At 45.1% G+C, this 144,179-nt stretch overlaps 1 protein-coding gene across 1 annotated transcript; it reads left to right on the top strand.

Annotated features, from left to right (window-relative positions):
* Positions 1–37,481: 37,481 nt before the first annotated feature.
* Tnfrsf21 (TNF receptor superfamily member 21) lies at positions 37,482–112,085 on the top strand. Its single transcript, NM_001108207.1, is given in 6 exon segments — positions 37,482–38,024; positions 59,146–59,797; positions 61,198–61,692; positions 89,649–89,914; positions 107,454–107,682; positions 109,936–112,085. Coding segments are annotated over 6 exon segments (1,968 nt in total). The 5' UTR covers positions 37,482–37,928; the 3' UTR covers positions 110,166–112,085.
* The last annotated feature ends 32,094 nt before the right edge of the window (positions 112,086–144,179 follow it).

The raw sequence follows: 144,179 nt of genomic DNA, 5'->3' as shown, positions 1-144,179 counted from the left end.
GCCCAGCCCAGCCTCAGCCCTGCCCCAGCCCAGCCCAGCCCAGCCCCAGCCCAGCTCCAGCCCAGCCCCAACCCAGCCCATCCCATTCCATCCCAGCCCTAGACTCACCCCAGGCCAACCCAGCCCATCCCATCCCAGCCCCAGCCCAGTCAAGCCAAGCCCAGGCCTATCCCAGGCCAGTCCTAGCCCAGCCCAGCCCAGCCCTAGCCCACCCCAGCCCAGTCCTATCCCAGGCCTATCCCAGGCCTATCCCAGCCCAGTCCTAGCACAGCACAGCACAGCACAGCACAGCACAGCCCTATCCCAGCCCAGCCCAGCCCAGCCCAGCCCAGCCCTATCCCAGCCCCATCTCCAGCCCAGCCCAGCCCAGCCCAGCCCAGCCCAGCCCAGTCCAGCCCAGCCCTACACCAGCCCAGCCCAGCCCAGCCCTAGCCCAGCCCAGCCCAGTCCAGCCCAGCCCTACACCAACCCAGCCCAGCCCAGCCCAGCCCTAGCCCAGCCATATCTCACCTCAGCCCAGACCCAGGCCAGTCTAGCCCTGCCCAGCCCTAGCCCATCCCAGCCCTGTCCCAGCCCTATCCTAACCCTATCCCAGCCCCAGCCCCAGCCCAGCCCATTTCCCCTCAGTGAGAAGTTCCCCATTTTAAATGAATACTTTTTCCCCCCTGGTCAATCTGTGTCAGTGTATTGGTCCGAGTGCTTGTCATACATAACAAAAAGTTAGCAGAATCCTGCCAGTATTGTCAAACATTTCCCCACCACTACCTATAGAGCAACTCTTCCTCAAGTTTAATGATTTACTTCAGTGTTTTTTCAAGTAAATACTAAGTTCCATTCCTTGACGTCCTGTACTCTTTGTTTATCTGTAAATACTTACTCACCTGTTCTAACAACGACTGCCCTTTCTTCCTCCCACCCTTCCTTCCCTCCCTCATTTCTTTAATTCAACAAATGTTTATTTTTCTCGTCTCCTTTCCAAGGTCAGTTCTGAGAGCTGGACAACATCGGTGAACTCAACGGCTCCCTACATCCTGCCTTCTCGGAGCCCATGTTAAAGAGAGGTTGGTGGAGACTCTGGAGACAATGACTGACTAAATTAGTCCATTACAAGTGAATGGAGGATGCAAAAATAAGTGATAGGGGAGAGCAAAGGAGCACGGTGTCTGGTGTTAGTGTGTGTGCAGGAGTGCGTAGTAAAAAGCGGAAGTTGGTTATGAGTGTGTGCAGCGGATGTGAGACTTTTACCGGAGGGGACCCCCAGGGTGAAGTTCCTGAGGCTTGATGGGTCAAAGAACAAATTAACCTCAGCATAGCTGCCCTTTCCTGACCAACACATTCTCCAGTTCCACTAAGGCTTGTGGGCTTCCAGCAGCCCGTGCAGTCAGTCACTTATAAGGAACTTTTGTGGGGACATGTGGGGCATACACCTCTGGGTCAGAAGGATGGCTCTGTTCACAGGGGTGCTTGCTGCCCAGCCTAGTGACCTGAGTTCAACCCTTGGGATCCACATGGGGGAGGAGAGAACCAACTCCTGAACATTGCCCCCTGACTTCCACGTAAGCGCTGTCACGAACATACACAGACAGTAAAGGAATGTAATTTTTAGAAAAGGAAAAATACCTCTGTTATCATATAATAAATTGCGATATTTTAGGTGGTGGCTTTCCTAACACACACCAGGACAGACGAGTGATGCACTGGGTAAGGTACAATAGCAAGGTGACTTATATCAAAACACATTAAATGTTTAAGATAGGAAAAACCTGAAAAGCCAACACCTTATCCAATATGAAAAAAGAGTCTTATTTAACAGCATGGTATACACAGAGGTAAAGATAGGTATCTCAAAGTCCCCGCACATCTGCTGACTTACGTTGTTTTTAATCTTTATAGACCCACTTATTTTTGAGATCTCTTTATTTTATGCATAAGAGTATTTTGCTGTTTCAAATTCTTGCATGCAGTGCACACAGAGGCCAGAAGAGGGCATCAGGTCCCCCTGGGATTGAAACTAAAGATGGTTGTGAGCCACCGTGTGGGTGCTGGAAATCTGACCCAAATCCTCTGGAAGAGCAGCCAGTGCTTTGAACCATTTGAAGTCATCTCTCCAGTGTTATATATCCATTTTTGAAATAGAGGGTCATTGGGCTTCTCATTTTCAAAGAGGTGACTTAAAACATAGTCTGCGCTGTTTTTAAATGAATGTCGTTCACTGTATTTTTAGAAATATAGACAAAAATTTAAACACTTTTAAACATTATTTTCTCTTTGTGGAGATACATGCTTTGAAGAGGTTCTGCTGGAGAGATTCTATAGTGCTAACTTAAAATGAATGTTTTCTTAGGGCTATAGAAGCGGTTTAGAGGTTAATGGTGTGTACTGTTTGCAGAGGATCTGAGTTTGGGCCCTAGCACCCACATCAGGGGCCTCACAATACGACTTCCTGTAACTGATGCTCAAGGGGACCCAGCACCCTCTTCTGGCCTTTTCATGCACAACACACACGAGGCAGGCACACACGAGACTGATGCATATATATGTGAATAAAACCCCAAATAACATCTTTTTCAAAAATCCAATGAATGCCCTGGAAATGCTTCTATAATTGACTCATGCATGACAGGTGGTTCCCTGTGTTTGTGATTTCTCTTCAAGCTGAACATCAAAGCAAACCTGTCCCCTGTCTCTGTCTCTGTCTCTCTCTGTCTCTCTCTCTGTCTCTCTCTCTGTCTCTGTCTCTTTCCATGTGGTGTGTGTGTGTGTGTGTGTGTGTGTGTGTGTGTGTGTGTTTGCACAAAGTGATGCCATCTGACAGACCTTGGAGGGAATGGAAACTGTAGCTATGAAGATTTTGGTTTATAAGGGACATTAGATGAATTTCTCTTATCACCTAATGCTCACCACAGGGCCAGCAAGTTGGCTCAGTCAGCAAAAGCATTTGCTGCCAAGCCTGATGACCTGAGTTCAATCCCCAGAACCTACCCAGCAGAAGGAGAAAACTGACTTCTGAAAATTGCCCTCTGATCTACACATGTACGTGTATACACCCCTGTCCTCAACACACGTACATAATAGATATAGTATTAATAATTTAAAAGAATCCCTCCTGACAGAATCTGATCTGTCACATAGATAGATATCTGCACATAACCCTTCTCTGTCCACGTGTTTTCTTTCTGGTCCTTGAGATGCCAGGCATACTATATGGCCTTTATCCATTAGACATTGTTGACCTGGGTACCACACTGAGCTGCTGAGCCCAGCATCCTTTATCTTTGTCTTGCCATCTCATAATTTATTGTTCTTCTGCTAGGTAAGCCCATCAAGTCACCCCTTGGGTTTCTCATGGATGTGATTCCCTGTGTAAGCACAATGTACCAGCTCAGAAACTCCTGTTGTCTTTTCTCTTGCTAATCTGCAATTTGCCAGCCCAGTTTGTAAGCCTCAACTGGAGATCCTGGAGGACAGTAGCAAAACAAGCAAGCAAGCAAACCCCTCTTTCTCCCTTGTATCATAAATATCATAAATGCCAATACTGGTTATTATTGTATAGATTATCAGTTGGAGCTGATCTTCTTTGTCTCTTAAATTTATTTGTTTCTTGTCCGAGTGTGTGTGTGTGTGTGTGTGTGTGTGTGTGTGTGTGTGTGAATGCTTACTTGTTGTATGTGCACTGCATGCATGCAGGTGCCCATGGAGGCCAGGAGAGGTTACTGAATCCTTTGGAACTGAAGTTATGCACAGTTGTGGACTGTGGAATGCTGGGAACCAAACTTGGGTCCCCTGGAAGAGCAGCGATGCTCTTAACAGATGAGCCATCCCTGCAGTCCCCAAGAGCTTCTTTCTCTTGCTCTGCTCCCTGTCCAAGAAAAGTGCTTAGTGAGTAAGCTGGGGCACACAGGATGCTGTAAAAGAAGGCGCGAGAGGGGCCTCTGGGAATTGATGCAGATGCCAATCCTCACTTCTTTTTTTTTTTTTTCTTTTTTCTTTTTTTCGGAGCTGGGGACCGAACCCAGGGCCTTGCGCTTGCTAGGCAAGCGCTCTACCACTGAGCTAAATCCCCAACCCTCCAATCCTCACTTCTGTTCTGGTCCTTCTTGCTTATGTCAGGTCTAGAACGTTCGAGACTGGGTTTGGTCCTGTGTCGTAGCTCAGGGAGGAAAGAGCATGAAGGGCAGACATCCAGGCCAGATGGTCTGAGCCTTTCTTTGCTGACTTCGCTCGATCTGTTGCTCTAAAGCTTCAGTCAACCGGACTATGTTGAGCCAGCCTCCGCCATTCACTAGAAAGATGGAATTGAAAACTGAGGAAGCGGATCCAGGCGGAGTTGCGGTCCCCTATTCTCGCTGTGTTTACTTGTCTCATTCAGGGCGCCGGGAGGAGGACCGATAGGCTCCACTGTACTTACCTCACCAGATAGGAAGTGAGAGGGAGACAACCATGGTTTTGATTTGCAGCAGATACGCGGCGAGCACCACACCTCCACCTACTCGTCTGCTGTGGTCTGCTGCTATGAACAAGCCCTGCAGTCATCTGACTGTTCATCTCCTTGGTCCTGTTTACCTCTAGCCTATCGATTAAGGGGATGCAAGCTGAATTGGATGTCCCTACGTTTGGGCACAGCACGACATGCAGGTATCTGAAATCCCAGTCTTGTCTAGGTCAGTCACATTTTCTAGATTTATGAGTCTAGATTTTTTTCTAGGTGTCTCGTTTTTCTCTAAAATGATATTCACCCCACCCCCCAAAACACACACCAGATACCTTGGGCATGGTTATTTGCGGCAAAATCAATACTCTTGTACTCGAATAATCTATTTCTTTGTATTTTGGACCAAAGTGTTCATTCACAAAAGGACGAGTTGTCCATTTGTCTGTCTGCTGAGTCCTTGGCTTAGCATAGGGCATGTGCAAAGGCTCAGTAAAATTCTCTCGGATCAGTCAATACATGGCACATGTATTACCGCAGGGTATATATTTGTAAATGTGTGGGGGAGTTTGCCTACATGTGTCTGTGCACCACTTGTATGCAGGTGCCTGAGGGGACCAGTAGAGGGCATCAGATCTCCAGGAACTGCAGTTACAGATGGCTGTGGGTGGGTCACCATTGGGTGTTGGGAACAGAACAGAGATTCGCTGGAAGAGCAGACAGTGCTCTTAACCACTGAGTCATCGCTCTAGCCCCTACGCCATATTATTAAGGAGGCTGAACTCCAATGATTCAGCCTCACTACAGACAGGTCCTTGACCTCCTTAATCAATAAGTTAGGGGGCTTCTCTTGAAACAGAAGCCAGAGCCCATGCTGACTTGACACCATTCCTATGTCGCAGGCTGTATCATTGGTCCATTTTCCACATGACATTGCATTCAAACATTCATCTCTGCAGATCTCCGGTGTGTGTGTGTGTGTGTGTGTGTGTGTGTGTGTGTGTGTGTGTGCGCGCGCGCGCGCGCGTGTGTGCACACACACGTGCCTGCACGTGTTCTAATTGGAAGGTAATCTTCACTTGCCTTTAAAGTGCAGTGTTACTATATTTCTTTGCAAAAAATATATAGATCAAAATTCCCTTCAGGGTAAAGAACTCATGGTTGAGCCGGAGAGATAACACACCAGTGTAAGATATTCATTGCCTAGTCTGACTACCTGAGTTCAATTCCTGGAGTCCACAGAGTAGAAGGGGTAAACTCTCTCCCACAACTTGTCTTCTTGACCTCCACACATGTATGCAGATATGCATGTGCTTGTGCACACACACACACACACTAAATAAACATAAAGTAAAAAAAATTTTAAACTATATATTATAGTAAGATATAAGATGTAAGATATAAGAGAACACTAAAAAGGTCCTGAGAAGTGCAGCATGAGAGAAAACACAGCCAGCCCTTTAGATAATTTATCCTTCTAGAAAAATTCTGAAATAGCCCTTTTCCCCATAAAGTAGTAGAATGCTAATGTTATCTCAGAGGTGAGCAGGCGTTTAAGACTCAGTGGAACAGGTGGAGTGCTGGGTTTTTCTTCCTATTTGTTTTGAATAGTTCTGCTGGGTCCTCTGTTTGCCCAGATGATCTGTGAAATGGGTGAGTGAGCGGCACACCTTCCCAGAGGACTGTAACTGACGTCAGCAAGCCTCATTAGCTGCTGTTTGTCTACCCAAAGGGAACAGCAGGTGGAGAGTATCTTAATGACCTGTCTTCCCACGCGCCAAGTGCCACTTGTCCCATGTGCAGGCTGAAGATTGCATCAGCTGACCAGGCAAACAAGGCACAGTGGAAATGGGAGGAGGACAAAGCCCAGGAGAGACTGTAGAGTGAGTGGAACTGGCTGCTCATCCTGGGAGAGTGTAGCAGAGCCCCTTGTGCATAGTGTGGAGGCAGACTGAACCTGTTCAGTTCTGGGCTCTGCTCTATACTAGCTGAGTGTCGAATTACTTAACCGCTTTAGTCCCGCTTTCAAGATTAAAATAGGGATAATGAGAGAACCTTAGGGAGAAGGAGGGATCCGTCTGTAAATTCCGTTCCTCATTGTGAAGCTGGATCATTGGCAGGAGCCACTGTTTCTGACTCTACAGAGGAGAGATGGGAAGAACTATGAGTGGTACTGTGCATGCAGGCGGCAGAGAACAGCTAAAGACGACTTTCCATCCTGAAGGAAAGCCGGGTAGCTGTGAGTTTTAAAGACTGAACTCTGCTTCAAAAGAATTGCCCTTTGCTCCCCTACCCACTGATTCTGTGTTACTTCTTTTTCCTTGGAAGCATCTCCTCAGCAGACTCACCCTTGGCTACAGCCGAGATGCCCGGGAAGGAAGTCCTTTCCCAGCCTCAGGCACACTGGTTATTGTCTGTTCTCGAATCCTGTGCACCATGAGCCCCCGAGGCAGAGCAATGCCCCAGAACCACAGCAACTGTGCAAACATTTGAATTCCCATGGGTGGTTTCCCATTCTTGAGCCCAAGAGGCTTCTGGTCTCTGTAGTCAGAAGAATGTTAAGTTCCCAGAAGCAGAAGTAAAGAGCTAGGAGTCTGGGGTGAGGAGCCAGGCATGTCTGTGAATACATCTCTGGGGCAGCTTGTTGAGGGAGACAGCACTAGCCCAGTACACAAGGAGAGAGTTGAAATGGAGAAAAAGGGAGGGTTGGCCATTAACTTAGCTAAGGTATAATTCCACCTATTAGCAAGGAACTTTAGCTCTCCTATTCTCCACAGCTGTAAATGATAACATTTCATTAACTCCTTTGACCCTTTATCGTGATTAATTAAGATAGTGTTGTTGAGCACCTAGGCTACCTGTCCAAAGCCAGCTGCTTCGGCAAATCCTCTGTGCTGGTGCTGGCTCAGGCTAGAACTACCTTCGGCTGGGCAAATCTGGTCTCCCTTTCAGAGCAGATAGCATTTGGGCAGCTTGACCTCCACAGTAACGGGAAAATTCAAACCATGGGAACTGGCAAATGAATCGAGTGAGTCAGGGCCTCCTCTTTATTGAACCCTCCGCTCGGAAAAATAAAAACGTATTTTTAAACATTTACCTTTACAGTATGGACTCTTAACTGATAAGCCATCTCTCTGGCCCCTCAAAGGCTGGCCAAGAATAGCAATCATTAATACTACAGAGGATTCCAGTGATACTCTCTTCTGGGAAAGACACTCGGGGTTTTCCGAGCACTCTGGGAAGACGGGAGTCACAAGGCAAACACCTCAAAGTAAAAATGAAGATCAACATACCCAAAATGATAGGCTGACAGTCTGACAGCCTGTGCTCGATGTGTGGAACAAATGAGTGACGAAGTTTCTACCCGGTCTCTGCCTTTAGGGACCTTACTTCTAAAGGGGGATCAAGTTATCAAATCCAAATAACATCCTTGAGGAGAATGCTGTGGGTATCGGTGTTTTTAACCAATATGGATATTGACTGTGTGTGTGTGTGTGTGTGTGTGTGTGTGTGTGTGTGCACACGCGCATGTGGAAGTCAGAAGACAACATTTGGAAGTCAGTTCTGTCCTTCCACCGTGTGGGTCCTGGGGATCAAACTCAGGCTCTCAGACTTACGGAAAGGCGGCTTTGCCCCTGGAGTCATCTTGACAGCACACGTGGGTATCGAGAACTTGACATTTTGCTATGTGCAGAATAAGTAAAACATGCTAAAAAATAAAGTCGATGGACTGGAGAGATGGCCCAGCAGTTAAGAGCACTGGCTGCTCTTCCAGGGGACCCAGGTTCAATTCCCAGCAACCACACGGCAGCTCACAACCGTCTGTAACTCCTGTTCCAGGGGATTCAACTCCCTCACACAGGAAGGCAAAACACCAATGTACATAGGAGAAAAATAAATAAATTATATAAAAAGTAGACAATCTGACCAACAGTTTTACCATGTTAATTATATGTTGCACTAGTAATGTTGTGGGTATATTTCATTAAATAAAATGTTTCCTTAAGGAAACTAATTTCCTTAAGGAAATAAAATGCAAAAAGTTACACTAAATAAAATCACTTTCAAAGGGTGGAGAAACAATTTGGGAAGTTCAGATGTGAACCTCTGGCCTCCACATACACAAAAATTAATAAATATGCTAGTTAAAATGAATTTCAGTTTATTTTTAAAAATGGAACTCCTAGATAATTTAGGATGGAATATATAACTTCTGCCCAATATTTGCTAATCTTCTTTTGGAAAACGTGTATTCAAATCCTTTGCTTATTCTTAAATTAGATTGCTTGTTTTTATTATTGTATTTTTTCTCTATCCCAAATAGCCAAATAGTATATTTGTTTGGGGCGGGCAGGGGGTGGGGAGGGTGTTGTTTGAAGACAGGGTATCTTTGTGTAGCCCTGGTTATCCTGGAACTCACTCTATAGAGCAGACTGGCCTCAAACTCACAAAAATGCTGGGGTTAAGGAACTGCACCGCTGCAGGGTTTGACGCCCTCCCTTTACCACTATTGGTATTGTACATTCACCCATACACATAAAATAAGGACTAAACACATATTTTTTAAAATTAAAAGAAAAAAAACCCTATTTTAAACGGAATTGTCAAACTGGAATGGTGGAGATTTTATCGGAACCGGCTTTGTTCATTTTCCGGTCTCCGTCAAGCGTCCGTTCTCTCTCCACCGTGTGGCTGCTGCTTAGGGCGGTTCAGATCCCTGCTCTACAGTCTGAGCCAATCAAATCCAGGTTCTTCACAGAGGTAGTTTTATTGGCAAGTCTTTGGGGCTTCTTCTGTTCTCTGGAAGGATCGCCTCGGCTACCTCTTTCCTTAGCGCTTTCGGTGAACCAGATGGCATCTGGTTCAGCCTCTTACTGCGCTGAGCATGCAGCCTCCTCCTCCTCACTTCACACCAGTGTCTTATGGGTTTCCAAAGTGAGCTTAGGCTTGAACTTTCCCTGACTCTCAAATAAAACCAGTTCCTTTGGGAAGTGTGCCGTGGCCTCCAGTCTTTAGAGGCTGCCTGTCCGTCTGTACAGCATATCTGAGCTTTAGGGGACCGAGTGGGACAACACTAACAAGCTGTACGATAGGTGTGATAACCTCTAACCTCAGCTGGCCTCACCTGGCATGGAATCTCAGTTTCAGGAGTAATCTGGACTAACAATAGTAAGGGAGTCGTTATTTGATGCTTGCCACATCTGGGGTCAAGTCTTGGCCCCTTGAAATGGGCGACGGCTAGATGAAGACGTCCTGTATCTTTTGCTATACCTGCTAGGAATTCAGCCTCAACAGCTTGGAGACAGTGGGGAAGATTAACAGGGTGGGCTTCGCTGGTTGCTGGGCCAGCCTAGGGCTTGGCTGTAGGCTGAGAGGAAGGCGGAGCTTGCTCTCTCAGCCACACACAGCACTTGCATCTCCATCGCTGAGATGCAGACAGGGAAGGGAACAGACAGTAGCTCTGCTTGATCTGAGACTTAGGAGGGTTCTCAATTGTTTCCTCACCCATTGTATGCTCTGAGGACAATTTCCACAGACTCTAAATGATTATCATTGCACAATTTTTAGGAATCTCCAGTTTCCTTGGAGTGAGTTCACAAGAGTTCCTGATGCTGCCATTACGGAAGTGGGAGCAGTTGAGTGTTTTATAGACAAACTCTAAAACCATAAAGAAGGAGATACACAAAGTTCCAGAGGAATGTTTGGTCAGCAAGGAGACAAAAAATAGCCAATGCACACTAGGCAGCATTACTTTATATTATAAAGTAATATAATATATATTAAAATTAATGTATAAGCAATAATACTATACATATAATATATAATAAATACAACATATAACACATCATATTATATGTAATATAATTTATATGTTATATGATAATTAATGTATATTAATGCAATACATATGATATATAACAAATATAACAGCAGCTCTCTGCTCCCAAACCCCGTGGGAGAGAGACCTCACCACCTGGTCAGGTGGGCACTCCTGAGGCTGCAGAGTGGAAGAGACCACCAACACTGCCCACCCCTGCCCACATCCCTGGCCCAAGAGGAAACTGTATACGGACTCTGGGTTCCCGTGGGGGAGGGCCCAGGAGCGGCAGGACCCCTGCGCCTGAGACACCGCCGGAACCTGAAGGAACAGACCGGATAAATAGTTCTCTGCACCCAAATCCCGTGGGAGGGAGAGCTAGACCTACAGAGAGGCAGACACGCCTGGGAACCAGAAGAGACTGCACTCTGCACACATTTCTGACGCCAGAGGAAAACACTAAATGCCATCTGGAAACCTGGTGCACGGATGCTCCCAGAAAGAGCGGTGCAGATCTTCCTGGTTGCTGCCGCCGCGGACAGCTCGTAGGCAGCACCCCACGAGCAAACTTGAGCCTCGGGACCACAGGTAAGACCAACTTTTCTCCTGCAAGAGACCTGCCTGGTGAACACCAGACACAGGCCCACAGGAACAGCTGAAGACCTGTAGATGGGAAAAACTACACGCCCAAAGGCAGAACACTCTGTCCCCATAACTGGCTGAAAGAATACAGGAAAACAGGTCTACAGCACTCCTGACACACAGGCTTATAGGACAGTCTAGCCACTGTCAGAAATAGCAGAACAAAGTAACACTAGAGATAATCTGATGGCGAGAGGCAAGCGCAGGAACCCAAGCAACAGAAACCAAGACTACATGGCATCATCGGAGCCCAATTCTCCCACCAAAGCAAACACGGAATATCCAAACACACCAGAAAAGCAAGATCTAGTTTCAAAATCATATTTGATCATGATGCTGGAGGACTTCAAGAAAGACGTGAAGAACTCCCTTAGAGAACAAGTAGAAGCCTACAGAGAGGAATCGCAAAAATGCCTGAAAGAATTCCAGGAAATCATAATTAAACAAGTAGAAGCCCATAGAGAGGAGTCACAAAAATGCCTGAAAGAATTCCAGGAAATCATAAATAAAAAAGTAGAAGCCCATGGAGAGGAGTCACAAAAATCCCTGAAAGAATTCCAGGAAAACACTATCAAACAGTTGAAGGAATTAAAAATGGAAATAGAAACAATCAAGAAAGAACACATGGAAACAATCCTGGATATAGAAAACCAAAAGAAGAGATAAGGAGCTGTAGATACGAGCTTCACCAACAGAATACAAGAGATGGAAGAGAGAATCTCAGGAGCAGAAGATTCCATAGAAATCATTGACTCAACTGTCAAAGATAATGTAAAGTGGAAAAAACTACTGGTCCAAAACATACAGGAAATCCAGGACTCAATGAGAAGATCAAACCTAAGGATAGTAGGTATAGAAGAGAGTGAAGACTCCCAGCTCAAAGGACCAGTAAATATCTTCAACAAAATTATAGAAGAAAACTTCCCTAACCTAAAAAAAGAGATACCCATAGGCATACAAGAAGCCTACAGAACTCCAAATAGATTGGACCAGAAAAGAAACACCTCCCGTCACAGAATAGTCAAAACACCAAACGCACAAAATAAAGAAAGAATATTAAAAGCAGTAAGGGAAAAAGGTCAAGTAACATATAAAGGTAGACCTATCAGAATTACACCAGACTTTTCGCCAGAAACTATGAAAGCCAGAAGATCCTGGACAGATGTCATACAGACCCTAAGAGAACACAAATGCCAGCCCAGGTTACTGTATCCTGCAAAACTCTCAATTAACATAGATGGAGAAACCAAGATATTCCATGACAAAACCAAATTTACACAATATCTTTCTACAAATCCAGCACTACAAAGGATAATAAAGGGTAAAGCCCAACATAAGGAGGCATGCTATACCCTAGAAGAAGCAAGAAACTAATCGTCTTGGCAACAAAACAAAGAGAATGAAAGCACACAAACATAACCTCACATCCAAATATGAATATAACAGGAAGCAATAATCACTATTCCTTAATATCTCTCAACATCAATGGCCTCAACTCCCCAATAAAAAGACATAGATTAACAAACTGGATACGCAACGAGGACCCTGCATTCTTCTGCCTACAGGAAACACACCTCAGAGACAAAGACAGGCACTAACTACCTCAGAGTGAAAGGCTGGAAAACAACTTTCCAAGCAAATGGTCAGAAGAAGCAAGCTGGAGTAGCCATTCTAATATCAAATAAAATCAATTTTCAACTAAAATTCATCAAAAAAGATAAGGAAGGACACTTCATATTCATCAAAGGAAAAATCCACCAAGACGAACTCTCAATCCTAAATATCTATGCCCCAAATACAAGGGCACCTACATAAATAAAAGAAACCTTACTAAAGCTCAAAACACACATTGCACCTCACACAATAATAGTAGGAGACTTCAACACCCCACTCTCATCAATGGACAGATCATGGAAACAGAAATTAAACAGAGACTTAGACAGACTAAGAGAAGTCATGAGCCAAATGGACTTAACAGATATTTACAGAACATTCTATCCTAAAGCAAAAGGATATAACTTCTTCTCAGCTCCACATGGTACTTTCTCCAAAATTGACCATATAATTGGTCAAAAAACGGGCCTCGACAGGTTCAGAATGATAGAAATAATCCCATGCGTGCTATCGGACCACCGTGGCCTAAAACTGGTCTTCAATATCAATAAGGGAAGAATGCCCACATATACGTGGAAATTGAACAGTGCTCTACTCAATGATAACCTGGTCAAGGAAGAAATAAAGAAAGAAATTAAAGACTTCTTAGAATTTAATGAAAATGAAGGTACAACATACCCAAACTTATGGGACACAATGAAAGCTGTGTTAAGAGGAAAACTCATAGCGCTGAGTGCCTGCAGAAAGAAACAGGAAAGAGCATATGTCAGCAGCTTGACAGCACACCTAAAAGCTCTAGAACAAAAAGAAGCAAATACACCCAGGAGGAGTAGAAGGCAGGAAATAATCAAACTCAGAGCTGAAATCAACCAAGTAGAAACAAAAAGGACCATAGAAAGAATCAACAGAACCAAAAGTTGGTTCTTTGAGAAAATCAACAAGATAGATAAACCCTTAGCCAGACTAATGAGAGGACACAGAGAGTGTATCCAAATTAACAAAATCAGAAATGAAAAGGGAGACATAACTACAGATTCAGAGGAAATTCAAAAAATCATCAGATCTTACTATAAAAGCCTATATTCAACAAAACTTGAAAATCTGCAGGAAATGGACAATTTCCTAGACAGATACCAGGTACCGAAGTTAAATCAGGAACAGATAAACCAGTTAAACAACCCCATAACTCCTAAGGAAATAGAAGCAGTCATTAAAGGTCTCCCAACCAAAAAGAGCCCAGGTCCAGACGGGTTTAGTGCAGAATTCTATCAGACCTTCATAGAAGACCTCATACCAATATTATCCAAACTATTCCACAAAATTGAAACAGATGGAGCACTACTGAATTCCTTCTATGAAGCCATAATTACTCTTATACCTAAACCACACAAAGACCCAACAAAGAAAGAGAACTTCAGACCAATTTCCCTTATGAATATCGACGCAAAAATACTCAATAAAATTCTGGCAAACCGAATCCAAGAGCACATCAAAACAATCATCCACCATGATCAAGTAGGCTTCATCCCAGGCATGCAGGGATGGTTTAATATACGGAAAACCATCAACGTGATCCATTATATAAACAAACTGAAAGAACAAAACCACATGATCATTTCATTAGATGCTGAGAAAGCATTTGACAAAATTCAACACCCCTTCATGATAAAAGTCCTGGAAAGAATAGGAATTCAAGGCCCATACCTGAACATAGTAAAAGCCATATACAGCAAACCAGTTGCTAACATTAAACTAAATGGAGAGAAACTTGAAGCAATCCCACTAAAATCAGGGACTAGACAAGGCTGCCCACTCTCTCCCTACTTATTCAATATAGTTCTTGAAGTTCTAGCCAGAGCAATCAGACAACAAAAGGAGGTCAAGGGGATACAGATCGGAAAAGAAGAAGTCAAAATATCACTATTTGCAGATGATATGATAGTATATTTAAGTGATCCCAAAAGTTCCACCAGAGAACTACTAAAGCTGATAAACAACTTCAGCAAAGTGGCTGGGTATAAAATTAACTCAAATAAATCAGTAGCCTTCCTCTACACAAAAGAGAAACAAGCCGAGAAAGAAATTAGGGAAACGACACCCTTCATAATAGACCCAAATAATATAAAGTACCTCGGTGTGACTTTAACCAAGCAAGTAAAAGATTTGTACAATAAGAACTTCAAGACTCTGAAGAAAGAAATTGAAGAAGACCTCAGAAGATGGAAAGATCTCCCATGCTCATGGATTGGCAGGATTAATATAGTAAAAATGGCCATTTTACCAAAAGCGATCTACAGATTCAATGCAATCTCCATCAAAATACCAATCCAATTCTTCAAAGAGTTAGACAGAACAATTTGCAAATTCATCTGGAATAACAAAAAACCCAGGATAGCTAAAACTATCCTCAACAATAAAAGGACATCAGGGGGACTCACTATCCCTGAACTCAAGCAGTATTACAGAGCAATAGTGATAAAAACTGCATGGTATTTGTACAGAGACAGACAGATAGACCAATGGAACAGAATTGAAGACCCAGAAATGAACCCACACACCTATGGGCACTTGATATTTGACAAAGGAGCCAAAACCATCAAATGGAAAAAAGATAGCATTTTCAGCAAATGGTGCTGGTTCAATTGGAGGTCAACATGTAGAAGAATGCAGATCGATCCATGCTTATCACCCTGTACAAAGCTTAAGTCCAAGTGGATCAAGGACCTCCACATCAAACCAGATACACTCAAACTAATAGAAGAAAAACTAGGGAAGCATCTGGAACACATGGGCACTGGAAAAACCTTCCTGAAGAAAACACTAATGGCTTATGCTCTAAGATCAAGAATCAACAAATGGGATTTCATAAAACTGCAAAGCTTCTGTAAGGCAAAGGACACTGTGGTTAGGACAAAACGGCAACCAACAGATTGGGAAAAGATCTTTACCAATCCTACAACAGATAGAGGCCTTATATCCAAAATATACAAAGAACTCAAGAAGTTAGACCGCAGGGAGACAAATAACCCTATTAAAAAATGGGGTTCAGAGCTAAACAAAGAATTCACAGCTGAGGAATGCCGAATGGCTGAGAAACACCTAAAGAAATGTTCAACATCTTTAGTCATAAGGGAAATGCAAATCAAAACAACCCTGAGATTTCACCTCACACCAGTGAGAATGGCTAAGATCAAAAACTCAGGTGACAGCAGATGCTGGCGAGGATGTGGAGAAAGAGGAACACTCCTCCATTGTTGGTGGGATTGCAGACTGGTACAACCATTCTGGAAATCAGTCTGGAGGTTCCTCAGAAAATTGGACATTGAACTGCCTGATGATCCAGCTATACCTCTCTTGGGCATATACCCAAAAGATGCCCCAACATATAAAAAAGACACGTGCTCCACTATGTTCATCGCAGCCTCATTTATAATAGCCAGAAGCTGGAAAGAACCCAGATGCCCTTCAACAGAGGAATGGATACAGAAAATGTGGTACATCTACACAATGGAATATTACTCAGCTATCAAAAACAATGACTTTGTGAAATTCGTAGGCAAATGGTCGGAAGTGGAAAATATCATCCTGAGTGAGGTAACCCAATCACAGAAAAACACACATGGTATGCACTCATTGATAAGTAGCTATTAGCCCAAATGCTTGAATTACTCTAGATGCCTAGAACAAATGAAACTCAAGAAGGATGATCAAAATGTGAATGCTTCACTCCTTCTTTAAAAGGGGAACAAGAATACCCTTGGCAGGGAATAGAGAGGCAAAGATTAAAACAGACACAGAAGGAACACCCATTCAGAGTCTGCCCCACATGTGGCCCATGCATATACAGCCATCCAATTAGACAAGATGGATGAAGCAAAGAAGTGCAGGCCGATAGGAGCCGGATGTAGATCTCTCCCGAGAGACACAGCCAGAATACAGCAAATACAGGGGCGAATGCCAGCAGCAAACCACTGATTTGAGAATAGGACCCCCGTTGAAGGAATCAGAGAAAGAACTGGAAGAGCTTGAAGGGGCTTGAGACCCCATATGTACAACAATGCCAAGCCACCAGAGCTTCCAGGGACTAAGCCACTACCTAAAGACTATACATGGACTGACCCTGGACTCTGACCTCATAGGTAGCAATGAATATCGTAGTAAGAGCACCAGTGGAAGGGGAAGCCCTGGGTCCTGCTAAGACTGAACCCCCAGTGAACTAGATTGTTGGGGGGAGGGCGGCAAGGGGGAGAGGATGGGGAGGGGAATACCCACAAAGAAGAGGAGGGGGAAGGGGGATGTTTGCCTGGAAACCGGGAAAGGGAATAACACTCGAAATGTATATAAGAAATACTCAAGTTAATAAAAAAAAACAAAACAAATATAACATATGATATACATGATATAGGATATATGATAGATATATAATAATATATAATATAATAAAATACCACTGGTTGTTAATGCATCCAAATCTAGAATGCACCCCAGTTCCTGAAAACACACAGGAAAACATTGGGAAATCTAATAGAAAAATGGACAATAGGTATAAAAAGAAAATCACAGGAGGCAAAACTTTTCAAAGTAACAAGTTCATGAATATCGTTTCAACACTATTAAATCCTTTAAAACACACTTAAATGTCGAGGAGATGGCTCAGCAGTTAAAGAGCTGTGGAGAAATCAGGAGGACTGAAATTTGGATCCTAGTGTCTGGGCCAATGTCAGAAGGATGTGGCAGCCAGCCTATAATGCTAGCTTTGAAAGGTGGAATCCGGGCATTTCCAGAATAAGCTGGCTTGTGACGTTAGCTATATTGGTAAGCTCTGGGGTCAATTGTTAGAGTCTGAATCAATGAATGGGCTAGAGAGTGACAGAAAGAGACTCCTGATGCCAACCTCAGGACTTTCTACATGACTCACACATGTGCACATGCATGCAGCCGAACGTGTTTGCCCACACATATGAAAAGAGGTATTCACACACAATAACACACACACACACACACACACACACACACACACACACAGAGAGACACACATTAAAAGTAAGTAAGTGCATAAAAAGAGGTTACATTGTGGTGGTTTGTACATGCTTGGCCCATGGGAAGTGGCACTATTAGGGGTGTTGGAGGAAGTGTGTCACTGGGGACTTGGGCTTTGAGGTTCCTTCCATGTTTAAGCTCTGCTCAGTGCAGAAGAGAACGTCCCTGGTTACGTTCAGATACAGATGTAGAGCTCTCCGCTCCTCTAGCACTATGTCTGCCTGCATGCTGCCATGCTTCCTCCCATGGACTGAACCTCTAAAACTGTAAGCCAGCCTTTTTTTTTTTTTTTAAAGATTTATTTATTTATATGTAAGTACACTGTAGCTGTCTTCATGCACACCAGAAGAGGGTGTCAGGTCCCATTACAGATGGGTGTGAGCCACCATGTGGAATTGAACTCAGGACCTCTGGAAGAGCAGTCAGTGCTCTTAACCGCTGAGCCATCGCTCCAGCCCAGTAAGCCAGCCTTAATTAAATGCTGTCCTTTATAAGAGTTGCCTTGGTCGTGGAGTCTCTTCACAGCAATAAAACCCAAACTAAGAAAAACATCATGAAGCAATCTTTTAAAATAAAGCTGAGGACCGGTGAGATGGAGATGGCTCAGTGGTTAGGAATGTCCACTGCCAAGCCTGAAGACATGAGCTCAGCCTCCAGAATTTATATGATGGAAGAAGAGAACAGATTCTTTTTATTCCTTTTTTAAAAATTTAATCTTTTTTTTTTCTTTTTACGATCCAGCCTTTATCCCCGCCTCCTGGTCCACCCTCTGACTGTTCCATATCCCATACCTCCAACATCCCCATCCTTGTCTTCACGAGGATATGTCCACCCTCCACTTCCGACCTGGCCTCTACACTCTCTGGGGCCTCCAGTCTCTTGAGGGTGACGCACGTCTTCTTTGAGTCCAGACCTGGCAATCCTCTGCTGTATGTGTGGTGTGGGCCTCATATCAGCTGGTGTATGCTGCCTGGTTGGTGGCTCAGTGTCTGAGCGATCTTGGGGTTAGTTGAGACTGCTGGTCCTCCTACAGGTTCACCCTCCTCCTCAGCTTATTCCAGCTTTTCCCTAATTCAACCACATGGGTCAGCAGCTTCTGTCCATTGGCTGGGTGTAAATATCTGCATCTGATTCTTTCAGCTGCTTGTTGGGTCTTTCGGAGGGCAGTCATGCTAGGCCCTTTTTCTGAGCACACAATAGCATCAGTAACAGTGTCAGGCCTTGGGGTCTTCCATTGAGCTGGATCCCAACGTGGTCCTGTCACTGGACCTCCTTTTCCTCAGGTTCTTCTCCATTTTTGTCCCTGCAGTTCTTTCAGACAGAAACAATTCTGGGTTAGAGTTTTTTGCCATCCCTCTTCTTGATGTCCTGTCTTTCTACTAGAGGTGAGCTCTACGAGATAAAGAGGAACACTCTTCCTTTGTTGGTGGGATTTAAAACTGGTACACCCACTCTGGAAATCAATCTGGAGGTTCCTCAGAAAACTAGAAATAGATCTACCTGGAGACCCAGCTATACCACTCTTTGACATATACCCGAAAGATGACCCACCATGCCACAGTGCTCATAGCGACCTTATTTGTGATAGCCAGAAGCTGGAAACAACCCAGATGTCCCACAACAAAACAATGTGGTTCATTTACGCAATGGAATACTACTCAGCTATCAAGAACAAGGACATCTTGAGTTTTGCGGGCAAATGGACGGAAATAGAAAATACCATTCTGAGTGAGGTAACTCAGACCCAAAAGGACATACATGGTATATACTCACTAATAAGTGGGTATTAGCCAAAAAGTACAGAAAGCCCAGGATACAGTCCACAGAACTCAAGAAGGTTAACAAACCAAAGGACCCAATTGAGGATGCCCCAATCCCACTTGGGAGGGAGAAGAAAGCAGTCACAGGAGGGGGGAGGGAGGAACTTAGGTGGGGAAGGGGACAGGGAGGGGAAGAGGGAACATAATCAGGTATTGGGTGGGGGAAACAGGACTGAAGCCCCAAGGGCCAGCAGAAAGAATGGAAACAGGTAACGTCAGGAGGTAGGAGGTGGGGAGACCCTCTAGAATGTACCAGAGAACAAAGGTACATTCTCAAGGTTGTCTTCTGACCTCAATACACGCTCTGTGCTACACGGGTGCCTACACAAATACACCCCCACATAAACAAATAAATGCAAAATATAAATTCAATTTTTTAAAAAAAATGAATTACATACAGTTAAAATGAGATCGCACTGTACTCTCTCCACTGGCCAAACCCAACCCATATGTTATTTCCCTCATTTGGACCTGTTGCTGGGATAAAATGCAGACCACAACCAACTTGGGGATGAAAGGGTTCATTCTGTTTATAAGTTGCACTCTGTCACCGAAGGAAGGCAGGGCAGGCACCTGGAGTCAAGAACTGAACGAGGCAGGGTTGGGGATTTAGCTCAGTGGTAGCCCTGGGTTCGGTCCCCAGCTCTGAAAAAAAAAGAAAAGAAAAAAAAAAAGACCTGAACGAGGCAAAGACATGGAGGAATGTTGCTCCTGGCCTTGCTCCCTGGCTCATGGCCAGCCTCCTTTCTTATGTCTCCCAGGACCACCTGCCCAGGGGTAGCCCAGCCCACAATGGCCTGGGACCTATCATATCAATTGACAATCAAGAAAGTGCCCCACAGATATGGCCACAGACCAATCCGATGAAGACATTTTCTCAACCAAGATCTCTCCATCCCATATGACTACAGTTTGTGTGAAGTTAGAGAAAACTAGCCAGTAGTTTATCAGACCCTGGTCAGGAAAAAAAAACCAGGACTTTTGGTAAGAATATAAGCTTTGAGGAGCAACTTGGTGGCATTAAGTAAAATTAAGTATATTTAATGTGTGGCTAAGGAAATAACGTTCTTGGGTCAATATCTAAGGATATCTTTCATAAACAAACTAGAGGAAGGTAATTTAAAGCACAAATAGGCTACTAATACGATCTCAAACTAACCTACACACCCAGAGGGAGCGAATGGTGACCATGGATGCTATATGTCTATGATAAAATATGTATGTGAGTTGAAAAGAGAGACCCAATCGATCTACATGGGCCAGCAAGGACAGTTCCTAAATGTGCTGTGGATCGTAAAAAGTAACAAAGCAAAATTAGATAGTAGCCTATGAAAAGCCACATAACACATGAAATAATGTTTTCTGTGTTTCATTGTTACGTAAATTTATGAATGAAGTCGTGGTTGGTGAATGGTACACACTAGGCTAATAAGCACGGGTAAGAGAAGCAAACGGCCAGAGGAGGCAGTAATTGCAGTTACATTCAGAAGGGATCTAGAGCCTGGGGAGGTGACTTGGTAAAGGGCTTGCTGTGCAACCCTGAGGATCTAAGTTCAAATCCCCAGCACCCGTGTAAAAAAACTACGCAGAGCAACTCGTTAGCGACCTCAGAACTGAGGAGGCAGAGACAGGCAGATCTCTGGAGCTCACTGGCCAGCTAACTTAGCTGAGTCCCGTGGGTCCCGGGTTCAGTGAGACACTCTTGTCTCAAACAAACAAACAAACAAACAAGAAGCAGAAACTGGAGAGTGTGCTGGCTTAGTTTTACTTGACACAAGCTAGAGTCACGCGAGAAGAGGAAACCCCAATTGTGAAAGTGCCCCCGCCAGACTGACCCACGGGAAAGCCTGTAAGGCATTTTCTTAGGGAGAAGACCCAGCACGCCGTAGCTGGCTCCGCCTTTGAGCGGGTTGTCCTGGGTGCTATAAGAAAGCATGCTGAGCAAGCAGGGGGAGGCAAGCCGATAAATAGCCTCTGCAGTGGCCTCCGCTTCCATTCCTGTCCCCGGGTTCCTGCCCTGACGTCCCTCACTGATGGAGTGTATCTGAGAGTTGTAGGCTGAAGGAAACCCTTTCCTCCCCAAGGAGACAGGGGCTTAGAGAGATAGCCCTGTGGGTGAGAGCTGGTGGTGTTCAAGCACATTCACACCCCAACGTCTGCATGAAAGTCTGGGTGCAGGCGCACTTACGCCTGTGACCCCACTTTGGGGATGGCGATCGTGCGGCATGCTGACTGGCCACCTGTCTAGTATCAGGTTCACTGTGGTACCCTGTCTCAGGGAAGTAAGACAGAGAGTGACAGAGTAGGGAGGTCCTTCTCTGCACACAGAAATGGACACCTCTCCACATGCTCGCTCATACGGTACACACACACGCTCTGCTTGCTCGCATCCATACGCACGCACACCAGCAATAAATAAGTTGGGGAAAAACTAAAGAAAACACTCCATGTTGACTTCTGGTCTTTTCACGCATACCTGTATATGTGCACATACATGCACCCACATACATTTGCACAGAGGCAGAAGTTATATAGGTGGCATTATCGGTAATGTGCCACGGACAAGAAGCATGATTAGTCTTTCCAGTCTGAATCTTAGTGATGAGGACACCATGAAATATGAACAGCAGTGCCGAGCTGTGAGGCCAGCTGGTGCTGCATCTCCTTCCGTTTTGGATTATCTTATTGGCTAACACCAGAACCAGGGAGACAAATACTCAAGACAGACTTTGAAAATTCATACATGCACACACCAGCAAGACTAGGCTTGAATAACTTTTGTAAAATCCAGGTCCGAGTTGCTATTCTGAAAGGTGTTATTTACTTGTTTGGATGGGCCAGTAGCTCCGTCACGTGAAATGACACCAAACGGGAGGGCGGACTTTAAAAAGAGAAATGCTTCAACGAGGCCAGCTGTCACAGCTTGTGTGAATTACACATCGAAAGGGAAAATAGAATAAAAATAATGCCGGGCTAAAAATCTGGAAGTTCTGACACGTGGTTCACGTGGTACCATCTGCTCATGAAAGCATGAAAAGACTTCTGGAACTTTCTAGGACTGGGTTGGATTGCCTCTGCAAAGCTGCCTGGACGAGACCCTGTGGCACTGGGTCGTCAGTAGAAACAATAAGGGAAGAAGGCACTAGCAGACTTCCTCTTTAAAGGACTTTTTTTTAAAAAAAAATTATTTTATGTATGTGAGTACACATGTGTCTGTCTTCAGACACACCAGAAGAGGGCATCAGATCTCATTATAAATGGTTGTGAGCCACCATGTGGTTGCTGGGATTTGAACTCAGAACCTCTGGAAGAGCAGTCGATGCTCTTAACTGCTGAGCCATGTCTCCAGCCCTACAGATTTCCTTTTTACCTCACCGTTTTTCTACAGCAGTCCCCAAAACATGGGGCAAGAGGGCTTACCCTGTCAAGCCAACAGGTCAAACTATATTTTCTCTTAACCAACTGAACCTGGGATGCCTCCAACTTTATTACTACCACGCACCCAACTCGTAACAATTCTCCAGCTCTCACTTCAAATCCAAGATAGGATGGGCTGAGCGAGGGTACCAGAGACAGGCGCATCTGGTAGAAAGTTATACTCAGTTAACTAACTGAATGAGTTTGCATGTGGTTTTAATTCCACGGTGCAGCAATTTCCCAAGTAAAATGGAGAGATTATATCTAGTTCTTGAGTCACTGTAGGGATTAAGAAAAATAAGCTCTCAATCAATATTTGCACATTGTTATTCCTCGTGTCCTTGATTTCTCTTGTCCCTGACGGTCTGTCCTGTCTTGGAACTTCCCCATCCTTCAGAGGCGCAGCCCCATAATTTACCGCCCGGATTGCAATCTCTCTTCACAGTGTGAATCAAGTCTTATCTTACCAGGAAGTGCTCTTTTCTTTCTTCTGACCTCACTCTCTCTGGCTTTCCTCTCCATTTCTCCTCTACACTGTTCAGGGAACAAGGTTGTTAGCAAATCTTCAGATACCCTGATTAGTGGGTCTTAATCGTGTGTGGGAGGTCTGCACTGAAGAAGTTTGTGATGGTTTGCACATGCTCGTCCCAGGGAGTGGCACTACTGAGAAGGTGTGGCCTCCTTGAAGGAAGTGTGTCGTGATGGGGTGGTGGGCTTGGAGATCTTTCTCCTAACTGCCTGAGGATGCCCAGTCTAGTCTGTTCCCGGCTTCCTTCAGAGGAAGGTGTAGAACTCTCAGTTCCTCTGCCCCATGCCTGCCTGGATGCTGCCATGCTCCCTCCTTGATGACAGTGGACTGAACCGCTGAACCCGTAAGCCAGCCCCAATTAAATGGTGTCATTTATAAGACTTGCTTTGGTCACGGTGTGTCTTCTTAGCAGTAAAACCCTAAGACAAAGTTCATTGCCAGAAAATGAAGCAAGTTGTTCTGGCCAGACTGTGAGTGCCATAGACTGTAACAAGTTATGTCTGTGTTTCCAGAGTTACTCCTGTGTCCTGACAGAGCCTACTGTACACAGGCAAGGAGAAGCCGTTCATATGGTCTTTCCTTTCTCCTCCCCTCATGACTGTTTCTTCCTAGGACACCTGGAAAGAACTTTCTGGCACTCATGGTGGTCCCAGAGCTTCACGGTGCACAACTGAAAATGGCTTTAACTTTTCCAGGTTTGTCTGAGGGGAGCATCTCATCTGAACACAACATCTCCTTTGTCAATAGAGGATCCTGCTCCGGTGACAAGGCCCTTGCTTCTGTGTTGAAAGAAAACAACAATGGCCTCCTGTTCATTGACCTCATACCTAGACCTGCGGGACATGCATAGCACAGTTTACGTCTCCTATTTGACAACTGAAAACGCAAAAGCGAGCCACAGAGAGTCTCATTGCTTTCACGATCTGTATCTATCGCTTAATCAAAACTGCCCTGCTTCCAAACCCATAGCTAAATAAGGAGGGAGGAAAGGAATATCATCCTCCATCCCACAAGACATGATGTGGAAATTCCTCCACTCAAGGTCCCCCAGACTTCTCAGTGAGTCAGTAGAGCGCATAGAGCTTTTACTTTTCTGGTGCCTAAAGAGCATGGGATGGGGCTCAGTAAGAACATCTCCTCTTATGTGGTCTGGGGAGAGCCCAGAAATCGTAGGCTTCTCCATAAGGATGTCTTCAGGAAGTGATCTGGTTATTACCAAGCTAAGAGAAAAAGATCGGATGACTCGAAATGAGAAGAAAAGCCTTCTGCATCTGGGAGGCTGTTCAGTGGAAAACTGAGGCTCTGAGCTCAGATTTCCAGAAGCTGGGCTCGTTGGTGTTTGCATCTGTGATTCTGGTACGCCCATGGGAACAGAGGAAGTTGAGAGAGAAGAGTCTCTGAAAACTGCCCAGTAAGCTGATCAGCATGTGAACTGAAGGGACGAGCAAACAAAGGGGACATCTAAAGTTGACCTCTGACCTTTGTTCATGTGTTCTGACATGAACATCCAAGTGAGAAGTGTGTGTACATACACACCACACACACACACACACACACACACACACACACACACACACACACACACAGACCGAGACAGAGAGACACAGAGGCACAGAGAGAGGCTGGAGGGAGAGAGGAGGGGGAGAGGAGGAGGAGAGGAGGGAAAGATAGAGACAGAGACAGATAATTAAAATAGGAAACCATTTAAAACATTTCAGGACTACGGAGGTGACCCAGTTGCAAGCAGGAAACCCTGAGTTTGGAGCCTTAGAACCGTCTAAAAGCCAGGTGCGGAGCCTGCGCTAAACCTTGGCACTGGAAAACAACAGCCGGCCTCGCCGTCTATTGCCAATGGGCTGTCAAACCAATAAGGACCGAGGAAGCCCCGCTTTTCACATAAAATACCTCACAGAGAAAAACAACAAGTGGAAAGGGGGAGAGAATCTTGCTTTTGTCCAAATCATACAGCAGCCCTGCTCTTAGAGGACATATACCTTGCCTATGTGTTTTCCACTTTTAATTCTACAAAAATTGCTGGTTTGGTCCCACTGTTCTCAATCTGGAAGGAGTTTGCTTTAATGACGGATGGGTAGTATCACACTGAGAATCAAACTGTTAAGCCGTGTGGATGAATTTATGGTCCCATCATCTGGAAGCGGCCCCTCTTCCCCCAGTGCACAAGAAAAAGAGGGACTTCCTACTTTCCCAGGAAAAGGAACTGTGGGCTCTGCTTGGGGAGCGCACACAGAGGGTCTTCCAGTTTTAGCATCTCTCCCAAGAGCATCACTGAGCAGTTCTAGGACGGGCCTTATGGTCTTCAAAGGGATGTAAAGCCGTTGTACTCTGGTTATCATGTGGAGGTTATTGGCTTCAGCTACAGTTTGATTCGTGCAGCCAGTATCTATAGAGGAGCTGTGGGGAACTGTGTACTCTCTAAATCTCTGAGGCCAACCTTATTTTCTTTCTGAGAGGCAGAGGGTCGGATAACGTAGGAGACTTTTCTTTCCCTTTCGAGCAGCCATACTGAAAGATTTCGTACACACCCTCTTAACGTATCCATGCAAAGCACGTTTCTGCTCACGTTCCCTGACAGTTTGCCCCAAAATGCACCAGGAAAATTTCGGTCAATAATTCAATTAGTCTCAGGAAATTTACAAACTGTGCAAAAACATTTTGTGTCCACTTTTAGAACTCGTTCATTACCACAAAAGCTGAAGAAAGGGAAGGAAGAGGGAAGGGAAAGGAAAGGACGAAAAGAAACAAACAAACAAATCCAGTTTCACCTCAGACGGATTATGCTAGAGGCTTGTTTTATTTTGTTTTTAGAGAGTGGTTCATCTATTCAAAGCTTGCCACAAATTCCCTATGTAATGGAGGCTGGCCTTTAATTTCTGGTCCTTCTGCTTCTACATGGGACTACAGTTGAATGTCATCACATTTGATTATGCCAGAGGGGTGTGTGTGTGTGTGTGTGTGTGTGTGTGTGTGTGTGTGTGTGTGTGTTTTAATTTGGCCATGGGAGGAGTGGGGGTGGGGGTGGATGACCCAAGCAGCTTCCCAAGAGGATCAGTCTTGCAGGCTGTCACTGGACGGGCAGCTACAGAGGATGATGTACAAAATGCCACTCCTGCTCTTAGGAAACCTGTTATCTATACGGACGTTTTCTCAGCTTTGGCGACATTAGCTGATTCGTTGTTGTGGGGAGCTTCTACGTGCATTGTGGGATGTTTATGGCATCCCCTTGACCTCTCCCGGTAGTTGCCAGAAACACCTGTAGGTATGGATACACATCTTCTGGGGTGAGGAGATATTCCCAGATTGAGAACCATTAGTCAGCACTCTATCATGACTGCAAACAAGTTGAAAACTTGACAAATGTTAATACTACAAGAAACTCCGAAAACACCTTGATAGTATTTCTTTGAGACAGGGTCTCATGAAACCCAGACTGGCCTTGAACTCACTGCATAGCCAACGAGGATGTTGAGCATCTGAGTCTCCTGCCTCCACCTTCCAGGAACTGGAATTACATAGATGAGCTGCCACACTCAGTTTATATGGTTCTGGGATTAAACCACAAAGGCTTCCTGTGTGCAAGGCAAGCATTCTCTCAACTGAGCAAAGCCTCGATCTCAGCAATGTAAAGTGGAGGAAAAGGAGGGGGGAAGATATCACACATGTTTTAAATCGCTGTGGTGAGACATTGGGCTTTGTAGTAACCAGGCACACTGCTGTCCTGGTTCCTCAGGCTTTATGATCCTGAACACCATGGCTGGATTTGGCGAGTCTGTTTTCTCATTAATTGTTCTCTATGCCTTAGTCCAGTGCTATCTGCAGAATGAAGATCTCTTTTTCCGTGCACTTTTGGCAAGGGAAGATACTGTCTGCCCAGTATCATCACTTGCATTGATTGGACATTTAGCCTATGCCAAGTATTATGGTAAATGCATTATTTCTTATTCCACCCGCAAGGCAATCCCACCAAATGATAAAATTATTACCCCCTATTTCTAGAGAAGGAAACCAAGACTTTGATACATTAAGTGACAGCCTTAGTTAGGCTTTTGTTGTTGGGAAGAGACCAAGGCAACGCTGTCTGAGCACTACTGTCTGCCAGGGTTCTACTAGAACGGTCCTCTCTGTTCTGCTTACAGCATTCAACTGCTTTTTTAGTACAAAGTTCCAAGGTCTTTCATCTCCTTTCAAAAAGCAGCACACGGAAGGAAGACTTTATTTGGGCTTATGGTTACAGAGGGATAGGGGTAGATATGGTAGGAAGGCACGAAGACAGTGGGGAACGATGGCTAGAGCAGGAAGCAGAAGGGTCACATCCTTTACTCCGAAGAGGAAACAGGGACAGCAAACGGAAAGTGGGCTCATGCTAAGAGCTCTCCAGTCCAGCCACCAGTGAGGTACTTGCTTCAGCAAAGACCCTAGCTCTCCAACAGCACCACTATCTGGGGCTCAAACCCAAGAGCCTGTGAGGAATACCTCGTTTGAGCCACAATAATGAAGCTAGGGAAATGTGCAAAATCTTACACACAGCCAGGAGTGGGCAAGGCTCGACAGGCTGTTCAGTGTCTCCTCTTTCCTTCAAAAAGTTTCTTAAGAATTATATAACACAGTCCTACTTTCCCAGGTGTTACAATCATATCCTTTTCTTCAGCCACACTGTTTCAGTTTGTTTGAGATCTTATTTTTAATGATGTGTGTCTCTGTGTGGCTTTGTGTGCATGAGTGTAGCCCTCATGGGGGCCACAAGAGGGCATCAGATTGTCTGGAGCTGGAGTTTAAAGGTCTTTCTCAGCCTGCTGAGTTCTGGGAACCAGACTCCATTCCGCTGTAAGAGCGACAAGCACTCCTAAAGCCTGAGCCATTGCTACAGCACAGTGGTTTTGTTTGCTTGTTTTGTTTTTCTTGTTTTGCTTTGAGACAGCCCACGAGGACCTCAACCTTGCCATGTAGCTGAAGATGGTCTCGAATATCCGATCCTGCTCCTTCTCTCCCCTTGCTGGCCTTGTTATATACATTCTAGGCAAGCACTCAACTCACTGATCTAGTCTTTTAGCTGCATGCTGCTGTTAAAGCTAAAAAAAAAAAAGCTAAAAAGGATATGTGGGGGAATAGAGCCAGAGGCAGGGACATCTGGTAGAGGTCAGACTGAGGTGGGCAATGTGAGGAGCTGGGGAGAGGAAGGGAGAAGGAAGAAAGGGGAAGCAGGTGTGGCAACCAAGAGAGCAAAGATAACACACACACACACACACACACACACACACACATACACATTTATGCACACACACATACATATACACACATATACATATGCACATTTATACACACACATACATATATATTCAGATGCATTGAAATCATTTGACATACAAATAGACTGTACAAAGATCAAGTCAGGGTGATTGGCATTTCCAGCTGTTTAAACTTTTTAACACTGTCAGTATTGAGACACCATGCCCTCCCCCATTGGACTGCTTTACAAAAGTGCAATAAGTTTTTCTGGGCATGTTGATGCATTGTTTAATCCCAATACTTGTGATTCAGAGGCAGGCAGATCTCTGAGTTGCAGGCCATCCTTGCACGTGTGTGCGTATGGTGTGCGCATGTGTGTATATGTGCATATGAATGCATGTGATGTGTGCACGCCTGTGTATGTATTCAGAGACAGAGTGTGCTGGGATGCAGACATCAACTAGCAGTAGAGCCTCAGCTAGGGGACAGTATCTTGTGAGCCTCTTCCCTCTGCACGCTGAATGTTGACCGGCTTGATCTTGTGAAGGTCTTGTGCAGGCAACCACAGCCGCTGAGAGTTCATACAAGCAACAGTACTCAGTTTTAATGTCGTTCTTCTCAACTCTGGTTCTTATTATCTTTCATCCCAGTCTTTGATGTTCTCTGGGCCTTTCAGGACAGACCATAATGCAGATATCGAGTTTTATTGATGCCGATGGTCACTGTGGTAGCGGCATTTCTGACTGTGGGATAGATGCTGTTAAATCAATGACAGTGGCTTTTTAAGTTACATCCAGAGGTCAGGTAGGAACAGGTAACCCAGATACAGCACCAAGGCTTACCTCTGTGTTTTCTATTTTAAAAAATTGTGTGTGTGTGTGTGTGTGTGTGTGTGTGTGTGTTGTACACATATGGATTTGTGTGGTTATGTGATAGTGTATCAGAGGGACTTGGATGCCCTTTTTTATTACTACTGATGTGATTCCTTTAGGACAGGGTGTCTCCCTGAACCTGGGCTTCATTTCTTTTTTGCTAGGAAGTCAGCAAACTCCAGGGATCCTCCTGTCTTTTCCTCCTTAGTACCTGGTCTTATGTAGCTTATGTAGGCACGAGCAAAACCATGAGTGCCTTGTTAGATGGACCCTGGGATCCGAACCCTTGTTTCCATGATCACACAGCAAGTGTTCTGAACTGATAAGCTTCTGAACGTTTTGTTTCACATTATGCTATATTATATTGTATTATATGATATGGTGTGTGTGTGTGTTGTACACACACATGGAGTATGTGTCAGTCAACAGACAACTTTTGGGAGATAGTGCCTTTTACCCATTGAACCATATTGCCGACCGTAACAAATTCTTTAGATTAAAAATAATAAGAGGTTTTTTTTTTTGCTTAACAAAACAAAAACTTTATTCTCTCATATTTAAAATATAAGAGAATATTTCAAAATTTCAAAAATCAGTCCCTTGAGTTAACATCAAAGTATCTGCTTCTTCACCTCTCTGTTCTTTTCTGATGCAAGCTCTTACTGATCTAAAGTCACGTCTTGAAAACTCTGAGCGTCTCACGGGCTTCGCTATGTTGCCTCTCCACTTCCATTTGCCTCAAGATAGTTTTTTTTTTTTGTTGTTCTTTTTTTCGGAGCTGGGGACCGAACCCAGGCTCAAGATAGTTTTTAATTTCTCTTTTAACTATTTCATCAGCCTAGTAGTTATTGAGAGGCTTGTCAAATTTCCTGGGTTTTGTGGGTTTTTTCCCCTAAAGATTTTGAAAGAATGTGTATTCTGCAAATGACAACCAAGTCTCTTGAAGTATATTAAAATTTCTTTATGTGTATGTATATTTTGAATTTATTTTTATTGTTTTGCTCAATGTTTGTCATTGTTCCAGTTTCCTCTCTGTTACTGTGATGAAACACTGACCGAAAGCAACTTTGAGGAGAAAAGAACTTGTTTAATTTTCTTTTCTTGGTCACAGTCCATTACTGAAAGAAGTCAAGGTTAAGAACACCATCCATCCCAGATGCAGAAATCATGAGGAAATGTTGCACACTGGCTGACTCTCTGGCTTGATCAAACTAGTTTTGTTATATAGTTTGGGCCTACTTGCCTAGGGATGGTGGCACCCACAGTGGGCTGAGTCCTCTTACATCACTCAGTCATAACATTCTCTACAAGACCAATAGTATTGAAGGGATCTCTTGATTGAAAAATGAAACTTCCTCCTCAGGTGACCCTAGGTTGTGTCAAGTTGACAATGTGTAGAGTAGTACTAAGTAGTTTAGTCATCTTTAATCAGAGAGATGAAAAGTATAAGTGTATGGGTTTGTGCTGAGACGCCTATAATGACAGCGTAAGTCTTCCCGCATCTGCTTGGAGCCCCTGCCCAAACAGTTCTTCTTCACTCTTGCCTCTCCTCCCTCAGGCAGCCTACACAATTCATAACCAGGAGAAAACATCCGCATGATGTTTTCCAGTTAGTCTTCTAGAATTTCAGTCGTAGAAAGGATATCAAAAAATGACTTAGGAACAGGAAGTTCTCAGCAGTCAAGTGCTTGCCTGGCATGCATGAAGCCTTGGGTGGATCACCACACACACACACACACACACACACACACACACACACACACACACACACACACACCCTTAGTCCATATTTGTCATTTTGTATTTAAGGAAGCTTAAAATACCAGAGGATTGGAGAGATGGCTCAGTGGTAAAGACCCCTTGTTGCTCCTCCAGAGGACAGGTTTGGTTCCTAGCACCCCAAGGTGGCTCACAACCATCAGTAGATCTAGTTCAGGGTATGTATTTGACATCTTCTGTTCTCCACGGGTACCAGGCACACACACACACACACACACACACACACACACACACACACACACACACACACACGGCACATACATGCATGCACGCAGGCGAAACACAAAAGTAAAAATAAATAAATCGTCTAAAAGCTATTTCAAAAAGCTACAGGGAGGTGTAGTGATTTATCCTAAAGCACACTGTTGGTTAATGTGAAAGTCAAGCTAAGATAAATAAATGAATACATTCATCAATAAATAGGTAATAGAGGGTTGGCGAGATGGCTCAGCTATTTAGGGTGTCTGCAGCTAGGATGTACGTATGGTTTCCAGGGCATTAGGGGCATTACAACCTGCTACAGGGAATTGGATACTGTCTTCTGGTTTGTGAGGGCACTTATACACAGAACACACACACACACACACACACACGAATAAAAATAAATCTCGGCCTATCTGTGCATACCTTTAATTTCATCACTAGGAAGGAAGACAGATCTCTGTAAGTTTAGGGCCAGCCTGATCTACAAATCATGTTCTAGGCCAACCTAGGCTATGTTATGAAAAACAAAACAAACAACAGTAACCCCTCCCCTCCCCAATCTTAAGTCAAAAAGTTACAGGTAGGACTCCTGAGATCACGTAGTATTTCCGGGCGAGCATCCTTGTGCACAGCACTGTGACTATTATTGACCAGTGTTCTCTTTTAGGAAATAGGCAATTTAATCAGCCCACTGCTCTAGGGAGCAAACCAGAGGTGCCACACCTTCTGATGTAGACTGACCATCTCACCTTTCAAATCACCCCTTCCTTATCATCCAAGAGAGAAGGAAGCCGCTGGAACAATGCAGCCTCTGCAATCCTATCCCCACCTGATCTTATCCTGGGCTGCCGGCTTTGTGCAGTAGCCACGGAGGCCTGATCAAACTCAGGCCCGGGCACTCGATCTTGCAAGGCGACACGGAAGGGTGGATATTCCATCCGAGACCAAAGAACAGGAGGTCGTTAAGTGAGTCGTCGTGGGGAATCAGAGCCATAGAGAAGTTGTTTAATCTGAGTCCAGGACCTAGCAGGACACTGGTATACCCTAGACGAAAACTTTGCTCTGTGCTCACAGCCTGGAATGTTTACGTCTTGGAAAAGCCAGGCACATCCCATGTGTTAAGCGCTCCATTGCTGCAACCCTTTCCAAGCTGTTTCGATTAGCAAATATTTATTGAGCGAGGCCATCACCTCCGATTTTGACCGTGGAGATTCGAAAATTAAGACATGTGCTCCGCCTTTGAGGACCTCAAAGGCTAGGATAGGCACACAAATGTAAACTGGCCATAGGATAATGTCAAATACAACACTTCTGAGCGATGCAAGGGCAAACTAGAAAAGTGTCCGTCTCTTCTACAGCAAACATAGAGAAAGTTCTGTAGGGGAAGTGCCGTTTGACATGCCTCTTGAAAGCCTCCATAGATTTTTATTATTTATTTACTTATGACACATGACAAACTGATTTATTGCAGGGCCGAGAGACTACAGAAAAACTAGCAGGAGGAATAGCAGCCATCCAGGAAAGAGGCTTGACTGAGCGGAAGGGTCAAATCCCGGAGATAGAAGTCAATCTGACTTAATACGGAATTAGTCCGTCTCAGAGATACCATATGGATGGATTGATGATAATCACTCAGCCTTAGCCAGCGGGAACCTTTCTAGAAGGAATAGACATACAATTCCGATTGGACATATCTTCAGCCACATGCAGTGCTGGGCCTAGGGGATGCATCCTCTTATTCTGGGCAGCTGCACTGTCAGCTGGAAATAGGGTGAGTGTGCTATCATGGGGACAGTGTCAGTTCCCTCCTTACCTATGTCACAGCTGCACTCCTTGGCTTACACACATTCTCTCTCCCTCCCTCTCTCTCTCTTTCTCCACCCTCTCTCTTTCTCCCTCTCTCTCCTCTTGCAAAGGTAGGTATTGGACCCTAGACCTCTCACATTTTGATAGACAGACACTTAACCCCTGGTGCCATCCCGCACATTTCATGATTCTTAACCTTTTCCTCTGGAGAGGAGATGGTGAAGTTTTCAGAGAGAAAAAGATTCTCATTGGATCTATGGTGCCCAGCAGTGCCTTGTACATCCACAATGTAGATACACAGGGCATGTGGAAACAGAACCATTTCACTCCTGATTAGATGTAGACACTTGTTGGTGTTCAACCTTTGTCTTGTTGAAACCCTGCTACCCCACACTAGTTTAGCCTAGTCATAGGCATGTGAGTAGATTTACAGGACTAGACACAAGTGCCTTTATGGAGCAGACTTTACATCTCATCAGACAGCAGTCGGTTACCCCCATAGCAGTCATATGGACCTCCCTTTAAAAAAAAAAGACCTATTTGTTTTATGCACAAGCGTGTTTTGCTTATATGCATACATGTATTTCATGTGCATACCTGGCGCCCATAAAGGTCACAAGAGGGTGTTTGTTGGATCTCCTGGAACCGGAGCTATAGGTGATTGTCAGCTGCTATGTAGGCACTGGATACCATACCAAATCCAGGATTTTTGCAAGAGCAGCAGGTGCTTTTTTAAAAAAGAAAATATTTTAGAGAATTTCATACATGAATACTGTATTTATCTCAACTCCACCCCTGGCATCCTGACTCCTCCCCCAACCACTCCCCACCACAATGTATGACCTCTTCTTTTCTTTCTTGAGACTTTTCTCATTTTATACGCATAGGTGTCTTGACTGCTTCTATCCGTGCACCCATTGCATGGCTGGTGCACAAAGAGGCCAGCAGAGGGCGTCAGGTCCTCTGGAACTGGAGTTACAGATGGCCGTGGTTTATACCATGAGACCTAGTCCTCACCGAGGCTTCCAGGCCATTTTCCCTTAGATTCCTTCAGGTCCTGTGGCCAAAGTATGTGTTGTCTTTAGCCACACGGTTTGAACGTCAGTGTCTGGGAGGCAACAAGAGAAGCACAGAAGCCTCCCGGACTTCTCTGACCAACAACTTGGAGGTTTTCCACACCCAATACTAGGTTTTTTGGTAAGATAGCTTATGGCTGGCGCAGGGAGTATTTATTATAGCCCATGTCGGTGCAACACCATTTAAAGCACACACATGCAGTACATGCGTATATTTACACTTGTATATATTATATGTGTATAAATGTTTTGCCTGCATGCATGTACATGTAGGGCACGTGTGTCTGATGCCCAAGAAGAGGCCATCAGGTCCCCTGAACTGGATTTATACAGTTGTGAGCAGCCATGTGAATGAGGGAGACTGAGCCTGTGTCCTCTACAAGAGCAGTTAGTGTTTTTAACCACTCAGCGGCACTCCATTATGTGTGTGTTTTAAAGTAAACATGAACTAACATTTCCTTTGGCCTTTTCAAACACACTTAGTCTTATTCATGCCTCTTCCCTCCTCTCTCTCTATTTTATTCTTCCCCTCCCATTAAAGTCCTGCCCTTCTTTTTACCTACTCACCCCTATCTCCCCCTCCACTATAACACAGCAAGTGCTCTTAACAGTAGGGCTCCCTCTCTCCAGCACCCCCGCCCCTGCCACACACTTTTTAGAACTGGAAATTTCCTACCGCTTCTGAAGGGAGTCAGGATGGAGTTTAGAAATACGGCAAACGGAGGAGAAGATGGCAAAACTGCTGCTGCCTTTAGACCACAGGGGTTTTAACTAGAAAACGGGGGAGGCCGGAAACATTGCAGGGTGCCTTAATTGGAAATATGCCTAGGGAATGGGAAACTCTGGGGATGACGAGCTTCAGACTAGGAAACCAGATTTGTACAGCATTGGGAGAAGTGTGAAAAGTTGAAATTCGGCTGGTGGTCAGAGGCAGTTCTTTTAAGGCAAGCATAAGATTGGTCCTGTTCAACTTGGCCTCGTCTGTTCCTCTCCATGTAAGCTATAGTCCTGCTTTATTAATACTTACCTTCTCTTTTTTTGGAATTTAGGCAGAAAATCCATTTTTTTTATGGTTGACTGTTTACCATTTATGAGTAAGTAAGGACATCTACACAGCCATATTGAATGTGTCGCTGTGAACTAATTAAAGCATTTTACAGTGTATCTTAAACATGCAATAGAGAAATGGCATTTTATATTCTAACTAGATTCAATATATATATATAATATAGTTTCTTTCTTTCTCTTTCTTTCTTTCTTTTTTTTCTTAATTAGTAGTGAGCAAGAAGAACTGAATACATTGCGTGGAGAGGCATAGTGATTGCATGGCTGCAATTCAGGTGGGGGTGGGGCTGAGGGAGGATGAGTATGCCCTAGAGGCTAACATGAGCTACACAGCAAGATCTTGTTTAAAACAAAACCAAAAAGCAGCTGGCCAGCCAAACAAACTCCAACCCAAAGGCACATGAAAAATGGAATTCAGATGATTAGTGTCCCATAAGGACCTGATGGGATATGAAAGCAATACAAAGGATAAAATGAACGAACAGGTTAGAGCTGCGGTTACCCAAATTAAACTCTCGCAGCTTGGAAGAAAAAAATCATACATTGCCTCAAGTGACTCACATTTGCTTGCAAGGCGTCAGCTGGCCCCTTTTCTTTAATATCTCATTTTGTTTCCTTTTAAACAAAATCACATATGATAGTAGAGACCAATAATTTGAATTTTGGAAGAATTAATTGGCCCTATTATACATGGAAATGTAATAAACACTCCCTCAGTTTTGGCAGCCTCAGAGAGAGGGATAGGGAAATTCAAGTTGAAATATCATCCCCCTGCCCCAAATTCTGTATTTAAGGATAGCATTTTTCAGAACTTTTAAAAATTTTACTGGAGACTTAATATTACAACTTTCCCCTTCAGGGTTTATGGCCAAGAATTTTTTTTTTTTTTTTTTTACTGGCAGATGTTTGAAAGATCAGAGTATAATAAATCCTCACATTAATTTTTAAATACATTTCTTTCTTCCAAAGAATGCCGAGAAAGAGAACCAACTCTCAATGTACTAACGGGCAAGGGAGGAAATAGGTCCCCTACCACGGCAGCTTCGTCTTCTCTGTACGGGGGTTCCTCACTGCTGACATCAAAATTACCCAACGAGGGGGTTGGGGATTTAGCTCAGTAGTAGAGCGCTTGCCTAGGAAGCGCAAGGCCCTGGGTTCGGTCCCCAGCTCCGAAAAAAATAGAACCAAAAAAAAAAAATTACCCAACGAAAGCAAACTGAAAGAGGGGAGGTTTGTTCTGCACTTGACCTTAGCCAAAAGGCCGAGAAGCGATGGGAAGTTTGTTCTGGCTTACGGTTTCAGGGATACGTTTATTGCAGGAGAGGAAGGGGGCCGCTGGTCACATCGGATCTGCAGTCCGGAAGCAGGGGGAGCCACACATAAATGCCGAGAATACACCTGCTTTCTCCTCTTGATCCAGTGTGAGACCCCAGGACACCCCAAAACACAGCACAGGTTGGGAACCAACACACAGGTCTTTGTGTTTGGCAGTTGATGTGAGCTGCATGATTCTTGTTTTTTTCTTTTTTTCTAGTCTGTTTACTTAATTAATTTTTGAGACTGGATTTTGTTTTGTGAGCCAGGCTTGTGTGGAGCTCCAACGTTGGCTGGCCTGGAAGGGGAGAATTTCATATCTCAGCCGAAAGAATGCTTAATGACACCATTATGCTCAGATCGATCATTCATTCATTCATTCATTCATTCATTCATTCATTCATTCATTCACATCTTTGCATTAGATAGGAGTTATCTGTGTAACCCAGACTTTTCCTCCAACTCCAAATCCTCCTCCCTCAGCTTCCCTGGTAATGAAAATACAGGCGTGCGCCATCATGCTCAAGTTATATTGGCTGTCCTTAATACTTATGTTAGGAAAAGAAAATAGTCTCTGCTTTACATACAATCTACTTGGAATCATTTTTTAAAATATGTTGAGTCGGGATGAGGGCTGTGTGCAGGACTCGCGGTTTAACAAGCAAACGCAATTCCTCCAGCTAACGCCAAGGGGCATCCTCTCCTTCCACTCGGTTTCTGGTGCTCCTTGAGCTCTTTCCATCTGCACAAAGAGCCCGGCCTCCTCCCGGGTGACATCACAAAGGGTCGTTCTCCGCCCCTTCGGCACCACCACGTGTGTCCCCGAGCTGAGTGGCCATCCGACTCAGTCCCTCACCGGCCGGTCTGGGCAGCGGAGGAGACGAGTGGTTGGTAGTGGCTGGAAGCTTCGCTATGGGAAGTCGCTCTTTAGCACTGTCGCCGCTCGCCCTGCTCCCTGGTTCTCCGCAGCCGCTGTCGCTGGAGAGCACCGGGAGGCGCGGGTTGCAAGCGCGCCTGCTTCTCCCCGCCCGGGCGCCAGCGCCCCTGGGCAGGTGCTGAGCGCCTTCTCCGAGCCTCCCCTGCTGCCTCCCTCTTCCGCCTAGCCGCCTTGCTGCTGCAGTGCACATGGGCTGCTGGAGGTAGATGGGCTCACCGCCCGTGAGGCGGCGGTGGATGCGGCGCTGGGCAGAAACAGCCACCGATTCCAGCTGCCGTGGGGCCGAGCGCCCGGAGCGCCGCTGCGAGCCCCGGGCTCAGCCATGGGGACCTCCGCAAGCAGCATCACCGCCCTCGCCTCTTGCAGCCGCATCGCCGGCCAAGTTGGAGCCACGATGGTCGCCGGCTCCCTTCTCTTGGTGAGCGATCGGAGGGGACCCTAGGGTGGCGGCTACGTTCGAGCCTGTGTCCGGGAGCCGGGCGGGTCCTCGGGCCCGTAGTGCCGGAGGCGCGTGGTGGGACTAGCCAGGTTGGAAGGGTTGGTTACAGGGCAATAGCAAGACCGAGGAGGACTTCTACTAGATAATTTTTTTTTATTAGTGGGGTGAGTTAAGACTAGGGAGTGTTTGTTACAGAATTATTTTTCTTGCCATCTGGTTGCTTGGAGGAGGCGCGAGAGGTGGCCGCCCCGGCGTCCTGCGCATTTCAGGGCTTTTGCCCCCGACTCGGCCTATCTCGTACCCCAACACCCAGCCTCACCCCAATATCATTCGCCGCCAGACCCTCGGCGTGGTGCGAGGCCCGAGTAGTCCTGTCAGTTGCCAGCTGCCGGTTGTGGCCGCTGCTTTGTCGCTACTGCAATGTCATGTCCGGATGCTACCGCAGTGGAGACAGCGGGACCGGTGCGCTCCGGACGCGAGCAACCGCTGCATGCTTCCGCGCGCGAGGCATTCCGGAGTAGGGCGCAGGCCACCCCTTGCTTCAGCTTCCTTGCTTCTCTCCTCCCTCTTGGCTCGGATGGGTCCTGATTTCTGCACGCCAAAAGAAGAAGAAGAAGGGGTGGGGAGAGAGGAAGGACCCAGAGACCCAGGCGCCTCTAAAGCACCGGCTTGGAGCCAACCGGCGCTCTGGCTCTCAGTAGAGGGGGAGGGGAAAGAGCTACATAAAGGAGAATTAATTTTCTCCATCCTTTTCTTATTTCTCCTTTTCTGTGTTTAGACATGTCACCACGCAAGATGATGCAGGCTCTCTCAGCACCCAAATCTGGGGCGTGCCGGGATCGCGATTCTCCATCACTTTATCTGATCAAAGCCTGACATCATCCCTTACCCAAAACTTACCCCCAGCTGGCCCTTTATTTCCAATACTGGGGCCAAGTGGGGAATTAGGTGGAAGAAAATTGGAATTCAAACCCTTGAGACGCCATAAACCAGCCATGCCTTTCATCCCTGCAGGGAGGAGGAAGATTGTTAACTAAAAACTAAACAAAAACAAGAAAGAGCTTGTTTTCATGGTTGGGCTGTGTAAGGGAAGGCAGGCCTCTTGTCTCCTTCCCCTAAAGGGCTTACTGACTGGCCAGCCAAGATCTGGGGCTTCCATCATTACAGTTGCTATGGCCTGGGAATTCATGCTACAGAACACCCCCCCCACCCTCGTGTGTGTGTGTGTGTGTGTGTGTGTGTGTGTGTGTGTGTGTGTGTGTGTGTATGTGAGAGAGGGGGGGGGAAGAGAGGGGCTAAAGAAAGTTTGTTGTTCTTAGCATTTATGAGATCAATCTCAGTGTCCCTTGGGAGACTCTTTTCTGTCCTTTTATAACAATGGCAAAGTCCCAGTCCCTTAAACAAGTGTGGGTAGTAAACAATCAGAGAGTCCTTGGGACAGTGTCAGATTGAGGGAGTTCATGGGAGCGCTGATTCTAAGGTCCCTTGCTGAGTTCTCTCTAAAGGCCTTAGACCTGCTTTGCTCACTGCTGTGTGCCCCTGCCCCACACAGATATAATCCTTGTAGATTAGTCCTCACTCAGTCTGAAATTAGTTATTGCTCAATGTGTAGTAATGATCAAACAGAACTCACCCACAAATTGCACACCAGATTTGCAACTGAGGACCTGACGACCTAAGTTTGACAGTTAAATGAAGTTTATGAAGGGTTTTTAGAGGCAATCTTGAGGTGATAATACGACAGGGTCCCTTGATCTCCTCCTAACTACAGAGAAAAGGCTTTTTTAAATTAATGGAGTAGGTGGAGTATGGGGATACGCCAGGAACCATGGGGAGGTACGCAATGACCTTCTCCTCCATCCCCACTTTGGACAGTCCAGTCACCAGGATGGGCTCTGTTTCTGTGCGCCCTGTTGGTAATTTTGGCCGCATTAAGGGCAGACACCCGGTGCAACATGGTGTGAGGACACAGAGGTTAATGCTGTGCATATACAGTGTGGTTAGATGAAGAAATAGCCATGCCAGTGGATCATCTCACAATGGCTTCCAGGTACCCTTCTCTTGTTTTTCCATAGCAGTCTTTGTTATTTTTTTGTGGCATTTTTTCTTTTAAGCATGATGACCTAGCTACACAAAAGCTTACTACAGGCTCTTATACGTATGCGCATTGTATGAACTTGTTGAGAGAGCACCGTGGTGATTTATCCAGAGTATCTCCTTCATCCCCAACATCCCTGACAGACAGGCGTTGCCTCCGTTCTATAGGTGAGAAAATAGCCTCCAAGAATTTTACTGGTCCGGTGTAGTATGTGGTGACTGGGCTGGAACTCCCTGGCTCCTACTGTCTCTCACCTGGGTATCGCACTGCTCGTTTCACAACTTCGAGTTGCTTGATGGGTGTAGAGGAGGATGGCTGGCAGAAAGCTGAGATGGTGGCTTGACTAATTGGAAACTATAAGCGAGAAGTCCACAAGGACCTTTGGAACGTCTCATTCTTGTTGCTTGCATTTCTGTTGCTGATGCGTTGACGGTCAGTATCCTGTTTGGAAGTTACTCGCAAACTGAGACACAGCGTACACAGGTTCCAGGCCAAAGTTCTGTAAGTGGGACATTTAGTTTCGTGGTGGTTTAGGGATTGTCCTTGAAGGACTTGCCCACTGCAATGCTGGACGCAGGCAGATGTGCCTCCTGCCTTTAAGGAGGTTTTTTTTTTTTTTTTTTTGACTATGCAGAAAAGCCAATTGCAAGGGCCGTCAAGGGAAGAAAGCAACATCCTAGGTAATGACGTTGGGTTTGAAGCTTTGGAAACTACCATGATCCGCAGACTGAGAATTCCTGCACAGGAGGCACAGGGAACACAGCAGAAGAGGGAGTGAAAGGATTCTAAAAGCCAGAGGGACAGAAGTCTGCTGTGAGATCGTGTCTCCTGGAAATGTCAGGGAAGGTTCACACATGAAGTCTTAACAACATGGCTGCCTAAACAGGACCTGAACAGGGATAACAGGAGTAGACAGGCTAACACAGAAGGGGGCAACCTCATAGGGCCTCAGCCCTAGACAAAAAATTAGAAATGTGGGCAACTAAGGAATATATGTGTGTGTGTATAATATATACGCACTGGGGGGTTGGGGATTTAGCTCAGTGGTAGAGCGCTTGCCTAGCAAGCGCAAGGCCCTGGGTTCAGTCCCCAGCTCCGGAAAAAAAGAAAAAAAAATATATACGCACTTATACAAACATACACATACATATATGTGTGGGTGTGAATATATTACATATGCATTACACACATGTGCAAATATGTAATCTATGTAACAGCAATCGAAAATGATGCCATGAATTTGAGTAGTGCAAGGTGGAAACACTAAAGGGGTTGGAGAGAGGAAAGGGAAGAGGGAAAAGAATTCCAGACAGAGGGACCATTTACTTAGTAGGTTGTGCAGTTGTCGGGCCATCCCTTTTCCCGGCAGCTGGTATCTTACCATTTCCCTTTGTATTCATTATTATTTTTTTCTTTTGCTGGTGGGAAATGGTGGGACACCTCATCGAACTATCTGTCTGCCTAGAAAGTCCCAAGTGTTACTGCTGGCCACTGCTACTGTGTTCTACCTCTGACCTTCATCTATCACAATAAATGGCTGCCTGCCTGGACAGGAGTGAGTGTGTGTGTGTGGTGTGTGTGTGTGTGGTCATCTGGGGTGTGGTGTGTGGGGTGTGTGTCTGTGTGTGGTGTGTGTGTGTGGGGTGTGTGTGTGTGTGTATGGTGTGGGTGTGTGGGGTGTGTGTGGGGGTGTGTGTGGTGTGTGTCTGTGGTGTGTGGTGTGTGTGTGTTTTTGTGTGAGTGTGGTCATCTGGGGTGGTATTGTGGTGTGTGTGTGTGTGTGTGTGGTCATCTGGGGTGGTATTGTGGGGTGTGTGTGTGTGTGTGTATGTGTGTGTGGTCATCTGGGGTGTGGTGTGGTGCTCAAGTTCAAGGCTTGCTGACACATCCAGTTAGAATATGAAATCAGAGCTGGCGTATGTACAGAGGGCTTTCTCCCTTTTATATACTTTAATGTAGCATCTTAGACTGTGGAAGCTGTTACTGATCTAACACCCCACACAGCTTGGCTGAGGGAAAGAACAGCCTACACTGAGGAAGTGACTATTTTCCATGTTACCAGATCTACACGGTGCACCGCCTCTGAGCGAGGCGACATGCTAGGCAGTGATGAAGTTGAACTAGAACCTTGGCATGAAGCTAGTTTCTACGGCTTATAAAACATTTGGCTGGGGTCAACGGACCAATGGGTGAGCATGCTAGACCCCTCGAGAGACAGATATCTCACAATGTTCATGTCTTCAAAATGTGAAATCTGTCAGAGGAGGGAAACAGTTCTATTTTGGAAAACTTTCCAGTCTTGGAATAACGTATCTTAGTTGACTTATGGGAAATCAGTAACGAGGTAGCCCAAGCAACCCAGAACTTGTCCTGGATTGAACAATTCCTGATTTTACCTCATATGTTATTCCCACAATCAAAGTGTAGAATAGGATCAGGCTTTTTCATTTACACCAATGGAATATGTCTGACTCTCAAGTTCAGTGACAGACAGACAGCCTTCATCACAATTAAGCTGAATCTACAAGAAAAAAATTTTTTTCAAATAAGATATATACTTAGCATGGAAAAAAAAACCCTCTGTGATTACATGGGCACAGGTCCCTTACACATTTGGACAATGTCTTATCAGTTAGATAAGTGAGCATGGGGGCTAGTTTGCTGCAGCCTTCCCCAGTGGTCAGGAGTGGGTTTGACTTCTGGGCTGGGTCTTTATTAGAGGTTGGGATTTGGAGACATCACGCCTTGACTTTGTACTTGACTCCGTCCTGAGGTGAGGCAAAGCTTCTCGGGAAGCTTAGTAGAAAAGCTGCAAATGGCTTTGTGCTTACTCAGCCATCGGCAAACCGTAATTGGCTTACGTAAAGCTCACTAGTATTATTATTTTTTTCTTTTGGTGACGGGAAACGGTGAGATGCATCATCAAACTCTTCAAGGGCCAGGGTGAATGGAGTGACTTTTCCTTGAGTAAACAGTTCTGCCTATTTTCCAGAAAGCACTAATAATACTCTGTTGGCACGCTCACCCCCCCCCCTCCACCCCACCCCAGGCCTGGCAAATTGCGGTAATGCCAGGTCACCACCAGCAACTTCTTGGCAAACTCAGGTGCTTCTCTTCTGTGACCAGAAGAGCCCAGATTAGCTCAGAGCTTTGGTGGGGTGTCTGGTGTTCATTTGGAGTCGAGTCCGTTGGAGCATGAGACGCAGACGTATTGGATGGACAGAAGGACAACTGAAGCCATTAGCAGGAGCAGCTTGGTCTCAGTTTTCAATCTTCCCCGAGTGTCAGCAGGAGGCTGGACTTGCTTGCTCCTGCATGAGAGGCCACTGAGCTTGTGTTCTTTAGGACTAGGGGCAAGATCATGAATAAACACTGGCTTTCTCCAGTGTTTATATTTGTCAAATACCTAAAAATCAACAGGATCTTAAATTGGCTTGAAGGCTGCTACCTGGTTGGCCAGTGATTATTAACCCGGAGGAGGTTGGCAGATGTCCAGAAACATGGGTGGGGCCTCTGCCTATGGAGAGAGGTTTTGATGACCAGGCTGTTGGTCAAAGGCAGATGCTCAGTCGACATCCACGAGGAGTGCAGAGGTCGGGTCGAGTGTGTCCTGGTTGGAGACAGCATTGTCTGTAACGTTGGGAAAGCTGTGCACAGGGGGCTCTCGGGAAGGCGTGGGATGTAGCAGGAGCTGGGTGGGTAAGCTGGCAGGATGCTGCCCCGCGTCCTTTCATCTTCTTTTCAGAATAGTTGCCAACTATGTGTGACCCTTCCCCGGCCTGAGACAAATAAAAAAGAATGGAGAGGCCTGTGGGCTAACCAAATCAGAACAAGACTAATGTAGATATGAGATATGTCTATATAGGTTTCCATTTGTTCTTCTTCAACCAGGACCACGGTGATAGCTCTGTTGCTTGGCAACATTTGCAGTCTGTTTGAAGGGAAAAGGAACACGGGCTTGATACATTTAGGTGAGGACATGGAGGGTGTCCATGTGTCCTGGACTCGAGGGAGCAGCTGTGAAGTCAGTAGATCTTGTATGCTAGGAGTATTCAGAGGAGGGCTAAACAAATGGCTGGTAACCATTCACATTGGGATATTATTTAATTTATATATTATATAAAGTATTATGTAATATTCTCATTAATATATTATATAAACAGTCCTCATTTATTGAGTACTTATCACTGCATTGAATATCTTCTCTTAAAGCACTAACTACAGCATGCATTTTTACAAGTCCCGGAGGTCACAGTTTTAGCCCCATTTTACAGTATATTCCAGAATAAGGTTTGATAGAGTTTTTGCTCTCGGCCAAGGGCTAGGTACCGGATGGTTCACTTGGATTTCCCATACGTTTGTTTCCTCTAAAGGGAATGGCTTTACCCAAGAGTCGAGCACGGCTCGTTTTATTTTCTGACTTTCACAGTGGTGCCTGCATGGTTTGCCAAAACTCCCGGTGAGAGCATGGCCTGTGGGAGTTGGAAGGGGAGGGCGCGGAGACATGGGCGAGCATTTTCCTATGGTGTGACTCTGACGGACCATGGTGCCACGGCTGAGATGGAAAGACACTCCAGCAAGTTGAAACGTTATAAATAGGGAATGGGCGTGTTGCTCTCCTGCAGCCCTGGGTCACTTTGAAAAATATTTGCTTAATGAGTAATAGTGCGGTGTGGGCTCCACTTTGCTGGGCAGTTAGTTTCTGCTCCCCTCTTCTGAGCACCTGAGGACCTGCTAGGGTCGTCTTTGTTGCCAGTGTGACACTCTGTACGGGATAAGTTAATAGCTTGTGCCAGCCATGACTAGTATTTGTTCATTTTCCACCCCAGTTCTCTGGGAAGTGGATTTAATTCCATGGTTTGAACGATTTGTATGATGAATGGAATGGGTCGGTTGCCACAGTTACTGGAGGCACCTTCATAAGCAAGCTGTTGGAGAAAAAAATTCAGAGCCTCATACGTGTGTAGGGTATGTTTCAATCATATAGCTCTCCAACTCCCCTCCCATTCCGACTTCTCTCAACACCAACCCCCTCATCACCTTTCCCTCCCAATTTCATGGGCTCTTTTTCTAAACCTACTAAGTCCATGCACCCGTAGGTAGTTAGGTAGGTAAGACTATCTACTGGGGCGTGGACAACCTATCAGGAGCCCATCCTCGAAGAAAATGGAGTCTCCCTCTCCAAACAGCCATCAGTTCCCAACAGTTCCTCAGCTAGGGGTGAGACTTTGTGGCTCCTTCTCCTGCCCACGCAGGCTTTTGGCTGGTTTTTGGTCTTGTACAGGTCTCGTGCATGTGGTCGCAGCCACTATGAATTCATGTGTGCAGTGGTCTCGCATTTCTAGCACATACTGTTTCACTACAGTCATACGGTTCTTTTGGATCTTACACATTTTCTCCTCCCCTCTTCTGTGAGATCCCTGGGCCTGGTAGGGAGGGGCTGTGATACATGGGTCCCATTGAGCACTGAGCACTCTACAGTATTGTATTCTCTGTCCATTGACCAGGCGTAGGTCTCTTTATTGATCCTCACCCACTACACTGTTGGAAGGAGAGGGAGCTATGCTAATTAAATGAGTTTTGAAGTCTGTTGAAATATCGCCTTAGCAGACCAAAGAAAGACAAAAGGTGGAGGAAATGATTTGATTATTAGTCCCAGAAAAGAGATTGGAACTATGGTCTCCCAAGAATCATTGTGACAAGACCACTGTCTGGTTTCACTACAGACATAACTGTCTCTGCCCAGCAAGGGGTCAGAGAGGCAGGAGGGCACAAGACAAGGAAACTTAAGGCAAGGATGACAGGTTTCCAGAACAGTCCAACTAGTGTGTTTGTATTTATTTTTGTCCCACTTTTCTTTCCGTAATTATTTCCCTTTCTCTTACAGGGTTGTATTTGTGGTTTTCACCGACTTCCTAAAGACAAGGGCTATCTATTAAGTGACAGGCATGATCAGGGTGTGGGTATATAGAAGTGGAAGGTTATCTATAGCCTCCTCTTGGAGTTCATAGAAAAGGTGATGTTTCATGGTAATCAACAAAAAGCAGAAGGGAGTGGATTTCAGTGGACGGGAATGGAATGTGGAGTAGCCCCAGTGTAGGACAGGATCTGTGTCATGTGGGACCCTTGAAGGCATGAAGATGTCTTTCAGTGCAGGGGAGAAGCAGGGTAATAACATGGCTTGAAACATTTCTTTTTAAACTTACATATTTGTTTATTTGAGAGAAAGATTGTGTGTGTGTGTGTGTGTGTGTGCCTGTGCATGCATGGGGGGAGGGGGAGGGAGGGGGAGATAGAGGGGAGAAAGGGAGGGAGGAAGGGAGAGAGAGAGAGAGAGAGAGAGGAGAGAGAGAGAGAGAGAGAGAGAGAGAGAGAGAGAGAGAGAGAGAGAGAGAGAGAGATGCATGTATGTGCAGGTGGCCTCAGAGGCCAGAAAGGGTATCTCGTCTCCAAAATCTCATGTTCCTGGCAGTCTTGAGACACTAATCACTAATATAGGCCCTGGGAGCCAAATTCCAGTCCTCTGCAAGAGCAGCAAGTGCTTAACCACTGAGCATCACTCCCACCTGCAAACATTTTTTTAAAAAAGTTTTAATTACTCCGTAGAGAATTTCATTTGGTGTATTTCGATTCTATTGCCCCCACCCCCACCTCAGAAGCTCCTTCTAGATCCTCCCCACCTCGTTACTTACCCAACTTTCTCTTCCTCTCTCGCCTCCTTGCATCGAGTACAGTTTGTGTTGGCTAACTACTTTTGGGTCTCAGGCCACAGGCAGTAAGGGAAACAAACGAACCCGTGTCTCGTACTGAGGATGGATCCTAGGGCTTTTACATCCTGAGCAAGTGCTCTACCCCTGAGTTATACTCTCAGCTCTCAGATCACTCCGGAAGCCTGGTGGAGGAGGGAAGCGGGAGGCCGGCTGCTCTCACAGGGTGGAGATCAAGGTCCAGGGGTCGTGGCAGTGAAGATGAATTTTCGGGAATTTTCTGGTGGCGTTAGGCGGCGGGTGGCGTCAAAGAGGCAGCGTCCTAGGTTCTTATGTTAAAGTCTGTGATTGGAAGGATGGGGCGGGTAGAATGCGAACCCTCAGGAGGCGGTGGTGTTTAGGGAGTAAGTTTGAGGTGTCTATGACGAACTTCACTGGCTTGGGCCTTTATTTTGCTGTTTAAACATTGCTGATGCTCTGCAGGTCCGAGGCGCCTTGAGCCATGGCGACCGTCACCAGGCGCTTGGGCTGCCGTCATTCCTCCCCCGCATCCAGCTGCACAGACATCTGTATAGACTGCAATGCTCCGTTTGCATTTAGGTTGATTCCTCCGTCTGCGTTCCCCAGAGTGGCATTGCCAGGTCAGAGGAGACGAATGAGTGGTTTTTATGGCGCTCGCTGCAGATTGCCAGCTTGTTTTTCAGGAAGACAATCAATTCAGAACGCCACCCGCCACCTAGAAACGTGCTTTCTAGCCCGCGAACCTGCCAGGACGTGGCTTTCTCATTTCAAATTACTTATCCTCTTTTTTTAATTCAGATACGTAGGGACCTTTGGTGTGTCTCTGTGACCGTTTAGTCATTTCTAGGGACATAATAAACTTACTTGCCTGATGCTCGCCTTTGAGTGGCTCACGGTCTCACTATCGAGGAGAAGTTACGCTAACTTATTTTTTTATTAATTCTATTTATCTTTCCGATTATAGGCTCTTATTAGCTATATATGGCACTGATTTACCTTCTATTCGCTTTTTATGATTACGTTTATGTATTTGCATTGCATGTGTACATGCATGTGGTCATCTCCAGGTCACAGGACACGGGTGGGGGTCAGAGACAATTTGTGAAGTCTCTGGGTCCTGGGGATAGAACTCTCCACCTGTCAGGCTCACTTCACTGTTAAGCCCCGTTGTCCACTGATCCATTTCACCAGCACTATATTCTATTTTTAATATTACTAGAATAACATGAACATTAGGATTGTGCCATTAAACCTTTTCCTTTCTTGGTCTTTTCCCCACCCTATTTTTGTTAGGGCAGGTAGTTTTAAAGGATCTTGATTGCTTTGAATTTTATAATGTTATTGGTTGACTGTTGGGCTTGTTGATGTTTCTGGATATTGACGTCGTATTTGTGGTGGGAGTCCCCTCGGTGTGTTCTGAAGGGTGTCTGTGCACACGCGTGTGATGGATTTTGTGGGTAAACACACAGGGGAGCTGGGTACAGCTGATTCGCCATTTCAGGCTGTTCTTCCGTGGAGTCTCCTGGAACTTGTGATAATTGATATATTAATTGTACCCATCCAGGAGAAGAAATAAGGAGTATTTTCTGAACTCTAGACTAAGGGATCAGTAATCTTTTTCTGTAAAGTGCCGGGCAGTATGTTTATCTTTTGGTATCTGTGGTAACTACTTAATTCCACCTTTGTGCGGACATAGTATCACCTTTGTGCCAGGCAAGGGCAGACAATGTCTCAGACAATGTCTCGAAGAATGAGCCTGGCTGTGTTTCAACAAAACTTTATTTGTTGGTACTGAAATTTGAATTTCATATAGTTTCCACCGCCACTACATTATTATTCTTCTCATCCCTCCTCACCTCCCAGCTGTTCAGACTATAAAACCATTGTAGGCCTATGGGCTACACAGAAATAGACAGTGATAGGGCCCAGCCTGCTTCTAGACCAGGACACTAATATAGTGTGAGACCGAAGTGGGGAAACTCACTTTGGAAAACCCTTACTTAATTGTGCTCTGGGCAGCTAAAGTGAGATTATTAACAGTAAATCCGTTCTCCTTCATGTTTTTTTTTGTTATAAACCAAGGTTTATTTCACTTTAATTAATTAACTTAGTTTAAGATAGAGTCTCAGGTTGACTAGGTTGACCCACGGCTAGCCTTGAGCTGCCTCCATTTTAAGTGCTGGGATTACAGTGTGTGCTGGTCGCAGACCTCAGGGTTTGCACACACCAGGCAAGCGCTGTTATAGCTGAGCAAGCAAATCCCCCAGAACCTCAAGTGCTTGCTTGCTTGTTTGTTTTTAATATAGCGTGAAAGGTAGCCTTGCCTTTTCTTGTCCTTATTTTGACGTCTGCTTTAAAAACAAACCTCTACAGTTGTGTTCTGTGTTCAGAGAAGTGAGTTTCAGGATTATAATCTTTTATTAAGTTAAATAAAAGAAGTAGCCAAATTTTCGGTGTTTGAGAAAGAATCTCCCTGTGGAAATCAGCCCAAATAGGAACTCAGTGTCTAGCCCAAGCTGGCCTTGGATTTTGTGATGCTCCTCCTTTTAAATCCTAAGTTCTGGGATCATAAGCAGGTACCACCATGTACATAGGCATGTAGCACCGTGTACATAGTCATGCACCACCATGTACATAGGCATGTACCATCATGTACATAGGCATGTAGCACCGTGTACATAGTCATGCACCACCATGTGCATAGGCATGCACCACCATGTACATAGGCATGCACCACCATGTACATAGGCATGTACCACCATGTACATAGGCATGTAGCACCGTGTACATAGTCATGCACCACCATGTGCATAGGTATGTATCACCATGTACATAGGCATGCACCACCACATACATAGGCATGCGCCACCATGTACATAGGCATGTAGCACCATGTACATAGGCATGTAGCACCATGTACATAGGCATGTAGCACCATGTACATAGGCATGCACCATCATGTACATAGGTATGTAGCACCATGTACATAGATATATACCACCATGTACATAGGCATGTAGCACCGTTTACATAGGCATGCACCACCATGTACATAGTCATGTAGCATCGTGCACATAGGCATGTACCACCATGTACATAGGCATGCACCATCATGTACATAGGCATGTAGCACCATGTACATAGGCATGCACCATCATGTACATAGGCATGCAGCACCATGTACATAGGCATGTACCACCGTGTACATAGGCATGCAGCACCATGTACATAGGCATGCAGCACCATGTACATAGGCATGTACCACCGTGTACATAGGCATGTACCACCATGTACATAGGCATGCACCATCATGTACATAGGCATGTACCATCATGTACACAGGCATGCACCTAGCTGGCAGTTTTTGTTTTATTTTGTTTTGAGCCAGTTTTGCTGTGGATCCCCGCCTCACTTTGAACACACTGTGTATACCAATCTGGCCTTGAAGTACACCAAGTTGGCTTTGAACCCACTGTATACATCAAGCTGGGCCTGAACTTGGGATCTTTCCTGTGCCTTTGTCCCTGGAGTGCTGGAACTACAGTGTGTGCTGCTCTGTGGAGTTGGACTACACCTTAAAAGAAAAAAATCTAGAGTTTGGAGGCTGGAAATGTAAGCTGACTGGCACACACAGCCCTGGATTTAATTGCAGCATGACAAATAATACGCAAATAAAAAGGGAAAAAATTCTTGAATTTTTGTTATGGATCTCAGGAGTAGTGTGCTTAAGATACCATTGAGATGTTTTAAAAGATTGTCTAATCTCAAGGAAACAAACTTAAAGTCTGGTAAGACAGTAAATTGGTGGGAATGATAATTTCCCAAACTAATATTCAGCCAACAATTACCATGTCAGACATGTTCTCCATGTTTACCCACTAATTATAAAAACAACTTAGAACGGTAGTTATTATTGCTGTGCCCATTTTACAGGAGAGGAGGTAGAGGCTCTCTCTATTCCCAGGCTAGAAGAATAGAGGAAATGTAAATTTGCCTGCTCTTAGCCCAGAAGCCAGATTCACCAGCTGACACTAACTCGATTCCCTCCTGACCCCATCTGCTTTGAAGATAGCTACAGGTTGGAAGGCTGGATTCCACAGGACTGACTCTGATGCCAGGTATTAATAGCAAAATCCAGGTGGTAACCTGTGCTTTGTGTTGTCTGACTGTTAGTCAGAGTTCCCACGGCCCTCTGGGGTTCAGTCAACTTGGAAGCATGGCCTCACGTATCTCAGGGAAACACTTCTTGAATATCCCTCTCTTCTGTATGAAGGAGATCGGTGATAAAGCAGCTTGAGAAGGCATGCTTAGGGCAGCCATATAGGAAACACTGAGGAGCTGTGACGCTACTGTGTGTGCTCCGGGCACACCGCCCTCTGGGTCTTTGCCCTGTGAGCTCTCTGAACCTTGTCCTTTCAGGGTTTTATGGAGGCGCCATTTCGTAGGCATAATTGACTACGTCATCAGCCATTGGTGACTAACTTAACCTTCAACCCCTCGCCTCATCCCAGGTCGCCATCTTGGTGGCGCCATTTCAGAGCTTCCATCCCCTGTCACCTTATCACCACACCCTATTTACTTTGAGCTTTCCCACTTGGCCATGGGAACCATGGGAAGAGGCCAAATCTGTATTCCTTATTACCACAGCATCACGCCCAGCAGGTACCTGGGAGAGCAGGGCCTATGTGACACATTCTAGCCTTCAATAGGCTTCCCTTACACTTCGAAGCCTCAGTTACTGCATTGGCCTGGGTTTGTATGGTCTTCCGGACATGCCCAGTCAGCATGAAGTCGCATCTTCCCGTCTTCTACTGTTTTCTGTGTGATGCTACCTCATTTATTACTCATCGGGCATCCTATTGGCATCTCTCAGTAAGCAGAGGACAAAGAAATGGCTACTGTGGTGGAGGGAGCCGGTGCTGTGGTCCAGTGACTGATTACTGTGTGCACTTTCTCTCCTGCATTGCGGGCTCCAGAGAAAGCAGCTCCTAGGCGAAATCTTCCCAGTTTTTTTCCTCTCCAGTGGCCCCTGAGCTTGTCTCCTCCTGTTCCTGCAGTCAGCACATTCTGGCTCTGGCATTCTCTGTTGTCACCAGCTTTAAAAACAGTCCCTGCTTCTTTTGCTTTAGCAATAGGAGACTGTCCTCCCTCCTTCCCTCCCTCCCTCTCTTCCCCTTCCCATCCCTCCTTTCCTCCCTCCTTTCTTCCCTACTTCCTCCTACCCTTCCCTCCCTCTCCCTCCCTCCCACTCCCTCCCCCTCCCATCTTTCCCTCCCTCCCCTCCCTCTCTCTCTCTCCCTCTCCCTCCCTCTTTCCTCCCTCCCTCCCTCCCTTCCTTCCTTCCTTCCTTCCTTCCTTCCTTCCTTCCTTCCTTCCTTCCTTCCTCTCCTTATCAGAGAAGGCAGTAGGAAATGAGAGAGCCAGCCAAGTTTATATAACATAACTGGAAATATTCTGTCCATGGTTTGTGGAACTTTTATCCTTGAACCCTTTGTTTTTAATGCATCCCACCGGCTCCCCTACGTTGAATCTGGGGAATTCTAGCCATCCAATGTGTTTATATTACAAATTAAGAATGATGATGCCCCAGATAAAAGGGTCAGCAATTCTGAAGGCTGACCAGCTTTCCCTGTGGCTGTTAGCCTTTGTTGTGGGATAGCATATTTCATCATCATCCTCACAGGCAAACTTGATTACCTTACAATCTCTACAGTAACTAAATTTCTTATTAAACAAAATATGTATGGATATTTTTCATATATATATATATATATGAAAAAAATTCTACATCAAACTCCAGGGCAATTTTCCTGCATCTTACTAAGGAAAAGCAGGTCCACTTCTGCCTTGTGTTTGCTCATTTCTCAATGAAATGTTATTAGAACTTGATGAGAAATGAACGAGACATAAGCCTGGTGCAGGGACAATGGCTCAGGGGGTAAGGTGTGAAGTGTGAAGAGACCACAGTCTCTTATGTAAAACTGGATGTGGCCTTGTGAGCACCTGTAGTCCCAGCATTGTGGAGGTTGGAGACAAGGAGGCTTGCTGGAGCTTGCTGGTCGCCAGTTTAGTTGAATTGGCAAGCCCTGGGTTCTATGAGAGAGCCCGTCTCAAGAAAACAAAGTGGAGACCGATGGAGTAGGACACTCTACATCCTCCTCCGGCCTCCTCATGGGCATGTGCACCTGTACACACATGTGCATAGAGTACACACACATACAAACAACAGCGTCAGTGGTGCGGATCTGTTGTAACCTTTATGCTACCAAGGGATCTCTTGTTTATCTGAAGGATGAGGTCATGGAAAGGGAATTGCAGAATGACAGGTAGATGTCCACATTCTGATGTATATTCACACATCCGGGTGCTTCTTGTCTTCAGTCAGGCCCATCTGTGCAGTAAAATACAGGTGACACATCCTAGGTGTGCCGCTGGCCACCAGGACGCACGGTGAGACTCTGGAAGCCTTCATAGCAAGCCAACTGCTGCTTTCCACTTGACCTCTGTTTCTCCCGTTTAAGCTTCTAGTCATTCAATAAGCACTTGTAGTGTTTTTCATTTTTTTTAACCAAATATGCAATTTGAGACAGCATGGTGATATTTACCGCATCTATCCACTGTTGTTGGCGAAGTCTTGGATAAATGGGATTTTCATAATAACTGCAGTATAAATACAGAGAGAATCTAAGCTTCTTATATTGCCTATAATCTTAAGCACAAAGTGTAACTTTCTTTCCTTTTTCTTTATTTTAAATGAGAGGGGAATCTTTGAACCCTTTAGTTTATTACCTTTTTATTTTGAGTATCATGAAGAAACTAATTCTTAGAAGCCAATTGTAGTTCTGTAAAGAGAGAGTAATTGGGGGTTGGGGGTTGGAGAGATGGCTCAGTGGTCAAGATCACTGACTGCTCTTCCAGAGGTCCTGAGTTCAATCCCCAGCAACCACATGGTGGCTCACAACCATCTGTAATGGGATCTGATACCCTCTTCTGGTGTGTCTGAAGACAGTGACAGTTTATTCACATACATAAAATAAATAAATCTTTTGGGAAGAGAAAGTAATGTCTTTGGGGTCTTTGAAGGCGAACAAACTCTCTGATTTTATGTTGAAGGGAACCAGGGAGCCTTATTTAGATTTTCAGTTAATATTATGACACCACTGTGAAGGTTTTGGTGTCTCTCACTCCTAGCAACTTCTTCCAACACTACCATTTAACTTACTAATTCCAATTACTCGTGGTCTGCAAATTCATCCTTTTAGTCAACAAGTCCTTCTCAGGATAGTATCAGTGGGTCTCATTAACCCATCCCTTCTTTTCACAGAGGGAAAAGAGGTTGTGTGGTCCAGCAAATGGGTACTGAGCCTACATTCTGTCCTGCATTATAGATTCCAGGGAAGACACACAGGGTATAAATGTGTGAGTAGAAAGTGATGACAGCCATATAGGGTAAAGAAGAAACAGAGGAGGGCTTTTCAGTTAGGGATGGGAGGTAGGGATAACACCCAGGAGGAAGTCTTGTCTCTCTGGATGATTTTGCTTTTCATCGAATGTCAGGGGAGGAACTGAGAGTTTTAAGCTGAGTGTGAAAGGACCAGATTGAGCGTGTGAGTTAGAGTGGGTGTAGAAAGAGAGAGAGAGCACTCTGCTCATAGAGAAGCTCATGGGGGAGGCTTGGGGGTTTCTTTGAGCTGCTGGTCTCTGTATTGTTTGTGTTTCTTTAGCTGGCCATGCTGGGAGTTGCCCGACTTCATTTATCAAGGGCCGAGTGATAGCAGTAGGCTACTGAGGTTTCTGGGCAGAATGGCCTTTGTCGTAGCTTTGCAGCTTTTCCAGAGTGGCGGCGTGACCGTGAGTGCAGGCTACATCAGTGCCTGGATTCTAGGAAGCTTGTTTATAAGAACAGCTGGTATGCTGGCACTCCTTTGCCGGCCCCTGGCTTATTATTTTCCTAGTCTTCATTAAGCAGTTGAGCAAGTGAGGAAATGCAGTCTCTGTGGCAGTCCCTGGCCTTGAGCTGCTTATAAGCATTAAAGGTAGATAAGTATATACACTTATGAGTCTGCCAACCAACATTAAGAGACACTGTGTAATTAGGCGCTGATACAATGGACAGAAACAGGAAGTGTGATGGGCCACTTGCTCATCTGCTTGGCATTTGGGTGTTTGGAAAGAGGTTTCCAGGCTACATAAGGATGGTGGGACTTGGCAAAATCACAACACACAGGAGGTTAGAGTTGATTGAATATTGCTACCGAGTTCAACCAGCCCATTTCGTAAGTGAGCAAACCAAGATCCTGTTGACGTTCAGACAGGTTGGGCAAGAATTGTACTTCCTCTTTTCAGAATCTTTGTCCAATTCCTTTTCTGCTTGATTCACCCAGGGGTGCCTATATGTATACATACATGTTTGTGTATGTGTGTTTGTACTTATACTTCATATTGTTAGGGGCGAGAGAATGGAGTAGCTTCAGGTTATTGCTTGCATTTTGGATTTCAAAAGACTGGGACCGGGGGGTGGTTGTGTCTGCTATTTGGATCGAGGTGGAGAGAAGAGAAGCTAGGTGAGGGATCTGGGAGGGAAGAAGCAGTTACGCACGATAGAAAAAGTGAACACTGACCTATGCACTAGAAAACGGTCAAGGAAGCCTTGGTGGGAAGACCCTCTAAAGTAAGACATACCCGCTCGGTTGTGAGCCTAGCTTTTAACAGCTGAGCCCAGCTCTCTAGAATGTACTCATTCTGTTGAAGAATGAGACAGTTTGTATACTAAAACAGACAGATCTTGGTGACTTTGCAACAGAAGTTGGTAAAAAAAAAAAAAAGAAATCAGACCAACATGGTTGGCTTTGTCCCCCCTTTACATACATCAAACCAACTCAAACAAGAGAACGGGAAAGCTGAGAATCTGTAGTTCCAAATTAGGGTTATTACGAGAATGTTTATTTTGGGGGTAAAATGCTAATATCGAGTTAATTAAAAATGCTAGGTTAAGTAGAGATGGAGGGGTTGACTCTGATAGAGGGATTGGGCTATGTCCAAGATGTGCCTCAGGATCAAAGAATTTTGGAACCAGAGGGGTCTTGGTTTAGTGTTAGGGGATCTAAAGTTAGTTGGATGCCAGAAACACTCAGATTGCTTAAAAGGCAGGAAGAACCACAGCCAAACAAAAGAAGTTCCTCACCCTGTTGTAGACTCACAACGATCTCAGAGGTATATGAAGGTATTTTCAAAAAATCACCTCAGATAGTATTATTTTTCTTTTTCTATTTCTATGTGTGTGTGTGTGTGTGTGTGTGTGTGTGTGTGTGTTGCATGTGTCTGGGTACTCATGTGTGGGTCCATGTGCACATGGAAGCCTGAGGTTGACGTTGGGAGTCATTCTCAATTGCCCTCCTCCCCTTTTCATCGAGCCAGGCAGGTGCTTAAGCCAAACCCAGAGCTCACTGACATGGGTAGTCTCTCCAACCCGTTTCTTCTAGGGATCCCCTGACTTCAGTGCTGGAATTACAGGGAGACTGCTGTACCCACTTGCTATATACATGAGTCGTGAGAATCTGAAGTGTTTTCCGGTGGCGTGGCAAACACTTTCACTACTGAGCCTCCCCACTCTTCACAGGCAATTTTAGTAGTGTGTTCAAAGGCCTGGACCTGTGTTAGCCCTCTCTCGCCGGCCTTAGCCATGTCGATACACATGGGGAGTGGGGATCAAGGGTCTCGGAAGTACCCAGCCTCTGCTTTCTTGACTCTCACTATCTCGAACCTATCAGTGACCTTGTCTGCCCGTTCCACTGTTTTGTTTTTTCCTCTAGTCATTAGCTTTTGCTATAATCTTTTTATATTGTGCAGGGGCCGTCTTTAAATATGGCGTTTCACTCGATCCATCTCTGTCCAAAGCCACAGGGTTGAAGGGAAGAGCTAGTGCGTGGGGTGCGCACATGTGTGCAAGTCTTTACGTAGCCCAGCCTGGTCTGGATCCTGTGCTGGATCCTGTGAACCTTTCCTCTGAGTCTCTCTAGTGCTGAGATTACAGGCGAGCACTTCTACATCTGGTGGGGGAAACTCTAGGTTAGATAAAGCTTTTCCATTTTTGTTTTGTTTTTTCAAACAGCACAGTGGGATTAGCAATTGACTCTGGAATTGGGAGAGACTTGAGAGGCTTGAGTAATAAGCCTCGGCAGACCTTCCGTCTAATTAGGCTTTGCGAAGCAGAGCTGCTGTGTTTGAGTCAGAAATGAGGGGCTTGGAGCCTACCCCCCGTTGCTCCTTGGCCAAGAGGCGGTCCTGTGATCTTTGTCCAGTTCAGTGCTTGCTTCTGTCTGTCCCACTGGTTTCTCCCTCCATCTGCTTCACTAAACGTGGTCAATTCACCCTCTCCTTCATTCTGTTTGTAGGAGATAAATGGGTAATTTTACAGGTCAATATTATAGTCCCTTAAGAACTGATAAATTATTAGCCAGGCATGGTTGTGCATACCTAGAATCCTAGCCCTTGGGATTCTGAGGCAGGAGGATTGCAACTTTGACACCAACCTGGGCTGCATATTGAGACTCTATATCAACCAAATACATTGAAATTTTTTTTTTAGAAAAACAGACTAGCCCAGCTCCGTGGCTCATACCTGTAATCCCAACAACTGTTGGGAGTTTGAGTCAGGATTTCCACAACTTTGAGGCCAGCCTGGATTTTAATATAAGGCCCTATCTCAAAACAAAATGTCTTCAAAATAATCTAATAAACCTTTGCTTTTTACTCCCAAGAAATCAAGAAGTTCAAATAGAGTACGTGTGGGGTAGAACGTAGGGGATGTGGGGCTGCTGGGTAGTGTTCGTACACAGCTAGGTGATCTGTGACAAGTCAGACATCAGGGGACTGGCGAATAACCTCCCATCCTAAGTCTGAATCCTGGCTTAGGCTGGTGGGTGTGGTCAGCCACATGCACACTCAGGGGCCGTGGGTGGGGGAGGCTGGTGTCGAGGCTCCGTTTCCTAGAGCTTTGTGTATCTCCTCAGGGCACACACTTCTGAGTCCACCATGGGGGTGGGGCACCATTGGACAGATGGTTTCCTCCACCCAGGGCATCTGCTGAGCTCAGTAGAGGGTGTCTTGGCTCGTTTTGCAAGCCGAGGGAGCAGGAAAAGGAAGGGCAAAGCCAAACGCTGAGAGCGAAGACACAGAACTTATCACCGAGTAGCAGGCTCTCTTCTTTCTCAATTTCTAATGTGAAGTCAAGTTTCTCAACAAGGAAACCAACCACCATCCACCCCTGACAGCCTCCACCCCCCCACCCCCCACCCCCGCTTCAGGCTCAGACTAAAGAAAAGCCTAAAAATCTATCCTAAGCTCTAAGGAGGAAAACTCAAGAGCAGATAAGAGATGAGGAAGTACCCTGGCCTCACTTAACTGTGGGGTTGGGAAAGAATAGACTGGGTTCAAGTTTCGAGATGCTAAGAAGACAGACCCTTGATCACCTTGCAAACGGTTTTTTGCTTTGTTCTTTCAGTGACCAGGGTAGCTGTAAATCTAGAAGGGATTTGTTTTGTAGCTGGTACTTTGGGGCCTGCCACAAGTTTCATACAAACTTCTACATCTCACTGAGGATGTCAAAGACGACTGCCAAGTCCTCTCCATTTCTAAGGCCGCAGGGAAGCAGTCACTAGTCTTTGCTCCCTGCTCCTCTTCTATGTCTTTCACAGCATCTCAGTGCTTGTGATTCCCCCCACCCCAGGTTTTTTTTTTTCTTGTGGTTTACGGAGACAGGGTGTCTCCTTATGACCCTGACTCTGTGGCTCTGTAGAACTTGCTCTGTGGACCAGACTGGCTTCAAACTCAGAGATCCATGGGATTAAAAGCATGGGTCACCATGCCCAAGAGGTCCTCCAAGTTTTTATTCTGGAAGTTGGTGTGACTCTGACCTGCTGGGTGAAGTTTTTCTTTTAGAACATGGCCACCGATTTATTCTCTCAGGACCCAGCTCAATGTGTGGATTCCTCAGCAGGTGCTTGCAGGGATAGGTGTCTACTGTCTGTGGCCTTCAGAGACCGGACAGACTGGGTTTGAATCTAAGAGCGTCTGCTCCATTGTTCGATACACGTTCCAGGAATGCCAAAAGTATGCCTGTTTGTTTAAACAAAGCAAGCGTACATCATCAGGCATGCAGGTGCCATAGAGCTGATGTCACGCTGACGTTGTACCCGACGGTATGACTGTGTTGTTGTCGTTGCCGGTGTTGTTCCCCTTTGTCCCTATCTGACACCTCTCTTATTTCTTTCAGCTTGGGTTCCTCAGCACCATCACAGCCCAACCAGAACAAAAGACTCTGAGTCTCACGGGCACGTACCGCCACGTTGACCGTACCACTGGCCAGGTGCTAACCTGCGACAAGTGTCCGGCAGGAACGTATGTCTCTGAGCACTGTACCAACACGAGCCTGCGAGTCTGCAGCAGCTGCCCCTCGGGGACCTTTACCAGGCATGAGAACGGCATAGAGAGATGCCATGACTGTAGTCAGCCATGCCCACGGCCGATGATTGAGAGATTACCTTGTGCTGCCTTGACTGACCGAGAATGCATCTGCCCACCCGGAATGTATCAGTCTAATGGGACCTGCGCTCCCCACACGGTGTGCCCTGTGGGCTGGGGTGTGAGGAAGAAAGGGACAGAGAATGAAGATGTGCGGTGTAAGCAGTGTGCTCGCGGTACCTTCTCTGACGTGCCTTCCAGTGTGATGAAGTGTAGAGCCCACACGGACTGTCTGGGTCAGAACCTGATGGTGGTCAAGCAGGGGACTAAGGAGACAGACAACGTCTGTGGCGTGCACCTGTCCTCCTCCAGCACGACCCCATCTTCCCCTGGCATAGCTACCTTTTCTCATCCTGAGCACACGGAATCCCACGATGTCCCCTCCTCCACCTATGAGCCCCAAGGTAATGCAACCACACGAATTACTTACCTGAGGAAGGCTTTGAGCCCGGTAGAACAGGCTTATAAACCAAAGATGCTCTCACCACTTTGCCAAATCTAAAAATCATCCCTTGGAGGAGGGAGCCTTCGTTTTTATTTTTGTGGCTAATTAAATTTGGCTTCTTTGGGCTTAATAGAGATATTGCAACTCAGAAGGTTTCTATTAGGAGACAACAGATATCTAGAAACTAGGTTACATCAAACTGGCAAATAAGAACGGGCGAGAAATCAGGACAGTGTGTGACCTTATGTAAATCACTTAACCCATTCGGTGCTGGGCCCAAGTGAGTGAGTTGAGAGTGATTTTAGTTGCTTAAGGTTCCTTTCAGATTAAAAAAAAAAAGTTATGCAAAATCGTGGGTAGATGGAGCGAGAGGGAGAGACAGGAGGAGAGAGCTTGTCATTACATATCTGGAAGGAAGGGAGGAATGTTGCCTCCAAGGTAGGACAGAAAAGATGGACGTTTAAATCTGAGTGAAGATGACCAGCCCTCACATCAATTTTTTTTTCAGCTTGAGTTTATGGCCTACCAAATTCCAGTTAACACTCGGGCAGAAGTTCAAACTTTGCCAGATCCTCTCTCGTCTCATTTAGTTCCCATGAGATAGAGCCAACTTACATTGTGCCTACTAGCACACTGTCAAGTGTGATGATGTCTGGGGGAAACACTTCCTCATGGCCGCCATTTTGAAATGAAGAGACAGGAATGAGTAACTCCAGGGGCTGACACAAGGCAGGCTCTGTCCCCAGAGACTTTCAGGTACTATCCCTCACACTCCTTCCATGAGGACTAATTGTGGAAATGCCACAGAAGTTCTCAGAGCCAGCCCCAACCCTCTGTGATCTCAGATACAGCCTCTAGGAGAGTCCAGCCTTACTCTATTTACTGACCTGTTGCCCAGGGTTGGCTTTGAGCCTGCACTCTTCATCTTAGTCACGGACTCTGTTTCATCACTGAGTCATGAAAGGTGAGGGAGGAGGGCAGCCAGCAAAGGAATTTAGTTGAAATGCACAATCAAATCAACGACCGGCTGACCAGTGGCAGATACACTTTTATCCCTGTAGAACTTGAAATCGAGGGGGAGCTAACTAGCAGAGTCTAGGAGAGCTCAAATATTGTTTTTCCCGAAGATGCCCATATTCTGGGCACAGAAACAGAGTTTAACTATCCATATTTTTATCTTTTATATAAAGATGCTGTTCGGGACCTTTGTGGAAATGTGCAAACTAATATTTGATCTTAAGCATCAGTCATCTCTTCTTTGATTACCCGCCCTCACTTAGAGATGACAAGGGACAGGAGAGAATGTGTAGATGCCCAAATATGGAAAAGCTCTTCCCCCTCCTTACTCTTTTTTTCTAGGCATGAACTCAACAGATTCCAACTCTACTGCCTCTGTTAGAACTAAGGTACCAAGTGACATCCAGGAAGAGACAGTGCCTGACAATACAAGCTCCACGAGTGGGAAGGAGAGCACGAACAGGACCCTGCCAAACCCACCACAACTTACCCACCAGCAAGGCCCCCACCACAGACACATTCTGAAGCTGCTGCCATCATCCATGGAGGCCACTGGTGAGAAGTCCAGCACAGCCATCAAGGCCCCCAAGAGGGGCCATCCCAGACAGAACCCACACAAGCATTTCGACATCAACGAGCATTTGCCCTGGATGATTGTACTCTTCCTTCTGCTGGTCCTGGTGCTCATTGTGGTATGCAGTATCCGAAAGAGCTCTAGGACTCTCAAGAAGGGGCCCCGGCAGGATCCCAGTGCCATCATGGAAAAGGCAGGGCTGAAGAAGTCCTTGACTCCAACCCAGAACCGGGAGAAATGGATCTACTACCGCAATGGCCACGGTGAGCTTCTTCTGTTTCCTCCGTGTGTGTAGAGCGCTCGACCTCCCTCCCGCTCTCTAAAGAGGTGGGAAATCTGTAGGTTGTGGAGCCCCTTTGCTTCACCAAGGGCTTTTCTTGATCTAGCAGGTTCTAGAACATGATTCTGACCAATAACACGTTCAGAGAGAATCACCTCTTTCTATTTCCTTCCCTTGCACCATTGGAACTAGAAAATGTTGCAGAACCAGAGACCTGCAGGTCACTGTGAGGGACTTACATATTTTAACTGTGTTCTTTAGTAAGTGAAGGAATTTAATTCAGCAAGGTTTCGCTTACACAAGAGACTAATTGTTCAGGACTCATGGCACCGGACTTCACATTTCTTACTACTGCATGCAGCCCTTCCTTCTTTCTCTTTAGAAAGAAAATTCCAAATTCATACTATTTGTGTGCGGATTATGGGGTATGTGTGCGTGTGTGTATGTATGCACGCATGCTCGAACATGCTATCATGTGGCGGTGAGAGGACAAGTTTCAGGAGTCAGTTCTCTCCTTCGACTGTGGGCTTGTATAGCAAAGAGCTTTGACAACATAGAGCCATCTCACCAGCCCACACTTCCCTTTCTGTCACAGGACTGAGGAAAAAAATAAAGGGAGTTCAAAACTAAATTGCTCTAAAGTTAGCTGGGCTGAAAGGTTTAGATGTGAACCTTGCTTTTGGCTCTGTATCTTCATACATACACATTCTTTACAGAAGTGCGCGCATAGACACACACACACACACACACACACACACACACACACACACGCACGCACGCACGCACGCACGCACGCACACTTAGAATGTCACCCAATCAAGTGAGCAGAAATATCTGTTAGGAGATGGATACCCACAAGATAAGACTGTTGTCTTCGTCTAAGGCTGTGCCTCTCACTTAGTAGTCTCTGCGTGTTGAAAGAGGCTGGAATATTTTGGTCTTTTCTCTTTTAAGGGCAAAAATAGCTTACAGTACTTATTTGTCTCTGCGCTCAGCCTGACATGAAGGCAGCAATTTTGTTCCCTGCTGTGGTCGTAACTTCCTTTCCTGAGTGAAAGCAGGCTCTGGAAATCCCATTCAGATGTTTCCTTTCCCATCTACAGATAAAGGTGTGTGCTCACCTTCCGACAAACTGGCTTTGAAAGTACTCATACTCTTTGGTATAGTAATTCTATTCTGGGACTTTATCACTGAGGTATAAACAGATATTTTTTTTTAAAGTAAGCACAGTGAACATAAACGCTCTTTTGTGGGGAGAGCAGACAGGATCTTGCTCTGTAGCCAGGCAGGCCTTGAACTTGTGATTCTCCGGTGTCAGCCTCTTTAGTGTTGGGATTAGAGGATGACAAGCCTGGTTAACCTTACAACTATTTAACTTAGCCTTGTAAATCATAAACATTGTAAACAAAGTACCAGTTCCAGGGAATTAGCTGAGCTCATGCTGAACTGTGTGTGTATAGTGGAATGCTTTTACTCGGTCCAAAGAATCGTTTATATTGGGTAAAAGGAACAGACAGAACCACACAGCTTATGACAGTCCCGACTCTTTTAAACCTTCAGAGGTCGGAAGGAAAGATGCCAGTGGGAAGAATGGTTCCAGTGTGGTAGGATTTTGTCCTCTTTCCCCTCTCATTGTTAGTACCCCACAAGTGGCACATGTTTTGTATACTAAAAACGTCAATCACCGGACGTTGGAGAGGAACGTTAAACCACAACTTATTTTGCCTCCTTTACTGACTTCGGAGATTGCTCAGTGGGATGCTGGGGAAGCACTCTGCATGGTACAGACTCCCAGGGCTGTCCAACTTTCTGACATCGCAGCCTCGAGTTGTCACCTGTGCGCGTGCTGGGCTGTCTTCATAGCTCTCCCGGGATGCCTGTGGCCCTTGGGCTGCTGGTTGGATGTATCTGGCTGAGAGCCTGTGTAGACCCTGTGGAATCCTCTGGAAACCTGGTGACTGGAAATGCTTCACCATTGACTCTTTGCCTTTCTAATAAAAACTTTTAAAAAGCTCCCTATGGAGACATAATCCTAACTTAAGAGAAGTTTTGAGGAGAGGGTAAAGAATACCTATATTCCTGTGGTCGGGTTGGTCTTACTGTTGTTACTGTTATAGTTCAGAGACAGTGTCTCACATAGCCCAGGCTGCCTTCAAACTCACCATGTAGCCAAAGCCGCCCCTCAATTCCTTATCCTACTGCCTCAGACTCCCTTGTGCTGCAATTACATACATGTGCCACCACATCCTGCTTCAGATTTTACTCGATGCCATCTGTTCTTCGCTACTGAAGCAAATCTTACGCACTAGAGTATGTATTACAGAATAACGTGTTATATTTAATGACGTGTATAATACACGTCACATTTATATACACAGTCACTCAAAAGACAAACTAAATTTCCCAAATTGTTTCATGGGCCTTTACCCTTCAATAAATTAGTACATTTCCTAACAAAAAAGATATTCTCTCCGTAAAATATTTTGTAGTGTCCAACCTCAGTAAGCCGAAAGCTGAACCAATACTTTGTTATATACATTGCTGTCTTTGTTGGCCTGGTGTCCAAGTTTGCTTTCTGTCCTTATGATAAGCAAAGGAAAGCTGGAGGTGGGGCAGGGTTTATTTGGCTTACATTTCCATGTCATAGTTCATCATGGAGGGAAGTCAGGGCACGAACTCAAGTAGGAACCTGGAGGCAGGAACTGAAGCAGAGGCCATGAAGGAGCACTGCTTACTGGCTTGTTCCCCATGTCTCTCCTGCTTGATTTTTTAGACAACCTCTGCACAGATGTAACACCATCCACAAAGGGCTGGCCCCTCCCATATCAATCGATAATCAAGAAAGTGCCTCACAGGGCTGGAGAGGTGGCTCAGTGGTTAAGAGCACTGATTGTTCTTCCAGAGGTCCTGAGTTCAAATCCAACCAACCACGTGGTGACTCACAACCATCTGTAATGGGACCTCATGCCCTCTTCTGTTATGTCTGAAGACAGTGACAGTGTGCTCATATACCTAAAATAAATAAATCTTTAAAAATATTTATATAAAAAAAAGAAAGTGCCTTACAGACTTCTCTACAGGCCAATTCAGTGGAGGCATTTTTCTTAATTGAGGTTCCCTCTTGGTAAGTGACTCTAGCTTGTTTCAAGATGACAAAGGACCCCCCCCACTAAAATACCCTCAGGAAACAAACAACTAACTACCCAGTTAGGCCTTGACAGAAAGAGCATTTGGTTTCTTTATTTGGTGTGTGTGTGTGTGTGTGGGGGGGGGGTATGTGTGTGTGAAAATGGGGTGTGTGTGTATATGTGGTGTGTGTGTGTGGTTGTGTGTTTGTATGTGTGGTATGTGTGTGTGTGTGTGTGTGTGTGTGTGTGGTTGGGTGGTGTGAGTGTGGTGTGTGGTGTGTGTGTATGGTATGTGTGGTGTGAGTGGTGTATGTGTGTGTGTGGTATGTGTGTGTGAAAATGGGGTGTGTGGTATGTGTGGTATGTGTGTTTGGTTGTGTGTGTGGTGTGTGTGTGGTTGTGTGTGTATGTGTGGTGTGTGTGTGTATGTGGTGTGTGTGTATGTGTGGTGTATGTGGTGTGTGTGTATGTGTGGTGTATGTGTGGTGTGTGTGGTTGTGTGTGTGTATGTGTGGTGTGTGTGTATGTGGTGTGTGTGATTGTGTGTGTGTATGTGGTGTGTGTGTGTGTGTGTGTTTGTACTTATATATAGGCAGGTAAATGTATGGGTATGTACATGTGTGCACATGAGCGTGGATGGCAGATGTTGATATCACGTGTCTTATCTCTCCTTTCTCTCTCCTGACCAGGGTCTCTCACTGAGGCCTGAGCTTAGTGTAGCTCCCCAGTTTTACTCTGAAGTCTACCATCTCCACCACCTAAGGTTACAAGCGGACCTTGCACCGCCCTCTAGGTGCTGGGATACACTCTCCACTCCTCACCTTTGCATGGCAAGCACTTTGTCCACTGAACACTTCCTTCCCTTAGGATGTATACCTTTTCCCTCGAGTATCAGATCTAGTCTAGGATCACATTTTCAGTTCAGCTGCCCCCTGTAGTTCCCTGTGCTCCAAGTCTACCTCGTTAGAATATGTGACTATCCTTTTAAGACTATGTAGATCTAAAGTTATCCATCCGTGATGATTCTACTAGTCAATGATGGGCTGTTATAGTTTGTGATCAGATACATTTATAAACATGCTTTGGGGGCATAGTTTGAACATTCCAGAGAACACAGAAGGTTGTAATAAAGGCTGGTCCAGGAGCAGAAAGCAAAAGATCTTAAGCATTCTTTTAAAACATGTATCACATGATTATTTGATTGCTTACATAGTGTGTTGGGGTGTACATGCCACGGTGCATGTATAAAGGTTAGAAGACAATTGCAGAGGTCCGTTCTTTTCTACCACTATGTGGACCCCAGGGATAGAACCCAGGTCTTAAGGCTTAACGCCAAGGGCCTTTGCCCTCTGAGCCACCTCACCAGCCTGCCCTTCAACATCCTTACAGCTTTTTTTACCTCATGAAATGTCATGTGTCCTTACAACAACATCCTGTTTTATATAAAAGGGATGGAAGTGGGAAAATCAAACCCAACCCAGTCACACACTTCAGTCCCTTCCACGGGGCGTCTTTCAGTCGTCTCTGTCAGGTATGAGGAGCCCTTTCCGTAGTTCAGCCTTCCTCGGGTTTCTGCATTGGGATATTTCTGTGTGAGGTGTTTCTCTAAGGAAGGCCTTTTCTTACCAAATTGCTGGGTTCAAGGGTGCAAGCAGGTAAAATCCCATTACAAAGAGGGATTCTGTTCAGTGAGAGCTGCGGCAGGTGCACTGGGCTCTCTGTGAACAAAGCCTCGTTGATCTGAGTGCATTGTGCTTAGGCAGCAGATTATCCCGCCTCACGAGATAGCTTCCTGGTTCCTGCCCATTCACACTGAATGGCTTATGAGAATGAGGACTGAATACCCAGGAGTCTTCTATCAAAGGTCCTGCGAGACCGCCTTTATTTACTCCTGCCCACTGTAATAGGACATGCCGGGCTGTTCTTTACAAAATTATTATTATTGTGCGACAGCTTCATATGTACACATAGTGCACTGTGGTTATATTCCCCAACCATTGACTCTGGTGACAGTTTCCCTTTCTCTCAGAATGCTTTCTTCTGAGTAGTCTCCTCCTTGCTTTCCCATTAAAGAAAATGATACCCCACCTCACAGCTTGCAGTGGTGGTCCATGAACAGGTCTTGAGGAACGGATCTCACGTCCTATTTCTTGAAGGGCTCCATGTTGAGCAGGTACCGATCTGAATCCTGCTGTGTGCTGTGGCAATGGTTGTGCTGTGTCTCAGTGACCTGCGGGATCTTGTTTGCCTTATCAGACCTCGGCACTCTGAAGCTCCTGCCTTCTTATCATAAAGCCCTCTGGCACTTCTCTGTCTGCCATTGGTATACAGTTTCTAAAGTTCATGTTTCAAGCACTGCAGTTCTGCTCTCGAGGTGTCCTGAGGTCAGACCCAGGAGCTGCACTGTCGGACGGAGGCTACATACGCTCCCTTGTTTTCCAAAGTCAGAGGTTAAAGGTTGCGAGGGTTCGAGGAAGCTGTGGTTTCTTGTAATATACCCACTTTAGCATTGGGAATCATAAGTAAGTCCCTCTAGAATTTTTGTCTATGAACCCTATTTAAAGGTTTTGTTTTTAGGTTAAGCTGTCATGATGACATGAGCCTATTGTTTGGGCTCTAATTGCCACCCTTTGTCAGCTTTGTGGAAATAGATTTCTTTTCGTATTATAATCCCAAGGTAATGGGGTCGGTGTGGGTGGGAGCACAAAAGTTTTACTTGATTTAAAATGAAAACGAAGGGGCTGGAGGGGGTGGCTCAGTGGTTAGAAGCTCAAGCAATTCTTCCAGAGAACCCAGCCAGCTCTGAGGGATCTAACATCTCTGTGGGCACCTGGTCTCGTGTGCACATACGTATAATTTAAACAAATAAACATTTTTCTAAAGATGATTGGTGCAAAAAGCCAAGCGTAGAGGCTCATGTCTGTAATCCTAGCACTTGAGAGGGTGAGGCAGGGGCACTGCTATAAGTTCTAGGACAGCAAAGTGAGTTGTAGGTTGGCAGGGCTACATAGTGAGTCAAAAGACAAACAGATGAATAAAGTGAAATAAACGTAGGCTACACAGAAAATATTTTCTATTTGACCTGTTTTTTTCCTCATTCACAAATGCACACACACACACACAAACACACACACACACGCACACGCACACACTAAATGATAATGACAGTAAAACTTAGTCTCCCCACAAGTGCACTGAGGAAGTGTGAAAAGATCCCCCCGAAAGTCACTTTGTTCTCTTTTGTCTTCAGAAGGCACAAAGCCTTGGTCCAGCACTATTGACAGTGGGGTGGCCGAGAAGAGGAACCAACTGTGCGCTCTCACGGTTGTTTCTAGCCGGTGCCATTGCCGTTTCTTTTCCTTCAATTATTTACCGTCCGTCATGTCTTTCTTCCCCATTCCTTGCGTTTGCAAAAGTGTCTGAAGTTTGAGACCAGGCCATCCGTTTTGCTAGAAACTTTAGCAAACGGGGGTGTTTGGAAATTGGGTTAGACAATGCCAGCGTCCACTACGTACTGGTGGAGGAAGTAGGGGGAAGATTTAGAGGGAACACGACCCTGCTGTGACTGCACTGGATCGTGTTTCCTTTTGCTCTTAGGTTTTAGACTACGAGTTAAAATGAGATGTAGAAGAGGGAGTGAGAAAGGGAACTGGATTTACCTAGTTTACGGTGTGTTTAGCTTCTGGCTGGCCTAGTTGTTCAGTGGTCTGCCGTAGGCGGCTAGCGTGCCCTTGGCGGTGAAATCAGTGTAACACACATGACCTACGGAGCCAGCATTTTCCTTAAGTGGACAGCAGCAACCACTGTGAGGTTTCTGGGGCTTCCTTATGCGTGAACTGATGTGCTTCGGGGGCCAAAGGGGACAGAGGTCATTCTTCGTACTTGGCTTGTTTTATTTTTTACTTTTAAAAAAAGGGTTTAATGTGGTCTGGGCTGGCTTTAAATTTGTTGCATAGCAGAGGATGGCCTTAAGAATCTGATCACCCGTCTTCCACTTCCTGAGTCTGGGATGGCTGCAATCCTAAGCGTACATGACCTGGCTTCAGGGTTTGTGTATGCAGACAAATATTCTGTCAATTTTACATGTGTAATGTTCTATATAGCAATCCATTCTGAGACACTCGCCCGAATTTCTAGTTCTTAATCTCCTCTCATAGCCTGTAAATTCTTAGAGGAGAGACACTAGGTTTTTTGTTTGTTTGTTTTTTGTTTCCATCTTTATTAAATTGGGTATTTCTTACTTACATTTCGAGTGTTATTCCCTTTCCCAGTTTCCAGGCCAACATCCCCCTAACCCCTCCCTCTCCCCTTCTATATGGGTGTTCCCCTCCCCATCCTCTCCCCATTACCACCCTCCCCCCAACAATCATGTTCACTGGGGGTCCAGTCTTGGCAGGACCAAGGGCTTCCCCTTCCACTGGTGCTCTTACTAGGCTATTCATTGCTACCTATGAGGTCAGAGCCCAGGGTCAGTCCATATATAGTCTTTGGGTAGTGGCTTAGTCCCTGGAAGCTCTGGTTGGTTGGCATTGTTGTTCATACGGGGTCTCAAGCCCCTTCAGCTCTTTCAGTCCTTTCTCTGACTCCTTTACTGGGGGTCTCATTCTCGGTTCAGTGGTTTGCTGCTGGCATTCGCCTCTGTATTTGCCATATTCTAGCTGTGCCTCTCAGGAGAGATCTACATCCAGTTCCTGTCGGCCTGCACTTCTTTGCTTCATCCATCTTATCTAGTTTGGTGGCTGTATATGTATGGGACACATGTGGGGCAGGCTTTGAATGGGTGTTCCTTCAGCCTCTGTTCTAAACTTTGTCTCCCTATCCCCTCCTAAGGGTATTCTTGTTCCCCTTTTAAGGAAGGAGTGAAACATCCACATTTTGGCCATTTTGGGTCATTTTGAATTTCACGGCACTAGGTTTTTACCATGTGGCCCTACACTTGGCCCATGCCTTGGGGCTCAAATGGCCTGTGTCTGAGCTGTTTCCAGTGGTAGCTACAATGCCTTGAGGAATTCAAGCTAAAGTTAACGAAAAAGCAAAATTCAGCTTCTGGATGCACCAATGATAACCCAAATGCCTTATAGGCATTCATAACCAATACTTGCCTGACCACATTGAGACAGACGGAACATTTCCAGTGCCTAGAACATTCTGCAGGATGGTGGTGGTCTAGAACATCCAAAGGCTAATCTACTTATTCTTTTGAGCCGTTGAACCGTTGGGTTTGCCCCCGTTGGCTTACAGCGGTGTTCTGTTAGGAAATTAGACAAGGATTTTGTTTTCAATATTTATCTTATTTTTAAATCTTTGTTTTATTTTATTTTTAATCATGTGAATCTGTGTGGGGTATATGCACATTGAGGGTGCTGGGAGCAAACTCACGATCTCTGCAAGACCAGTCAGTGCTCTTGGTCACTGAACCATCTCTCCAGCCCTTAAGCCCAGGGCTCTTGGTGGTGTGTGTGTGTGTGTGTGTGTGAGCGGTACCGATTATTTGTTGATTCTAGCACAGATTATTTTTGAGCCCCACAGGAAGTCTCCATAATTGTACAGCTTGCGTTGGAACCATCCGGTTCTTTTTTTTGTAGTGTCAGAAGAGCCCACAGTCAGTGTGTAAATTATCAGAGGGAGTCATAGTCTAACAAAACTTGATCTGTAGGATCAGGTGACATGTGCTGGGCCAGAATGTGAAGTCTACCATAGGTTTGCCATTTCTCTCTCACCTTCTGCTAACTGGAGCAGCTTAGATAAGTATATGATCTTCTCCTCTTGGAGCCCTCCTTAAGCTTAACCGTGCTGTGTGTTACCATTAGGGGTACACATTTCTTACTCTGTCACAGGGATGCATAACAAAACTTGAGTGACTAAAATGTTTGTAATGTGTAAGCTATCCTTGTCCCTTTAAAACCCCATTCCCAAATCCCTCCGTCTCCTCCCAACATATCCTGGGATTACCCAGAGAGTGGCATCTTACGTGTGGGCCTACCTCACAAGTATACCTGCATGGACCTGTTACAGCTTGTCTCTTAGTCAAGGCAAAGCCATAAAGGAGGACACAGTGGTTTGGGTTCTCACCTTGACTTCCAATATACTTTGAAGGGGCAGTGAGTCTAAGAAAAATAGTGAACAGACATCTAGAGATTTGGAACTCCGATTTGACTCTGTGTGCCGGAAAGGGAAAATATATATAGAGAGGAGATGGCCTCAAATTAGTATTCACAGAGGTACGTGCGGGCTGGGAGGAAAGGAAAGGTACAGGATTATATGGGCAAGAGCCATCTGTATGCAAGTGCTTTACAAACAAGAGAGGGCTGAGTGGAAGCCTGCACTCATTTCCCAAAGGTTTGCTCCTTGCAGTTCTGAAGAGCGGCCACAGGTTGCAGAAATGACATGGCCAGGACAGTTGATGTCTAGATCTGCCTGCCTGCTGCTAAAAGCCTGTCATGATCCTGGGCCAGTCATGCACTCTCCTTGGTGGTCAGGTATTTTAGTAAAATAAGAACACCTAAGGGCTTGGGTCCCAGAGTTCAAGGCTGAAGGTGATCAGTGTGATAATGCTTTTTTTTTTTTTTTTTTTGGTCTTAGCTGGGTGCACTTCATGTTACCCTGGTATTTTATAGGAAAAAAATGTAGGTTATGTGGGTCCTGCATACATTGTAGGGTGGGAGCAGTGTGTGGCTACTCAGAGAGGGGAAGCCAGCCTTAATCCCAGCTTTATGCTACAGAAGGATTCCATGTCACCGAAACACCAAAGACTACCCAGCAGCTGATGACAGAGTGACCGTAAGGTAGTAAATGCTTCTACGTGTGGCTAGGCAAGGCTGAGTGTACAGGGACTCTGTGCTTATGTGGGGTGTAGAGGATCGATCCTTTGGTATTGAGGGAGATTCAACAACTAGTCCAGAACTAATGTTTGGAGACAGTCCTTTTTTTTTTTTTTTAAGATTTATTTATTATATATAAATACACTGTAGCTATCTTCAGACACACCAGAAGAGGGAATCAGATCCCATTATAGATGGTTGTGAGCTACCATGTGGTTGCTGGGATTTGTACTCAGGACCTCTGGAAGAGCAGTCAGTGCTCTTAACCACTGAGCCATCTCTCCAGCCCAGAGACAATCTTTCTAATGTGTCCAATAGTCCAACATGCATGGTGATCACAGAGCAATAGGAGGCCATGACGAAAGCTCTCATTTATTTCTGAACTTTAACACTGAGAGAGACCTTGGTGTCATGGCAGAGCCTCAGCTACAACTCCTGAGTTTCTGGAAGTTTGCTCATCACCCATGCCAGTTGGGAAGAGATCAGCAGCTCCTGTGTATCTGTAATAAACAGTACTGGGGATGGACATGTCTAAATGTCCCTCCAATCACTGCTTGGTATCCACAAATAAGGTTTAAGCTAGCCCAAAGCCTTTTTAATTGTACATACTCTAATCATGGCCTATTGGTGTGAGCGTAAGTCTCTCTAATAAAAGGATTCTTAAGTTACACGTTTACCACGGGCTGGTGACTGCAATTCATCGCCACTATGAATTTAAGTTCTGAAGGATCATTTGAAGTGGTCAATGGCAGTGGAAGAAACTGTTACTCATCTAGAGATAGAAAACTCATGCTCCAGAAATGAGTTACTTCCCTTGCAGAAGGACCATGGCATAGGCTGGCTTTGCCTGTGGGGTAAGCGCCTTGAGGAAGGTGGCTCTCCGGAGACAGGCAAAGTTCTTGTCTGTCGGGGACATCTTTCACCATGACAACCATGGATTTCTTCAGGGACAAGTGAAGCAAGGGATGTTAGGCTAGAGGGAGATTCTATTCTCTGTCTTAGTTATTCCCTCCTCCCCCTTTGCTCTGCCTCTCGCTATATTCCCTCTCATCTGGGAATCATTGTTAACTGTGTGTGAACTGAGGAGAACCTGTTCAGTAGTACAGGAAAGCAAGCATGCGCAGGGTGCATCGCCCTGGCCTATTCTCAGACAACAGGGGAATTATGGGGAAGATTGGTAGCCAGCATCACATTTAAGGAATCCTAAGGTAAAGAAAACATTGGGATTTTTTTTTTAAAGATTGATTTTTAAATTGTTTTTCAGTGATGTTTTTTATCAACTTAGCAGACTAGGGTTTTTGCAGGGCCTTGGGAACATGAAGAGTGTTTTTGTTTTGTTTTGGGAAACCTAGAGGTTGGACAGTGATGAAACTGCAGGGGTGTAGATGGGGGAAGGGAGAGGGAGAGAAAGAGGGTAAGAGAGAGGGAGAGGAAGAGGGGAATTCTTGTTGTCTAATGTTCACATTTTACATATAGTGGAACTGAGCACAGGAAGTGATTTGCTCAAGCTGTGATGTTTCAGTCAGAGGACAGTTAAGGCTCTGTCCAACATAAGAAGGTTCCCAACTTCTGGGATAATACTTCTTATGTTGTCCATGTTGCCCTTCCAGTCAACGGATGGCATGATTTTGCCCACTGGTAAAAGAAACACTGTGGTTTGAAAATTACTCACAGTTCTGGAGTAAGACAACAGAGAAGTCATTTGCTTCGGAGGATCCTGGAGGTCTTCAGCAGTGGCCAAGGAGTAGATGAGGATGAGGGGAATAGATGGATGGCTTGTCCCAGACTAAGAGCACCCTTTGACCTCTCCCAAGATCGCCCCAATGAAAAGGACCATGGTCCATGGATAATTAGTCAGAGGAGGGAGCTGGTGTGTCTCTTCTTTTGCTGACCACCCCAGCTAGGTGATTCCAGGGTGTGGGAGTCAAAGACCTGATCTGAAATGAATGTCTTGGTCGCAAAAGGAATGAACTTAAATTGTTAAGCTCCTGTAACATACACAAAACCTTTGAAGAGCAAAGGAAGTCCAATTCCTCTTTTCTTTCATCCCAACTGTCTGCCCACTCAGAGAATGGAGCACTTTTGCCTTCCCCTGACTCTTCAGTTTCTCTTGAAAATTCTCTTGTCTAGGGAAAATTTATCATGTTCCCTCTCTCCTCTCTCTCTCTCTCTCTCTCTCTCTCTCTCTCTCTCTCTCCCTCCCTCCCTTCTCCTCCCTCCCCCTTTTTCCCTTCTTTTCTCTCCCCTTCTCTCTTTATATATACGTATGTGCATGTGCATGTGCATGTGCGCCCGTGTGTGTGTGTATGTGTGTATGTGTGTGTGTGTGTGTGTGCGTGTGTGTGTGTAGGTCAGAGGACAACCTCTACCATCAGTGTTCATCTTCCCCCTTGTTTGGAACAGGATCTCTTGTTCCTTACTGTCTACATCTGCCAAGCTGATCTGACATCGTCTGGAGATTCTCCTATCTCTGCCTCCCATGTCCCAATAGAGCACCAGGATTACAGATCTCACTGCTGCATCAGGATTCAGACTCACGTGCTCATGATGTACAACAAGGGATTTACCCATTGAACTATATCCTCAGCCCAATTTAGAAAAACATTCTATTATTAAGACTGGTTTGGGAGGAGAGAAAAAAAAGTCATAGTTCACTTGTCTCAAATGCTTACCCTGCACTGTGAAATACTGCACTGTGGTTTCCATTTAGTTCTCAGGAAAACTTTATGGTGTGAATATTGTACCCATTTTTGCCTACCAGGAACAGAAGTATAAGAAGATCCAGTGTCCCGAGTTCACACCCAGTTGGTAGCAGGCCTGGACTGGCACTGAGGCACCTGCCCTTAGACTCCAGCTGGTTATAAGAAACACTGCTTCTTGCTTCTGTCCTTCATGGAGAAGGAGGGTTGTGATGTGGACAGACAGTTGGAAGGAAGCCAGACCATCACAACTGTACTATTATTAAAACAATTTCCCCTACATGTCTGCCTTTCTATGGTCCTGTATGGAGAATGGACAGATATGGGGGAGTCTCATTAACAGTACTTAGGTTAAAAGACAAGTGCTGAAGGGATGGCTTAGTCAGTACAGTGCTTGCCTTGCAAGACTGAAGACCAGAGTTCCATTCCTAGAACCCACATAAAAATGACACACACGTGTGTACATGCATACACATACACACAAAGACACATTCAAGACTTGTAAAGATGGACCAGGGAGCCCTTAGTCCCTAGGAAGCTGCATGGTGCAGTGACAGAAGAAGGTCATGACTCAACCTCACTGAGGATTAAATATCTGCGATACACTCCTGAGCCTCAGTTTCTCATCTGTGTTGTGGGACTGGCTCCTCTCTCACGGCCTTCCTCTTATGGGCTGAATGAGATCACACATAATAGTGATAGATCTACTAGCTTGGCTCCTTGATCCCGACAAAGATAACGCCATGAGCTGCAGGGAGGCATTCGTGGAGATCCGAGCTCAGGACAGAGACCCAATGTTTTAATCCAGTTAGAAATTCTTATGGGTCAAATTAAATGAGTCATGGGTAGCAAGAGAAATGACTACAGGGGAAAAAAAATATTTACCCAAGGAACTTTGGCCATAAAACGCCACAGAGTCGAATTGTCCCTTGTAAAAGGAGCTGGAAAGGAAAAGAGGAGTATTGCCTGGCTAGTCAGATGCTAATCCTTTTAGAGGCTGGAGGCTAAGACCTTTCCTCTGGTTGCCTGTACTGGTATCGAGGGAAACTCTTCCTAGGGCAATGGAATCATCTAGGGATGTGGGAGAAGGGACCACTCGAGGCACAGCCAGACAGGATCCTGATCTTGAAGGAGGTGTAGAGGAGGCAATTCTAGCTTGGCTCTTGTGGAGAAGCAAATGGAAGAAGGTTGCGAGACCTGCGTATCATGAAGGTTCAAATAACTTTAATATCTCATTCTTTTTTAAAACCCCATTCTTCGTGATGCAAAAGTTCAATCAGGAGCTGGAGGTGTGCTGGCCCATGCCTGTCATTCTAGCTTCTAGAAGGTGAGGCAGGAGAATCACTGTGAGTGAAGCCAGCTTTGGCTATGTAGTAAGTTCCATGCCAACCCCTGGCTACAGAGTGATGTTCTAGCTCAGAAAACGAAGAGCCCCAACTTGCACCCAAATCCTCCTATATACAGTTGAAACTCAAAGAGGAAAGTTAAAGTAGAAACTGGCTGGCTTGCTGGCTGGCCTCTTATTGGCATGATGCTTATGACCCAATGCTATGTAAAATTGGCTTAGGGCAGCAGCATTTGCCTACAAGGGGGACTCAGTTTACTTAGCGTTCCTATTTAAGAGATTTAGACCCTGCTGCTGAACCGAGCTGTGGTTTCGGTCTTGAAATTTTGGGGATAACATTTGTCATTTCTTCCATTCTGTCTCAAACTCTGTCTAAGCGAACGAAAAAATAACGTCATCCCGCCTTACCTGGCACGCAAGGACAGATGGTTTCCCTCGGCCTCATTCGCCAGTTTAAAGGTTTCTGTTGGTCCCCGAGTGTGAGGTGAGGACTGTGAAGGAAGCACATCCTTCGGTTGCTTTCTTCCTCCTGCCAGGGAGAGCGGTAGATCTACCTCAGCTGTGGACTTGATTTACGAGGCAGTGCTGTCCTGGATATGGGAATGCGTTTGTTTTTCATGTGTAAAAATTTCACCGAGATTTTTGCAGTGTTAGTGGGTGGATGACAGGTGAGTGCCCTGTGTGTGTGTGTGTGTGTGTGTGTGTGTGTGTGTGTGTGTGTGTGTGTTTCATGCACACATGGAAGTCCAAGGATAACTACAGGAGATCAGTTTTCTCCTTCCCACCACCTGGGTCTCAGAGGATCAAATTAGATTATCAGGTTTGGTGACAGACACATTTATCCACAAATGTCTCTCTCCCTGGTCCCTAAAAAATAAGCTTTTTAAAGCTTCCGGAAAGGATTTATTAGGTACCTTTCTTGTTGCTGTGACTGAATATCTGTCAGAAGCAATGAGAAAAGAGGTTTGATTTGGCTCATAGTAGGAGGCACAGTCGTACTATGCGTGTGAGCTATGCGTGTGATGTATGCATGTGAGGTGGCTGGTTGTGTAGCTGTATTCAGCCAGGACACAGAGGGAGATTAATGCTCATTTCCGACTTCTCTAGTTTAATTCAGTCTGGGAGCGTGGCGTGTGGAATACCACACTCACCTGTAAAGTGGGCTTTACCTCCTCAGTTTAACTTGTTCTGGAAACACCTCCCAGGCACACCCAGGTGCTTCCGAATCTGCACAAGTTTACCGTAAAGATTTGCTATTACAGAAGGTTTCCGCTGCCATTAAACATTCATTGCTTCTTTCTCTTTTCTGCATAGTTCCAGGATGGCCTTGAACTCATTATACAGCCCAAGGCTAGCCTCAAGGGCAAGATTCTCCTGCTTTGGTCTCCCGAGCGCTGGGATACACAAGCATCCACCCCCAGCTGTCATTGCCTACTTTTTCTAAGCCAAGGCACAATGCTCTACCACCGAGCAAACTGACCATCAAAGTCACATAGCCAGAGTGGGGCAATGCCAGGTTTTAAGCTGAAGGCTCTGTCATTCTGGACGGCTTTCCATCTGTTGTATGACATTTCACATTACTAAGTTATTGCCATGATGATTATTATCATTATTATTCTTGGTGCCGGGGATTAAAGGGTCTTGCCCATGCTAGCCAGGCAAGCATTCCATCACTGGCCTGTGCCCCACCACGCCCTACTGCACCTTAAAACATGCTCAGTCACGGCAACCGTATTTCCCTTAGCAGAGCACAGTTCGTTGTGAAGTCAAACACCTGCAGTTTATCATAAACAACGAACCTTTTCCTCTTAGAATTTGCTCCAGTTTCCTGACTTTCTGTGAGCCGATTGGAGTGGAAAACTTAAAATAATAAATAAATAAATGATACATAAAAACAAGATAAAAATAAAAATAAAGGCAGAGAGTGGTTGGCAGATCTCCGAGGCTATTTGGAAAAGGGGTTTGTGGGGTCAGAGGTGACAGTGTCCTGTTGCTCCAGCCCGGTTGCCTGTGTGGCTTGATGCTATCTCCACACCAGTCAGCTTGAACACTCCTCGCCCTCTCTTGTCTGGGAGACTCCTTGACCCAGAATCCCAGACGGTCACCCTGCCAGTCAGCCCAGATTTCCTATGGGAAGTTAGACTTGAAGTGTAAACACCAGGCCTGGCTGAGAGGCAGCGGCTTATTCCGTTTCAGAGGCTGCTGTGTCCTGCCCTGCTGCTCTAGCCCAGGACTGCCACCACTACAGGGTGGAAACAGTTGGTCTCCACCCCAGACCCCCACCTCACAGCCCACATTTGCTCTCAGGAATGCTATTTCACTGCAGACAGAACCATCCTGTTTGAGAACGCTCAGGGCCCTGCGCTCTTACTCCATCCCCCACCCTGTCTCCTCTCTCTTTTATTTATTGCTATTCAGTCTCCAGAATCCAGGGCTTGTCCATGTTATGCAAACACTCTACCTCTGAGTGCTAATCTCAGCGCTCTCTCTCTCTCTCTCGCGCGCGCGCACACACACACACACACACACACTCTTGTGCACCCATAATACAAACACATGGGCACTCCTGCACAGTGTGAGTGTGCATGTGGAGAACAGAAAACTACCTCAGATTTTAGATTTTATTCCTTAAGTATCGTTCACTTTGCCCCACCCCCCCACCCCCCTCACTGTCCCGGTTTCCTTCCTTCCTTCCTTCCTTTCTTTTCTTTCTTTCTTTCTTTCTTTCTTTCTTTCTTTCTTTCTTTCTTTTTTTTTTTTTTGAGTCAAGTTTCCTTTGTGTAGCCCTGGTTGTCCTGGCAACCTCCCTGTAGACCAAGCTGGTCTTGAACTCAGAGATCTGCCAGCCTCTGCCTCACAAACGCTGAGACTAAAGGCATGCACTATGATGCTCGGCCCTTGCCTTGTTTTTTGTTTGAGACGGGGTAACTAACTCCCCATTAGCCCGAGATGGCCAGGATGCTAGGCTAGCTGGTCCATGAGCTCCAAGGATATACATCTCTCCATTCTCCCAGGACTGGGATCACAAGAGCACTGTTTGTTACCACACCTTGATTCCCCCCCCCCAATGCATTCTGGGGATTAAAATCAGGTCCTCATTGTTTGCAATGCAAGAACTTTTACCAACCTATCAGAGGACTTCGTAATACACGGAACTGCTAGAGGAATAGCCTTGAGCACTCATTAGCAAGTGCATGGAGTGGCCAAGTGGCCTGAGGCATCTGAGGCAGCTGTGCTCTCTAGGCCCACCTTGAGTTCTGCCTCTAGGCCTTAGGGGAAAGGAATTTATTATGATAATATAAATTTTCAGGAGTCTATCCAACTACAAATAGAAGAAATAAAAAGTGTTCCTAATGTGTGTCCTTAAATCAGCCTGATCAGGTATGGCATAAACACCTTCTACAAAGGAGAAGGACATTCTGGAGTTGTGCTAAAGGGTCTTCATACATCATTGGTTTGTTAACACTGCGTCCAATGTGTTTGGTTTCAATGCATTTGGCTTGTGGATTATATCAGACTTGTAGATAGATGGGGAGATCCAAACTTGTAGGTTAAAGGCTATACCTCCTGCTGCATTTGATCAAATCTGTGGCATTACCAATTGTGAGGTATACCAGTATTTTTAGATACCTGTTAGGGGCGAAAACAAACCCATGACCAAAGTAACTGAGCCATGAAGGGCATTGGTTTTCATATGCACTTGCACAGAGTGACAAAACAAGGTCGTATGTTAGCCACACTTTGGCTCTGTGTAGTCTAAGCATGTGATCCTAGCATGGTTCTCAATCTTCCTCTGCTTGGTCTGCAGCAGCATTTAGCACTTGTGTGCCATTTCCTTGATATACTTTTCCCCCTTTACAGACTCCTATTCCGGCCCTGTATTGCTGGCTGTTTCCTCCTGCTCTCCTTGGCTGGTTCCTCTTTCCTCTCAGGGACCTTACATAGTGGCAGACTCCAGGCTTCACCCTGGGATCACTTTTTGTATGTGCACACTCCCTACCTCAGAGATCCAAGGTGACTCTAGCTTGTGTCAAGTTGACAAAGACTAACCAGTGTGCCCAGGGCACTGGGTCTGTCGTGTGGCTACAGCCAGACTTTGTTTCTCCTGACTCATGACTTCTGCCTTTCATTCCTCTCTTCTAAGGAAGGTTTCCACATAGGCCCTTTCTGGTGGCAATTATTTCAGATGTTTATATCTCCGAAGACAATAGAGTTTCAACCCTTCTTCCAATGGGGGAAAAGTCAGAGTCCAGGTGTTCATAATGACAGAAGGAAACTTTTTTTCCACTTTGAAGCTAACAAGTTGACAGTAAGCTTCCTAATGCTGTGGCCCTGTAATAACAGACAGTATCTCATGTTGTGGTGATCCCCCACCCCACCATAGAACTATTTTTATTGCTACTCCATAACTGTAATTTTGCTACTGTTATAAATTGTAATGTAAATATATGATATGAAGGGTATCTAATACATTACCCCTATAGAAGGGTCATTCAACCCCCAAAGGGGTTGCAACCCACAGGTTGAGAACTGCTGTTCTAAAGAATGGGGCTTTTCCAGCTAATCACCCAGCGTTCTAGTTTGCTCTACTGCTGGGATTAAACATCATCGCCAAGACCAACTTGGGAAGAAAGAGGGTTGTTTCATTTTGCAACTTATAATCCATCGTCGGAGGCAGGAAATCAAGGCAAGAACTGGAGCAGAGGCCACGGCAGAATGTTGCTTGATGGGTTTCTCCCCATGGTTTGCCCAGCCTGCTTTCTTATGTCTTAGGACCACCTGCTCATCAATAATTAATCAAGAAAAGTGCCTACAGCCTAACTTAATAGAGCTAATTTCTGAATTAAGATTCATCCTTCCTAGATACGTCTTGCTTTGTGTCAAGTTGACTGAGACTCCCAGCATTCCCAGATACCATCTAATTCAGGACTTTAGCATGTTCTGGAGAATACCATTTGTCCGTAAAAACTATTAAGCACGTCATGCCTCTTAGGCTTTCTTGCCACGGACGGGGAAAGTATCAGCACACTTGGAAGATCCCGTGTGTGGTAGGGATCTGGCGGTGGCATTTTCCCCTCCACTTATCTTGTAGGTGAGTTTGGAGGTGACTTACCTCTGTAGTAGTGAGGTTCATGCAGCAGGAACAGTGGAAATCCATTGTCACTTGTCACCCAGCACTGAACACCAAGTGTCTCATAGTCCGTTCTCCCAAAGATCCTTGTCAGTGCAGATCTCGAGCAGGCAGAGGAATATGTGCTATGATACTGCCAAGGTGATAAAACCATCGTTTCACACTTGACTCCTTGCAAGTCTTCTTACCTTTCCTACCCGGGGAGAGGTAGGCACTGACATTAAAGAGGTTGTTCTTTGCCAATGGCATGATGTTGGAGTTTGGAACCTTATCTTGTGACTTTCATTTCATGGTCTTTCTACTATGTTGACCCTTTTGTTTCCAGGATTTCCCCCTGACATCCAAAGGCACCTACATTCCTAGGCAGTTCCTGGAAGATGCAGCCTGTGGCTCATATGATTTGATTCCCTCAACAATTGCTTTAGAATTGTTGATCATTAGAACCAGGCAAAGTGGTTTATGCTTTTCAGCCTAGCACCCGAGAAGCAGAGGCAGGAGGATAGTTGATAGTTTGAGTTATCTTAGTCTAGGCAGTAAGCTCCAGGACAGTCAGGGCCACCAGACTCCTTGAGGTGGGAGAATGTCAGTCTCCAGAACTCCAGCATCCAGCAACATTGAAAAAGCAAAGTTGGTGTCAGTGCCAGCCCATTAGTGGGTTAGGGTCTTGATAATTTTCAATGTAAGTACAAGGAGAGTGGACCTTCCATAAAGTCTGAACGAAGCAGATCGGCCAACACACAGTGACTGTATCTGTGTTTTAGGATTCGGAACTTTACTTGGACAGAGGCCAGGAAATGATCTCTGTTTCCTTTGCTGTCGTTTCATTTATAAACTAATGACCAAGTGGGATTGTCCATTATCTTCACTAAAATACCTGTCAATATGTGTATGCACTGTGTGTGTGGCTAGTTATCCACTCTTTAAATAGCTGCAGCCCATGGCCATCTTGACCTCACTACCTGTTCTCTAGATCAAATTGTGTTGGAACCCTGGTACACTCATTTGTACCAACACTGGTTGTTTCCTTACTACAATGGTTGAGGAATCGTGTGACAAAGACTGTCACGCCCTCAAAGCCTCAGATACTTTCGCTGGTGCAGAGTTTGTAGAACCCCCCTGCCATGGTTAAGGTTTAATTTTGACGAAAAGAAATGAACTGTCTAGCCTCTGCACTAACTGTCCTCAAGACAGCGTGGTGCTAATAGTCCAGGAAGAAGCATCCACACCATGGCCAGTCTAGAATATGCTCACATCAACACCAGACGGCCATGTTCAGTGAGAGACAGAGTTACAGGGACTGATCACATTACTGTCCTGTGTCCCACTCCCAATGAATGATGGCAGAAGCCGAGTGGCCTTGTAGTGGTCCCAACCTCTCTACTTGAGATTACCAATACTATAAAAGGCATTTAATACATGTTTCTAAGGTTTACATGCATCTATAGGCCATACGCACAGTGGTCTTAACATATTGTTTGGGTTAAAGTTTCTATTATTGTGAGAGAGCACCATGACCAAAAGCAAATTGGCAGGGAAAGGGTTGGTTGAGCTTGGGACTGTCAGGTCTTGTGGACTGTCAGGTCATGTGACTGTCAGGTCATGTGACTGTCAGGTCATGTGACTGTCAGGTCATGTGACTACCAGGTCATGCTGGGTTGGTGAGAGAAATGAGGGAAGGAACTCAACGGAGGGCAGAAACAGGGAGACAGGCACTGAAGCAGAGCTACAGAGGAGGTGCTGCTTATGAACTTGCCTCTCATATTCAGCCTGCTTTCTTATAGCACCCAGGACCACTTGCGCAGGGGTACTCCGGCCCACAGTGAGCTGGGCCTTTCCTACGTCCATTGCCAATCATGAAGATGCCGCACGGGTTTGCCCACAGGGCAGTCAGGTGGAGGCAGTTTCTCAATTGAAGTCCCCTCCTTTCCAAACGGTGCTAGCTTGGATCAAAATGGCATAAAACAGCACAGATATTCATGTTCACACCTACATTTCACATTACACTGCTCCACAAATACACGTATGTCAGCTGTACAGTACAGTGATCTTTCAGTATCCCTACCCATAGATGACACATACCTCAGCCTTTTAACGTCCACAGGAGACTGGTCTCAGGACATTTATATCATACGTACTGTGATCTTTTGATACCCAAGGGGGACTCTTCCGAGGACCTACTTCAGTGTGCCAAAGCCTGAAGCTACTGAAGTCCCTCATATAAGATGGCCCCGTACTTGCATATAATCTATACACGCCCTCCTGGATATCTTAAATCCTCTCCGGATTAATTTATAATACATCACGTAATGCGGATACTTCCTAAACAGCTTTTCTGCTGTATTACTCAGAGTAGCCGTTGTCCAAAATGCCTGTACATGTCCAGCACAAATGCAGATTTCAAGAAAACATGCTGGAGATGGGCGTGGAGGAACAGGTCCTCCCTGGGGCTAGACCCGGGGCATTCATAAATTTTAGGCGGCCTTCAGCCCTTTTTTAAAGGTTATTTTAGTTTTGAAATTGTGTCCGTGTGTTCGCCTATGTGTGGAGGTTGTGTGTGCCAGCGCAGTTGATTGAGGCGGTCAGAAGGGTGGAGGCCCGAGGGCTGTAGCTATAGGCCGTCCTCCTGAGCGACCTGACATGGTGCTGAGACCCAAGTCTCTGTCCTCTGCAGATCGGTGTGCTCTTAAAATGGTTGGTCCATTTCTCTACCTCCCTAGCCTCACTCGGTCTGACAGGGAGTTTGAAGCCAGCTTGGGCCGTCTGAGTCCCTTTCTCAAGAAAACAAACCAAAACCAAAAGCAAGTAAAGAAACCAAAAGAACTGAGCAAGGCCTTTTCTGTCATCTGTCTGCCTGCCCGTCCATCCGTCCATCTGTTTATTTATCTAGAGTTGTTTAAACTCCCAGATACAGAACTCGTTTCTATGAAGGGTGGCTTATGTGTTTGATGTTTATATGTTGTGAAAACATTCAGAAAGGGATAATAACATATAAAGCAACAAGGAAAGGGGACATCGGAATAACAACTGTGCTTGAAGTCTTTCGGAGCACGATTCTCGTCCTTTCCGATGTGGTGCACCACGCTAACGCTTCTCTTTACAGTTGGATTGCTTCTCCCCAATCCCTTTCTCCGCATGTATTTGTGTGTGTGATGTGCTGACAAGGGCATGGGAGTGCTCGCTTGTCTCTGTGTGCGCCTGGAGGCAAAAGGCAGATGGATGTAGGGAACCATCCTTCATCGCTCTCCCGAGTTACCCACCAAGGCAGGGTCTCTCGGGCGAACCTGTCGATTCAGCTAGTCTGGCCGCCATCCTGTTCCAGAGATTCCCCTCTCTCCATGTTCTAAGAGCTGAAATTACAGGAGGCCCACCAAGCCCAGTCCTCCAACACTTTTGTTTTTTCTTTTTAAAGAAAAACTGTTCAAAGTCTGACCGTTTTCTGTTTCCATGATACCGATCCACTTTTTGTTGATAAATGTCTCTGCCCTCATATTTCAGAAAGTGTGATGCTCACAAATTAGCCTGACACAGTGGCTGCCGCCCCTTAGTCAGCCACAAAATATTCCATAAGCCTCTCTCTTTCCCCTGGTGGTGGTGGAGTGGCGGGACCAGGGACTAGTTCTGACTGGTTTTCTCCCTAGGGTTTGGTGACAATACGCTGAAAGACTGCTGTCTCCTGGGAGGGCCACTCTATCTTTAAACTATCAAATCCAGAATGGGAGCCTGCAGTGGCCAAGGGCCCTGCTGGCACAGGCGCATCTGTGGAGCTGACCCGCACTTCACAATGGAAACGCCTCACGGGGGAAGAGGGCAAGGCGAAACCCAACTCTTGGAGGTTTTAAATTTAGTTTGAAGTTCATTTGAGTTGAAGGAAGGTGTCGTTGTCCCCGTTCTTCTGTTTTTCTTTTCATTTCTTCCTATTTCCTTTCTCTTTATTTTTGTGACCCCCCCCCCCAAAAAAAATCCAGAGTGTTGGATGAGGGACCGGTCTTAAGGCTTTTAGAGTCTGTAATTATGCTGTAAAGGGTATGCATTTGCATGTGAAATGTGAAATGCATCGAGCCTCAAGTTTCTATACTCAGCTTATGCGAAGCATTTAAAATCATGTAGCTATTTTTTGTTTATTTGCTAGTTTTTTTTTTTCTTAAAGATTTATTCTATGTATGTGAGTACACTGTTATTACTATCTTCAGATACACCAGAAGAGGGCATCGGATCCCATTACAGATGGTTATGAGCCACCATGTGGTTGCTGGCAATTGAACTCAGGACCTCTGGAAGAGCAGTCAGTGCTCTTAACCACTGAGCCATCTCTCCAGCCCCGCTAGTTTGTTTTTTGAGACAGGGTTTCCTCTGTGTAACAGCCCTGGCTGTTCTCAAACTCAGAGGTCCACCTGCCTCTGCTTCCCCCGTGCTGGGATTAAAGGCGTGTGCCACCACCACCGGACTCGTGTAGCTAATTTTGAAGACTGATTAACTTCATAGGAAGTGTTGACTGCCGGTTATGACGGTGAGCCTCTTCCTTGTAAGTCGAGGAAATGCACATGACAATTAGTGGCTTGTCCAAAGCCACACTGTCATGGACATCATGGAAATGGAAACAATGGCCCTACTTAGAAGTGAAAGCACCCGTGTTTTCATGGAAGACACCACCGGTCTTAGCCAAATTGACCTAAATTAAGAATCGGGGAGTAACAAGCCTTTTGGTGTTTGGAAGAGCCTACCACACTAAACCACATTAGCCACAAAGAGCTGGCTTGTTTCTTCAGGTTACCTGCAAAAGTTTTAAATAGGCCTCGGGTTTGTTTTTTCTTTTTGAAGGAGACTTGTTTGCTTGAGATCAAAAGCTGTACATCTGGCTAAACATTGCTAGGAGAAGTGGAAAGCAGTTGTCTGAGGCTCACGGTGAGGAGGACAGCAGTGTATCTATTTGTAGCAGTCTCTCTTCCTCTCTCATATATATATATAACTTTAATTTTGTGGACAAGAGAGGAGCCTCCTATTAGAAGCTTTGGTTTTAAAAAGAGTTTTTAGGGGTTGACTTGGCCTGTATGTATGCATGGTGTCCTGACACATCTACCCCTGTAGAACTGAGTGGCAAAGCAAGAACTTCTGGTGAGGACTTACCAAGACCACTGCTGTCAGAGAGATTTCTGCAGTTACTGTTGTTGTTGTTGTTTTGTTTTGTTTTGTTTTTTAAACAAACAAGCATTTGCTAGCTTGTTTCACAAATATCTTCATCAAAAACTGGATTTTTTTTTCTTTTTTTTCTTTTTTCGGAGCTGGGGACCAAACCCAGGGCCTTGCTCTTGGTAGGCAAGCGCTCTACCACTGAGCTAAATCCCCAACCCATTTTTTTTAATTCTCTTTTCTTCTTCCCTAAACCTCTCTTGGAAACTTGACCTGATCTGAGAAGAAATAAGTAATGAAGAGCTATTTTTAAAAATTTACCCCCATCCTGGTCCACCCTCTGACTGTCCCATACCTCCCCATCTCCACGATGATGTCCCCACCCCAACCTCCAGTCTCCCAGGCCTGGCGTCCCCACTGCCTGGGGCCTCCAGTCTCTTGAGAGATAGGCACATCTTCTCTGACTGAACCTAGGCCTGGCAGTCCTCTGCTGTATATGTGTTGGGAGCCTCATATCAGCTGGTGTATGCTGCCTGGTTGGTGGCTCAGTGTCTGAGAGACCCTGGGAGTCCAGGTTAATTGAGACTGCTGGTCCTCCTACAGGGTCGCCCTCCTCCTCAGCTTCTTCCAGTTTTTCACTAATTCAACCACAGGGTCAGCAGTTTCTGTCCATTGGTTGGGTGCAAATATCTGCATCTGAGTCTTTAGCTGCTTGTTGGGTATAAAGAGCTATTTTCAAGCCATGGCTACCATTGACAGTTCCGGTGTAGGAAATCACTCACATTCCTATTGACATAGAGCATGGCCCACACAATCAAGCTAAAGCAACTTGGAACTGTAGAGAGACACAGCCGGAGACACTAGATGCCCTTGCCTGACAGAGACTTTGGCCAGGTGCTTATCTGAGTGTGCGGATCTGGAGCTTTAATTCCACCCTAGATCCATCGGATTTAGGGCCTAACACACGTGTTCACAGAGATGACAAGTTACTGATAGCTTGACGGCCCTGGAATAACCTTCACTTTTACCACAGGTGCATTCTGTCCGGAGAAATGAGGTATCGTGTCCTTAGCATCCAGTTCGTTCTGACCAGAAGTCTCCATCCCTCTGCCCACTATGCTCACATGGTGCACGCTACCTTCTTAATGACCACACGGTGGCTAGCTGTCTTAGTTAATAGGCTAAGATAATTATTTCGCTTAGCGGTGCTCTTGGACTGTGAAGTAACAAGGCCAGCTGTTCAGATAAGTCAAAAGGAAGCCATGAAGAATTCCTTTAAGGGAAAAGGTAGATATTCTCAACTTAAAGAAAACTATAACTGAGGATGTATCACACACCCACACCCCACACCTACACATCCCCAAACCCCCACATCCCCACCCCACCCCCACCCCTGGCCGCTACCTTCTGAGTACTGAGGTTACAGGCACACTTGATTGTGCCCTGTTAAGCTAGATGTTTTTAAGGAATGATTATCGTGAGGTGAAATAGTTGGGTATGTGGTCTGTTGACACAGTAAAAATGAGCCCTCTATTCAATTGTGAAGGAAAAAGGAGTACATGTTGGTCTTGTCTTATACCTCAAACTAGAAGGTATGGACTACAGTATGTGATAGGTGCCAGTTAAGATGGGAAAGACATCAGATTACAAGGTTAGGGACTCTGTTTTTAAGCATCCATGGAGAGTCCTGGATTATATCCTGTGGATGAGTGGGACTAGTGGATGTTAAATCTTGGGGCAGGGTAAAGATATCTTACAGAATTACCAGTCTTGACTCTTTACTCAAAAACATTTTTCTGTCATGGAAGGCGTCATGTACTCACACATTTAATGGTGCTTGCTTCTATGAGAGTTCTCAAGTCCAACCTGGTAAGCCGGCTTGTGTCCTAACCACATCTACCTTTGTGATACTTTCATGGTGGGAGCCTAACTTTTCTGATGTTATTTCTCTCTTCTTCCAAGTGTGCAGTTGGAATATTAATGTCTTCTGGAGATGTTCCATGGGCTAAACGCCTTAACACAAAACCTGGAAGATAATAAGTACTACGAGTATGATGTCACTGGGGCCACTGTCTGCATCATAACTTACCCATCAACACGGAGGACTGAATAACAGGGCAGAAAACTGCTCATTGAGCATGGAATCATTCGAGAAGATAGATGGTCTTTCTCTTTCTTTTTGAGACAGGGTTTCACCATGTATCTTAGGCCGTCTGCAAACTCACCCTTCTGCCTTTAGATGCCTAGTTCAGGGATTATAGACACATGCTGCTATGTCCCACTGTGGTACATGTTTGTTTTAAAATGTTATTTTATGTTTAATTCCCTGGCTCTGGCTCTGTCTGTCTGTCTGTCTGTGTGGGGGAGGATGTGTACATGAGTGCAGTGCCCTCAAAAGGACAGAAGAAGATATAAGATCCTTGGAGCTGGAGTTACAGATGGTTTTCAGCCACTGGACATGGGTGCTGGAACTCAGTCCTCTGCAAGAGCAGTCCCAACTCTTAATGTCTGAAGCAATGCTCTAGCCTCCTAGTTACTCTTAAAGAACGACTCTGTTGGACTGGAACACTGGGATGTGTGGTCAGTTGACACAGAAGACACTGGTCCTAGAATCTGCATATTACTTAGCCAAGGCTGTGTCAAGAACACTAAAGTCTTCATTTGTGGTTTCTGGTTTTCTGAAATGCATGAAGTCATCACTCTGTGTGTGTGTGTGTGTGTGTGTGTGTGTGTGTGTGTGTGTGTGGTTCTGATTTATTTTATTACAGTTGTATTTATTAGTAACAAAGATTGATTGGTTTGCTTTGATTGGTTTCCTTTCAAAAGCAGCTCTTGGGAAAACAATTTGTTGCATCACAAAGATCAACCCTTCTTTTGCTGTGCATTCAGGAGGCTAATCTATTGTCAAAAGATTCGTGTTATTTATTTACTTATTTGTTTGTTTATTCTCTCTCTGTCTCTGACTCTGTGTGTGTGCCTGTGTGTGTGTGTGTGTGTGTGTGTGTGTGTGGTGTGTGGTGTGTGGGGGTGTGTGTGTGTGGTGTGTGTGGTGTGGGGGTGTGTGTGTGGGGTGTGTGTGTGGTGTGTGTGTGGTGTGTGTGTGTGTGTGTGGTGTGTGTGTGTGGTGTGTGAGTGTGGTGTGTGTGTGTGGTGTGTGTGTGGGGTGTGTGTGTGGTATGTGGGGGTGTGTGTAGTATGTGTGTGTGTGTGTGGGGGGTGTGTGTGGGGTGTGTGGTGTATGTGGTATGTGAGTGTGGTGTGTGTGTGTGTGGGGTGTGTGTGTGGGGTGTGTGTGTGGTGTGTGGTGTGTGTGGTATGTGTGTGTGTGGTGTGTGGTTTGTGTGGTATGTGTGTGTGTGTGTGTGTGGTGTGTGTGTGTGTAGTGTATATGGTATGTGTGTATGTGTGGTGTGTGTGTGTGTGTGTGTGTGTGTGTGTGTGTGTTGCTAAGAATCTGATCCAGCCCCTCATGCCTGCTCTGCCGCTGATCCTCATCTCTCCTCTACAAAATAGTTTCTAATGGTGTCTAGCTGTCCCCATGGTGGGTTGTGTATGTCAAATACTATGGTGGGTTGTGTATGTCAAATACTCATGGAAGATGACTCATTTATCTGACCCAGCCTAACAGAAAAGCTTCCTTCTAGAGCATGCTTACATATACTTTTATTTCCTTTCATCCCTGGCACAGGTATTGACATCCTGAAGCTTGTAGCAGCGCAGGTGGGAAGCCAGTGGAAGGACATCTATCAGTTTCTTTGCAACGCCAGCGAGAGGGAGGTGGCTGCCTTCTCCAATGGATACACTGCAGACCATGAACGAGCCTATGCAGCTCTGCAGCACTGGACCATCCGGGGCCCTGAGGCCAGCCTTGCTCAGCTCATCAGCGCCTTGCGCCAGCACCGACGCAATGATGTTGTGGAGAAGATTCGTGGGCTGATGGAAGATACTACGCAGGTAATGTGAGCCCTCCAAGGTTGGGCTTTGCCATTAATCTGTTTGTCCTTGAACTGCACACTTCAGCAGATATGGTTGCATGGAAGAGCAGCTGATATTCGGTGTTGGGGTAAGAGTGGGCATGAGCGTGCGTGCTCCACATGCATCTCTACTCTTTAGGGCTGACGTCTTCACTGGCTGTGTTTCACAGTCACCGTGGGACTTCTGATGTTTGATGCTTGGAACCCCACCGTGTGCCTGTCAAACAGAATCCCCAAGGGAGGACATTGTGAATCATCTGGTTTTTTTTTTTTTAGTTTTCTGGGTGATTCCTGTATGTGGACTGTGGCCAGGCATGGTGGCGTATGCCTTTGATCCATTCCAACCCTCAGGAGACTGAGGCAGGAGGATCTCTGTAAGTTCAAGGCCAGCCAGGTCTACAGAGTGAGTTCCAAGACAGCCAGGGACTACACAGAGAGAACCCGTCTTCAAAACAAACAGACAAAACAAAACAAAAAATTTCCAAACTAACTAAAATAAAATAAATAATAAGCGACTTGTATGTAATGGAAATTAATAACCTAAAGGGCATAAGAAGTTTATAAGTGAGTTAAAGCACAAAGTACCTCTTCCAGTGTGCTAGAATCTTATGCACACTTCTTTCTCTCATCTTTTCTGTACGAAAATGAAAGAAAATCCAATCACCTCTTCCTCCCTCCCTCCTTTCCCCCTTTGTACTTTGAGAGACCATGTTTCCCAAGCATCCTGTAGCTCCCAGCTTGATTTTTTTTTTTTTCCCGTAGCCTGGGTATTACGGTGCATGCTGAGAGGGCGACACAAAACTCCTTACTGCATGTTTTAGTAATGCGCATCATTGTGTTGCAACACTCTGGGTCTTGTTCTTACTCTAATTTTAGGAGCCAAGAAGCCTGATTCCGGGCTGCCAGTTCTTAACAACTGCACAGTGTGGAACAGCCCACCATCCGTAGCTTCTCTCGGAGATTTGTCGAGTCAAGCTAGAGACTCAGAAAGCAGGGGGCATAATTAAGACTCGCTCTTCACATTTTCTGGTGGAATTGCCTTCCCTGTGTTTTGTGGCACTACTGAGGCCTTAGGACTTTGCCCCAGGAGTTAATGGACTCTTAGTGTATAAATGACTCATTTATGATGGCTAATGTTTCTTCCCTCTCGTGAGGCTGAGAACACCTATATTATGCTGCTATTCAAAAGGGTTGGCATTAGTGTGGCTTTTAGTTACTGTTCACCAGACCAGCTAGTCCTGTATTAACCATGGTGGTCATTATTAAGGCCCTCCTGAGGCTGTCTCTTTCTTCTTCCAAGATGTGAAGTACATTCTACCTGCACTTTCTTCCTCTAAGGCTAGTGTCTAAGCTGAACCCAGATCCCTCAAATTATGTGCTTTCTTTTCAGGCATGTGCAGCTGGGAGAAGTGGGTGGGATGATAGCTGGAAGAGAATGGGACTTTTGACAAATCAATTCAAATTCTTTTTTTTTTTAAGGATTTATTTATTCATTTTATTTATATGAGTACACTGTTATTACTGTCTTCAGATAAACCAGAAGAGGGCATCAGATCCCGTTACAGATGGTTGTGAGCCACCATGTGGTTGCTGGGATTTGAACTCAGGACCTCCGGAAGAGCAGTCAGTGCTCTTAACCACTGAGCCATCTCTCCAGCCCTCAAATTCTTTTCAAAAGTGTGTGTGTGTGTGTGTGTGTGTGTGTGTGTGTGTGTGTGTGTATGTGTGTGTGTGTGTGTGTGTGTGTCCTCACCCAAGAAACCAAAATTACAGAAAGTTATAAGCTGCCCAACGTTGGTGCTGGGAATTGAACTCCAGTCCTTTGAGAGGCCAGCAAGAGCTTTAATCTACTGTGCCTTCTCTCCAGTACCTCTACCACAAACAAAGCTATTTAACAAACAAACAAAAGGGTAACACTATCCATAACACGCACACACAGACACATACACACGCACATGCACTCACCTTATTTTTAAGGAATACCACGAAGACTACAGCACCCGCACTTAAGCCACAAAGTATGTTATAAATGTGTACTTTTCACCTGGTGTCAGAAAATGGCAATCTTGTTTATCTCTCTCTCATGTTTTCCTCTCATTGTCAAGATTTCAGGGGGCTGGGGATGCAGCTCATGGGTAGCGTGATTGCACAGTATCCAGGAAGCCCTTGGTTCTATCTCCGGCCCCGCACACACCAGGCAGAGTAGCATATGCCTGTCATCGCAGAACCCCAGCGATAGAGGCAGGGGACGTTCAAGGTTATCCTTGGTTATAGGAAGAGTTTGTGAGGCCAGTCTGGGTAGTCTAAAAAAAGTAGTAACCATAAAATCAGGAGAATTTTCTTGCTGTGCATTCACTGCCCTGAAAGACACAGTGAGTGTGAACTTGCGTAGAGCCAGGCTTTGGGTAGATCTCCGTGGCCCTCTGTCTTTTCTGTTGTCTTTCCTTCAGCCTCAACAACTACCTGGACCATTCTTCGTTCTTTAAATGACACTTTTCAGTTTTGGGGTCACCCAGTATGGAACGAATAGGCAAATAACTAATAAAAGAAGACTATTATTTTACCACAGTGTTGAGGGATAGCAAGGAATTCGAAGGTTGACTGCCGGGTTACTTTCCTTTGGTATCTCTAGTGCTTGGGTTTGTGTTTCTCCTCCTGGAGCAGCAAGTAGGTGGCATGGGTTTTATCTTTAAATCTCCACTCTGTAAGAATTTATGAGCACAGTATGATACCAAGAACTGTGGGCCCTGCAAATGAGTAAGAACAGTAAGCGGAGTCAAAGGGAGCTCACGCTTGAGTTATGGAAGCAACTCCACACAGACCTGCGTGATCCAAGAGAGTGAGTCTCGTAGGTCAGAGAACTAAGGGACTGGCTGCTTTCGAAAGCAAAACAGGAGAGTGGAGATTGACAAGCTGTTGAATTCCTCGGGGTGCACTCAGTTTGAGGACCCTGGGTAAAACCACTATGCTTCTCTACCTCAGTTTCCTTGCGACAAAACATGACGCTCTTGGCTTGCTTTGGGGATGAAAGCTCCATGGCCGCCAGAAAGCAGCTCACACATGTTTGTATGTTTATTTCTCTTTTTGGATGTAATGACTTCCCGGCTTGTTCCTAACCAGCTCTAACTCACACACATAATGGACCTTTTAAATCCTGAAGTCTGGGGTCACATAGTTTTGGACAGGGAGGCCCACCAGGTTTCCAGGCTGCTTGGAAGTGGATGGTCTGTCAAGGCGGAGAGTTGCTGGGTTCAGTGCCCAAGAACTAGAAAATCCAGCCAACTGTAAATATTTATTCCTTCCGGCCTGTGTGGGTGCTGCCCGGAATGTTTTCCTTTGCAAGAAAACAAAGGTGTGTGTGAAGATAATGCTTTCTTTTGCCCAGTTACTGGCTGTCAGGAGAAAGGACATTGGCTAGCCGAATTTCTAGGTTTTCTTTTTAACTCTCTTTTCCTTCTTTTCCCTACTTTGACTTTCGACCCTTTGTGAATGCAGCTAGGCTTAGCGAGTGCAATATTTGTTTTCTTTTATTTACCACCCTTTCCCTTTAGTGGGTGGGGTAAGAAGATGACCTTGAGTTCCTATGCAAACGGACCAGTCTTAACTCTATTCTCACCTAATAAAATGGTTGTCAGAGCTGACCAAGGCATTACCTTGTCATGCTTTGGGATTCACAAAACAAGGTGTGAGAGCTATGGCTGGTGGCTAGGTTCTGGAACAGTCTGATAACCTGGATGGAGTACCAACACCTTTTATTTCATCCTGATTTTTTTTTTTTTTGATTGGGTCTCACCAAGTTGCTTTGACTATCGTAGAATTTAGAAAGTAGAAGCAGGCCTGAGTTTGAGGCCATCTTGGTCTACATATTGAATTCCAGGACAGTCAGTGATATAGAGAGACCCTGTTTTAAAACAACATTTGTTTTAAAGGGACTGGAGATATGTCTTAGTAATTAATAGCCCTGGCTGCTTTTGTAGAGAATCCAGGTTCCGTTCCTAGCACCACATACAGGTTTACTCTATCTCTAACTCCTGTTTCAGAGGTGTCTGATGCCCTCTTTTGGCATCTTTGGGCACAAGACATACGTACATATGTACACATACATACATACACACATACATACATAAAGGTAAATATTCACAACCATGAAATAAAACTAAATGGATATAACACAGTGTAGTTTTACATCCCCATGATACTTAGGGGGTTAATGCAGGAGGGCTACAAATTTTAGGGTAACCTGGGCTAATCCAGCAAGATTCTGTAGAAAGAAGAAAAAAAATGAAGGGGGGGGGGAGGATAGACAAGAAGAGGGAGGAAAGTGAGAGAGAAGCACTAAAGTTTTCATTGACCAGCTGCTTGCCTTGAGTGGTGTGGGTGAGGGGCAGGTGAGTGTGGCTCTCTGCCCAGTGAGATAAGGTAGGTAAGTCTACACAGTCATTTAACCGCAGCGGAACTCGGGAGATTTTGTTCTTCTTTACTTGAATGTTTCCTTGTCTTCAGGGAATTTTCTGCCTTTGTAGAACCACAGTGGAGACACAACCCTCTCAGGATGGGAGTGGTCGGCCACACCTGTGTTGTCTCTCGCCTTTTCCTTTAACCTCCCTCGGTTGGTCCCTCCCCTCAGAATTGTGTAGTAGCCTTTGTGCTAGGTACTGGATGGCGGGCGGGCATTGCTCTAGCAGCTGGGAGAATCCCTAGTGCTAGCGAAGGAGTGGGCTTCTCTCTGCTGAGGCCATTGCTGCTCTGGCTGCTGAGGTAGCCCAGCTCCTGGCTTTTTGCCGCCAGGCTGCAGGATAGAGCAGCTGTCCGTATCTGCGGGTCTGACTGGGACTAGCAATGTTCAGAAATGTGAAAGCGAGCTGGGATAAATACCAGCTGTACATTTCAGTTGGCTTTTTGGTGATTCAAGCAAGGTTTGTTTTTATGTTGTTGTTGATTTTCTAGAAAATAGAACCTATTGTCCCGAGGCCTAAGGACCTGAGACCTTTAGCCAGACATTCGTGCATTTGGCCCCTGCTCTTTGCCGTGTCACTATGGCACAGAGGGTCATTTAAGGATATGTTACTTGATCACAGGGCATGACTGTGGGCTCTGGGGAACGTCCAGGGTAGTAAGAGGAGGGCAGTTGCTGACATCTTCAGGCTCAGGTATGTTTCATGTTGCTGGTGATAGGGCACAAAGGAGCCATATGTGTGAATAGACTTTAGACATTTGGTGCCATTTCAGGCTGATTCACTTATTACTATATCCCAAAGGATCAGCTGAAGATGGCAGCTGGCTACTACCAGCCCAATACGGTGAAACAGGATTGCCAAGAGTTTGAGGCCAGCCTGGGCTACAAAGTTGAGCCAGGGTACACAGTAAGAATCTGTCAAACAAACAAACAAACAAACAAACAAACAAACAAGCAAAACAAGAACCAAAGATGCTCTATAAAGTTTTGTAGTTACTCGCAGCCCTGCGATGTAGTAGCTGCTTGCCTAGAATTAGGCAAAGAAGAAAGGTGGTCCCTGCCTCCCAAAGCATCCCTCTCCAGGATGAAGGATCGGTAACTAAAATTCACCGACACGAACAGATGTTCCACTGGGAATGTGTGTGAGAGCTTACGGCATTGGATGGGGAGGTATTCTTAGTCTAGACATGCCCAGGACGCTAAAGCTGAGGCGTGCTGGTGTGTTTTAAAGGACAAGATCCTGGTTTCACTCAGAATGGCACTTTGGCTGTCTCTGTCGTAGGCAGTAGGCAGCCGCACCTGCCTGCATGCGGTAGGGCCTTCTCGAACAACTCGTGTTTTCTCACGTCCCGTTTTACTTGGCTTGGTAGCAAAGTTAACACTTTACAGAAACTTCGGACTGGTCCGTGTAAGTAAGACACAAGAGTGAGGTTCGAATGTCCCCTCCACAGCAAATGCAGGCCTTCAAACTTCCAATAACAGATAATAGGGACTGACAGATTTGGGCTTTCTCCTGGTCAGAGTTGAATTTTGTTTTCTCCTCTCCGTGTGTGAATGTGGGCAAGCCCAGTCCTGTCCCCGTGCCTCAGTTTCTTCCAGAGAGCTTCGTAAAGCTCTTCTGAACTAAAAGGATGCATGTACCCAGTTCTGTGCTTCACGTGGATCTCGGTGACCTGGATCTTAGTGGCTCCTCTGTTTTCTTTGAGGCCAGTGGTTCTCAACCTGCGGGTCACACCCGCATTGGTGGTGTTGAATGAATGACTCATTCACAAGGGTCGCCTAAGACCATCTGCGAATCAGATATTTACATTACGATTCATAACAGTAGCAAAATTATAGTGATGAAGTAGTAACAAATATAATTTTATGATTGGGGGTCGCCACAATATAAGGAATTATATTATTATTATTATATGGCACATTCAATATTAATATCTCAATATATCAATAATGTAAAACAATGTTACGTTATGTTAAATATAAATGTTATTAATTATAATACCGATATAATGTAATACATGAAATATTAACTATAAAGATTAAATTTATGATAAAATTATGTTATTATTAAAGGTTCACGGCATTAGGAAGGTTAAGAACCACTGTTTTAGCATAATGAACTAAAAACTGCGAAGCAAGGGAGAGTTGACCAGCGTCTGCTGAGAATCCATCTACCACATTTAGAACGTTTTTTATTTTGCCAGACAGGGTTTCTTTGTGTAGCCCTGGCTGTCCTGGAATTAACTCTGCAAATGAGGCTAGCCTCAAACTCAGAGATTCACAGGCATGCACTACCTGGCACAGAAAGAGTCTTAAAACATTATATGGTCACACACACACACACACACACACACACACACACACACACTTTATCACTACTCTTACTATTTTATTGTTGTCACTGTTGTGAAGGAAGGGCAGGATAGTTTTACACAGGCACTTAATTTAGTAAACATTAATCCCCTGTCCCTTATGTGCTGAGCCCCATAACTGACACTGAGACACGGCCTAGAAGTAGAAATCTGACCGTTTCCAGCTTGGCCAGACTTCTCCATAGTGTTCCTGTCCCCTGGTCTGTCAGTGCCCCATGTCACTAACCAGTCACTAGCTCATGAGAAAACCACACGTCGTTGTGCAGCACTTTTAATTTCAACGTTTTCCTTGAAGGACAGACAAACACCGCTTTTGATTTCCTTCTTAAAATTTGTCACCAGGAAAACATCCTCTTACCTCCAGTAGGAGTGAGTCAGGAAGGGCGGAGTCACCTATCATTAAAGTGAATCGTTGCCACAAACGGGGGGGAGGGGTGGGGGGGATTGTATATCTATAATCCCATCTTTGGTGGGGTGCTCCTGAAAATGACAATGCACACAGAAAATGCACACAAGTCTTTCCAAAGCCTAATCCTGGGTCACTTGGCAAACACTTCGGTGAGATCCGCCAGGACCTCTCCCCCTCCCCCAGAGAGAGGTTGTACGTAAGCAGTCTTTTGAAATGCATAGTGTGCGACATTCTAACCTGATCAGTTAAACCCGGCTAGGGGAGATTGTCTATAGCACAGGATTAATTTCCTCAAAAAAAAAATGTAGAAAGTAAGTAAAAGAGAGTCAGCTGGTATTAGACAGGAACTGAGGGCTTGTAACATCTTTAGCCTCAGATTGGTGCACAGGAAAGGGCACGGCATCGTGCCTTCTTCTGCTTTCAGAAATCTTTCCCCTTCCACACACTTACACATCCTGAGAGAGACAAACCCTCGGATACTCACGGACTGTGGTATCTGCTATCCCAAGAGTAGAGGCCACATTGAATGCCAGGGCAGGTAAGTGTCTACCCGCTTATCAGAGAAGTTATCACTTAACCTCGTGCACGGCCTGGGTGGAGGCTGTTTGTCCCTGCTTATTGGTGCTGTGTGCATACAGACAGTCACAGGAAACTGGTCACACCCTGGATAGCCTCTGTGGGAACGGGGCCTGAGTGACTGAAACCTTGCAGTCTGAGTGGCCGGTGTACTGCCGGGGCCGAAACCAGGTGTGTTGAGGGTGTAACAGCACAAATTCGATGAATGTATTAAGCAATATTAATTTAATCTAACCTGTCAGGCTTAAAAAAAAACCTAATTAAGGGCCTCTGAGGTGCCTCAGTAGGCAAAGGCACCTGCTGTCAAACCTGGCTACCTGTGTTCTATCCGTACACAGTGGAAGGAGAGATCCAACTTCACCTAAGTGTCCTCTGACCTCCACGATCACTGTTAGATACAAGCATACACACGCACACACACACGCACGCATACACACCAAACACACACAATAAATAAATGATAGATAGATGATGGATGGATGGATGTAATATGTTTTAAACAATAAAACATAAGGAGAAATCTTTTTTAAAAAATTACTTGGGCCAAGCAGAGTGGTATACACCTTTAATCCCAGCACTCAAGAGGCAGAGGCAGCCAGATCTCTGAGTTCAGGACCTGCCTGGTCCTGTGCGGTCTACATAGTGTGGTCTAGGACAGCAAGGGTTGTGTAGACAGGCTGTTTCAAGAAACAAAACAAAACAAAACAAAACAAAAACTAACGTAGACTGACTAAACTTTTTACGTCAAGGCATTATTTCCTGTGAAATTGCTTTCCATTCTTTGGATCCTCGGGCAAGCTTTTTTAAGTTTATGCAATGTGTTTTCGAGGTTAAAACTGTCTAGACTGCACTGAGGGAAACCCCGGTTTCTAAACAGCATGACCTTCCTGGATCCTGACGGTGCTGATCTTGGCTATAATATTCTAAGACGTGAGTGGGTTCCTGCTCAGAACCAAGAAAGCCCGCTCACTCTCCTCCCCACTTCCTTTTTTTTTTTTTTTTTTGAGAAAGCTCGCCCGTGAGTCAGCTCGGGGCTGCAAAGGCAGTATCACTGCTGTCAGCAGCCTGGACAGCTTGCAGACACCCGCCCCGGCAGCTGGGCGGGGCACTCTCTCCCGCCCTCTGGAGCCAGCTGGTTCGAACCAGCTTTGGCTGCTTTTGAAGCGCGCGTCTTGTGGCTTCCCGCAGTTTTCCATCTGCGCACCCGGGAAATGAAGAGTTCTTTTGCTCGGGGCAAAGATTGACAGTTCACACTTGGACAGAGCTCGTCTCTGGGCTCCCTTTTTTTGAAACTAACTCTCAGGAATGAATGGTCAGAGCTCATGGATGCCTTAGAGATGCGCCATTACAGTAACTACCTTGATTTGGAATCAGGGGTTTTAAGATGCGATCTATCATGGCTAGTTAATCCGTGGCTAACGTATGCAGAGGCTCCAGAAAGACTTCAGTTGTAATAAAACCCTAACTGCTTGTCTGGGTCTCAATTAATCAGGGTGGGAAGGAAGTGACTCTTCACATAATTTCCCAGTGGCTTCAGGCATGGGCTAACCTGGTTAGCATTGAGTTTCTCTCCATGATGGAGAAGTTCACGCTGGGCTTTGCTTTGGCTCCCAGATTCCCTGTTCACTCGACTATGTTTCTTCTGCGGCTTGGCCCGGGAGTTCCCAGGGAGGTCCTTCTTGGCTTCAGTTCCTACCTCCATCCCATGACCTTCAGTGACCCTAGGGAGAGTTAGACAGTAGAGGGCCTTGTGCTGTTTGCCTGCTAATTGGTGATTTAGACTGAAAGTGTTAGTGAGTATGGTTCCTTCCTTATGCAGTAATCACACCTCCTCCCATGTCTCCCGAGGTGTGGGCCAGGTTGGCGAAGAGAAAAGAATCGGCTGGTCAAGCATTCTTTGTATTTCAACATTCTTGCTTTATCTCTGTTTATGGGGCTATTTCCAATACATTGTCCAGTGTCTGTGTCTCCAAATATCAAACAGCTGACCACCTTTTCCTGAAGGGTTTGGGAAGCAGCATCAGGACATTTCCATCTGTGCTTTTGGTTTAAAAAAAAAAAAAAAAAGATCCTGGGAGGTGGTAGCTGTGGCACTCGCTCACCTTTAACCCCAGCAGAGGCAGGGAGATCTCTGAGTTCGAGGCCAGCCTGGTCTACAGAGCAAGTTCCAAGACAGCCAGAGATATACAGAGAAACCCTGTTTCAAAAAAAAAAAAAAAGTTCGGTGAATTTGGTTTCTTTTAGGCAGGACCCCTTGTTCTGAGTTGGGCACAATAAGAACTCACACATCAGAAGGATTATTTAAAAGTCAGTGCTAGGACTGGAGAGGTGGCCCATGGTTCAGAGAGCATTTGTTTTAGCAGAACATCAGTCTGAGTCCTAGTACCAACATCAGGCAGCTCACAACTGTCTGTAACGTCAGCTACACACACACACACACACACACAGAGGGGGAGAGAGAGAGAGAGAGAGAGAAATAATAGAAGTGTTTTTAAAAATTGTCTCTCATTTAAAATTTAAAGGATTTAAAATTTATCCTTTTAATGAAGGCAATGTTTTTTTTTTTTTACAAGTCTTTTTTTTTTTTTTATTAACTTAAGTATTTCTTATTTACATTTCGAGTGTTATTCCCTTTCCCGGTTTCTGGGCCAACATCCCCCTAATCCCTCCCCCTCCCCTTCTTTATGAGTGTTCCCCTCCCCATCCTCCCCCCATTGCCGCCCTCCCCCCAACAATCACGTTCACTGGGGGTTCAGTCTTGACAGGACCAAGGGCTTCCCCTTCCACTGGTGCTCTTACTAGGCTATTCATTGCTACCTATGAGGTCAGAGTCCAGGGTCAGTCCATGTATAGTCTTTAGGTAGTGGCTTAGTCCCTGGAAGCTCTGGTTGCTTGGCATTGTTGTTGCAATGTGGTTTTTCTCTTTCTTTCTTTCTTTCTTTCTTTCTTTCTTTCTTTCTTTCTTTCTTTCTTTCTTTCTTTTGGATGATATTACATCATTTCTCCCGTCCCCTTCCTCCCTCCAAACCTTCCCATATACCCTTTCTTGCCCTCTTTCAAATGCATCACTTTTTTTTCTTTTTATCAATGATTGTTAAGAAATCATTGTACGGGGCATTCTTCAGTCTGTGAACTTGGGAATGAAGTAGATTCAGACAAAAGGTTTATGATCTATCTGGCTTATCTGAGATCCAGGGCGCACATAGACTTAAATTCCTTTTTAAACTCCATGTGTGCGCATGGTTTTTTATCTGCATTTGAGTAAGAGCTCTGCAAGCGTACCTCGGTCCTGTGGAGGTCAGAAAAAAGTAGGGAATCACCGGAAACTGGATGAACAGAAGGTTGTAAGCCATCATCTGGGTGCTGGGAATCGAACTCCGGTCCTCTAGCAAGAGCAACAAGTGCACTTCACCCACTGAGCCATCTCTCCAGCCCCAGATTTAACTCCTTTATTGCCGTATCATCTGAGTTCTTGCTGTCTAACTTAAGTGGATTCAATAGAATCAGGTATTACAACATGCTGACCTGGCAAGAAAGATAGGGCTCAAACTGAAATTCCCACACGGACCCGCAGATGGCCTGAAATCTAATTTCATATTCATTATTTGCACAGCTGGGAAGGCGGGGGAAGGGGGGGAAGAAACAGGCTTGAGATAACATCACACTCCCCCACCTGGTTGTCATTTATACTCATTTATGGCCGTAATTCCCTCGAGATAAATCTTCAGTGGAAATTTCTATTTGTTTTTCTTAACTGGTCCATCACTGGTCTGCTGGGGTCTGAACTACTTTCAAACAGAAAACAAATTTTTGGTCTCAGCCCAAGTATGTGGTATTTACAGACTCTCTCATTCACCCTTCTATCCTAGGGCCTCTGTGAAGCTGGAGGGTAGGACCACCAAGCTGTGTGCCCTGCTAGCCCCTGCCGAGCAACCCTTCCACTGCCCAGAGGCCAGCTTCTTGTGCTTGTGTACTGCTTATGATGAGTTTACGGGGTTCAGCCTCCGTAAGCGCTGTGGGGTTCTCATTCCTCAGCAGTGGATTCCAGACAGCTTGGACAGAACCATCGTGGCATTCTGTGACTGCCAGCTTTTCTTCTTCCCCATCTCCTACTCTTTTCAGACACACTGAAAGAGTGTCTCATAATCCGATCTCATTACAGATGGTTGTGAGCCACCATGTGGTTGCTGGGATTTGAACTCAGGACCTCTGGAATAGCAGTCAGCGCTCTTAACCGCCGAACCATCTCTCTAGCCCTCTCCTACTCTTTTCAAAGATAGGGTCTTTTAGTCCAGGCTCTCCTTAAGCTTGCCCTTGAACTACTGACCCTCCTGCCTCCACCTGGCGGTATGTGCCACCATGCCCAGTTTTTGCTGGTGCTGTGTATGGAACTCAGGGACTTGGTGCATGCTAGACAAGTAAGTACACTACCAACTGAGAGCTACAACCCGAGCCCTGGTTATGACTTAAAGTCCCTTCTTATTTATGGGATCTAGGTGGCAAGCTGTTCAATTCATGGAATAGCAATTAATTTCAGTTGGGATTAGCAAAGGGTGCTCTTGAAACCATTAATAAAATGGCATTTATTTTATTTTATTTTATTTTTGCACAAGCAAGCTGAAAACTTCCCTTCCTTCATGGTGTTAAAGGAGAGGATATATTGGCAGGCCCTTCAGTGGAATGGGTGGCTTTTGTGTATCAGGAAGTTCCTTACAGTTCACTAGGCATCCGTGGCTATGTCCTAGGGAAGAGAGTATGGTGATATCCATCTGGGGAATGCCAAGGGCTAAGGGGTTAAGTCGAGCCATTTTAACAGGCTGGCAAGGAGCTTCCAGGCTACATAATTAATATTTCACTTCAGCGGATCAGGGATGAATCAAAGTCGTTAATTTGTTTTGTGAACACAGATTGTGCAACCACAGGGAGATTATAATTGTGTGGTAACTGACAATATCTCTGGTAAACCTTAGTTAAATGAACTAATTGGAGATAACTTGGCAAAGAGGGATAAAGGATTTGGTTTTGTGTGTGTGTGTGTGTGTGTGTGTGTGTGTGTGTGTGCTTCAAAGAATGAAATGGCAATAATAAAACAAGCAGTGTGTAAAACATTTGGGATGGAAGCAATTTAGAGGTGACCTAACCTCTGCTTTTTAGTTTAGAAATAAATATGGGAGCGGATCTGCCGAGGGAAGTGGTTTTTCTAAGAGCACCCAGCTGGTACAGGAGACTTGTGATTTTTCTGGGACTTTGGAGACTTTTAATTTTATCTAATTTCTTGAGCATTTAAATGTAAGGAAATTACCTAGGGATGTTAGGACAGGAGCAAAGGACACTCAGGGCTACTGCCAGGTTGCAAAGCAGACAAGTCAAAAGCTTGCTTGTCTTCAACACCACACTTCTCAAAAGATGTTCATGGCTCACCACCCCAGAAGCCAAGAAACACTGCACCATCCCAGTTTGCCTTCTCTGGAAAGGCTAGCCATGATTTTCCAGCATCCCAATAGCAGTGGAGGTTTCTAGTTGAGTTGAGGACTCAGAATGGGCTCTTTGGCTTGGAACTGGGAGGATTGACAAGGACCCAGTAGAAATGGGACAAGAAGATGGCCGCCATGTTCCAGTGTAGCTTAGATACACTGTCACCATCCCCAGAGCCCAGAGGGTACTCAGACCCCAGACTCTGCTGTGTTTATCCAATTCGTTTAGATGGCTCTTTGTCTGCCATGATCCTGATATCCTGAAAGGAAATCACAACAGCCATGGGGCTAGAGGGCTGACTCAGCTTAAAGTAAGGGTGGTTGTTTATCTACCCTCCCTGTCACATTGGATTAATAAGCATCCGGAAGTACTAAGTGTACCTGTTTGGAGACTAATCAGGGAGAGCTCCAAGGACTTGTTGGGCCAAAGAAAATAGTATGTTCTGGAAATGCACTCAATAGAACTGTTAATGGTTTGGGCTGCCTAGGGAGCCTTTCTTCCCTTTGCCCTGTTCCTCTTCTTTCCAGTTGTCGCTTTGGCTCTCCCTTCTTTCTCTCATTGGCTCATGCTCCTCTCCTCTCACAGCCTTCAAGCAAAAAGAACCACGGGTTTCTCGTCTTTCTGGAGGTTCAGTAGCATCTGGTGGATTCATTTCTTTCTGGACGAGTTTTCCCTGAGTCCTTTCTTCTGGGTCTTAGAATGCTCCTCTCTTCTGTAAGCTGGGTTGTTTGAGCAGTCTGGGTCCGTGAGCACTTCACAAAAGCACAGAGGGTCTGAGCTGCAGAGACACGCTTCCAGCAGTCTTGTTCTCTAGCCCAATATAAATAGAAGTTACCACAGCCACAACAGCTCCAAATTAGCAGAAGGGAAATATACTTATCAGTGGGGGTGCTTTTTAAAAATAACACGCTTTGGTTTTGTATTTGAAAATTAATATGCCCCCACAGAGAATTTGGACAGCTCAAAGATGCTTACAGGATAAATTAAGTTACTGTATTTTGTGATTATTTTTACAGAGTTTGTGCATTTTTTTAAGGAAGATGAGACTCTCTGCTGAGAAAATCTGGCTTTCTTGTTCTGATGTCATCTCTGGCTGGCAGAGTGGTTGTCTAATATGCACAGGGCCATAGGTTCGATACCCCATCACTGCATAATACAGAATGTAGACTCAAGAGGGTCAGGAGTTCAAGGTCGTCCTTGGCTGTGTAGAGATTGTGTCTTACAAGCAAACCACAAACAAACAAATACAAGTATCTTCTCTTTTAAATAACATTGTCATCCTAATATTGATGGTTTTTATTGCTATAAACTCAAAACGCCAAATCATGAACTTTCATAATTAGTAGAGCAGTTCTTTTATTCCACAGAGTCTGATGGTCTAGTTTACTGTCAGAGATATTCCAGGAGACACAATACCTGATACAGGGTTGCAAAGCAGCTCTGAGAGCTGTTGAAAATATCAGGTAAGAGGAGGAAAGACATTTTTATGAGCTTACATGGAAAATGCAAATAACCTTCAGATAGGTTCAGAATGCAGCTAGGCAGGCACCCAAAGCCAGAGAGTCGATCTTTAGAAGGATGCTTGCCACGTGGACTCTGCCTTTAGCCATACTAACTAGGTAGCTCCCACTGCTGAGACACTCACCGGGGCACTTTCATAGTCACCTGACTTTAACTACAGGAGCATTGGCTCAACACTTGTGCAATTATGCTGGAAATCTGGTACTTACATCCCAACTTCTAGCAAAGTTGCTGGGAAAATCAAGATAGAAAGTTTTAAACGAGCACAGGAAATAGGTGGGTGGGACTTCTTTGTTGGCATGAATTTGTGGGTGGGACTTCTTTGTTGGCATGAGTCCGTGGGTTGGAAGCTTTTTTTTTTCTTTCTCTCCCAAGAACAGTGTGCTATATTGATGGAGCATGTCAACCAGAGTAATGTCCCTGAGAACCAGAATGGAGACAAGCGTTCTTTGTCAACTGGGAGGGGGCACAAAGGAGGATGTTAGCGTGAAAGCATGCGTTTGCAGGGCATTTAATTCAATATGCCCCAGGCCAGGGGCTGTTGAATTGAAACTCAAAGCATATGCATAATTCTTATCTGGAGATCAGACGAGTCTCTGGGGATGCATGTTAACCAGTTCTGGAATCTACTGTGGACTCCCAGCCAGCTGTGGTGGTGATTTACGGCAACCTCCAGCTAGAATGTCAGCATCATGCAGGAATCGGTGGCCTTTGCAGCTCTCCGATCACTTGCAAAAATGTCTGTCATTAAGAGTTGCCAAAGAGGTAGGCATGTCGGCTTTGTGTCTTACGTGACTATGTCACGTGATCATTTAAAACCAGAGTCAACATTTGGCCTGGAGAGGTTGACAGCCTCTCCCGTGATGGGCTAGAGAGAATGATGGGCGCTCTCAAGGTGGTCACGAATAGCTTCAGGAGAGTGGATGAGGTCTTCTCAGCTGTGCGACTGGCCATCTGCTTCCTGCATGCTCATCCATGCTGGGTGTGTTAGTTGTTCGTTTTCTCATTGTTGTGACCAAGTACCCAGTAAGAAAAAATACAAGAGGGGTTGGGGATTTAGCTCAGTGGTAGAGCGTTTGCCTAGCAAGCGCAAGGCCCTGGGTTCGGTCCCCAGCTCTGGAAAAAAAAAAAAAGAAATGATACAAGATCCTTTTACGGTTCAAGAAGATTCAGTCCAGTAATGGCCTCAAGACCCTGAGGCAGCTGCTCACACCACATATCTAGTAAGGAAACAGAAATAGGCGTTAGCACTCAGCTTCTTTTAAAAAGTATTTGTTTTATTTTAATTTATGTCTATGTGTGCATATGTGCAGACCACATGTGTGAGGGTGTCTGTGAGGACCAGAGGAGGGCATTGGATCCTCTGGAGCTGGGGTTTGTAGGCATTCGTGTATACCAGGGACTGCACTATGATGTTCTGCAAGGGCAGCAAGTGTTCTTAACTGCTGAGCCATTGCGCGAGCCCCACAGTCTCCATTTTCTTTGGCCTGGTGTTCCAGTCAGCAGTGCAATAGCTCCTACAATTCGGGTGAGCCTTTCCACATTACAAGCATCCCCAGAGGTTTGTCTGCTAGGTGATCGTAGAGCTTGTCAACTTGACAATTCGTGTTAGCCATGATGCCTGGAAAGCCAGAAAAAGCATAAGGGCAATGGGCTAGAGGATGATATAAGTGCCTGATGTGATTCTGAAGCATACCTTTAAAAGAAAGGGCAGAGTGGAGAGATCAAATAGACTTGGTGTGAACTCTGGCTTTCTCCCACCCACCCTCCCCTCTTTTCTCTCTCTCTTATCTATCTTTCTTTCAAAGGAGAACAGGACCAAAATCACAGGGGGCAGCCTGAAAAACCTCCAGACTAGCCCTGAACTCATAGGTGGGCTGCCTGGAGACCTGGCTTAATTGTAGGCAGGACCACTCCCAAGGCAACGGGCCTGGATTGCATCCTGAAAGCCAGCATTAGAATTCTTGCGTCCAGTGCTCTCTGCTTCTTGACTTTGGGTGGCACGTGACCAACTCCCCGAAGCCCCCGCTGTTGTGAATCTCCCAGCAGGATGGACCGTGTGTCTTGAACAGTGAGCTGAGCTGGGGTAAATCCTTTCTCCCTTAAGTTGCTCCCATCAGAGCATTTTATCTCATCCAAAAGGAAAATAACTAAATAAGTGCATATATGTGCTCCTTTAGTTTTTCCTTATAATTTTTAGAGAGGCGCCTTGTCACGTTGCTGAAGTTGCCATTTACAGAGTAGCTGGGATTACAGGTATACACTGCCTTATTGGTCTCCTAACTTCTAATACTACAGTGTCTGCTCTCGTATGGGTTTTTGTTGTTGTTCTTGTTATTTGTTTGCTTGTTTTGAGAGAAAAATCTTCTTAGCTCAGGCTATCTTCAAACCCCAAATTGGTCTGTCACCATACCTGGCTTCACATGTTCTCTGAAAGGGTTTAGGAATGTGTCAGAGCAGGGTGTAATGGTACACACTCTTATATTCCGAGCACTCAGGAGGCAGAAGCAGGTGAAATTCTGTGAGTTCCAAGCTAGCTTGGGTTACACAGTAAGACGATAAAAGTGTATATGTGTTTAATAATGTCACAACAAATAAGAATCAAAAAAAAATCAAACAGATCAAAAAAAATGTTAAGGGAGGAGGGTTTGATTTCATTTTGCTTCTGTATAATTTCTGTTTTATATAACAGTTGCTTTTCTTTCCACAGTTGGAAACCGACAAACTGGCTCTCCCCATGAGCCCCAGTCCGCTTAGCCCGAGCCCCATTCCCAGTCCTAACGTGAAACTTGAGAATTCCACTCTCCTGACAGTGGAGCCCTCACCCCTGGACAAGAACAAGGGCTTCTTCGTGGACGAGTCGGAGCCCCTTCTGCGTTGTGACTCCACGTCCAGCGGCTCTTCAGCACTGAGCAGGAATGGCTCCTTTATAACCAAAGGTACCCACACCCCTGGCCACGCCCACACCCCTGGTCACGCCCACAGCCCGGCCACGCCCACAGCCCCGTTGTAGCTGACCCCATTGAATGACGTTCGCGGGAAGATAAACGTGTCCTCCGGGGAGCCACATCACTAGCATGGACACGCCTGGAAAGTCTATTCAACTGTGTCCCACCAGAGCCAGCTTTGAGACATGCCCATTAGCTTCTATCCTTGGGATGCTATCAAACGTGTGCTTCAGGGCACATCTGATAAAGGACAGTGTAGCAGATTTGGGAACTCTTTACGGTACTTGCTAAGTCCAAGGATGCAGAGTCTAACGCGTCTGGGGAGTCAGAAGTAGTCTTAGTGTTTAGAATTGATCCCAAGATTCACTCTAGGCAAATTGCACATATTTTCAACATAGTGGAGTGGGAGGTTAGCACTCAGTTGATAAGGTGCTTGCCTAGCAAGCATGAAGCCCAGCGGACACCAAAACAGGGAGTGGTGGCCCTCAGTTGGTATCTTAGCGCCTGAGAAAATAGGAAATTCAAAGTCAGCTGCGTGTGATGGTAGACTCCTTTAACCCCAGCACCCCGCAAAAAAGAGGCAGGCAGATCTCTGTGAGTTCGAGGCCAGCCTGGGGCTATATAATGAGATGGTCTCAAAAAGAAAAAATAAAAAAAAATCAAAGAAAAACTCAGTCATCCGCAGTACATAGGGAGTTTGAGAAAAGCCTGAAATACATAAATTATTAAAAGACATAAATTCAAATAATTATAAATTGGTAAATAGTATGTCGGCTTTGCTTTGAGTCCGAGTCTTCTAATGTATTCCTGGCTAGTCTGGGAATTATGTACACCAGGTTGGCCTGGAATTTTCTGTCATCCTCCTGCCTCTGCCTCTCCTGAATGCTGGGATTCTAAGTGGGCCACCCCACACAGCCTTGATAGGAAGGTAGTAAGTTTGATTACACATAGTACTAACGACAGGGTTTTGTCTGACGTTTCCTGGTTTTTAGGCAACTCAATTACATCTCAGTGAAGAGTATTACAGATTTAGTCTACATTTCACTTTTAAGATCCTTCATGTTTCATAGACTTTACACATTTCGGGCAATTCATTCCATGTAAGATATTTCTATTGTAATTTCTGTGATGGTAAATTTGATGTATTGGTGATTTTAATAGAAGTTGCTCTTTGTCACTGCAGAGTGTGACCCAAGGAAAACCATTTTCTCATTTCAAGGGCCTTTAGTCCTCCAGTGCTTTGCTTTTGAAGCACTGCATTATCAGGGCTGGAGACGCACGCAGGGATTAAGAGCTCTTGCTGCTATTACAGAGGACCTGCTTTCAGTTCCCACTACCCACAAGATGGCTTACAAACCACCTATGACTCCAGAGGATCTGGCAGCCTCTTCTGGTCTCCTTAGACATGGCTGGCATATACGATGCACACAAACTCACTCAGGCACAAACACATATACACAAAAATGTAAAGACCTTTAAAATATATATTAATATAAAATAATATACATTAAAAATATATAATATATTAAGTATTACAATGCAGCTATATAAGTAGAGAGAAGCAGAGTGCATTGGCTTGGTATTTTTGTTCCTAAGTGTGGCAGCTCTTCTGAGTTTCAGAAGGATTTAGAAGCCAATAAAGACATGGCAAATGTCATATTATTAACACTTTGAGACTCCATTCTAGTGAACTGTAGAGATAGCTCAGAGGTTAAGAACACAGATTGATCTTGCAGAGGACCTGGTTCTCAGAACCCACATTGGGTGGCTTCCAGGCACCTGTAACCCCAGTTCTGATACCTCTGGCATCGAACCTATCTACATTCATGTGCACACACAAATACATAATAAACGCATCATTTTAACATGAAAATAAAATCAAGAGAATCCATTCAAGTAGTTTCTCCTTCCACTTCTATTAAGCAGATCTTTTTTCTATTGGTGTTTTTGTTTTATGAGCTGCGGTCTCATGTAGCCCAGGCTGGAAGGTGGTTTTGAACTCCTGGTACTCCTGCCCTCTACCCCTAAGTGCTGGGATTGCATAATTGGGCCACCGCATCCCTGAAACTCCTGCTTTCCATTCTTCTGTGCCGTGCAAATAAAGAGGCTTGTATTGTTTCAAATGTACCAGGTCACTCCCTCACGTTGGAGGAAACCTGCTAGGCGCAGAGTGCGGGCAGCTCCCCAACTGCTCCTCCAACCCCTCTCATCTCTCCTTCCTTCTCTTTCCCCTGTTCCCTGCAGAAAAGAAGGACACAGTGTTGCGGCAGGTCCGCCTGGACCCCTGTGACTTGCAGCCCATCTTTGACGACATGCTGCACATCCTGAATCCGGAAGAGCTGCGGGTAATCGAAGAGATTCCCCAGGCTGAGGACAAACTGGACCGTCTCTTCGAGATCATTGGGGTCAAGAGCCAAGAAGCCAGCCAGACCCTCTTGGACTCTGTGTACAGCCATCTTCCTGACCTATTGTAGAACACCGGGGCACTGCGTTCAGGAAATCAGCCTACTGGCAGAGTGATTTCATTTCTTTTCTGACTTTTGTGTTTTGGTGTGTGCGTGTATGTATGTGTTTAACAGAGTATATGGCTGGTGCTTGAGTTTGGGGCTCTTTCTTTCTTTCTTTCCTTCTTTCTTTCTTTTCTCTTCTTGAAAGTGAATGTATAAAGCCTTTTCAATGTATAACTGTTGGAAAATGCCCACCACTAAAGTTTTTTTTTTAAGTTCCATATATTCTCCATTTTTGCCTTCTTATATATTTTCAACACTATTCTGTGCACTTTAAAAACTTAACATAGACGCGGTGTGACTTTTCCCATATGCTGGATTCCAAGACTTTGAACTTCTTAAAAAACATAATGGCATCTTGTGACTTCTCTAAGTAGACATAAGTCTGCCAACATCAACGCCTACTTTGTCTGTTTTAATTATCACTGCTCTCTGTCGTATTGTTTGTCCTTCACGAGCGTTTCTAAGGACGGAGGGAGGCTACGACCCTGTTGATGACTGTAACTCTATTAGATTTTGAGTTGTCTTTTTTCATGTCTTGTTCTATAGTTCATATTCACGACGGAAACTTGACCACACTCTCTATCGCTCGCTGTATGGTTTTCGTCTGGACACCGTACACTGCTTGATAACTTGTGCTCCCCTTAATGCTACTAAGCTCTGGGCTGGAGAATGAAATCCTTAAGTCCCCAGGACTTGCTGTTTCAGTGGCTTGACACCTGGGCCACCAAAGAACTCGATCTTCATCTTTTAGGAACACCTTTGCTGCACCTTGGAAAACCACTTTATGCCCAGCTTTGCTTTAAAAGATATTTTTCTTATTTTTTTTATTCCTCTCTCTCTCTCTCTCTCTCTCTCTCTCTCTCTCTCTCTCTCTCAATACACATAGTCTATAGGTCCAGTCTGCCCTCAAGGCCTTGCTGGGTTTCCTTTGTCATCCAACCACTTTCGTTAAAAATGGCTGCAGCTGTAAGAACTCCTGTCCGATAAATTTGCAACTACGCTCTCTCATTTATCAACCTGTCCTCTGATGCTCAGTTGTCAGACTCTAATGCAGAGCTAGACGCCCACTGCCTTTGTGTGGGTGGGCTTAGTGGTGAGGAACTGATATCAGAAAAATGCCTTCAAGTATACTAATTTATTAATAAATATTAGGTGTTTGTTACTTGCGTGGTTTTGGTGTGTTTACTACTTAACTTTCCCCTTTGCCTCTGTTCAGGTTCTAGCTCTGGTCTTCTCTTGGGGAAGAATGTGTGTTCTGAAAGCCTCCTCCTGCCCAATCTGTAAATCACACACATTAGCACAAGTCCCTTTTGGAGAGGTACCCGGAGGTTCAGTGCGCAGGGCTTTGATAAGAACTGCCAAGCCTTTCCTAGTCTTTCGAGTTAAACCACAGGCTTTTATTTCCTCCAGGTAATGTTTTTTACCTGTGGGGCAATCTGCACACCTCCACAGACTTCTAGCTAAAACCTCAGTGTCCCTGACGAACTCCAGAGGGCTTTCTCGGCAGTGAGGCGGGTGTAGTTTTGTGTTGGTGGGATTTCTCAAGTTCACTGCTGGTTTCCTTTAGGACCCCGCCTCTGCAGAATTCCAATGACTAGACGCTAGCAATTTTAACTTCCTCTTTCTGTGAGAACCTGGAAGTGGATACTGTATGCACTGTGACGCTCATGTCAGCAACTGGGGAGTGTCTTCTGGTTTCACTCCTCTCCTTGTGGCAGCTTTCAAGAAGAACACCCCAGTTTCCCTTCCCTCTTGTTGGTGGAAAATAAGAACTCTGAGGCCAGGTAGTGGTAGTACATGCCTTTAATCTATTGGAAGAGAGAGGCAGGAGGATATTGAGTTTGAAGCCAGCCTGGGGAGTTCCAGGATATCCATGGCTACCCTTAATTAAAAAAAAATTATGTCAGAGAGAGAGAGAGAGAGAGAGAGAGAAACAAGAACAAACAACAGGAATAGGTCAGTGATGATGGCAGAGGAAACAGATTTTGTCAGGTTTTCATCGTGTCTGAAGATTTAGGACAGAGAAATGCAATCCATTCATTAATTACTAGTATGTTAAGTCTGTAGCTTATTAGTAATTTGGGAATTTTTTTTTTTTTGGTTCTTTTTTTTCGGAGCTGGGGACCGAACCCAGGGCCTTGCACTTCCTAGGTAAGCGCTCTACCACTGAGCTAAATCCCCAGCCCGGGAATGTTTTTATTAATAACCCAAATTTGTGGTTTCATATTTTACAAAGTGCAAAGCATAAAGCTTTATTACTTTATTGGATCTTTATATTTGTCTTATAAAACAGGTTCCTATTATTATGCCCATTTTACAGATGAAATTAGGCTTGTGAAGCTTAGAATATGAGACAGTTTCTTAACACTAGAACAGAGTACCTGAAAAGGGAAAATCTCTTTAAGGGCAGAAAGATTTGTCTTAGTGCATGGTTTCTGAGGTTTTAAGTCCACAGTCTGCTGGCTCTGCTGCTTTTGGTTGATACTAAGGCAAAAACCTGCTGAGAAGACATGACAACAGAAGGTTGATTACCTCGTATTAGCCAACACACAGAGAGATACAGGTAGAGTCTTGGGACAGGATAGCTCTTCAGTGGCAAGGGTCCAGTGACCTTCTTTTTGCTAGGATCCCCTACCTCATAAAACCTGCAGTAGATGAGCCTTTGTGAGGACACTTAATATCCGAAGCACAACACCAAGGGATGTGTTAAAGACCTCACTGAGAAGTTTAAAAGGTTAGGCTTGAATTTGTGTTGTGTGTGTTTGGGGGAGAAGGGTAGAGGGAGTGGCCTTAATCTAAGACCGTTCATTCTCTTTGAGACCAGTAGCCAGAAGTCCATTACCAGCTGAAACACTAGGGAGAAACGTGGCAGTGAAATCCGTCTAGGTCGTGAGTAAAGTTTAAATGCAAGTTAACGTAAGCAGATGTAGGCATGAGAACCAAACATCAGCATTATACTGTGATCACATGACGTGTAGCTTTTCCGGAAGACAATGCCCCATCAGCTGCTTCCTTAAAGTACCCAGAGTCACGTGTGATGGCACATCCCTGGAACCCGGCACTCAGTTGCAGGCTGGAAGACCAAGGCCTTAGGGTCAGCCTAGGGAGAGGGTGGAGTCAGTAAACCATTTGCCACACAACCCTGAGAACCCGAGTTTGGATACCTGATATGGTAAAGTACAGGGCTTTTTGGAGCACACCTACAATCTCAGCGTTGGGCAGAGACAGGAGGATCCCTGGGGCTTGCTGGCTTGCCTGCCTAACTGAATTGGAAAGCACCAGGTTCAGCTAAGTCACTCCATCTCAAAAAAATAAGGTGTAGACTGGTCGAAGAAGTCATTCAATATCCAACGGCAGTCTCTGCATGTGCGTGCACATACGTGTACAAGGGCACACACCCCTACGTGCAGAGAGAGAGAGAGAGAGAGAGAGAGAGAAGAAGGAGGAGGAAGAAGAAGAGGAGGAGGAGGAAGAGGAGGAGGAGGAATTCAAGGTTAGCCTGGGCTACATAGGAAGATCCTGTCTCAGAACAGCCATACAGTGATTGGGGTTGTAGTTCATTTGGTATAGCCCTTGCCTTGTATGCATGAAGCCTTGAGGTTTGATTAACAGCACTGCAGAAACTGGGTGTGATGTTGCACATCTCCAGATCCTGTCACTCCAGAGGTGAAAGCAGGAAGGATAAGAAGTTCAAAGTCATCTTTGGATATATAGCAAGTTGGAGCCAGCTGGGACGCATGAGATGCTGGTCAAAAAATAATAATAATAAAACAACTGAAACAAAACAACAAATAATATAAGATACTAAAACATGCCACTTTCTGATAAAAGCTAATGACAACCCCATTTGTACCACAGAGATGTCTTCTCTTGTCTGGGCTTCTTCCTCTGAGGAGTATAGACAGCTGAATGGGAAGGCTGCCAGTGTGAGGCTGGAGGAGGCAGGAGGGTAACCAGACGAATAAGATACAGAAGCAACTGTTGGGAGAGCCAAGTCAGAAGACTGTCATGCAGGCAGGAAAAGGACTGTCTTCAGAAGTTTGAAGGACTAAGGAGGAGGCTGTTAAGGGGTTTGTGATCCTGGGGAAAAGACCACAGACTTGATCCAATTATAATGGAAAAAAAATTGTTGATCAGCTGCTAGCGGGATGAATAATCTCTGAGCCAACTTCGAGACTGCTGTGCAGAAGGGATATGGGGAAGGACTTTAAAAGGGGAAAAACCACACAAAGACCTTCAATATCTGTGCAAGCAAGTAAAAACGGTTTGGTCCTGACAAATTAAGTGTTTGGACAACTCAAAACAATTTTTGGGTAACTGCGTAAGCAAGTTACAGAAGCAAGAAAAAAGAGTTAGTCATAGCAAGCGTATGTAGTATGGAGGGGGGTCACTGAGTCAGGGTTACTGGGAATTCATCGTCCAGGGACTGGAGTTAGAGACAGATGACTGGTAGGTTTGGAAATGGACGCCTAGCATAAAACAGAGCTTCTTTAACCGTAACAAGACTATTTCGTTTTCTTCAGAGAGTAATGTAGTTCCTATGGGCTACTTTAGACTAGGCTTAATTAGATAAGGCTGCTTTACAAGGGGAGACTGCTTCAAGGAGAGGAGTTGGGCAGACATTTCATGTAAATAAGTCACCCGGGAGTGAGCAGCCTGTTCTCTTTAAAAAGGCCCGATTCCCACAATCTGATTGGAGAGGTTTGTGGGGAAATTCAAAATGAAGCCCTTGCAGGTTTTTGGACCACACTAAGAAAACTATCTGTAGAGAATTTCCGTTCCTGTCAGCAGGGACAAGAACAGCTAAGGGGAGCTGGTTAGAACTGCACCCTCTGAGGCCTCCTGTCTGCCCTTCTAATGTGCAAATGAGACACCTGGATACCTTGCTCAAAGGCAGACTCTCAGGGTTTCTGGGGAAAGGGCAGCCTGCATCCTGTGTTTCTGCCAAGCTCTTGGGTAATATGGGCACTGCTGGTTTTTGTTGTTGTTGTTGTTTTTCCCATGAAACTTGGTAGCCTGAGATGATGCTTCCCTTTCAGGAAAGGGGCAGAACAAACACGGGAGTAGATCACATCCATTCATAAGAGGGAAGGAAACAAATTTCAATGAACTGAAGAAACATCCAGAACCAAGCAAATCTGGTCAAGACTTGTAACTGGTAGGGGTTGGGCTTGGTAAAAGCGTCTGCAGCACAAGCATGAGGACAGGAGTTCGGATCCCCAGCACTCACGTTAGAAAATAAGCCAGGTACAGTGGTGCATGCCCCATACTCCCAGAGCTGGGGAAACAGGGACAGCAGGAGCCCAGGGGTTTGGTGGCTTCCCAGCTCCAGGCTCCATGAGGGTCTCTGCCTAAAAAATAAGAGAAAGGTGATCAAGGAAGACATAGAGCTCTGGGGACACACACACACACACACACTCACATGCACATACACTCACACACACACACACACTCACATGTACATATACTCATACACATACATATACTCACACACACATATTCACACACATACACACACACACTCACACATACATACACTCACACACATTCACACATACATACACTCACACATTCACACACACTCACACTCACACATTCACACACACACACACTCACACACACATACACTCACACACACATACACACACATACACTCACACACATACACACTCACACACACATACACACACATACACTCACACACATACACACACATACATACACACACACATACACTCACACACATACACACACACTCACACACACATACACTCACACACACACTCACACACACATACACTCACACACACATACACACTCACACACACATACACACACATGCACGCACGCACGCACACACACATGCGCACACACACACACACGCACACACACACACGGCCACACCTCCTCCAGCAGGACTATATAACAACAATTACAGAAAGAAAGGAGACTCCTTGAAGCCCAACTCTTTGGCATTTATGCAGTGAGCTCTAGGGACGTAGCTTCTCCACGGCGCTGCTGTGCTTGTGTTACCTATACTTCTATAAGTAACCGCACTAACCTCATCTGGACTTGAGAAGCACCATTTGTTTATCCTATTGTCGGTGCCCTATGTGAGGCAAATAGACACTTGCTGTGTCTCCCCAGGAACAGTCACACAACACACTGACAAGAAAGGCCAGAATCTCACTATACCCTAGAAGAAAATTTCCCCAGTTAATCAACTTCCCTCCGCTAGGCTGCACCTATTGAAGTATCTGCTACTTCCCAATAATAAACTGACCACAAAGATTAAACACACGCCCTTTGGGTCTCACTTCCAATCTGTACCACTGGGCTACAAATGGGTTACTTTCTTGCTGTTATGACGAAATACCATGAGCAAAGGCAATGTAAGGGAAAAGAATTTGAGCTTGCAGTTCTGGTGGGAGAGTCCATAAAGACAGGAAAGGCATGGCAGCAGGCGGCTGAAACAGGAAGCCGAGAGATCACATCTTCAGCCTCAACCATGAAACAGAGAAAGTGAACCGGAAGTGGGTGAGGCTATAACTTTTCAAAGTGATGGACCTTCCTCCAGCAAGGGGCAAGGTGTTCAAATACATGATCCTATCTGGGTTGATTTTCTATTGCTGTGAAGAGGCACGATGACTAAGGCAGCTTATAAAAAGAAGCATATAATTGATTAATTTATAAACAGTTTATAGGGGGCTGGAGAAGTGGCTTAGTGGTTAAGAGCACTGGCTGCTCTTCCAGAGGTTCTGAGTTCAATTCCCTGAACCCACATGTTAGCTCATAACCGTGTATAATGGGAGCTGATACCTTCTTTTGGCCTGCAGGCATTCATGAAGACAGAGCCCTCATATACATTAAATAAATTTTATGGACAGCTTATTAAAGAAAGTTATAAAACATAATTTCAGAGTCAGTCCATGATTACTATGGTGGGAAGCATGGTGGCGGCAGGCAAGCATAGCCGTAGAGCAGTGGCTGAGAGCTTACATCATGCCTGAAAGATGGAGACAGATAGAGCCTGAGACATTTGAAAAGGAAAAGCACACTCCACTCCATGTTATGCACCTCCTACAACAGGGCCACATTTCCTGATCCTTCCCCAAAACAGTTCCTCCAATTAAGGATCAAGGATTCGAAACTTTAGGATTCATGCTCATTGAAACCACCACAGAGCCTACAAGGCTCTCATTCAAAGCACCACAATACAGCAAGACCTATATGAATCAGACCTGAAGTGACAGCCATAGCTTTGTGAGAAACAGGTTGGGAATCTTTCTAAGGACCAGCTTTGCTCTGCCCCTTACAAGTAACTGTCTCCCCCCAGCTCTCTAGGCTCTTCCGAGAGATTAGGATTCCTCTCTAACAAATACCAACAAAAATCCAAATGGACAGGTTTCAAACTCAACATTTAAAAAAGCGAGTCACAGTAATTTCTATTTCTTAGGACAGAAATCCCTCATATTTAATGTCTTTGAGAAGGGAAACATGAAGGATTTTTTGAGTTCCCATGTGCGTGCAAGTACACACACACACACACACTATATATATATACATATATATACATATATATACACATATATGTATATCCCTACATAAAATAATATATTTTTAAATTATTTAAACATATTTCTATATTCAAATATTATATGCAAGATGCTTAAATATTATATATTTAAATATATGTGTAATATTTAATATATATTTTATCACATCCAATCCTCTAAACCTTCACTGGATGTGTGCCTGTTCCGTGTTAGTTAGCATTCTCCTACTCTTCACCCTCTGCCTCATCCACTGCATAATGTCAAATGGGAAATCATGCAGAGAAGGAACGTGAGACAGCAAGTTCATTTTCAAGATCACATGACCATTATTTACAAAAGTTATAGAAGAGCGGATTTCACATCTCATTTCGTCCTTTCTTTGAATGCAGCACACCCATCCACAGAAACGCAGATGCACTCTTCCAGTTGTCCACACTGAGACATCTGAACATCTACTAGGTTCTGGGCTAGAGGCTAGATATGTGAAGAATTTGATGGAGCATTGTAGCTGCTGAGGAAAGAGAAGCTCTCGGTTCACTGCTCCATCCTGGACATCCAGAGCAATGTATAGAACACGGGCTCATGGTATAGGCTGAATAACTGAGTGAATGCAAGCTCCTGACTTCCAGAGGTTCGCAACGCAGTGAGAGACACTGAGAGACATTCTTATAATAATGGTAAATGGTAAGAAAATGTTAAAGGCTCTGGGTATGCTCAGTCTTCTTCTGAAGCCTAGGCTATAGGAACAGGTACTGCTTCCACTCCGTTGATGAGGAATCTGTGACATGGATTGTGACAGCCCCAGCATTGGACAGCTAGAACAGGGTGAAGCCAGGAAGGTCATCTGTAGATCTGAGTGACTCAAGGTCATAAAATGGTAAATGGCAAGTGACTCTTGCCTGCCTGGAACCTTTCGTCTTGACTCAACAAAAAGCCCGCTTACTGATTTTCTTAAAGTATCCTTTTTTTTTTTAATGTAAATGCCTATGCATGTGCCTGCATGAGTTATGTGCGCCATGTATTTGCAGGAGACCATTAAGAAGAGAAGAGAGCTTCTCAGGGGATCCTCTGGAACTATGAGCTGTCTGCGGGTGCTGGAAACTGAAACCCTGTCCCCCATAAGAGCAACGAGCATTCTTAACTACCAGACAATACCTCCAGCCCTTCCTAGCCACTGGAATATCTCTCCAGCCCTTTCCTATTGACATATTTTTAAAATGTAAAGTACATTTGTTACGTGTGTGTGCAAATGAATGTGCCACAAAAAGTATGTGGGGATTATAGACAACATTGAAGAGTTGGCTTTCCCCGCTCAAGTATCAAACCCAGGCTGTCAATGACTGGGTTTGCCGGTCACTTCGTAAAAAAAAAATTTTTACATGAATTATATCTTGTTCTATAGCCAAGGAAGACTGGCTATCCTTGAACTAATGACCTACCTGACCCAGTCTTCCCAGTGATATAGACACACATCATCATGTCTGACATTAATAATTGGATTATTTTAAATTTTGAAATAAATTATGACACATTAAGTTTAACAATACTATACCATTCACATTTTCTTTCCATCCAGTTTTCCTCAAGTTAGCCTTAGACATAATCAAAACCAGGAGATGGACTTTATTATGCTACCAAGCAAACACAGATGCTTGGTGGTTCACACCGCTCGTGTTTGTACACAATTTTATGATGCTTTTTAAACCTTATCAGATGCACCGATTCCTGTGTCCACCACTACAATCAGGAAACAGCACTACAAAATGTCCCCCAGGACGCACAGTTGTACCTTCCCTGTCATGGCCAGATGTGGCAACTCTTCTACGTGGCTGCCATTTATGAAGCCTTGTATACAGAAAACCTGGAGAGAATGCACCGTCCATGCAAACACAGGAAGCAGAGTTTGGTTCCAGGAACCATGGGAAAAAGCATGCTCTGTTGGCACATGCTTGTAGTTACAGCCCTGGGAAGACAGAAACAGTGGGCCACGGGGACTTGTAGCAGGCCAATACTACTACTCTTTCTCACAGTTATCCCTACTTGGCAAGCCCAGGCCAATGAGAGATTCTGTCTCAAGAAGCAAGGTCTGTGGGGTTGGGGATTTAGCTCAGTGGTAGAGCACTTGCCTAGCAAGTGCAAGGTCCTGGGTTCAGTCCCCAGCTCTGAAAAAAAGAAAAAAGAAAGAAAAAAAAAAAAAGAAGAAGAAGCAAGGTGTGCAACGTGTAAGGAAGAATGCTCAAGGTCTCCTCTGCTCTCCACATGCACACATAAACTTGCTCCCCCATTTGCCCACGCATTCAGGAGTGTTTAGGAACAGGATCATATATCATGGAACCTCCAGAGACTGGCTTCTTCTCATGGATATGAATGTAGCATAGTTTATTTAGGCATCCTCCCCCTTGAGGAGCTTTTGGATCATTTCTTTTTTTTTTAATATTTTATTTATTTATTATATATGAGTACACTGTAGCTGTCTTCAGGCACACCAGAAGAGGGCATCAGATCTCATTACAGATGGTTGTGAGCCACCATGTGGTTGCTGGGATTTGAACTCAGGACCTCAGGAAGAGCAGTCAGTGCTCTTAACCGCTGAGCCATCTCTCCAGCCCTTTTGGATCATTTCTAACCGAAGCTATTACAAATAACATTGCTACAACCACTTAAGAACAATTTTTACTAGACATGGTTTTTTTTTTTTTTATTTCTTTGACAAATATCCAGGAGCAGGACTGTTGGGCGTATTAGTTACTTTGATAGCACACCACAACAAAATCAACTTTTAGCAGTGCTCATTTGGGGCTTATAAAGGAATGAGTCCATCTCCATGGTGATGAAGCACGGTAGGAGGCAGCCATGGTGGCCGGAACGGCATCTGCGAGCTCATGTCTCGAACAATAAACAGGAAGCAGAGTGAATACATTTGAAATGATACCAATCTTCTTGAGGTACCAAAGCCCAACTCCAGTGACATGTTTCCTCCAGTAAGGTCATACCCATCAATTGGGGACCAAGTATTTAACTCCTCAGACCACAGGGGACATCTCATTCAAATCACTACATGGATAAGGGTAAGTTTAATTTACAATAGGCTGTTGTTCTGATTTAAATGAGAAATGCACTCCCCCCAGAGGCTCAGGCATTGTACACTTGGTCCCCAGTTGTGGGCGCTATTTGGGGAGGTTTGGGGAGTATGGCCCTGCTATAGGAAGTATGTCACTAGAGGAGGGCTTTCAGAGTATATAACCTCATGCCACTCACCATTTGCTCTCTCTGCTGCTTGTTTGCGGTTGGAGATGTAGTCAGTCCCTTGGCTTCCTGCTCCTGCCACCACACCTCTCCCTTGCTGATGGAGTCTATTCCTTCCAGACCCAAAAGCTAAAATAAACTCTTAATTCAATAAATTGCTTTTGTCATGAATGGTATTTTGTCACAGCAATAGGAAACAAACAATGACGCCCTTCTCTCCCCAAGGTTATATAAATAGTAAGGACCTCTGGGGAGACAGGCTTCTCTCCAGTCTGTTGTGTTGTCTGCAAATCAAGCAGAGAACTCTTAGGATACAGCCTTTATGAGTCATCATCTATACTCAGGGTTTTTGAGTAATGCAGTATTGTATTTGTATTATCCAATGTTCCTGCAAGTAACTCCTCGCCCATAATTCTGTAAGTAATCCTGATAAACACATTGGCTTTTGATTGTACACTTTGGTAGGATAGTTTCTTCGGTCTGTCACTGGTGCTCTATCTGGGTTGAGTAAATTTTTGTATGAAGTCTACCCTCTTAGAAAACTTAAAGTAGTCCTGCTCTCATTTTCATTTTTGTTGCCGTGATAAAACACCTCGACCAAACACGACGTAGGGAAGGAAAGGGGTTCGTTATGGCTTACAGTCCCAGGTTGTAGTCAGTCAATGAGAAGTCAAGGTAGGAATTCAAGCATAGTCATATCTTATGCACAGTAAAGGACAGAGAGAAATAAATGGATGTGTGGTGCCTGCTTGCTGGCTTGCTGTTTCTGTTTTTCTCCTGTCGTAAATAATTTAGGACCTTCTGCATAGAGAATGGTGCTGCCCACAGTGGGCTGGGTCCTCCTAGGCCAATCAACAATCAAGACGGTCTCCCACTGACATACAGGACAACCTGATCTAGGCTTAACTGGGGCTCTCTTCTCAGGTGCTTCTGGGTTGTGATGAGTTGACATTTAAGGCTAACCATTACAGTTACATTAGAACTTATCTCCCTTGTGTAGCTCAAACTTAGTAATTCCCCGTGGGTCCTTAGCTCTAACTGGTAAGGACTATCTTTTTAGCATATAAAATGACAGGTATGGGCATTTGTCTTTCTATGACAGAGTTATTTTACTTAGCATGTCTTTAAAGTTTGTCTATGTTGTCATATGTTACAGAAACGTATTCATAATGTTTAAAGCTGAATAAATTTCACGCGCATGTGTACAGACACACATACACACTTTCTTTGTTCACTTGTTATGGGGAATCATACAGGTTGTTTCCATGAGTTGGTTATTGTGAATAGAGCTATCATGGAGGGCAAATATCTACTTTTGAGATTTTTGACTGGTTCTTTCGGGTAAAATTCTTTTGAATACTGGGTCATGTAAGAGTCCAATTTTTAATTTTTAAAAAATATTTATTTTTATTTTGTGTGTATGGGTGCTTTGTTAGCATGCGTGTACACTACATGTGTACAGTGACTACCTACAGAGGTCAGAAGAGGGTGTTAGATCCCCTAGAACTGGAGTTACAGGCTGTTATGAGCTGCCTTATGGATGCTAGGAACCAAACACGGGTCCTCTGGAAGAGCAGACAGTGTTCTTAACCACTGAGCCATCATTTCTGGGCCCCATATATTTTTTATTTTTGAGGACTTTCTATACTCTTCTGCCACAGCATATCATTTTACATTCTGTCAGTTGAATAAAAAGCTTGGCGTTTATCCTATCCTCACCAACACTGAGTTATCGTCATCACCATCAGCACCACCATCATCAATGTTATTTATATAATCTGATGCTGGGCACTGTCTCTTGGGGAGTTTGACTGCATTTATCCCACACTGCCGACAGAGCAGGTACTGAGTTATAGAGAAATGCCGAGACACTGTGGGAAAGTGCAGTCTGAGATGTGAGAAAGCCAGACTTGGTTCGGGGGTCCCTGTGGCTGTGACAAGGCCAGAGCCATGGGGTTCTCAGACTCTTGGGCATCCAGGCACAGCTGGAAGTCTCAGAAGAGCCAAGAATGGAGTCGGGAGCCTGTGGACTGGGGACAGCATCTAGCCCAGGGCTGGGTAAAGGAGAGCCTTGGCCTGTCCCAGTAGTGATTGTTCTTAGCTTGGCAGAGGTAGGCTTGGTGGTGGTTGTGGCTGGGAGTGCAGAGAGGCCTTCTACCAGCGATTAGGCTGTGGCTCTGTAGTTGAAAGCCTTCTCCATGGCTCCCCATGCTGGATATTGATGAAAGAGACAGTTCATGTTTCTAATCAGATTATTGGTTGTTTATGGTGGAAAATGGATGCATAATGTACCATACTTCTCAGGGTAGGCCTAAGATTAAATATTAGGGAGGAATGTCTGGGAAGGGAGGCTTATTGGCTAAGCCCTCCAGGTCTTTAGATACCTCATTAACATGGAGAACTCTGCTTTGGACCTACATGACCATAGGATATGTTTCTCTAATGTGAGGAGCATATTGTGTGTTCCAGGCCAGGAGTCTAGCAGGGAGTTGCCTAAGTCTCAGATGTGTGCCCACCGAGTCTCTGGGTCTCAATCTTCTCTGCCTTACTAAACTCTCTGGCATGGTTTTACATCTCACACCCCACTTTTTGTAGCAATGAGGTTGAACCCAGTGCCTTGTACATACCAGACAAGAACATTACCACTGATGCGCTGCGCTGTGTCAGCCAGCTCAATTCAATTCTTCAACCTCTTTTTTTTTTTTTTTTTTTTTTTGGTTCTTTTTTTCAGAGCTGGGGACCGAACCCAGGGCCTTGCGCTTCCTAGGCAAGCACTCTACCACTGAGCTAAATCCCCAACCCCAACCTCTTTTTTTTTAATCTTTTTTTTTTTTTTTGGTTCTTTTTTCGGAGCTGGGGACCGAACCCAGGGCCTTGCACTTCCTAGGTAAGCGCTCTACCACTGAGCTAAATCCCCAGCCCCTTCAACCTCTTTTAACGTCAGGATAGTAAATGGTTTTTTTTTTTTTTTTTTGTTGCCATTTGGGAAGTTTGGGGACGTTATTATATTGTGGGAACTCCTTATATACTTTGATAATTAACTCCTTAGTGGCTAGGTGGTTTGTAATATTTTTCATCCTTTTTCCTGAGTTGTCTCTCTTTTTTTTTTTTTTTTCTGTTAATGTTTTCTTTGCTGGACAGACTTTCCTTATGTGATGCTCTATTGGTCTAAATGAGAAGTGTCCCCCACAGGATCAGCCATTGAATGCTTGGTCCCCAGTTGGTAGCGCTCTTTGGGGAGGTTCGGATAGCACAAGCTTGCTGGAGAAAATATATCACTAGGGGTAGACTTTGAGAATAGATAGTCTCACACGTGTCTAGCTCATACCTGCTGCTTTCTGCTTGCGGTCCAAGACATGGCTCTCAGATTTCTGCTCCTTTCACCATGCCTCTCACCATGATGGACTCTAATCCCTTTGGAAGCATGAGCCAAATAAAATCTTCTTCCTATAAATTGTCTTGGACTTGGTATTTTATCACAGCAATAGAAATGGAACTATAGAGATGGGGTCCCCCTTGTCTACTTTTGCATCTGTTGCCTGCGGTTTTGGTGGTATCCATGAAATCATAGCCAATAATAAGCACCTTCCCCCTCTGCTTTCTTCTAGAATTTTATTATTTGGGGAGTTACGTGTAAGTCGCTAAGTCATTTAGAGTTTGCTTCTGAGCATAGCTCTTTTTCTTGATGAGACAGTGATGTGGACTGAGCCTACAGCCTACACATCCCAGATAGATGCTATTTTATTTAATGCTTAGAGAAGCCCTAACTATGCCCCAACCCGACTTTCCTTCTCAGTCAAGTTTCTGTTGATGAGCACAGATCAGTTGATGAAGTTTAACACAGTATCTTTTACATGGTGTTTTTCAGGGGGAACTTCTGGTGAAATATTCAGTGTACCTCAAGAAAACCATTCATAGGCCAATATACTTGAAAAACAGCTACAACCCCTGACTGTCTTACCAACCTGTTGCTGGCATTTTATTTATGATAATTGGAGGTAGAGTGTGTGCAGGCCACAGCATATGTGTAGAGGCCAAGAACAGCTTTGTGAATCAGTGCTCTCTTACCTTTACGTAGGTTCTAGGAAGTGAACTCAAGTGAACTCCAGGCTTGTGTTCAAGTCCTTTATTTGCTGAAGCACTTCACCATCCTTCATTACCAACATTTTAATGTTCTCCAGCTGCATATTAAAGGACACAAGGAGTCTATAATGCAGTAACCTGTTTAACATCACTGACGCAGAACTTATTAAATTTGCGTGACAATGTAAAACATACTGATTAGTATATAATTTAATTTTAAAATACCTTAATTTGCTTGTTTTTATAACTGCAATTTGTTTAATTGTCTCGTGGAATAGCTATTTTCTCCAGAGGCAAATAAAAGAGACACTAAGATAGGCAATCCTGCTTCACCCGGGAAGAGCACTGGTCTTAGTCAGGAGTCCGGGACCCCTGTCCCTGGTGGGTAATTCTTTACATTTAAGCCAAGTTCAGAGTAAGAGAATGTCTTTAGTCTAGGGAAGCTTTGAGGGTTCTGAGGACCCAAAGGTCATGTGACAGACATGGTTATTATTGTCAGGTCAATTCTGGTTAGGAATCAGAGTCTGGAGATGGAGTAAATACCAATGAGAAGCAGTTGGAAGGTAGTAACATGGCATTGACAACCCAGGCAAGGCTTGGGCAGAGGTATACATGTACATTAATGTTTGTCGGGCAGCGAGCCTGGGCGAGCCGTAAAGTGGATGGAATCTGAAGGTGTGCATGGAACACAGCTGGTGACTCCTGGGGGCAGATTCCGGGGACACGTGTCCCAGGGATACAGCGCCTGGAGCTTGTAAGGACCCGTTTCAAGGTCTCGCACTTTAAACTTCTAAAGTCCAAGCACAGGTGGGAGCCCAGCCTAGGCCCAGAGATCAGATGCTGAGAGCATGTTAGTTACATTAGACAGTCACACCTGACTGGGTAAGACAAAAACTCCATAGTGACAGACTGAGAGAAGGGAGAGGTTAAAGACAGGGAATCTAGGCTCTAAATTCTCCCTGTAACAGCTCTACCCTTGTAGGATTAGATCTAATCCCAGGATAAGCTGAACTTCCAGGTGAGATAAGAATGGGGAGATGAGCCATCACACAAGATAATATAATTAGAGCCCAAAACCAGCCAGCCAACTGACCAACCAACTAACCAACCGACCAACTAATCAACCAACCAACCAACCAACCAACTAACTAACCAACCAACTAACCAACTAACCAACCAACTAACCAAACAAACAAAAAACCAATAAAACAAAAAAGAAAGCATGGGCCATACACAAGGAGGAACACAGTTCTGTGAACCCCTGGTTCAAACAAGAGTATAGAAGTATAGATAGAAATTAAATATTATCTGGATGGAAGGGGACCTGGAGAAATCCCAGTGCTCTGTTTTGGATGAAGACTCTTGTTGATCCCTGAACTACGTCTTGCAAGCCCAGATGAAGTTGTGAGTTTGTGAAACTAGATCCAACAGTCAAATACCTGTACCTAACAGCTAAATGAGTCCATTTTAACCTATGAATTAAAATTTGGTTTAATTTTGGCCAGAAAAAAATTTACTTGCTATACATTTAAGTGCTTTAGATATCCATGACATGAAGACTGGAATGTTATGTGAAAGGGGGGTACACTAGAAGTCATTTAATGACACATGTTACTTCAGAGTTTTCTATCACATAGTTCACAGCAATTCAAAGTCATGACTCCTGGAACTAAAAACATTACCCATCAGCCTTTGAACTCTGAAACTGGTCAAGTGCAACAAGTCCAGATCAAAGTACAGAATATTCAATGCTAAGCACAGGCAGTGAATAGACTGGATTAGCCATAGTGAGTACGCACACCGACTGACTCAGCCTAGATTCCATTTTGGTCCCTAATGATCTAGCCTCAAAAGTCTCAGCTAAGTGATGTGACAGCCCTTGTGATAGGACATGAACAGTTCTAAATATATTTCCACAGGTGTACTGCCAATCACCATCAACCTGATATAAACAGTCCCTACAATAAAGTGAGTTATTTACACCAACACCCTCCCATGTTGTTACATAAATGAAGCAAATATGCAAGAATAAAGTCTGGACTCATTTCTGTTTTGAAAACATTTTCTGGGAAAGCAGACGTTTGCAGACTAAATAGATGTGCATGCCATGGGTAATATTCTTAGATGTCAGGTCAGTTCTTCATCTAGGCCAGATCTTTGAAGGACACTGTGATGCTAGTCATGGGAGAGTATGTTCCAATAGGAGATGGTGTCTAAAATGAAAGCACCTTGGAGAACTCTGGTCGTCAGGGAGTTCCTCATGGTTGTTTCTTATAAGAAGAATTCTTCTCTCCTACAAGCCCTGCTCCATCCAGCTCCCAAAATCCAATCAATATTGAGACTTAAGTTGTTTAAGACATCATTATCTGCCCCTTTATCCACTCCAATGTACAGGAGCTAGCTATATAGTACTTTTTTTCTGTTCCCCATAACTCTAACTTTCTTCTATTTCTTGTTGGAGATGTTTTCTTTGCTCCAGATGTCTTTCATACCTAGCACTTCTATCCCCTACTGTACTGGCTAATTCTCTCCTGTCCTCCAAAACTCATCACACCATCATGCCCTCCGGGATGGCTTCTCACAGTCTTCACTCATCTACTGAGAGGTGCTCCCATCTCACCTCTGCATACCAGGAGCTAAGAAAAGGAAGTCAGAGCATTACTAGAGATTTGTTTGGAAGGAAGGTAGGGCACTGAGGTGGAAAGATGAGGGGGTAGTAAACCATTCGGAGCCACATGGAGCCCAGGGCTGTGTGCAGGAAGGGGAGAACATGGAAAATGGAACTGGGTGTTCCCAATGCAAGGGAAATTCATAAGACAAACCCATGAGGCTATTAATACTGCCAGACCCAGGACAATATATACAACAAGAATGATGTAAAATAAACCAGGGCCTGGAGAGATGGCTGAGTAAATAAAATGTTTGCTAAGCAAACAGAAGGATTGGAAACCAGGGCCTCAGCATCCTATACATTGTGGATGAGCATGGCAGCCCAGCAGTAATATCGATACTAAGTAGGCGGAGGCAGGGGAATCTCCAGGGCAAGGTGGCTCGCTGAACTAGTGAAATCAGAGAGCCCAGATTCAGCTGGAGACCCTGTTTCAGTGACTAAAATGGAGGCAATAATCCAATGCCAATCTCTCTTTCCTACACCCACATTCACTTGGGCATGAAGGAGTAACCACATACATACATACACACCTCACACACATACACACGTGGGAGAAGAGGAAAAAGGGAAGAATAAAGTAGGTAGACACAAAGTCGAGAAGCAGTTTGAGTAGGGTGGAAGTGCTTTCTGTCCATCCCGGGAAATGGGTGCTCTTTCCTCTTTCCTAAGCTCTACTGTTCATTAGGGAAAAGTTCAACTTACGTAAACTTTTTATTTCTTCTTCAGATATCCTCAGGGTTAGTAGGGTTTGAGATGATGTAGTTACTAGGGTTTTTTTCACAATGCCTTAGGGCTTGGAGCAGGGTATGGGTGCCAATGGGCACAGGTGAAACAAACCTTGCTGGGTGGATTCTCGTAGGGTTCTGATGACAGGGGTATAGGATTTATGAGGTGCTTCTATTTGGGGGGAGAGTCTTGACAATTACTCAACACAGAACTACAGAACAGCACATCAGGAACTATGAGTTCTTCTCAAGCAGAGGACATTAAATATTAACTGAATGTGTACATACGCCTTTAAGGTAGAATGTGCTTATGTGCTGTGTAAGATACCCTGAGAAGGCACTGGGTGTTTAAGATGCTGAACACAGATTTTCCTAAGCTCTTGGCTTCAGCCCAAATTCTGCCTTTTTTTCCTGGATTGTGGCACTGTGCAGGGAAGACTTATTTGAGGGCAAGATGGTGAGGAGTCTCAAAGACCCCATGGCTGAGGATGGGGCAGGGCTATCTCTTCTCCTGGGATCACCAAAGCCTCTTATATTCAATAGCCACCAAATCTGAGAGGTTCTACCATGGCCAATGCCATATCCCCTCTCTGATGTTCAGAGAGGAAAAACGGGGATAATCAAAATGTTTAACTTGCTAGGGTCATTAGTAGAGTACATGTATTAAGGGTTAGTCCAGTGAGTGCTTAGCGTCTACATCTGTGTTTTATTGTCAGAGTTACTGTTTGCATTGGAGTTAGTGTTGTAGATCAATAGTTACTGCATAGTTAGAATAGGACTTGGAGGCATGTGAATGGATAAACACCCACACACATACACACACACATACACACACATACACACACATACACACACACATACACATATACATTCACACATACATACACACATACATACACACATACACACACATACACACATACACACATACACACACATACACACATACACACACATACATGCACACACATACGCACATACATTCACACACACATAACACACATACACACACATACACACACACATACACACACACACGCACACATATACACACATACACACACATACACACATACACACATACACACACATACACACACATACACACACATACACACATACACACATACACACACATACACACATACACACACATACATGCACACACATACGCACATACATTCACACATACATACACACACATACACGCACATACACACACATACACACACATACACACATACACACACACATACACACACATACACACACATATACACACACACATACACACACACACACACACTGTGATGGATAGGTAGTTTATAGACAGATAGAAGACAAGGTTTTCTGAATATAAGAGGGGAATGGGTACCAGAACTAGGAATAAGCAGAGAAAGGATTTGAGGATGCAGGTGTGTATAGTTTTGTCAGGGTGTGTAGGGGAGGGAAGGGATGTGACTAGGGCTGGATGGATGATGGTGGGCCTTCGATGGGGCAGCAAAGTTGAGACTTGAAGCAGGAGGCCCTCTGGAGCCAGGGAGTGACCTGGTCTAGGGAGGGGCGAGATGAAAGCATACTTCAGGAGAATTAGGCTGGCACGAGATATAAAGTGTCTTAGTTTTGGACAGGTTCAGACCAAGGGCCGAGAAGTCCCTATGGAGCTGGAAATTTCTAGGCTTCCTCTAGCCTCAAGCTCCAAGCTGCATTTTTGCCAGGCTGGGTGGGAATCTTGGAGTTTTCCAGGGGACCCAACAATCTGTCTCTGTGTCTCCCATCACCACCAGCTTTGTTTCTGTGCTGTGGTGTTACATAACACTTCCAGGTCACGTTAGCCCAAGCAAGCTGGGGTTTTCAGAGGTTAAATACTAGAACTTACCAGACTTGGGTGGCCCCTCCCGAAGCTAAAAGAGAACTTTTTTCCTTTTGCCCAGGGATCCTTGTAGACAAATGGCCCTAACTGACCCTGCCTTCTCTTTGGTTCACATCACAATACTCCTTTCCTCTCTGTATCCTTTCCCCGACCTGTTTAGACACAGGACTTATGTAAACCTTCTCCACTCCCCTCTGTTTCTTCAGGTGGAACCTTGAAGAAAAAAAATTTTGTTACTAGGCCAAGGAGCAAGGTTTGGAAAGACACAATGTCCTGCCAAGCTCAGGAAGGCAAGTTAATGAGAAGGTGAGACTCTGTTCACCCACTTTCTTTCGTTGGCAGAATTTTTAGGTAACAAACATAACTCCAGGCAGGTGTCTGTGCTCCACTCCCAGGCCGAGCAGGAGCTAGGCCTGAGCTGCAGGTCCTACTCAGCCATCTCAGTGACTTAATCTCTCCACCATCTCCAGACCTCCAGGTCCAATTGCACAACAGTGATTCAGCCCTTCCCTCTCTAAGTTCTTTTGAGTTCTAGCCTTCCAGGATGCCCTTCTAAGGGTCAGTGTGTTGGTCTGGTTGAGTCCCGGGTCTAACCGGAACTACTCAGAGAGGGAAGAACCTTGGAAGAACTAGGAGTCCTAACAACCTGAGGACAAGTACTTACACACTCATATGCACTCATATGGACATATACACATAGGCAACACTCACTAGCACATGCATATGAGCACACACAAACACACACACAAACACACACTCATGCACACACACGTGTACACAGTGCCTTCATAATTCTGTCAGATTTCACTGGCATTTCCCAGAATCTTATGTGACTATATCACCTGTACAGTGTCCCTAAGAAACTTCTATAGGGCCCTTGGCTGAGAGGAAATCTATATATTTAATATGCTCCTGTGATTCTACAGTGCCACCCTCTCCTGGTTCCTGGACTCTGCTTCAGTCCCCTTTTTCCTGTCTTCTGCCTTCACAAGAACCATATTCAGTAGGTGACAGAGTAGATTGGATCCAGTGTGTCCGAATGGCCTACGGTGCTATGCAGAGCTGTGCAGGCTATGGGCTCAGCATGAAGAAACGCTTTTGTCTGCTTAGGGAAGACAGGTAATGCACCCTGCGGAGGATGGATGTGACAGATGCCCTGTGAGGAGAGAAACTAGCAGCACCACAAGAGTCTGCAGAGAGCTGGAGAGCTCCCTTAAGACATGAGTACAGTTGCGTTGTGAGGATTGGGAGTTTCTGGCAAAAGGAGTAGACAGAGCTGAGGTTCCCAATGGTGCTGGAGTAAATAGTTGTGTGAGGAAGAAGTTCCATGAGCATCCTGGACTTGACTGTGTCACACATCTTATTTGCAATAGGAGATGATGCTGGCACTAGAGAAGCAAGCATCAAGGGAAGACACGGGATAAGAAGCCAAAAAGGAAGCAGGAAGGGAGGGTGGGAAATGGCTTATCAGTTAAAGCATTTATTGCTCTTCCAGGAGGACCTGGGTTTGATTTCCTGCACTCACATGGTGGCTTGCTCACAACTTTTCTTAACTGCAGTTCCAGAGGCTCTGACACCTTCTTCTGCTTTCGCCTGGGTCTGTAGGCACCAAGCACACACGCAGTGGTAAAACCTGTATGCGCCTAAAATAAAGCTTATAAAACAAAACAAAATAACGACACCAAGAAACCAGCAAACAAGAAAGACCTAGGGTGCTCTTACGTATGTGGTGGGATTGTTGGTGGTGGTTTTGTTTTGTTTTGCGTGTTTGTTTTGAGACAGGGTCTCGCTATGGAGCCCCGGCTGACCTGGAGCTCATAAAGAACTGCCTGCCTCTGCCTCCCAGAGTGCTGGGATCAAAGGCATTTGTCACCGTGCCCAGCTGCTGTGGATTTTATAGGTCGTCGAAGGCTGGGATTTGGTTATGAGTTAACACTGCTGATGAATGCGGAGCGCCTTTGAGACCCGAGCATCAGCGAGGGATCGCTTTGCTACTGAGGGGTTGGGCATGGGTTAGCTTAGGACTGAGGTTTACTTTCTGTTGCCTCCATCGTTCTGAGTGCAGTTGCTTAACTACATGATGGTGGCCTTTCACCACGGGTTTCCTGTGGGTGTTAGAAGCTGAGATTGGCAGGTGCGCTGAGGAGGCGGGCAATGGGAGGAGTGACAGCACAATGCTGTTTCCCTATTGGTGCTAAGTTCTGTTCCTGTTTAATAAATGCGGTATTGAACTGGAAGGGAGGTGGAAGTATACTGAAAACACCACACAGTCCCCTAATAGTGGACTCTTACCAACCAAATCAAGAGAAGCATCTGGTCTCCGTTCTGGCAACAGGGTGCCTGAAAGTCAGTTTCCCTGATGTTCCTTGTCTCGTCTTTCCTCTTAGGTTCAATGGTTCTTCATAACTTTTGGATCCATTGACTTTACTTCTGATAAGATCAATGACCCTGGGGCATCCACCTCACATGTGAAGGATCCCTGTGGGCATGAGGTTTCATATTAATTGTCAGTAGTATCAAAGGGGCCATCATATAATCAGTTTGTCTGGCAGAGATGATTACAGTCTAAAGCTGGATTGCTGGGCCCCTTTAATACAGTTTCTCATATTGTGGTGACCCCCGACCATGTCGCTGCTGCTTCATACCTGTAATTGTGCTACTGTTATGAGTCATAATGTAAATACGTGTGGTTTTGATAGTCTTAGGTGGCCCCCATGAAAGGCTTGTTTGAAACCCCATAGGGATTGCGCCCCACAGGTTGAGAACCAGTGCTCTGAAGAGCCATTTATGATCCCTCTTTGGCTATGAGGCTTTTGAAAGACTTTTCCTAGGAAGCTACGACTGGGAGAAGAAATAGCCAAAGTCCCAGGAACACAGAGGAGGACCTTATCTTCTGTGAAGAATTTTGCAGCTTATTAGATGACTTTGTAGAGACTTGGAGCCAAGATGGTAGTGGGCAGAGGCCACACCTTGTCTGAACTGTTTAACTATGCCTATCTTTTGTTTTTTGGTAGATAGATGACAGGTAGATGATAGATAGGTGATAGATAGGTGATGGACAGGTGATAGATAAATATAGACAGAGATAGATGTTACAGATAGGTAGGTAGGTAGGTAGATAGATAGATAGATAGATAGATAGATAGAGTATAATTAGATAGATAGATATGGGTATGGTAGGCAGAGACAGGTAGATCTCTGTGAGTTTGAAGCCAGCCTGGATTCCAAAGCAAACTCCAAGGCTACATAGCGAGAAGTCATCTTTAAAAAAAAATGGGTGAATAAAATAAAGCAGAAGCAAGAGCAAGGAAGACACCATACATTGACCTTTCTCCTTCACATACATGTACATATTCTTACACATACACACATATGACCATGGCCATACAGAACAACACACACAAAGTCTAAGAACCTAGGGCCAGTGAGATGGCTCAGTGGGTAAGGGCACTTGCTGTCAAACCTGATGACCTGAGGTTGAGCCTTGGAAATGAGAAAAATGACTCTCATAGATTTTCCTTTGAGCTCTCTCTCTCTCTCTCTCTCTCTCTCTCTCTCTCTCTCTCTCTGTGTGTGTGTGTGTGTGTGTGTGTGTGTGTGTGTGCATGTATGCATGAGATGGGGGGGACTTTTCACCATTGTCATCACTGTCTTCAAATCTATCGTATCGGGTCCTTAGAACTTACCCGTTTCATATACTTCTTTAGAAATTCTCCGGTCAATGTCACTTTTCTCATTTGGACTGGTTAAACAATTCCCTAGACTGTTCTCCAGAAAGACAGATGTGTGAATAATTAACTCAACCTCATTAATCAGTTCCTACCCCAGGTTCTAAGTGTCAAAGCTGAGTTACTTGCCCTTGGAGCACAAATTGGTTTATAGATGGAGTATGCATCCATGTATGCTAAAGGACATGATCTGATCTATAGAACCAAGAATATGTAAAGTATATGAAAAGTAGTGAGAGCTGGAGAGACGGCTCAGCAGTTAAGAACACTGACTACTCTTCCAGAGGTCCTGAGTTCAATTCCCAGCAACCACATGGTGGCTCACAACCATCTGTAATGGGATCTGATGCCCTCTTCTGGTGTGTCTGAAGACAACTACAGTGTACTCATCTACATAACTAAATCTTTTTTTTAAAAAAAATAAATAAAAAGTAGTGAGAAAAGATTAGAAGATGAAGATGGGTTTTAGCAAATTCAAAAAGTTTAAAAATACTGCTTTTTAAATTTTTTCATTTATTATTATTGTGTTTGCATGTGATTGTGTGTGTGTATGTGTGTGTGTGTGTGTGTGTGTGTGTGTGTGTGTGTATGTGTGTATCTGTTCATGTGCATGTTCCACAGAGTGCATGTGGAGGTCATAGGGTAAGTTTTCAGAGTTCACGTTCCACCATTTATAGATGGAGTATGTGCTCAGAGGTTCAAATTCTGGTTGTCAGACACACACAGCAAGCATCTTCACACACTGAGGGCTCTTGCAAGCCCAAGTGTCATCATATCAATACTGTTAAAGTCATTATCTTCAAGGGCAAAGGTAATGTCATAAAAAAAATCCTTGTGCTTAAGTCAGCCAGACAGAGCAGCTGACACGGTGCTCAGTGCACTTAGCCTGGAACTATGGGAGGCTCACAGATTCCTAACACACAGGCAGTTCCCTGAACTCTGTAGCCAAGGAGATGGATCCACACAGCTAAACAGACCACAAGCCAGAGAAACAGATGCTGTGACAGTCACTAAAGGACATGCTGTGGGTAAGACTAGGGAGCTGGGAATAGGTGTCGATGTGGCAAAATTCCTTGTGCTTTTCAAACAGTCCATCCTTACTGTGGGATTACAGGGGCATTCAGGACACTGTGGTGGTGGTCTTTGATTTGGTCACAAAGGATGAAGAGACTTTAACAGGAAGAGAAATTGGGAATGATGACATAGGCAGAGGAAGGAAAGGAGAAAGCGAGGAGTTTAACCCGGGCTGAAGAGATAACTTGAGGACATAGTGCTTGATGTTTTCATTAAGAGTAGTCAACAGTTCAGTCTTCAGTGTATCAGCATCCTCTTCCACACACACACATTCCCCATCTCTTTCTTGATGCATAGTCTCATGTATTCCAGTCTAGCCTCGAACTCACCGTGTAGTTGAGGATGCTCTTGAACTTTTGATTCTCCTGCCTGTACTTCCCCAGTGCTGGGATGACAAGTGTGCACTGCCCTGCCTCAGGTGTGCACTGCTGTGCCTTGGATGTGCCCTGCCATGCTTGGTTGTGCTGTTACTAAAGATGGTGCCATGCTAGAACGGCCCTCAGAACACGATGTGTGTGTCAAGCCTGGTAACAACCTGCCAAGGGGACAGTGTGTGAAAGTAGCTGACAGAGAAACAGCTGGAGTGCATGGCTCCCGAGGGTCTGTGTACAGTGGAAACGCACGGGTACTGGTACCAATCCATTTTTATTTTTACTGCAACAGGAACCCATAGCTTTTGGTGTCCTGAGCAAGCACAACATGGACCATACCCCCAGCCCTGGCCCACTCTTGCCTCTTTCCGCAGTGATCTGTCTAGTCTCGGTCCACACAACTTCCTCAGAGGGAGTGGTCACCAATGACCTCTCCACTATTTACCTTGATGGACACTCCTTAGTCCCTCATTCTTTGGCCTCTTGCCAATGTCAACTGTCACATCAACCTTGATGTCAATGGCAATATTGGCAATCTCATCCTTGCTGTCTTCCTCTGTAACATCCCCCTCTCCCCCACCCATTGTCCTCCCCACCCCCTTCCCCGCTGTATCTGTTTTATATCTATTTCTCTTGTATCTATTTTCTGTTGTCTTTTTCTCTGTCCTTTCTCGTCTCCAATCTCTATGACCATATCTCTTGCCAGCTTAAGGACATGCCCTCTCCCACACCATGCCTGAATGATTCATATCTAACTTTCAGGTCTCATCTGAATTATTACTCCCCTTAGGAACAGTTTCCCCAAACTTTGCCTCCATCCAGTTATGAGCCTAGAGATATACAAATGCCTGAGTACCCAGCTGTCTTCCTAGATTAGCACATGCCATTCTTGATTTTCTTGGTTTGCATAACCCAATTATAAATGTAGAAGTCATGTTTACCACGATATTCCCAGCTCTTAGCACAGCGTCAGGGTAATCAATATCAAGTTCTTAATAAACATTCAGTGATTAAATACGTTAGTCAGGCAACATCAAGAAAGCTGGGTTGGGTAAATCGGGTTATGTGGGAAGAAACCAAAGAAGTAGGCTGGATGAAGAATCACAGCTTTCCACTTAGAATATTTCAGGCCATTCTACAGATAAAACTGACATTCAGAGTTGTGTCCAGTCTTCCTATAGTAATATGCTTTGCTAGCTGGTGTGGTGTAACTAATAAGACAGTTTAGTTAAGGGTTGATAGAGTAGACCACACAACAACTGTAAGAACGGCAAGACAGATGGGTTGAACAGGGGTGGCATGCTGGAAGTTGATGGAGACACAAGGCCGCAGTGTAGCCCAGCATCCTCCTCTGTACTGTTAGCATTCATAGGAGGAAGAGATGCCTAAGGAAAGCCAGACTTAGAAGGAAGAGAGGCAGAGAGCTCATTTCCTGATGCAGTTGGAGCAGGCAGGAAATTAGTCTGTAGCTTAGGGGCTCTTTGAGCAGGAGGTGTGGATCTGAGAGATACTTGGGAAGAGCTAGTGGCTGAAGGTGTGAAGGTTGACAGGGAGAGTAGACAAAGGGAAGTGAGTCAAGAGAACAAACTCCTCCACCTATACACGGAGGGGCACATGACTCAAAGGATAAAGGAAACAGTTTATTTTAATTAAATTAAAGGAATGGTCATGTTTACATTCTGTGCTTAAAATCTTCAGGATGGGAAAGGTGACTTGGAAGTTGACACAGAGCTGGGACAAAGAGAGAGCTTGCAATGGTCGCATTTAGTGGGTAGAAGGTAACATAGGGATGATCAGAAAACAGCTCAAGTGGGCGAGGGGAGCTGATATCTTTCTTCTCCAGACACAGATGAGCAGAAACGAGGATGAGGGCATGCTTCGTGGGAGGGTTAGTGGCTTGGTTAGGGAGAAAGTTGGGTCTCCACGAGCCCAGGGGGTGAAAACAAGAAGAATGCATTCAGGGCAAAGATCCAATGTGTAAAACTTTATGGCCAACAGAATGAGGACTCTTAGCTGCAGAGGAAACACTTAATCAGTCTGTAAAATTTTACTACGTCAAACTAACCTGACATGACAGCTGACGTCATCGGTGCCTGAGAGGATGGTTCCAAGCAGAGTTGGTTGTGTTTCCCCGATATAATTATTAACTGTAATTAGTCACTGTTTGAGCTGGTTCATGTTGAGAAGTCCCCCCCCCCCACCATACTGCCCATTTGTATGGACACTTCTTTAGGAAGTGGGCTCATTCCAAATAACATTGCCCAAATAACTAGTTTTTGTTCTTTGTTTTTGTCTGCTATGGGTTGAGTGCGGAACTATTAAAATACAAAAGGTCCGGATGGGCCCCGGCAACTGTCAACTTGATCCCGGTCTCATCCCATTTTCTAGCTACAGCATTGGGGGACTTACTTAACCTCTCTTAGGCCAAACCGCATCATTGGATGTTTCAGCCCATTCTGATTTTTTTTTTCTTTTCTCAGGCTTCTCGATGTTTCACTTACTTCTTGAACGTTTTTCATTAAAATCAAAACACTTCCAGAACATTTGCTATGTGTCAGCTACTGGAGGAACACAATGTTTAAGACCCAGGTTCCCCTCTCGAGTTCCAAGCTTGCTTTAGCAGGCACTGACAGAAGGGTAAACTGACCCATCCGTCTAGATAAACTTCAGGAAGCTGTGACTGTGGGAAGTCCTCCTTAGACATTGTGATCCTTGAGTTCAGGCTCAGAGAATGAATCCAAGTAGGCATGGAGGGTTGTGTTTTGATAGAGGGGACAGGCAAGGAATAAGAAGTCACCGAGTTCAAGGGCACAATGCATTCTAAGTGTAAGTCACCAGTGGCTGAACATAGATGAGGGAAAGAGATTAGAGAGGGCAAGCTCAAAGCCCAGACGATGAATACCATATACTATAGCTAAGCACTGACACTATAGCTGTGTTACAGGATCCAAATTTTCTGTTACCTATGAGTGAGTGGCTGTTCTTGGGTAACGGACATAACTGTATGTTTTAGCTTCTCCAGCTGTGAAGTGGAATTGAAACTGGCACAGCATATTGACCTCCCACAGAAGTGTTCAGAACAGTGTCTAGGATGTGATCATGGAAGTCTCTTGAAGGACTCAAGCAGGTAGAGGTGGATTCAGATTTGAGTCTTAGGCAGAGGTATGTGAAGTGTGGGTGGGAGAGCCATGAAAACGAGAGTAGAAAGATGACAGAAGGCAAATCCGGTCAGAACTCAGGAGAGGCTATGGAGATGCAAGTGGAGAAGGTGGTAGGTGTCAGTCTTGCTGGCTCATCAGGTGAGGATAGGGTTCTAGTTCAAGCACACAGATTCCTGTTTGTACCCTAACTACACACATACACACACATGCACGCACACACTCATGCACTTACACACACTTACATGTGCACACACACACACACACACACTTACACATACAGAGAGAGAGAGAGAGAGAGAGAGAGAGAGAGAGAGAGAGAGAGAGAGAGAGAGAATAATGACTATGTCATAGGCTTTGGAGTCAGGGACAGGTGGACCTAGGTACAAAATCCTATTATGATTTTTGATATTTTCCTCCCCTCAAAAATAAGTTAACGAACTTAGCCTGGCAGAGCTGTGAGAACTGAACGGAGACTAAGTAGGAAATGTGTCCTGCATGGCGCTTGACTCTCATACTGTACACACTCAGGGAAATGGGGAAACAAGTTGAATTGAGGCCCAAGAGCACTGAATTCCATGGAAGACCCCTGTTGACAAAATGTCTTCCCAAACCCGACAAAAAGCATCACAAACTGTGTCCCCACCCCCAGCGCTCCCAGGGGCTACACCTAGAACACGGAGGCTACCAGAAGTTCTTATCTTTACTGTCCTATTTCTACGAACCCACGACTCTCACTTTGTTTGAACTCCAGGGTAGTTAAGAATTCCCTGATAAGTCAGAGCCAGATGGGGGTGCAGTGGACAAGGACTGCTACTCTGAAGAGACGGACAGGTGGCCAGAAGACTAATGGCTCATTAGACAGAAAACCCGACTCTATCTTCAGATGAGCCAGGTGACACATTAGCCTCTTCTGCAGCTGTCCCCTCTCCTGCCTATTGAGCAACGGAGCCTTGACTGACATTCTAAATCTCACTGTGAAATGTTCAAGGGGTGCCTCCCGCTTAGCTCCTGAGAGGAAGGCAAAGAGTAGGCCTTATTTGAACGAGTTGCCTGCTGCTGTCTAGAAAGGTTCCGGGTTGTGACGGAGCCTTCCCAAGTGAAGAAACTTCACTTCACAAGCAGCCAGTTCCGGCCCCTGCAACAAGCCTGTTGGTTAACTTGAACTTGCAGTGACACACAGCGAGTCCATTTCCAGTTTGTGCGCCAGGGCAAGTCCTTGACTACACAAAGGGTGTGGCAGTTGGGGAATTTGTGGACTGTCCAGTTGATCAGATAAAACCTGAGAGAGACTCAGAAAGGCGACTTCTTGGAAGAAGTCATAGTTTTACTGCAAACAGCTGAAGGCTCAAGCTAATCCGTGCTTCCCCCCCACATCCCCGCCCCCACCTTGTCCGGTCCCCGCCCCTACTCCCGCCCCTGCTGAAGTTCGCCTTTGGTAAACCCCAGCTACTTCTTCTCACTTGTCTCTGAAGCACAAAGGGAGTCTTCATCGGAATTCTAGGGAAGAAAAAGATCTGACTCCTTCTAGCACGGATGAGCTGGATTGTAACAGGGAACGAATTGATCGATTTTTTCCCCTTCTTCATCTCAATGTATGCACTATGTAGCCAAACCAAGCCTGACCAGCAGCACTCAGTTACAAAGTAGATACAAGCTGAGGCCCAGCTGAGCCCTACTAGACCTCCACGAGGCCCTCTGTCATTCGCTTCTTACATGTCATCACATTTAATTATATTAATCTTTGCCACAAGTAATGAAGGGGGTTTATTGCAAATCTCGGTCTAGCAACCGGGTTCAAGGTCACTTAGCTAATATGTAACTCTAAATGTTACCAGTTTCTAAGCCAAGGATATGTCCTTTTCTCAGACCGATGTCCTTCTGCTGGCCTTCTAAAAGGTTCGTTCTCGCCTTTTGTTCTGCGGCTACCTCAGCGCCCCACCCCCACCCCGGCTTCTGCCCCCTAAATTATCCTGATCACGTTCACTTTCCCAGTCTCCCATTCTCCCAGTCCTGCATGCTTACCTCAGCTAGAAATTATATGCAGGTCTATTAAAGAGGTTTTTTTCCCCCATTCTATCGTCTTTTTGTATATATTTACATATATATTCATGCAAATATATTTAAAGGACTTGTTTTGGTTTTGGTTTTTTCAAAACAGGGTTTCTCTGTATAACAGCTTTGACCGGACCTCACTCTACAGACCAGTCTGACCTTGAATTAACAGAGACCCACCTGCCTCTGCCTGTCCTGCCCAGTCCTGGGATTAAAGCATGCACCACCACACTCGGCTGCTTTTATATTTTTATTACTTAAAAAAATTTTTTTGTGTGTGGTGTCTGTGTTGTTCTGTTTTATAAAACAGCCGTGATATAATGTATGGGGGTGGGGAGAGCATCTCAGCAGGCCCATGCTGAGGCCTTGAGGAATCAGCCATATGACAGGCTTAGTATAAAAGGGGTAGGGGACCTGGAAAGCGGGTAGAGGGGCAGAGAGAATATGTGTATAAGGGCAGAGAAGAACAGAGAGAGAGAGAGAGAAGAGAAAGAGGAAGAAAGAAAGAGGCCGACTGGGTACATGTGTTGGAGAGCTAGAAAGAGGGAGGGAGGGACAGAGAGAAGGAGAGGGAGAAGGAGAGGGAGAGGGAGAGGGAGAGGGAGAGGGAGAGGGAGAGGGAGAGGGAGAGAGAGAGAGAGAGAGAGAGAGAGAGAGAGAGAGAGAGAGAACCAAGCAGTCCTTTTTATACATCAGGTTGGCTCACAGCTGACAATGCACAAGCTCTTGCTAGGTAGCTGTTGGGTGGAGCCTAGAGGAACTGCCCACAGTATGAGCACATGTGAGTTTATGTGTGTGAGCTTATGTGCAAACATGAGGAAGCCAACGATGTCGTTCTATATGGCTCTTTACCTTCCTCTCTTGAGACAGGACCTCTCACTGAACTTGAAGCTTGCCATTTCACCCCGGCTGTCTGGCCAGCAAACTTTTGGGATCTGCTTGTCTCTCTGTCCTACAAAGACGCAGTTTCAGACATATGTGGCAATGCATGCCGATGCCTCTTTTTTATGGGGATTTGAACTCGAGTCCCCCTGCTTGTCCAGCAAGTGCTCTTAGCCACTGAGCCATCACTTCAAATTCATCTTAGTAATTGTTTTAGTGTCACCATATCATATGCACAAACATATGGATAGGGGAAGAAAAATTTATTTTAGCATCTAACGATCCAGGCACATTGGGTTGGGGTGGTATTAATAGCAAAATCACTGAGATCTGGCATGTGTTTATTCTTGTATTCTTGTCTCAGTTTTGGAAGAGGAAACAGCATGAGAAAGAACAGTAACTTGCTTCAGAGTCACAGAGCTTGGCAACTCCTTGCTGGGTATGGTGACACATGCCTACACTCTGACCTCTCAGGGGTCTGAAGCAGAAGGCTCCCGAGATGGAAGCTACCCTGGGTTGTTTTTTTTTTTTTTTTTTTTTTTTTGTAGATTCCAGGGTGAGCCTGTGCTGTTTTGGAAATCTCACATGGTGGGGGTGTGGCTAGCTCAATGGTTATTAAATGTGCTGTCTGTGAAATCATGAAGATGGGAGTTCAAATCCCAGAACCCGTGTGGCAAGCTGACAGAACCCGTGTGGCAAGCTGACACACTGTGAAAACCTGTAATCCCATCTCTGGAGGGAGGTAGAGGCAGGAGGACTGCTGGAGTTAGTTGACTTCCAGCCCAGACAGGAAAACTTGGGCCTCTATTCAGAATGAGATCCATCCTCAAAGGAAAAGACGGAGATAGAGGAGGACACTCAGTGCCCTCTGCTAGCTTCTCAGTGGACATGCGCACAGGTTTGTGTATATGCACAGAGGATTGAATATACCATACTTTTTTGGGGGGAAGAGGGAGACAGGGTTTCTCCGTATAGCCCTGGCTGTGTTGGAACTCTGTAGATCAAGCTGGGCTCAAACCCACAGAGATCCATCTGCCTCTGCCTTCAGAGTGCTGGGATTGAAGGAGTATGCTACCATCCCTTAGCAAATATACCATAGTTTCACAAACACAGTCATACTCACCAATTTTCCAATTTTCCAATTATATCTATTTATTTGCGCTTGCCTAATGCACCTGGCACAGAACATCCTTCACATGGCATAAATGGAGAATTATTATAATTGGTTATTGATCAAACTAACTCATAAAAAAAAAAGACAGTTGTCTTTCACCTGCTCAAACAAGGAGCAGAAATTCATCCTTAACTGATCTGTGCTCCTTGCACAATCCATACAAATACTTTTATAGAACTAAAAATTTGGTTGCAAGATTTATATATTGCAGAATGAAACACCAAGATGGAGCTCTGACAAGACTCATCCCTAGAGATGCTGAGAAGACCTCCTGTTCCAGCTCCTTGCCTGGTCCTGTCTCACCTGATGCTGTTCCTAGAGATTTGCTCGCAGAACAGCTTCAGGGGTGGCTGCTGATTCCCAATGACATTGTTTCATTCAACCTTTCAGACAGATCCAGTAAGGACTTCAGTTAAGCCCTGGATGTTCTAAGCATCCAGGGACTAGATAAAAAAATGCCATAGCTAGCTCTCTTAAATCTAACCAATTTTTCTAATTTTCCTATTGTCCCCACCTCCTTGATAAAAAAATTCTTCACCCCAGTTCAACAGGAGTAAGTAGTGGAGAGTCCCCATCCTGATTCCTTGGGTTTCGGTGTATGATTAGGGTTATTTTATAAATTATAGCTATTTTAACATATTAAGGGATAACCTGGAAATGGTCATAATTTTTGGACAGGGAGGTTAGACTTGGAGATTTCTGCCTTTTCTTGCCTTTTCTCTACCCTTTCTTTCTTAGGTAAAAGGAAAGGGGCTGAAAAGAAAAATGGGGATAGAGTAATATTGAAGAAAATTAGATATCTAGGATGGACTACTAAATTTACTCTTAAAACATTTTATCATCATAATCTTACATTGGTAGAAGTCTTTATATTTTGATGCAGAATTGAAGCTATATTTTCTTATGTTGGTGCAGAATTTATATATTGATACAGGTTTAAGGTTTCCATTGGTATATATATTTGTATATTGATACAAAATTTAAAACTAATTCTGCTACTCTTAGATAGGCGTTGTGCTTATACAACTCACTTAAGAATACAAGGTTTAGACCCAGGCCTTCTAATAGCTACTATTACAAGCTGTCTGGTGTGATTAAGTGATGCAAATTAATGATCAGATCGCAAATTCATGGTCATATTATATATTATCTAATTTAATTACAATAAGGTGTTTTCAAGATTATTCAAATAGCAAATAGCTAAGAGTAATAAATGTTTAACAATTTAGTTATACTACATATAGATGGTCTTCAAAAACATCAGAGGTCCACAAAATATGGTATTTAAAATAATTTCATTACTAATAGATCTTATGATTAGGAGACACGTTTACCCCTGGCCGAATCTCCATCTCACTTCAAAGAAAATATTGAGTATCAGT

Source organism: Rattus norvegicus, chromosome 9, assembly GCF_021556685.1.
Source record: "Rattus norvegicus strain SHRSP/BbbUtx chromosome 9, alternate assembly SHRSP_T2T, whole genome shotgun sequence".
Classification (NCBI taxonomy): domain Eukaryota; kingdom Metazoa; phylum Chordata; class Mammalia; order Rodentia; family Muridae; genus Rattus; species Rattus norvegicus.
The sequence above is the reverse complement of the archived record's forward strand: the minus strand, read 5'-3'. Positions and strand labels throughout refer to the sequence as shown.